The 144,179-nt window shown below is 38.5% G+C and overlaps 4 protein-coding genes across 8 annotated transcripts in view; 3 read left to right on the top strand and 1 right to left on the bottom strand.

The window, feature by feature from the left end:
- The window catches only part of phf2 (PHD finger protein 2), a 46,914-nt gene extending 38,126 nt beyond the window's left edge, over window positions 1-8,788 (top strand). Inside the window, exons 18-22 of the mRNA XM_026932571.3 lie at window positions 3,034-3,329; window positions 4,806-4,901; window positions 5,022-5,131; window positions 5,719-6,010; window positions 6,426-8,788. Coding sequence (XP_026788372.1) covers window positions 3,034-3,329; window positions 4,806-4,901; window positions 5,022-5,131; window positions 5,719-6,010; window positions 6,426-6,514 — 883 coding nt within the window. The 3' untranslated portion in view covers window positions 6,515-8,788. The remainder of the gene's footprint in view (window positions 1-3,033; window positions 3,330-4,805; window positions 4,902-5,021; window positions 5,132-5,718; window positions 6,011-6,425) is intronic.
- Window positions 8,789-56,954: 48,166 nt separating this feature from the next.
- On the bottom strand, window positions 56,955-60,416 carry barx1 (BARX homeobox 1). Of its 2 annotated transcripts, none has more exons than XM_026932863.3 (4): window positions 59,695-60,416; window positions 58,116-58,434; window positions 57,791-57,875; window positions 56,955-57,685 (listed from the first exon to the last, which is right to left on the bottom strand). In XM_026932863.3, the coding sequence occupies exons 1-4, from the start codon at window positions 59,975-59,977 to the stop codon at window positions 57,488-57,490; spliced, it is 885 nt and encodes a 294-aa protein (XP_026788664.1). In that variant the 5' UTR covers window positions 59,978-60,416; the 3' UTR covers window positions 56,955-57,487. The 2 variants fall into 2 exon arrangements, with proteins under 2 accessions (XP_026788664.1, XP_026788665.1); XM_026932864.3 differs by having other exon boundaries at window positions 58,116-58,407; window positions 59,695-60,401.
- Window positions 60,417-62,842: 2,426 nt separating this feature from the next.
- Window positions 62,843-102,122, top strand: ptpdc1a (protein tyrosine phosphatase domain containing 1a). 2 transcript variants are annotated; one of them, XM_026933008.3, is made up of 11 exons: window positions 62,843-63,011; window positions 82,484-82,594; window positions 83,730-83,861; window positions 84,164-84,344; window positions 84,567-84,647; window positions 84,727-84,845; window positions 85,402-85,539; window positions 87,346-88,409; window positions 89,482-89,667; window positions 99,633-99,743; window positions 99,903-102,122. In XM_026933008.3, the coding sequence occupies exons 2-11, from the start codon at window positions 82,492-82,494 to the stop codon at window positions 100,011-100,013; spliced, it is 2,226 nt and encodes a 741-aa protein (XP_026788809.1). In that variant the 5' UTR covers window positions 62,843-63,011; window positions 82,484-82,491; the 3' UTR covers window positions 100,014-102,122. The 2 variants fall into 2 exon arrangements, with proteins under 2 accessions (XP_026788809.1, XP_026788810.1); XM_026933009.3 differs by lacking the exon at window positions 83,730-83,861.
- An 8,357-nt stretch (window positions 102,123-110,479) lies between these two features.
- wnt7aa (wingless-type MMTV integration site family, member 7Aa) lies at window positions 110,480-127,360 on the top strand. 3 transcript variants are annotated; one of them, XM_053227246.1, is made up of 5 exons: window positions 110,480-110,545; window positions 111,963-115,800; window positions 116,502-116,728; window positions 120,807-121,078; window positions 124,545-127,360. In XM_053227246.1, exons 2-5 carry the CDS (start codon window positions 115,730-115,732, stop codon window positions 125,022-125,024), a joined length of 1,050 nt encoding a protein of 349 aa, XP_053083221.1. In that variant the 5' UTR covers window positions 110,480-110,545; window positions 111,963-115,729; the 3' UTR covers window positions 125,025-127,360. The 3 variants fall into 3 exon arrangements, with proteins under 3 accessions (XP_053083221.1, XP_053083223.1, XP_026788212.1); XM_053227248.1 differs by having other exon boundaries at window positions 110,482-110,545; window positions 113,011-115,800; XM_026932411.3 differs by having other exon boundaries at window positions 110,497-115,800.
- The last annotated feature ends 16,819 nt before the right edge of the window (window positions 127,361-144,179 follow it).

Raw genomic sequence — 144,179 nt, 5'->3', positions numbered from 1 at the left:
GATGAGATGAGAAAGAAACCTTGTAAGAGGAATCAGACCCAAAAGGGAACACATCTCTGGGTGACACCGTATAGTGGAATTATAAAGCATTACACTTCTACATCTGTAGTCAAACAGTACTAAGTGTGTTGAAAGGATGAGCAGATTGTGAATAAGAGTCCTGTAATGAGCACAGAAGCAGCAGTTCATAAGTACAAGTCTACAGTATCCAGGTGAGAAGCTGGATAGCAAGCCTGAGCAAGGGTGAGATTGGGTATAAACTGTTTTTGGAAAGTGCAAATCTTTTGCATGCCCATGTGGGACCATCCACAGCATTTGTTTCTAACAAAACAGAAACAGAGTATCAATTAATTAATTAATGATATACATTACTACGGTATTTATCAAGGTGCCACAAGAAGAGTCTGGACATTCAGAGGTTTGTGGTTGTAGTTTGTTGTGGATATATAGGGGACATAGCTCTATTCAAGGTTTTTTGTGCATAAGCAAAAGCAAGGGTTTGCTACCATTTCTACTCTGGTGGTGAGAAGCAGACTGTTCAATTAAAACTTTTCAGCTAAAAAGAAAGTGTACAGATAGCAGTGCTGCAGTTTTAATTTGTAATGATAACATTGTTAAAACATAATCTCAAAATATACCCAGTTTGTGTTGGTAAGGAATAAGGAGACAGGATGCAGGCATTGAATGACCGAGCTGTATTTTCTTGACCTTTTTTTTTTTTTTAAACAAAACAAAGTGTTTTTCAATGTGGACAACAGAGAAGTTTGTGCTCAGTCTGCCACTTTTAACTCAGCTCCACATCACTCCTTCTCTCTTGGGTCATTGACAGCCTACTGAGGAAAGGCAGGCACATGAGTAGGCTGCCATTAACACACAGGTGTGGACAATCACTCATTACCTGCTCATACTCTCCAACCCCTCATTCCTTTCCACAAACGATGCTTGAACACCCCTGCACTCAGATTACTGTCTTTACACTCTCTTTTACAGTATAAAATAAATATATATAACAAAATTTGCACAAAAAAATAGGGTGTCTAAGACTTTTTCACATTACTGTATGTATGCATATATGTGTATATATATATATATATATATATATATATATATATATATATACACACACACACACACACACACAAAGTAAATAACACTTGAAATTTGGTTGCATATACCTTGCTTGTAATAACTGCACCAAGCCTGCGACCCACTGACATCACCAAACTGTTGCATTGTTCTGTTTCCATTTTGTTTGGTTTTTTTGTTTGGTTTTTCTGTTCCATCAGAGTGCAGAGCCAATGACATATATGTTTATATAAATGAACCAGGTCTGCAAGAGACTCATCAAACTGCTGGTCTGACATGACTGTTGATAGGGAGAAACTAGCCTCTGCCTTTAGCTATAGCTAAGCCATAAGATTATAGAGGCTAATGCTCAGAATGCAGCTTGCATTGCATGAAATCTACTATGCAAAAGTTTTTTTTTTCCCTGTGCGTGCATGTATTGAAATTAATTCACATCCAGGCAGTTATCATCCTCTATGGCTAGTCTACTGATATCTGAAGTAATAGTTTTCACTGTAGAATTTATGTGAATAGTTACCACTTTGTCAGCAATTTACATGTGTAGCCAGTATTTGTTTGATATTCTTCCACAATTAATTTGTCAAAATGCAGTGAATGCTTGGGGCCATTCTTCTTCATTTTACTGCTTGTTGTTTTGAACCATTTTTGATGGTCTATTTCAACTGGGCTGAAATCTGCAAATTGGCAGAAAGCTAAGCAAAAGAGAAAGAAAACATTGCTGAAATATGTTAATTTCTCAAATTATTTTTTCTTGAATTGTATGACTGCAGATTGTTTGGAGGAAATGACTGCATTCAATTTCAACCACATTAAACAAGCACTTTTTCCTCATTGTTCCAGCTCACTGCTTAATGACTTAATAGGTGGTAATCTGGACAGGAGAAATTTGTATTTTTCTGCTGGTTTCCACAGGCTGGAGGCAGATGGAAGCACTGTTCTTATATCTTGCACAAGGATAAAGAAACACCTGGATTCAATAACTTAAATGAACACAACTGGCTTAGTGGTGCTTAAATTAAGGACATCAAAATATTATGCCAAGTGTGTTTCTTTATGTTACTAATTTGTGAAACCAAGTAGTCTGTTATATACATGTAAGTTCAACTAGGTGTCTTACCACTTAATTAAAAAAAAAAAAAAACTATAGTAAGCTGTGCTTTTCTGACTTTAGTAGTCAGATAGCTATTTGGCCTTATAATTATAAAGCTTTAGGTAAAGAGCAAATGAGCAGGGAAATTTCAGAGGCTCCCTGCATTTTAGTGCGAGTGTAATGAGACTGTAGTAAATAGTTGACATTTGAAACATAGGAATTTGCCATTGCCCTTAGATTATGCAGCGACTTGAATCCAAAGTGTGCTGTGTGTTTTTACTTTTATGCTACTCAAGCAGACACACCCTCAGCTTTGAGTGTTTATGCATTTTTAGCTGGCTATTTCTGGACTGGTCTGTCAACTTTTTGACCTATCCCATCAGTCCTACCTCTTTTCCCAGTCTCTACTCTTTTCCATGTCGAAAAAGCTTTCTTTTTTCCAAACGGTTACAGATTTTTTCATGACAAAACAAAACTGAACTCAGACGTCCCAGCAGCAGCACCACACACACACTGCCTGTAGTGGAAAAGACTTTCTCAGCGAGTTTAGCTGAACTGTTGTCATTGTCCCAAGCCACACCATCAATCCTCATCGTATTTGATGCTTTCTCTATAACCTATGCTTGATTTTCCTCTCTCTTTAAAACTTGAAAAGCTTTTTGATTCTCACAAGTTGGGAGTGATGTGTATACTGTATGGTTCCTCACTGGACTTACAGCCATCTGCATAGATTCTGGTGCTTTTTATTTTCCTCTGGCTGCTTTTCCTGCACTCTGAACCCTAGAATTCTTCATGTTTGCACTGGCAACTTGAGAATAATGTAATTGTGTTTTATTTGTGTGTTGATGGACTTATAGTCAGCCACCTGCATCCCCCAGTACACAGGAGGCCATCCAGGGCATGTTGTCTATGGCTAACCTGCAGTCCTCGGACACTTGCCTGCAGCCAGCCTGGAACAACAGCCAGGCCAAGAGCAACTGTCACAGTGGGACGGGTGGCAAAAAGCCTGCAGCAGCCAGCAACAGCAAGCGTCCCTCGGCCAAACGGCCTCCAAAAAAACCACGTAAAAGCAGCAGCGTGGACAGTGGCGACATGTTTGATGACGACGATGACCAGGACCACTTGGATGCATGCTTCAAGGACTCAGACTATGGTAAGATTTGACATACTGCAACATAGGCTTTGGGGCTTTATATTGTGTCCTTTGCCCTGTTTGGTTCAAATTGGCACCACGAGAGCTTTTCAGCAACATTTATATGAGTGACCTTGATTGACAAAGACAAGTTTACATGTGCTGACTCAGCTGACATATCATGAGCGCTTCCTAAACTTATACAACAGATTGACACTATGAATATGTATTTTTAAAGTATGATTTATGGTGCAGCGGGTAACGTGGACCTCACAGCTCCACGTTCCCTGGTTTGATCCTGAGCTGAGGTTACTGTGTGTATGAAGTTTCTCTGGATGTTCTCCAGATGTTCTCCTTGTCCATGTGGGATTCCTCCTACCTCCCAAAAACATGACAGTAGGCAGTTTGGCTACACTAAATTGTCAGTAGGTGTGAATGAATATGTTAATTTGTGTGTGTGCATGGTTCTTTTTCTTTTCTTTTTTTTTTTTTTTTTTAAAGCCTTCAGAGTGTGTCCCCTCCTCACACCCACTGTTCTCAGGATAGTGTCTGGATTCATAGCGACCCTAACCAAGCTTTTAATCAAAACGAATGAATGAACGAATGAATGAATGAATGAATGAATGAATGAAAGTATGGTTTACCTGTACCTCTTCTCATTGGGTGAAACTTTAACCAGAAAAACAGTCACTATTCTATTCCCCATGATTTTGAAACTGGCCAAAACAATTTGAAGACAGTTCTCCTTATGCTGCCTTCCAAATGGGACAAATTCTAATATATACAGTGTATATATACAGTGTATACAGTGCCTATTTGAAGGAAAGTTGTAGTTCTGTCTTTCCAGTGCTTGAAATGAAGACCACTCTGCAGTACCAAGAGAAACAGAGTCATTTACAATTGCAATTGCTTTTTTGATTTAGACTGGAAGGTTCTCATTAGAGCCAAGTGACAGGCGTTTTGTTTATTCCGCATGGAAGGATCTCCAAATCTTGTCTTTGAGTTCAATTCCAACGAACTACTTTTTCAGCTGGGCGCTTCTTGTGAACCCTTTCCAAAAACAGCAAGACCATTAGTAGCCCCGTTAATAATCCATTAGCCATCGTTCTAAACTGTTGTTTTAAATGCTTTTTGATCTGATACCCTAATTAGTCATTACTAGCACACATATTTGCAATCTAGATCACACTAGGGAGCATTTTATCAAGCACACTGGCATTTTTCTCTACTGTAAACAGAGATTTTTTCAGCCTTGATAATTATTGGAAATTGCCTGTTTTTTTCGTGCAGGAGTTCAAAGAGACTAGGTACATCAGGCAGAGTATTAAACAGCTGCCTTGCATCTGTTCTATGCTAAGCCTCTATTCCTTTGGAAAATCTTCAATACTAGAGTTTATTAAATGCACATTTGAAATGTATACTTTTTTGTGAATTCTTTGGTATGCTTCAATATTGTTTTGATGAGTGTTGAGATCTGCTAAACTGTGTTTGCTTCAGTTTACCCTTCTCTGGAGTCTGAAGAGGACAGCCCCATCTTCAAATCACGGTCAAAGAAAAGGAAAAGCTCAGATGACATTCCATACAGTCCAACAGGTATGGATTATATCATGGATTATATCATGTCAAGTATTCCCCTCAGGTTTTGCTGAAAGTAGAGGATGTCTCTGGTATAAGAGGTGTAAATGTTAAATTTGTCCCTACTGTATTTTACAGCACGTGTTGGGCCCTCTGTACCACGACAGGAAAGACCAACACGTGAAGGGGCCAGGGTTGCGTCCATAGAGACTGGCTTGGCCGCTGCTGCTGCCAAACTCTCTCATCAGGTTAACAACTTCCACTTGCTATTTTTGTCTTCACATAAAATAATCTGTAGTGTACTCTGGAGAGGCATAGCTTATAGGTCTAGCCCTTCATTATATGGCTAAGAAAGTAATATAAAATAGAGCAGTGCAGACATCAGTGAAGAAAACTGTGGACGAATAACCACTACTAAAACAGTTAAACATGGCCATGTACCGACATGTACTTTTTAAGTTCCCAGGAAATTTTAGGCCTTTTCCGAAGACTCAGAATGTCCTAAGGGCTCCCCCCTGGTTTTATAATATTGGTCAACCTTTACTGAAGGATCTTGGTACTGGTTTTACTGCTTTTCAGTAATCAGAATTATGCAGATTAGCTACTGGCTTTATTTCAATACACAGTACAATAGAATAGAAAATTTACTTGTATGCCTTTATACAATACAAATTTTCTCAAAATAGTTTTATAGACAGCAATGGCCTCAGTAATCAATGTCAAGGAAAAACTCTAAGGAAAAGACCTTGGAAGGCACCAAGACTCAGCAGGGGGAGCCCATTCTCCTCTCTCTGGTGCTGCTTTTGATGCGTGTTTCACTTTGTCCTTGTTACAGGAAGAGCAGCAGAAGATCAAAAAGAAAAAGAAGAGTATCAAAAAGAAGCCTGTGGCTGTAGAGGAGCCTCAGAAACACTCTCAGGACAGCAGTTCTCCAGAGGCAACCCTGGACTCGGAGGGTAATGCGGCCGACCAGGAGTACGGCAGCGGAACGGTCAAGATAGCCAGCGGCTCACAGCCCATGGCTCCAGGAGTCTTCCTCAATCAGAGACGTCCCTCCACTTCATCTCCAAACAATGCCTCAGCACAGCCAGCAAAAGTGGAACGTGGCAACTCGACAGATGCCAAAGGTAAATCTAAATATCTGAGTGCTATTTTTCCTGCTGTCCTTGCTTTTGAGCAATCGTATATCACTTTTTAAGATTCTGTGCCAGTGAGCAGAAGGTAGTACTGTTAGTTTGTCAAACTTGGACTCTTCAGCTTAATTGCTTAGCTATGTGCTTAGACTGTATTCAAACCTCACTCATAAGCTACTTTGGAGAAAACTTCTGCCAAATGAATAAATAGAACTGAATTCTTGATAGCATCTACACACAAATACTGAAGATCAGCATCCAAGTTATCTGTCTGGCTTTACACTGATTATTAACTTTACAATTTGGTCATTTTTGTAGGTCTGAATAATGCTTAACAAGTAGTTTATTAGTAATTAAGCACAATTCCAGACTTATGGGTACTTTTAACATTACTCTATTTCTCTCCCAGCCAAACGGCTAAAGAAAGGCATGGCAACAGCCAAACAAAGACTTGGAAAAATCTTAAAGATCCATCGGAACGGGAAGCTCCTCCTGTAACAGGAACAGTGGAGGGGATTTGACATTTTCTCCTGACGTTCTTATGGACACAATGGACTAGCCGATCCGATCCCTCCCTCTCTCTCCCCCCTCCCCCAGACTGTGGACAAGAACTGAAAGACGGAAGGGGAGTGTGCGAGTCACGCAACTTTTTCGATTTCTAAGAAGAGCTTAGGTCAGAATAGGTTTTTGCTTCTACTTATACTTTATAACTTTCAGATATTAAAAAATGTACAGAATACCTGCTATTAATATTTTGTAAGAAGAATTTGTCTTGTTTTACTACAGCTGTCAGTCTATCAGGGGTTGCAAAGATATTATAAAATAATAAATAGCAGTCATTCCAAGATAAAGAAAGTATCCCTTGCATGTATCCAGTTGCATGCATCGGTAGAGAGGGCTGGGATGGGGGTTAAAATCAAGGAATTCGTTTCTACTCTTTGGATGTGGCTTATCATTGTCTTTCGATGTTGAATAAGTATTACTGAACACTTTTTCGTTCATTTTCACAATGACTGCCCCACATGAGTCCAACCCCACCATATTTCCTATTGTCTTGTGGTAAAAGGATATTTTAGAATGAGTTACTTTTGTTTGCTGAGCACTATCACTAATAATATTTATTGACCTAATATAATTGTATGTCATAGATAGTTTGAGGAACGCCAAAAGGCACTTAAAGACATCAACAAAGCACAAAACCGTGATATTGTGAGTAGTTTTAAATGTCTTTTTATAACAGCTACTGTGAACCATGAACTGATAATAGGACTTTTTTCACAGACAATAATAGCCAAATTTGGTTTCATGGAACCAAAATCATCGAATTCATAAAATTTCCTGATATCTCAGTACATGCAAATCATATATTAACCATAATAGGTTCATTATTTAAAATAAGGTCATCTTTCACATTATAAAGAATTAGAAATTTTATGTCCAGCACACTAACAGGTCATACTGATAACTGCTAGCAACACTCAAAGTATTTTTTAAAACCAGATTCTTTTCTGACAATTTTACATCATCGTGTTTATCCCTGAATAAATTTTGTCTTTTGTATGAAATGAGTTTCATGTTACTGTAATGTACTGAAAATGTAGCTTCTCTTTTTTTTTAATTCATATCCTAAAATGATCTAAACAAAAACACTAATTACATGGGACCTTGAGCTCTGATAAGCCTCATCCACATTGATGTGTATCACTACGTTAGGGATACTTTCTCTCCTTTGTTGGTCTCGCAGGCAGCACCCATTAAACCTAGACTGAAATATGCATTTATATTGCTTCACAGTACAGTATGTAGAATGTAGCCTGTATATAGCTTTTTAAATGAATACGTTTTGTATCCTTTTTCCTTAATACTTCATTATACATTTTTACTAGTTTTTTGCAAAGTGTAAACAAGAAAAATATATATAAAGATATAGAAATAGTCATTTCTTTCTATTTTTTTTTTTTTTTTTTTTTGGTAGATACACAATAGCTGAGCTTTTTTTATTTTAACCATCTTACTTTGTCCTTTTTATTTTGTTAGACAACGGTGTTGCCTGGAGAACAAAAGCATCATCATTGCATAACATCTCATATGGCCTTACATAAACAAAACTACATGTATTGTACTGAATCATTTACACAACTTTGAGGGGGGAAAATGTCAAGTCAAAATTAAAGTTTCTACAACCAGCCTCATGTTTTGGGTTCAACTGCCCTTACTGGGAGTCAAAGTTCTTTTACTAGCACCTTGTGAAGTGTTGTCTGTGTCAGTGATGTAATTTATTAATGTTTGTAGCCTTTTATACTTGTATAATTCTTATGAAATTTTGATTTGAATATTTTATCAGTGTGAAAGCCCCATAGGAAACTTATCATTAAAATGCCTTGTTGAGTTCCACAAAACTCATTTTTGCCTTTTATTTTCATATTGTCAACTGAAACAGGTCATTCATTTGAATTGTTACATTATTATTATTATTATTATTATTGTCATCACGCAGCTCTTTTAAAAACCTTATGCCATGAACTTTATTTTGATAACAGAATATGTACATTCTCAACAAGGTTTGCTGATCAATTTCAGTGTTTTAGTTATCAATGTAAATCTTGTATCCACCTTTTCTGGAGTGAAAAGCACTCAGCTCGATCTTTGTCAATGGAACTATTTCAGGTTTTATTTGTACAAAAATGTGTGTTGCTTTGTTGTGGTTTATTTTTATATGTTCAAACCAATTAAACACATCCACTGTACCAGGGCAGTGAATGATACCTCTTATTGTGGTGATGTGATACTTCATCTGTTTTACTGCAGTTTTTCCCTAGCTGTTTATACACATGGTCATTTTAATGTCTTTTGTGTAAATTATTTACAGGTTAGGAGAATATAATTTATTAATGATGATTTAAAATGACTAGTTGATATAAGAGCTTACAGGAAGTGACTCTAAGGAGTAAGGATTATTATACCACAGCGCTGCTGAAATCTTGAATCCGACTGGTCAGAAGGTGTTGATTCATTTTTTATAACAGCATGCCACTGACAATAGTGCCAGCTGTAATTCAAATCAGTTTGTTTTTTAATTAATGCGCTCATTCTCATGTTATGAATTCTACAGTAACACCTAATTCACAGGGAGACTTGTACGGCATACTTTCCAAATACTGTGAATTTTCTGCCACAGGAAAAAGTCTTTCCATTTTCTCGGCAACACGACAAGCCGTTTTTCTTTTTTTCAATTACCCAAAGGTGAGAGAAAAAGAGAGGCTGGTGAGGGAATAACTTTTTATAGCTACTAAATGCAAGTGATAACTATAAATGGTTAAAAAGTACGAAGTATGACTTATTAATGAATTAAAAATTACAATCACTGGCAAATTGCTTTGGTATAAGAAGAATAAAACACTTCAGGATGTGCTGACATGGAAAATAATCCACTTTGCGGTGGTAACATTAACTCCACTTCATGGTGGACCAAATCAGACCACTTTATTGTCGATTATTTTCCTATAACAGCATGTCCTGCAGTGATTTCTTACTTAAAAAACACAAACATACAAAAACTCTTAAAAGAGCCTTTCTTTGGGGTCAGCCAGGATCCACAGGTCTACTGTAACAGGAAGGAGTCTTTTAGTACAAGTAATGTGTTCATATTGAAATATTCCATTATATGTAGTGCACTCTATTAACATCCTGACGATATTGTTACGTTATTCTGCAACATGCTGAGTAAATGACTTAAATGTTCTTAGGCTCAGGCCTCCACGGCCCAGAGGAACGTCTTCCTCAAATACAGCCACTTCCGGTTTTAACTGAGGGGGGCCCACTGGGAGGAGAGAGAGAGTGAGAGAGAGAAAGGGAGAGGGGAGATAGAGAGAGAGCGCGCCAGTGAACACTGCATTCACGCCAAGGTCAACACCGTTAAAAGTCCATTAGCTTTAGCCGGAGCCTGCGGTGGGCCAATTCAAAAATGTCGGGCTATGTTAAACAAACACAAGTTCACTTCAGGCTCCGTAAAGGTATCGGAAATGTTGATTATTCTTTATAATATCACTAAATTATAGTTATACTCATAATAGGCTAATTTTCATTAATACCAAAGCGGTGTTTAAGGGTTTGCAGTCGCCATTACAAGTTTCTATTTGTTTTTCTCTCTTTTTCCCCCCAAGTCGTGAAGGATTTGAATTAGGTTTTGAAGCTTCCTTTCCTTTGTGACAATTTCTACCGTTTATCTACCAGCAGGTGGCGGTAGATAGCTCAGAAAGATGGGCTTTCTTCAGGAAAGGTGGGTTAATTAATCATGTAGCTGAAATTAGAGACTGCATCCTAAATGGCTCCCCACTGTACAGAACTTCCATTATTTAATATCCCATGTAGTGCACTTCCACAGGTAATAAAGAGCTAACTGGAATTAGCTGTAGACATGGTTGGTTTATAAGTAGCCTACATAAGTACATGTGAAAAGGAACTGTGTGCTGCTGCTGTAATGCATTACTGTGTTTGATGTTTCATAAAATAGTAGCATATATATGTAATATGCAATCGTTAAAAAAAAAAGGAACTTAAAAGTGGAGCTGAAATATGGCGGAATAACTTCAAGTTCAAACAAGCAAATAATCATTGTAAAAACGTGGCCTGTTTAGCTGTTTTCCCTCAATTTACTTCTCTTCAGTCTCTGCCATTTCAACCACTCTCACATAAATCTTAAGAGCATGACATCAATTTCAAAATAATTTGGGATAAACGGCCTTTGAGTCTATATTTGTTATTGTTCGACGTTACACTGTGAACATGAAAACGCCCAACCCAGACATCAACATCTGCCACGTCTCTGAGCAGAAATCCATGTTCAAACCCTGCAACCAAGTATTAACGCTGTTTACGGCCTTCACATCAAGCCTTTATACTGTTTACATCATGCCTCGGGTTGTTCCTGCCACTGGTTTGTTTGTCTCCGCATTGCACTGTTTAGCAAACACAGCTTTAGCAGTTAGTTAAAAAAGAAAAGAGAGAGAGAGAGAGTGGATTTTTTTTAAAAAAGATAGAGTATGACAGATCAGGAAAGAGTATTGAATTTTAGCATCCCCTTAGGTGGAAAAACCTTTTCAAAAAGATTTTCCAAGAAATTTGATTTCTTAAATATTTAAAGGATTTTTATTTTCAAAAATGTATTTGTCTTATAATTTCTTTGTAGCTTCCTTGGGAATAAAAAATAAAAAACAGCAAGTGTGAATGAAGCTCTCTGGCTAACTACCTAGCTAGCACCATTATACTAAACCAAACCATTATCTAACCGATATCAAATATCTATCAAATACCGAAATCATTCTTGCTATTCTTGACTACCCAGGACTACCCAGACACTGTTTAGTACACATCATCAGCTGAACATCATTTTGTGTATATGTTTAAAAACCATACTAATGCTAAATTGCCAGTGGTAGCTATACGAGTCGACTGCATATACGGCTTCCATTTTCATGCTAGTCAAACCTTTAACTTATGATATGTAGTAGAATTCTATTATCCATCTGTATTACCTTCTGATTTGTTACTAAACATATGCAAATAGAAACTCTTATTAACTCGGTCTTCCTGGTAAGCATGTGTAGGAGTCCAATTGTTTCAAGTGAGCTTTTTTTTTTTTTTTTTGCTTGTTTGTTTTGTGTGCAGCTGCAAAAATAATTGTAAATTTAACCCAGTAAGCTATGTAAAACACACACTTTGGGTTTTAGCCATATTTTTAGATGAATTAAATAGAGCACTTAAAGTAATTATAATTTACTTTTTTTTTTGTCATATTTACTGAATAACTGAATGAATATTTTCACACCAAGCTGTATCTATTTTGATAACATTTGTTTTTTTTTCCCTAAAAGGTTGTTGGTTAAAGGTTAAATACCTAATGTTCTTCTCCAGTCTTTGATAATATTTAATGCACAACCACACAAATTATGTTTTTTTTTTAAAATACTGAGACAGACAGACAGTTTGGTGCTGTTTGCTCTGTTGGGAACAGCAGGTGGCCCCAAGTCTGGCAGGAAATTCCCTCCGCCTAGCATCACTGATTAAAAGCATTAGACTGGGGCTTCCCTACAAAGAAAAGAAGAAAAAAAAATTAAGTTGAGGATCACTGCTGGCTTAGTGCAGCTTGAGTACTTAGTGCCTATTAAATTATAACTGCTCACATAAAGTAATTATAATGAGAGAATTTCAGTCAGTATTATATCTCTTATATCTATTATCTCTTTTGGCCTGTGAAAAGTGAAAATAATGCAGTACATACCTGCTGAAGTTTGTGTAGTTTAAATTGACCCTTTTGCCTGGGAGGAATTAATGATGAGTTCCTTGAAGGAGGGCAAGTGGGTTCATAATTGGGCAGCATGAACGAGGCCTGCTGTGTGTCATGTGTGAGCTGATCTCATTGCTCTTGTATGCGCTCTTGTAGGGTAGCGCTCGCAGATGTGCTATTAACACGGTCCTTCGTGGTGTGGCCAAACGTGCTGGCCGAAGGATGCTTTAATTGCACCACAATGTCTGAGTACGTGTCTCTATATGGCCACCATTATTCAGGGCTTACGGGTGCTCCTCAGCTTGGTGGGTTTTTTTGTCCTTTCAGTGCTACAAGGCTGTAGTTTGTGATAAAGCCACTTTGATTTTGCCATGAACAGACTGTGGAGGATGCAGGAGGGAGGGAATGAGCATGGGCCCCTTGCTAGACCACTTATAGTACTCCCAGTTGTGTGTTCACATGTTTGCCTGCTAATAGGTGGCCTTCATTCAGACTTGTCCTTCTTTCTAAATTTGCCATGCAACAGGAGTATTATAGTTATTTCATTCAATTCAGAACGCAGGCAAGGAGATATTTGAGAAAGCAGTGGCTCAACACACATTTCACACACATTAGAATAACCTGGAAAGCAACACTTCAGCATTAATTATTACTTGATTTCCATCAAAACATCTTAGTCAACAACCCTGTAATGATTTTATTACATTAATAATTAACCAATACAGCTGTCTGCCCGCCTAAGGAAAATATGTGAGCGGTTTGGCAATTAGTGTATTGTGTTGTAGAACTGGTTAGTGGGCAACTAAGTACCCCTTTCATTCTAAAAGAAAGAAAATTTCCATACTAGAGAATAGTTAAATTCATAACCCTTTTCACAGTATAACCGCCATTGATTTGTTTGTAAAAAGGATCTACAGGATTGGTGCCTGATATGTTTGGACAATGCAGCATTTGACTACCCTTTTAAAATGAGCAGTCAGTTAACAGCTGCGTTCCACTCTTTTTTTCTATTTATTTTCATCACTATCAAAATATCCACTATGTATATAACTGCATAAAAACCCATTCTTCATACGATTATGGCCTGTAATAAGGCTAGATTTGCTCACTTACTTAACTCTAAAGAGGTTTTCACTTTCAAAGTACTACAGCTTGGAGAAAGATTTGCATGGAAATTTTATGAATCATATCTCCAGTTCCATTAGCCAACCAGTTTTCCATATTAAGTCGATAAACTCCTCCTGACCCCCATTCATGTGCATGGTTGTGAAGCTTTTCACACTGCAGTGTGATCACATCCTTCTGACATGAATAAACACATATAATCTCAACCTTTTAGATCTCTGTAAACACACCAAATAGCAAATGCTACAAATTTAGCCCTGAGGCTTGCAAATGCAAACATCTGTTTTTTTAACCATACATATGAAACCAGCCATTTTCTATGTAAGCAATCCCCATGTCCATAAGGAAACACTTCTAGCTGTAACTTCAGGGTAGGAGTATTTTAAATAACAACAGAAGCGTTCTTGTGAGTTAATTTGAATAAGTAGTCCTTAGTGGGTAATTAGCCATGGTTATTTTGAGAATGGTGAACATAATGAAGGACCTCAATCCGAAAAGTCATGCTTCTCAAGCAACTTTGTACACTGCTCCTGTGAGTTTTTTTTTTTTTTTTTTTTTAAGAAAAAAAAAATCTACATTTATTAATGAAGTACACTGCAGCTACTACCTAGATTTCGATTTATTTTTCAGCATCTAAAAGAAGTACTAAAAGAAGCCTTCATGTGACAGAAGTGCAATCACCACAACTACATGAAAATTGCAGCACTACTCCTACGACTAAAGACTACAATTCAAATTCTGCATCTCTTAAAGCATGCAGGATTGTAGTCAGCTGGTGCTGGGAGTCTCCCAACTACAATTACTCCGTTTACATGTGGCAGTATGAGACGGAAATTGCTTCTGAAGGACATGGCTTTGTTTCTGTGTGTAAGCCTCATGTTTACCCGGGTATTTAGATGAAACTCGATGCCATGCCACGCATCAACAAGTGTCTGAGATAGCCTTTTAAAGGACTCATTTTCAGACACACTCAAGCAAGCACCAATTTAATCTACCAGGGGTAAGACTGGTTTCTGTGACAGAAAAGGACAGAAAACAGCAGCCTGTTTCATTTTAGAACATTTTAATTTCCAATAAATCAATCTCTTAAATGAGTCTCACAAAATAATTCTAAGCACTTAATCAAAGTGTTGCCAAAATTCATCATTCCATAGCCTACTAACACATCAGTGATCAGCTGTTTTAAATTGTCTGTCATTTGGGCAAACTTTTTAGTGACGGTAATTCAAATGCAACTCAAAACTCACTCTATTATCATCTGCCTTAGAATTTACTAGGCCATCCTCCGCTTTTTGCAAACATGTAATGTTTGGAATGAACAGATTGGCTTTCCCCTGTGTGTGTAACAGATATCTAAATGATTAGGACTTTCTCTCCACCCCTTGGCACTATGCCCTCTGAACCCACAGGGTCAAGCGGCTGCGAGCTCCCTGACCCCCAGTACTTCCTCTGAATATTAAAAGTCTAGTTATTTCGTCAAGAGCCCTGATATAGAACATGGCCTCATTTTCAAAGATGGCCAATCAGTGCAAAAGGCCCAGGATGGTCGCACCCTTTTATGTGGGCTATTGAGAGTCGCCATGATGGCACACAGAGGAAGTGTAGGGAATTTTGAAATTATGTGGTCACATGCCTACAGGCTGTAATGCTTTGCCTAAATCCTCCTAACTTGCTTGCTCTCTCGCTACACTCGGGTTTATGTTATAGAGACATATGTGGTGTGCTCATATTAAAGACATTCCAGATGATGTGAGACAGACCAATACAACTGACAGCAGTTATTACATCCTCAAATTTGGGGTGTTTAAAGTGGAAGGTTAAAAAGAGAGCATTTCTGTCTACTTACCACAAGGATTCTACTTGCACACTCCATCTAAACAATTAGCAGCACTTTGAATGACATTCTGTTGCAGAAGTATTTTGAACTTCTGGCAGGAAGATTATGTCTATCTGCTTTCATCTAGTCAAGGTGGAGTTGATGTCTCTCCTCTTCATCCCCATAGAATTATAGTAATTATAGCATAACTAGACTCCTATATCACTCTTAATGATATATGAACATATAGCAGCCATTTTGTCTCAGCTACCATTAGAAACTTTAGGCATATTATCTTTATTTATTTTTCCATTCCAGAGTGAACAAAACAAGCACTTATTTATAATTATTTATAATTATTTTTCTGGATGGAAAATTTCTTGGTTTGGTCCAGTGCGGCCCTGCTCCATACAAATGCACGTAAAAATTACTTGCATCTGTATGGATACAATTGCATCAACTTCCACAACTTCCTCAACTTGCAGCAGGCGCAAGGTGCCCACTCGCCAAGCTCTGCTGCCTAACCTTTGACCTTTTGAAGTGTAAATAATTGGGGAGCTCATTCTTTAAACTAAATTGCAGGCAAGAGGAAGCAGCAGCAGCCTCAGGCTCCTGTGTCTCCTCAGGTGCCTTGACAGGCGTAGTAATACCCCACCTTTAGCCAAGTCATTAGTGCACAATGTCTCCATTATCTCCAGTCAGCGTTCTGCTTCGGTGGTATTCTGTTCGATGCTTCCTTTCATACTAGCACACGTCTCCTGCTTCTGATCAGTGTTTGATTTGAATTGTGTTTTGGAAGAAGCAAAACTGAGGCAACACTGACAGCGTTTATAAAAGTCTGACTGGACATGGCGCGTGTGAATTCAATACTGTACTTGTTCATACAAATCTGGGAATTTTGCTGTGGTAAGACTGGGATTTGGAAATGAAATCAAGGGATATGAGCATGCTGGGTTGCTTACAGGTTTGGCAACATGATTTGTTATGACTTAAAATGGATATTTATGCAGGGTGTTCTTGCAAGTTGTACACGAGGAATAATCTTTGCTAAGTCTGCTAAGCTATAACATAATTTTCCAAAACCCTGTCTGAATCAGCCAGCGATGGCACTAGCATCACGGCTTACATCAGGGGCTGCTTTAACTGTACAATACATTTACACACAACTCTGTAGATTTATTTCATGAAGATTATTTAAATGTGTACAATAATATAATTAGGAGAGTCACAGAGCTTTCTGTTTTTCAGCTTTCCACTGACAGAACAGGTCCAAGGTAATTATAGTCCTACTTTTTTGAGGTAAACCATTTGATTTAACAGTCAAATAGGACAATAACAGTAGCTACTCAATTACAAACATAATAATTTTAATAATGGAGTGTTTCTATATATATATATAGAGAGAGAGAGAGAGAGAGAGAGAGAGAGAGAGAGAGCATCACTGGCTTAGGTAACCACATCACTTCATTCTGCTATTTCATAAAGAGACCCATAAACCAGAACCAAGGACACTTTCTTCAGATATCTCCATATCTTGACAGACTCGTGGTGCTTAAATGTAAATCATTCAAGTTCTCCCATCACCTCGAGTGTAATTTCAGCAAAACTTACCGCAGGAGCTGGTGCATCCCAGCCGCATTATGAGCCGCTTTAATCAGCTAAACGCCTCAGGTAGATGCTAACACGCAAATGGAGCGCGACCGCGCGAGGAGAAAGGCGCGTATGTCGTCACACTTTTGAAATCGCGCGCGATGTTATCGCGATAAGGTGAAGGACGAGCGGTTCATTAAGCCAAGCGCGCAGAGCGGTGGGGAAAACAAGCACCTTTTAAGATCCTCGAGCACGTGCTCGTTTAGTGTTGCGCAAATGTGTGTGTCAGGTGTGTGTGTGTGTGTGTGTGGACGGCTGGCTGGCTGGGTTGTCTCACACTGCGCTGTGAGCTTTTTACACGCCTCTTGATGGCGATTGAGACGCGCTCCATTTCTGCCTAACAAGCTTTTGTTTCGGCTTATAAATGGCTCACAGTTCGTGTGGCTGCAGCTCACGTGTCAGGTGGCGGCTCGCAGGAATTTGCATGAATCTGTGTTGTGCAGTATAGTAAAGGAGAAGAGGATCTTAATTCAGAGTTAACGTCTAGACCCCTCAGAGCACGGCGGCTGAGTTGCTTCACTGGGACGTTACAAAATCCAAGAGGGAGTGCTGAATTGTAGGTTGCAAAGCGGAGAGCAATTACGCTTGGTTTCTTCATTTGTTAGTGAAACAGTCCTGACCATGCATGGTGTACGGATTGCCATCTGGACTGCCAAGCGTGAATGGGTGGCAATTTCGTGTCGTCTGGGTAAATAAACACGTCTAAACCGAGCAGTAATGATGCTCAGAGCTTGTGTCTTTATGCTGGGTATAGATAGAACAGAGTTCACATACATTCCCTTCCAGCTATAAATAGCGCCTGGGGCAAACAAAATAAATGAGCTGTCAGGACGAAAGCATTTACAAAAGAGACACAATCCGAGGCAATTTGTTGAACTGCTAGCCGATTGAAAAGAAGTTCCTGCTGGTTTAGCTGCACAAACACACATTGTCCATCTTTCTCAAATGTAGTACCTTACACAAATGTTGCTTTAGTTTTACACTGGAGCTAACCAAAGCTTGTGATCATATGCAAACTGCATGCACCACATTGTTTTACTAAGCAATACTGTTTCTACACCAGCAGAATAAACCATGAATAGGCCTATAAAGCCAATCGGGCGGTTTGCAATGGATAACAGTCAAAGATGCATCATTATTCAGGTTTGTTTTGTTTTGTTGTAGTAAACCCAAAAGTGGAAAAGATCGATCATGAATGGATGTCTCTTCCATTCAATTAATATCCGCATTAATATAAAAATGGACCATGAAAAATACTTTTCTCCTTTCAATCAAGCATACATTTTGATGCACGCTGCAAAGGTCACCAGCAGAGAAAGATATGAGGATTTGAACAACCAAAGATGTGACCCAAAACTCAGTGAATTCAGGAAATCTAGGCAAAATTTGGTAATTAATTGTCATGAATCCAATCATTAAAGCACATTAGGGCTTCCTAAAATGCATTTATCTGAAGAGTTCATAGAACTGTCCCAGAATGCATGCTGTCCCAAATTGTATGTTGTCTTTTATGAAGAGGAACAGTGTAAAAATGAGTCAATCAAAAAGCTTAATTCCAATTTAATATTTATTACATCAGTAAGAAATACAACATAATTATGATTAGGAACATTAAGTCAGCAGGACTGTTCACCTTACATCGCTAACTTGATCTGGAGAAATAAGCTACTAGCACAAACACTTCTGCATTATAACCAAAACGGTACTTCTGCTTCCGGCTCTTCCACTATAACGGAAGCTATTTTACCCCAGGTGTCTGCAGGAGCTCTAAAATATGAATTTCAATGACATTCATCATATATGTAATGACACTTGCAAAGCTCCATTTAGTAAGCTGGAGAAAGGCATCAGACTGTATTCTTCATCATACATAAACTACTATGAAAGTAAGAAAATACCTATTAATAGAAGGAAACACCCAAGCTAATGTAATCCCAGCATTATGACTTTGCCCTGCCCACCTCTATAATTTTGGTCAATATAGCACTAGCAATGCTGAATTACAGTTGTTAGAGCAAGAAATGAACACAAAAGCTTAATGTCGCAAGGACTTTTGGGTATCCACCAAAAAGACTCCACTACCATGACTCGCACCAATGCTTGCCAATGTCAAGAAATATTGTCGTCCATTGAAAAAGTTCTATATCACCCCTCCAAGCTGCTAGGAGCAGTGAGAATCACCTGGTTTCCCCATGTGCATGTAGCATGTGCATGTGGCGAGACCTTTAACAATATTACAAAATGACCGTACAAGAAGAAAGGACTTTCTTCTTCTCGCCTCACACATATCGAGCCTTGTACACCTTGGAGCTATCTGTAAAACAGCTTGTGACTGCAGTCAGACCTACAAGTAATGACTCCTATCACTGTCTTTCATCTTTTCACGGCTGTGGTGAGTATACGGCCTCGTTTACACCGGCCATTAACACGTGTCCTGGGTGAACAGGGTCAAATGCGCTTGAAGACACATTGTGATCTGATCACTCAAACCACATTTGGAGGTGGTCTGGGATGCATATGGCCACATCACATTTGTGAATGTGAATGGGTCTCGATGTGTCGCGGACAGCAACGAAGGACCGCCTAATCAACGGTGTCATTGCCCTAGCTGGAAAATGTAGTACATAATCATTGCGAGACTGTTTGGAAATTATGCTGAATAGTAGAGCACTCTGCCACTAGAGTAATGGATGATGAAGATGATATAATAGCAGAGACGAAAGTGGCTGCTTCTCATAGCATCATTCGTCATCTCATCTCTTATTCATTTATAAGTTTTGTTAGCAGACCACATGATTAAAACATTTGAAACATTTGGATGACTTGGCAGCTTGGCAGTTTCATCCCTACACAGATCTATTGTCCCAAATGGACAGAAAGATTTGGGGCCATGCCTCTTGTACTGAAAAGGACAGTGACCCAGCAGTCCAATGCAAGAGCTCCTAGTACACAGACATTGTATGCACTCAAGTGGAAACCGTTCCGTGAATGGTGTGCACTCCATTATCTGAAACCTGGTGTGCTGTTTCACTGCCTGGTTCCTAGAGTACTGTCTTCCTTGTCCTGGTGTCCATCAAGACCCCAGTCCATCTGAGCCCACGCAAGATGGTGCACTATACTTGTTTCTTAGAGACATATTTTACTCTCCATAACAGAAAAGACGAATGCCTTAGCTGATAACTCAATTACCTCAACAGACATGTACAGGAGTTAAATACTGGTCACTTGCCAAGAAAAATTTTAACATAAATATTGCTGTACAGTATATTTAGGTAGATTTGAAGGGAATTGGTTTCTTGTTAACCAGATGCTTATAAATACAGTATCTTTAGTGATTGAGACATATAAGGCGTAAATGAAGTCGCATTACTTAATTCTCAAGGTTAAACACTCACTGGAAGCAGAAATTCTGAAAATATATGCAAAAACAAAGACCAAAGTAAAGTAAAACAAGCCTTATTTATAACACCATACCAAAGTAAAAGCATTGCTGCTTTAATAAAACAGAGTAAAATCAGTGTTTGATTCATGCTATAGGATTGCACTGTAGTTTCTTAATTCATCCAGCATCAATTCACATTTGAACTGAAGATTAGATGCTCTTTCTATTTTAGTGATCCTTTAGTATAATTAAAATGAACGTGAGTGATGTGAACAAAGCACGATGAAATTAAACATAAAATAAGAATTACTAACTCGTTAAACATTCCACAAAACAAGCTAAAATGAAGAAACCATGTGGGGAAAAAGTACTCCCTTGCTGCTTCAGTAGATATTAAGAAGGTAATCAGCAGTAAGTTGCCTTTTTCTGCCGGGCCCATGTATAATAAATCTTATCTGGCACATTGTACTGCTGTATGTGTGTAGGTGTTGTAATTTAAGAATTGAAAAACATAATGTTTTATTTATTGTATTGGGTAAAACTGTCTTTAACTAATTCTCAGTATTGAATTCCCCCCACCAACCCAGCAAACACAGACACACACATACACACACACAGAGCCCTTTTTTTCTTCGGGTGACCCAGTGGGGCAATAAGCAAATGTCAGATAAGGAATGATTTGCTACAAGCAAAACCTTTAAAATAAATCAAGCATTAGTCTCTTAGCGTGTGGTGTGTGTGTGTCTGTGTTCAGAGAGTTGGCTGAGCAACTCTAATTCAGTTGAATTACAGTCATGTTTGCCCGACTGGCACATTCACAGCTGTGATAATAGCACGAGGCCATGCAGAGCCTTCAGCAGCCTGCACAGTGTCCACACGAGCCCGCACCCAGCCTTGTGTGCATGTGCAGGTTTCTGTGTGTATGTGCAGGCCTACACATGTGTGTCCTAGTTTAAGCAGGCTTACTTATGTGTGTGTGCATGTGTCCGTGTGCATGGATGTGTGCATGTGTTTCTTTGACTGTGTTGCGCACCAAGGAAGACAAAAACTGGCTGCTGTGTTTTCTTTCCCAGAAAATGTGTTTATTTCTGTTTCTTTGGTTTCAAAGCGTGGGCAGCAGACTGCGGAGGAAACCAGACTCATTAAAATTAAAGTGCTTTGATTGAATGATGCTTTTCTTGCATGTGGCACAAATATTTCAGCTATTGTCATGATATTCTAGTCCCATTGACCTTTGAGAACGACTGGTGACGTGTTGACGGAGTAATGATTTTGAAAGCCAAACTGGTTTAACTAGTGTGACAGAACACAGTAGATACCAGGTGAAGATTATTTGCACTGGAGAATGTAAAATTAATTGAAATAAGACTGTTAAGTCAGCTTGGTACTGTACGATTGTCAAGCCGGCAAAAATCACACATCGTAAATGAATTCTTTGGTTGTGAGTTGAGACTGAGGGTCTTAAAATGCATAATGTAATGGGCTTACCAGCAACTGATTTAGTGCCACTACGAACAAAGACAGCTGCCGACAAAGTCCTGGAAGTGTCAGAAATAATAAGCAGAAATTCTAAGAATATAAGCGCTGCTATGATGCTTGTCTAAAAGTCACCAATTGGAGGACAGCATAGGATCACAAGACAGCCACAAATACTGTAGTTGCAGTGGCAATGCATAAAAGAAACATGGTATTGGACAAAAAAAAAACCTTGTTACCTCAAGCTTACTTTGAAGAATATTTCTGTTTATGCAAACCTGTTTTTTGCACAAGCTGATCATGCTGATTGATGAAGTAATCAAGAACATAGTCATTTTCTTTAATCGCTATCATTAGAGGATCTTCATCGTATAATCTGACATGGAAAACACATTATTAAAGAATTTGGCCAACACTTTATTAGGATCATCTTGTACAGTGGGACACTAATAATCTTAAAAGACTGCTGAAATTTCAAATTTCTAAAACAGGCTTTAGACTGCATAAGGAGTCTCTAGAGTATATTCCATAATGACCATGATAGAATTGAAAACAACAAGAAAGAAATAAAACAAAACCAAAGAAAACCAGAACTTTTGCTGACCTGTTACCTGTTGATCCTTTGACATTTATGGGCATTTACAAGTGGCACTTGAATGCTGGAAGCTTGTGGTGCCCTGAGTTTGGCTTCTTTCCAGCGTGTGATTATGATGGTAACCTCTCTCATGCAGAACCCCACACAGCGGCACACGTGCACAGGACCGGTGGGGGTGAATTGCTGCACTGAGCTCTGCATCTGATCAAAGCTGGTGTAGAATGCAAGGAAATACTCTGGTGGGACCATCACAGTCCATTATAACTGACCAATACCAACCAAGGACAATCCAGCCGCTCTTGGAGCAGTATTTTACCTGTAGCTAATGGTTTGCCTGTAATCTGTCTGTAGATATGTTAACTGGCAGCAAAATAAGCATTCATTTGAATATTTCTTGGGTTGAATATTGTGTAAAGAGATATTTAAATTAGTAAATCCTTGCTGATTGCAATGAATTAAATTGTATATTATTGATAACTGAAAATATTCTATATGGCAATTTTGGTTTGAAGTCTAGTAAGCATAATGAAATTTTTGACACTTCATTAAGTCACACAGTGTAAGAAAAGGTTTGAGGTTTCTTAACAGGTGTGTTTGAATCAATGCAATGTGCACATCTGTGTGTGTCTAATGTCAGTTTTTGCCAGTACTAAGCCATGCAATTGGAGACTGTTTGTAAACAGTCTGTCCTTTCTCAAAAGTGCCCAAGAGATTTGCCCCAGGAAGTCAAATTACAGCGAAACTACCTAATTTGGCCCGGGGCTTCTAGCTCCATGCTTGAATGATCTTAATTGCTGCAGGACCCAGTTTTCATTTCACTATCTCTGGGCATAGCACTCTCACAACAACTGCAGGCACTGTAGAGCTGTCACGCTTATTTCCTGAAGATATTAGAATACAAAATTTGGAAATTGAAATGTCCCAAATTTGCTGTTTTACTTAAATGTTAATTGTTTCTGATTTGTGAGGATACTTCTTTGAAGTATCAGGGTAAGAGCAATAGTATGCCAAGAAAAAAAATTAATTTGTATGCTTTGTTTTTTGAAAGACAGAACATGATTAGCCATTTTAATACTCCATAACGAAGATAGGCTGCTTTCACAAAGAGAAATAAAATTTTAAATATTGACTATTTATAAAGTAAGTTGCTAAATATGAGGTTGTATGTGTTGGCTTATTTTTGTAGGCTTTTGATAGAGAAGAAAAGCTTATATGGACAGTGCAAACATATATATAATTACCAACACTTTCTGATAAACGATAAATTATTAGATGAACTAGAATCCGATTCATTTGCCAAAGATATGTCCATCTGAGCCAACTATTTTTTCATGTGTCACTCAGTGCTTAATGACTATTGTGCATGTTCTATCCAATTAGCTCTGTCTAAGCTATCTGCGTGAGAAAACGGCATGTGATGACAGCTCTGTTTCAATGCTTTATCCGGGTTTCAGTGACATTTACATTAGTTCTTTTCATGCTTAGCTCTCAGTCACGTCATGCTCTAATGGAGTGATCTTTCAGAGAGGTGTTGGCAATTATGACGTTAGCTGAAGCAGCCCACTCTAAAACAGATGTAGGATCACAGGTCTGTCAGCAAGGATGTTGTCTGCGTTCACTTCCACCAGCTCATCGACAGCTGCTGTCACCTACTTGTTTTAGAGAGCTCCACCTGCGTCTGTGTGCTGTACATGCTGTCCACACCAGCTTACATACCCTATACATCCACATGCACTTAGGCATAGAAATCTCTCAGTTATTATGATAATTGATGTGCATATTACTATCTGTTAATAATATAAATACTACAGCATGTCTCAGGAGTGTACCATTGATTCATTTCATGCAGGATTTTCCTGAACCATTAGGTATTTTTTTCATTTTTTCTTTCTCTTCTCTGCACAAAAAATGGAGTGATATTTAATATGGCAACTTGAAGATATGAACGATAGTTAGTCTAAGCAGGCCCCTCGACCACCCCGAGGGATGGCAGCAGAGTGTATTTGCTGGATGTGATAAATTGTCTGCATACTTGGACTCAAAGGTTGGCAAATTAACAGTTAATTAGTGGTTGATAAATCGCAGATCTGCACCAGACCCTCAACTGCTACAGCCTTGTGTTCTCCTCCCCATCTCACTAAGGCAAGTGTTTATGTGCCGGTAACAAGTGTCAGAGCAGATTGTTATGTCTGTATTTTGTCACATGGTGAGATTGCTCTCAGATGTGCACCCCCCAAAAAACTTAATCACACACACACACACACTATAGAACCTTGAACATTGCCCGTACTGACCTGCTGCTTTTCACAATCTTGTAGACACACTTATCAACGCCCCTGACACTGATCTATTGGACCGTGTCTTTTGGGGGTCTGCTGGGTTGGCACATTTCCACAGTAGTGTAGTTACAGAGAAAGAGTAAATATAAGTATGTATTCAGTGGAACACATTTGTCAACGCGTCTCAAGTCATGGAAGGGGTTTATGTCAAAAATGTCTGTTATAAGATACTGATGACAACTGGAGTAAACTATAGCACAATATCCTAATCTGCCATGGCGCCTCTGAATGTAGTTATGCTATATATATATATATATATATATATATATATATATATATATATATATATAAACACACACACACACACATATATATATATATATATATATATATATATATATATATATATTATATATATATACACATATATATATATATATGTATATATATATATATATATATATATATATATATATATATATATATATTATGTATGTATTGTATATTGTATATGTATATATTGCTAGAAGATGAATATGAGATTATAGATCAGAATTTCAGCTTTCATTTCCTGATATTGACATCTAGATGTGTTAAACAACTTAGAACATGGCACCTTCTGTTTGAACCCTCCCATTTTTCAATTGATCAGAAATGTTGGAACATGTGACTGACAGGTGCTTCTTGTTGCCCAGGTGTGCCATGTTAGATGTTGATTGTTTAAACAATTAATACTTCTGAATGTCTACTCTTGGTTTGAGCCCTGAGTTTCTCCTGTGAAGACTGCATTTGTTGTTAAAATGATAAACCAACATGAAGTCCAGAGAGCTATCTATGAGAAAAAAAGAAGCCATACTGAAGCTGAGAAAAGAAGGTAAATTGATCAGAGCTATTGCACAAGCATTGGGCATAGCCAAAACAACACTTTGGAATGTCCTAAAAAATAAAGAAACCACTGGTGTACTAACAAGCAGACATTGAACAGACTGGCCAAGGAAAACAGCAGTTGATGACAGAAACATTGTGAGAGCCAGAGAAATGCATCCAATCTAATTTGGAGGAACTTCATCATGCAGCAAGATGCAGCAATAATACAAAACACACTGCCAACACAACAAAGGATTTCATCAGGGGAAAAAAGTGGAAGGTTTTAGACTGGCCAAGTCACTCACCACACCTTAACCCAATTGAGCATGCATATCACCTCCTGAAGAGGAGACTGAAGGGAGAAACCCCCCAAAACAAACAACAACTGAAAGACGCTGTGGTATAAGCCTGGAAAAGCATCACAAAAGAAGAATACAACAGTTTGGTGATGTCAGTGGGTTGCCGGCATGATGCAGTTACTGCAAGCAAGGGATACGCAACCAAATATCAAGTGTTATTTACTTTAATTTACTTTATGGCTATATTTATATATATATATATATATATATATATATATATATATATATATATATTTATATATATATCCATTAGGAAAACTGAACTCTACATCTCTTTAGAATTAGGAATTAAGCTGACCACATAGAAAAATATATGTTTATCAATGATAATAGCTCCTCAGGGCAAATGGTCATTCACAGATGACACATTATTAAATGGTGTTAAGAGAGTAGGAGAGGTTTTTCCTGTGCTCCACTGGTGAGTCATTCATATTTCAATAGCCAAATATAGAGTCAGGAGACTGAAGGAAACAGGAGCATGTATGTACATTAATTACTCTATGCACAGTGCGGCTGAAGTAATAATGTGTTTCAGTCCCTGGACTTACAGACAGAACAGCTCACTCCTTCATCATGGAAATCAACACTGAACACACAGTTCATTTGATTCTACAGAGCTACAGATGCTTTACTTTGTGCACCAGTAAAAGAAAAACTAAGTGTAAAATGAAAAAGCCTTGATAAATGCGACTAACAGGTTAAGGCCTTTGTTTTGTACCCAAAGCATTCTCTAGTGTTTGTCCAGCCTGGCCATGAACAGGCTTAAACCTGTAAAGGGAAATAAACCAAAAGGAACTACCTTGGCATTTGTTCCAGCTATATAAGAATTCTTAAATAAGAAAGAATAAGAAAGAAAAATAAGAAAAAAGAAATGTAGCAAACCGTGCCAAGCAGTTATGGTTGAAACAAATGTCCAAATGTTTGTATTCCATTTCGATCTAAAAAGGAAGTAATTTTGCTTACTTTTTACATATTTTCATCAAGAAAACTATCAAAAAATCATTTACAAACTAAGCGACCACATCTGCAGCCAGTTAGGGCAGTTGCATGCCGACAATAATATGCCACAGTGTCAGGCCTCGGACATCCGAACTGATCCTGGCCATTTAATCATCAGTTTGTCATCCTTGATTTGAACGGCAGGAGTTAAATGGAGCATGCATTAGAATACAAAAGCAGAAAAAAAGTCACACATGCAACTTGCCAAACAGTTCCTGACGGATGCATACTTTACTCAACATGCTCCCTCGCTCAGCAATCAGGCCGAATCAAAGCAGCTGTTTCAGCTCAAAATGCCCCAATTGCTCTAATCAACACCGTTTGTGGCAGCCCCGGCAGCTGCGCGAAGCATGGGGCCTCTCTTAAGCAAAGTCAGGAACAATAACACTTAGTTTATTGGTGCTTCTGGGAGGTTGCCAGATATGTTAAGAATCCTAAATGTGTCTAGATGCATGAGGCCTGTACATAGGTCTGCATATAAATGATGAATATTCTGAGGGTGCTCAATGGTTATGGATAATACTAAAAAAAATAACTCAGAAGGAAAGAGCACATAGAAGGGAAATCATAACATTCTCTAGACTGCACTGATCTGTTTCAGCTGTTCTCCATTGTGTAGACAAGTCCAGTCCCAACAACACAGCACTAATCCGGCATTTTCCATTTACTTGCATCACAACTATTTAGCTTAACGTCATGTGTTGAAAATTTCAGAGCGGTGGTCCAACCTAATGTCTATCTCCTAACTACATATTACTCAGGAGTGCTCTGTGGAACTGTGGAAGCCATTCTATGCAGAAAACCTTGCCAGTTGAGCTTGGATCTAGGGGAAATGCCAAATTCAGTTTTGTCCTTCAGCTGAGTCTTCACCTTGGTTATTATTACACAAATCTCTGAACTTCTAACAACATAATTGAGGAGGGAACAGCAGACCAAAAGTGGGTAAATGTGGTCTCTCTGGCCCAGAGATAGACTTCCTCTTTGTTGGACACGGTCCCTCTCCAAACATAGTGTGCCTGGGGAAACAGCTTTAGTTCCCTACTCAGTGTTAATCAGCAGCGATGAATGCCTGCCAGCAGCCAGGGGCTCGTGTGCACAATTAATACACTGGTCTGCCTTTTAACAGGCAATAGCACTGCTCCTATGAAAACAGAATACTACAGAGTGTAATGACTCTTAGTTGGGAGAAACCAAATGGCAACATTTAACGGAAATCATCCTGATGAAAAGATTTCAAAGTATCCAGGGGAAAAAGTAATGAAGAATAATATAATTAAGGGGCCTTCATGCACTTTTGGACTATGCACTTTTGTCCTTCATCTCAGTATCGAGACACAAGATACTGCATCTCTCTGGAATCTGATGATTGTCATTTTGGTGAACCGGGATATTTCCTCTAGGCGTATCCATGACCAGTTGCATCTGTAAGCTGTGTGGGCTTGTGCAGTGAAGATGATGGGTCTTTTTTGTATGCGAGACTTGATTCCTCTAAAGGGGAGTGGAAGAGATTTCTGCAGTAATCATCAGCGAAAGAGCTGGATTGGAGCCCCCTTATCTAAAATGCATATAGTCTGCTATTTACAACAACACAATGCAAGGCATAAAACTCATTTTCCTAGGCTCTTGTGACAGTATATGATACATCCTATGGCAGCTGCAAATTTATGTCGTCCATGTTGTGAAAGCGATATACATGTATGTGATAAACAGCCAGACTGGTATGACTGTGTAAGCCCTTCATAAGCTTTTGCTGCATAAGGCTAATTCAGCACCTTCAAAATGCTGGTGATTAATAGCCCATCACAGACATGTACACTGGCAGCATGTGAGAGAGGTCAGCCTTGTCATTAAGTTAATGTTCGCCTACAGTTTGGGCTAAACACAGCACCTTTTATGGAATTATCATAATTAGTCAAGCCATTAGCCTTAATGGGGAGTAATGGCCAGTTAGATGTTATTTGGTAAAACAACATGCCAGAGGCTGAAGGTGTTTTATTACATCTCTATATTAAGCCTGCGCTGGAAGGTAGAAAATGTTTCCAGATCGAGGGCAAAAAATTGGCTCGCGTTAATTCAGTTTCCACATCAAGCCGGAGAGGGACCACCCACTAGGAAAATAAGACCCAACGTGTCTGTGTGCTGTGCGGTGACTCAAGCAGAAGGGAGTTTTCAATTAATATGATCCGGCTTTTTGACTTGGGAAATAAGACTGCTTGTTAAACATTGATATTTTAATGTAACGACTATTTGAACAGGAAAAATTCACTGCCACTCATTGCAGAAAACATTGATCATAAATAATTTATTCAGGTAAATAAAGGACAATAGAGCATTAAATATAGCATTAAGCAAACTACCAGGGATTTTACACATATAATCCAAGGTTATTATTTTCCTGCTGAGTATGTCGATAACTGAATACACTATCATTTTTTAACTAATCAAATATATACATTTTATATACAAATATATACATTTTTTTAAAGGTTTTGGGCTGTTTAGTCCAGGGTGGCTCTGTGTGTACCATTCTAATTGTATGTTTGCATTTGGTTCTCTTCAGACTGCCCTATAGCCTACTACAAGCAACAGATTTTTTTTTTACATGAATGACAGAGCATTCACCGCACTGAAGGATAGCTCTCATTCCTGTGGATGGGACTAGGCTTGTTAATCAAATGCTTTCCAGATCACACTTCAGCTCAGGTAATTACTCTTTTCAAGGGAACTGCTGCGCACAAAGACTTTTGTAAACATAGCCAATAACTACTTTAATTGCAGCTCAGACTGGATAACAACCAAGCAGTTTGGTGTTTGAGTTGTGAGGTAAAGAGTGTGAAATATGAAAGAAACATCCGTGCTTTCACTGTCTATGAGATTTATGATACATTTATCAACAGGTTTTATGCCACAGTTGGTGTTTGAGCTTGGTCACGGGCCATTTGCACTACACAAGCAACATCTTTCTTCATTTGAGTATGTGGTGTCAACCCTTAAAACTTATATCCTCAGCAAGAGTGCCTTTCAAAAGCCCTGTCCTCCCCTTAGATAAACCTTTTATTGGAGATGATATATAGGGATCTAATTGCATTTCAATATAATATTGAACTGAGGGTAGAGATTCAAAGACCCATTACTACTGGCTGCTATTATTATTCAAAGTAGTATTGAAAAAAATAATATTTGTAATAACACAGTTATAAAGCTAACTATAAATAATTAAGTTCTTTTGTAACAATTATAGAATAATATAACAGAGTTTTTTCTTTTTTCTTCAAACCTTATGGTTTAAAATACTTTTCCATATTAAAATTATAAAGAAATTGTAAAGTGCACCATTGAAATTAGTTGTTAATAAAAGATATATAGTTGCATATACTGTATATATTTTGTGAAAGTGCATAAACAAATAACCTACACAATGTTATTACTGTAGAGTATTAATTTATAATTTGAAAGCATTCAGCCTAAAAAAAAAGAATGAAACTGCAAAATTTAACGTTTATTGTGAAATTTGATGTATTTTGCCAAAAATGTAATTTACTAGGACTAATATTTCTTTAGTTTTTCCTTACTGAAATATTGTATAACCTTTTTTTTGCATCAATTAAGCAAGCATTTTTAAGCTGCATTTTTTTTACTACACACACACAGTATATATATATAATATTATAACATATATATATATATATATATATATATATATATATATATATATATATATATATATATATATACACAAACACATACAGTACTGTGGAAAATTCTTAGCTATTTTTTTTTTTAACACAAATGTTGTTTTAGATGTTCATTTTATGACTTCTGCATTATTAGGTCAGTAAACAAACAGATTTCCTAACATTACTTAAAAACTAACAACATTACAAAGAAAAAATCAAATGTTCACATGTCAGTAAAGAAAGTAACATATGTAACATAACATAATTTACCTGCAAAAACAAAGTTCAAGTGTGATAGTCGCAGTGGAACTGTGGCAGATTCTCCAAGATGCTTTCCTTAAAAAACTACGTTCAATTACATTTAATTTGGAGTTGGAGAATATTTTAATATTTAGTTACACTATTCTATTGTTTATTTTTCAGTCTGCTGAGACATTCGCTTGTCTGTAACTGAAGAAGATTGGAAGCAAGAGAGGAAATTTTAATTCTAAGTAAATTATAAGTGTAAGAAGATTTTAATTATAAGTACATTTATTACACATTGAAAAAAAGTGAAGTGTTTATCTTGCACTGTAAGTAACAGTGTTAACTTTGTTATAATCATTATATTGTATATGTGAGTGTAATCACTATAAACTTGGCTTAAAATGTAAATGTCTTTGTTTTAAAATGTCTATAAAATGTAACATCTGTACTACTGGGAAATTAATCATTTTTAAAGGCCATTTCTATCAGTCAAAAAAAGACAATAGATCCACTTTAGAAAATAAATTTCCCCAGCTCATTTTGACCAGTCAACCATCAGAAAAGGCAAAATTTAAAGACATGGCTGAAGTCACACACTGGAACACATACCATAAAAGCATAACATCAGGTATGGTATGGTTTTCATTTTCCACTAGCCAGCTGCATCGGCTCTTCTTGACAAAATGCATTTATCTCCTTTCCATTTAGCTAAACTGTGAATACCTTTCATTTTGCTGTTCCACAGTTTATTGGCATCTAATGGCTTGTATTTTGGCTGTGCTTTTCTGTTTAGACATGGACTTGTCCACTGTGATGGTGATTGAGCATTTTTCGTGCCTTTGAGGTGCTAAGGAACAATTAAGCTGCACTCAGCAGTGACCTCGGCAAAATCTGAACGGGTCTCTCCTAAAACCCATGCATCTCATCAACCACATTCTGCCATTTTAGGTTAAAAGCTGCAACCATCCTCAGCCTTCTCAGTGGTTCATTCTTTGTCTCCTCTAGTCCTTGAATGGCTTTGGGAGTACACTCCTGTACTAATGCACAAAGGAAATAATGCTTCCATCTGGGATTGGTCAGAGAAGGCCTGAACACTCTGAACACTTGCAGATCATCACTGATTGCACATGGCAGCCCCTGACCCTCGCTGAAGGCACATCGCTGCCACGGAAGATTGACGATTATCGATGCAGAAACCCATTGCTAATTCAGCATACAAGGTTGGTACGCGTTCTTCAATGGGCCAGGCAGATAGCTGGCTAACTGCTTTAACCTCATCACTGAGGAGCAATGCTATCACTGATTTTCTTTATAGGACAGAAATAATGAAGGACAAGCAGAGCTTGTCTGGTACTGACTTTTGAAAGAAAATAAGTCAGTACTAGGGTAGGATGAAAAATATCTCACACATCCACACCCTCATAACTGACAAAAAATTATATACTTTATAGCACATCCATAATATCATAGGTTATCTAAAGGGCTCGAGACCCTGCCTACTGACTTTGATTCACCTGATGAATCACCTGTTATGGAATTTCCACTCCATTTTACAAGGTGAAATAAACAATGACAGAGAATTTACATTAGCAACGCTGTGGAAAATTACACTGCGGAGAATGGCTTTGGCTGAATGATGGAGTAATAAAATCTGCTTTGTATACAGTGGATATCTCATCAAGGTACCTGCACTTCCTCACCTCTAGCCCTCTAAAAGCCATTTCATCCCCTGTCTAGAGCAGAGAACAGCCAAGTGCTAACAGTTTGCTTCTGTACTGAGAGTTCCCTACTATATCACTGTTTACAAAAACTGAGATGTGACAAAGGAGCATGTGGTTCTCAGATTGGTTATCAGATTAGTTCACTACAAGCAGAGTCCTTTTACAATAAACACCAGTTTTTTTTATATGCTATTAAACAGCAAAATTACTAGTGTTGAATTTACTCTTTCAGTGTTTATGTCTTAAATGGGCTTTAAATTAAACTCTATAGCTGTTAATTGAACATTGGCATTTAGCTGTACAGATTAAAATGTACCAGCAGTGTAATTATTTTTTTTCCAGGAGTACTAAGCAAAATGTTTTCACTCCAGATGTCTCACAAACAGCTGCCAGGCATGGCAGATGTTCAAAGTGTAAATTAGTGTCATACATACCACTAATGTAATTCCTGTAATGTAATTCCTATAAATATGTACTCTTCCCTGGCCTGGATTCAGCCATACAAAAATGGCCAGGTTGTACAAGCAAAAGAGCCCTCATTTCTTAGCCGTTAGGAATCTGTATTGCCAAACAGACATTTAAATCCACTCCTCCTGTCATTTTAAGTGCTTCTGTGGCTTCATTTATTGCAGGCACTTGTAAACGTTCTCATAAAAAAAAACCTTGGCGGACGTCTACTGAGGATGTTAAGTGTAGTTTGCTATTTATCACTGGTTGCGATGCAGCCCTGCAGATGTGCAGAGCAAAGAGCAGTGCCAGTTCTTTCGAGAGACATTATCGTCACTTAGCCAGAGTGCACAATCATCTCTCAGTAATTCAGTGACGTGATTCATTGCTAATAAGCTTATCCTAACCAGTTCCATGCTGGAGGGTTCGCTCAGCTAATCCCTTGGTTCTTGACTCCTCCGACTTGTTTGATGCAAAAGAAGCCACAGTTGAGTGACTAAACTGAAAGGCCTGGTGTTAACAATTTAACAGGAACAGACTGAATGCTACTTAGTCAAAACACCCAGGAGGATTACCCCAGAGACATAGCTGGGAAATGAGTGTAACAAATTGCACAACATATCCCTCAATAATGCAATTATAATATTTCCTCTTTAATTGTTGGGGCAAAGAAGCAGTAGTTATGTAAAAATGAAAGGAGCACGTTCTGTATCTGATAAGCCAATTCTCTAGTAACTCCTTATATAACTTCGGCTGTCTAGGCACTATGAATCTCAAGCATGCCTTAGAAAATTAGTCAAAAAATGAGTGTTCTGTTTCCGTTCTGGCACAAAGGTTGCTGTTTTACCATGTCATGTTAACATTCTGGGGGAAAAAAGTTTGTTAGGAATGGGAATTTTTTTGGATAATTGCTATGACACAGTAATTATTACATAGAATTTAACAATTCATGTCACAAGATTAGGCCTTAAAAATAAAACAAAACCTTAACACAAAACCTGTAATAATCATTACATATAAGTGTAATTCTTATTGAATGGGTTGTAAACAGCTTCTAAACACTGGATGTGTCTTTGTATATTTAAATAAAATGAAATGCAGCTCTTGCTTTTTGTTTTCAGGTTGCCAGCATTTTGCAGAGCATTAAGTATGAAGAAAATTTAGGAAAATATTGGAAATGAAGAGGCTGTTCCAGAGGGTTTTGACCCAAGAGCCAATAACCAGAGCCATTACATGCAAGAACCCTGTATATTGTGTAAGTGTAATGCCTCATAATTCTTAAATAAAAAGAAAAGAGGTGTAATAACCTGAGCAGGCAGTTTTCAGTTACAGGCAGTATTGGAAACAAATTGTATCTTCTTGTATGTTTTTATGCCATGGCATGCAAATATCTTGTGAACTTGCTGCTGGGGTAACAAATTGCTGTATCATGTGTTACAATTACGTCTTCAGGCCGACCAGCTCATACATCTTTTCCAATGAAATGATTCGAAAGCTATGAATTATGGCCATATTTCAGTCTAAAAGAAACAAACCACTAATTGCAATGTGACCTCTCTGTAATTTCAAGAGAGAGACCAGAAAGCACTCCAGCATGGAGAAGGAGGAAGGAGGGGGAATCATTTACCCCTGCTCCTGCTTTATTTTGGTTTTGAATAACAGACACTACTAATTTGGTATAGGCTCAACCTTTGGCCCTCTACCTCTCCCCACTCTGCAGCCCCACGGGAACACTCCAATCAGCCTGCAGCCTCTCCACTCCCCCCACCCACTACCTCCACAATCCCTCTGTCGCTAACAGCGAACTGGAGACCAACTTTTCCCCCCTAAATGTTTCTGCTAATTCCCATTTCCTTTATAATCACAAACTTTCATGTGAGTGGCTGGCTGGGTCTGTGTGTGGGGGTGGTGGTGGTGGTGGTGGTGATTACTCCAGGGTCTGAGGCATTAACCCCGCCAGGTGTCACTGGATGGGCTGTTTACTTCTGTGATTAATGAATGAACTAAAAGTCTTTTTACCCTCTCTACCCCCCACTTTTTCCCTCTACCTTGTTAAACAAGGAACGTGCCACTGAATCAATTGGGAGAGCTTGAACTAGCCTGCATCATATCAGGCTTCTGAGGCCAATGTGCCTGAGCATGGCTCATTTTTTGTATCAATTTAGTGGTGCATTTGACAGTGGATAGGCGCACAGGATGTTACTGAGTACTGAATGTTTTCACAGAACGAGAGTTCATTTTAGCAGTGACATGGACTAACATTTATCGGGGGCAGGGGCAAGTTTACTATTAATTCCTAGGATCAACTGCAGCTCAGACAGTGGTAGATGTTTTTCGTATATTGCCCCTAAATTCTGGAATAGTGTTCCAGAGGATATTAACAACACAGATTCCAAATGTTTTTAAAATACAGATTAAAGACCAGATTACCTGTTCAAACTGGCTTCATTCATAGTTCCTGTCATTAAACATGCCACCTGTGACTGTGATTAATCTATTGAGATTTAATTTAATACCTGTATAATGTTTTAGCAATTGTGGATTGTTTTATGAATGTTGTTATTTATTAATTGTTGTACTAACATCCTTTACAAACTATCTTTGCTGTGATTCCTTGCTTTGGTTTAATAAATTTTTAATATTTTAAAAAGGTATTCTACCTGTCTATACACGCACTGTACACTTGTACACCTGCTTATTTATGCAGTTAGCCAATCAGCCAATCATGTGGAAGCAGCACAATGCATAAAATCATGCAGATAAACGCCAAGAGCTTCAGTTAATGTTCACATCAAACATCTGAATGGGAAAAAATATGATCTCTGTGATTTTAACTGTGGTATGGTTGTTGGTACCAGATGGGCTGCATTTCAGAAACTGCTGATCTCCTGGGAATTTCACACACAACAGTCTCTAGAGTTTACACAGAATGGTGCGAAAAACAAAAAACTCACCCCTGTGAGTGGAGGGTCTGCAGGCTGAAATACCTTGTTGATGAGAGAGATCAGAGGAGAATGACCAGACTGATCTGAGCTGGCAGAAAGTCTGTACTAACTCAGATAGGCACTCATTAAAACCATGGTGAGCAGAAAAGCATCTCAGAATGCACAACACATTGAACCTCGAGGTGGATGCGCAACAACAGCAAAAGACCTCATCAGGTTCCACTCCTGTCAGCCAAGAACAAGAATCTGAGGCTATCATGGGCACAGACTCACTGAAACTGGACAGTTGAATACTGGAAAAAGACCAGGTGAATTTCTTTCTAATCTTGAACTGTCCAGTTTGGGTGAGTCTGTGCCCATGATAGCCTCAGATTCTTGTTCTTGCTGACAGAAGTGGAACCCAAGGTGGTCTTCTGCTGTTGTAGCCCATCCACCACAAGGTTTGATGTTTGATACATTTTGAGATGCTTTTCTGCTCACCATGTTGATTATTTGTGTGATTTTAGTTACTATATACTTCCTGGCAGCTCTAACCAATCTGGTCATTTTGACCCCTCTTATCAAAAAGAACTGAGGCTTTTGTGTATGAAATTCCCAGCAGTTTTTGAAATGCTCAAACCAGCCCATCTGGTACCAACAACCATGCCATGATCAAAGTCACAGAGATCACACTTTTTCTTCATTCTGATGTTGGATGTGAACATTACCTGAAGCTCTTGACCTATATCTGCATGATTTTTTTGCATTGCGTTGCTGCCACATGATTAGCTGATTGGATAACTGCATAAATGAGTAGGTGTTATAGATAATAGACAATAAAGTTGATGGTGAGTGTTCTCAAGAAGTAGATAGTGATACATGATATAAACTCACTTCCAGTTAGACTGAACTTTAGCATATTATAAACACTGCTGCTTTTGTAAATGTTGAATTTACAGGGGTGCAAAACTAGACTAGAATATTCAATTAACTGAACATGACTATAATGACCTCCCTTGGTACCATAGTTCAAATAATATTTGTAGACATTGGAAGGACACAGCAATTACTAATAGCCTAATGGGTGTTCTTCCTGCCAAAATACAACCTGGGTACCGAAAGTGATCTAAGAATTGGAAAATGTTTTCACACTCAGAGCTTTTGAATAAAAATATACATTTACAATGCTAAACTGATGTAACCAAATATATTATATATGTTTTTTCAAACATTAATCTAATCTTGTTAATCTTCAAGTAGCAAGCTATCTGCAAGTACAGTGCAATGCCAGTTTTAATGAGCAATCTATAGCTCACATACATTACAAGCTTAAGTTTTCATCATCTCTTGTATAAGGATGATTGTTAAGTGAAAAGTAGACCTCACCTGCCACTCAAAACAGCTTAACCGTCACATTCAGCGTCTGTGTTACAACATTTCCTGCAGAATGGCCACAGGGAAGGGTGAAAATGAGCTGTGTGTCATCTCTGTGTTTCAGAGTATTTGGAGAGAACAGTGAGGAAAGACTGTGTACACAGGTGATTGCTGAATTGCTGAGTCCTCTGCAAAAGCGAGGCCAACAAAGGGTCATGTCACTCATCCGGCAAAAAACTCAATGCACCCTCATATCCACCACTGAGCAGCAACACCCTGGCAAAAACCTGTAGATCTCATCTAATGGAGGAGTGCTTGGCTGTTTTGATAGACTCATCTCTTCCAATACGCCCTTCTTTCATATTAAAAGACGCTTTCATGCCAAAAAGTAAATAAACTCAGATGAGAAATGACACTGCGGTTTGAGTATACCAATTTTTTTTTATAGTTACAACACCGTGTCAGTACACTCAAATAAAAACACATTTGTGATTAAAGAAACAGAAAACTGCCAGAACATGAAGTGAAAATAATTTCTTAACTAAAACTCTTTGAAAAATTATACTTTAAACTAAATTGCCTGGTGGCCCACACATACAGTAGTCTTTTGCTCTGAAGTCTTGATGTCCTGCTGAGCCCCTATATATCTCTACATTGAGAATGAGTGACTAAACAAACATGAAGTGGCTCTTCAGGGCCTTAAGGACCTCCTAGATTTGCTGATATGACAGATGAGCCCATGTGCTGCAAATCAAAGAGGGACATATTTAACCCACTGTATGACATGTTATTTCAAATGAATTGCACTGCGTGTAAAGCTATTGGTTTGACTAAATTTCATTCTTCAGTGTGGAACACCACTTCTTCAGATAGTCAAATATGAGGTAACTTTCAAAACATTAAATGATTAAGTGGTCATTAGAGTGAGATTTGACAACCAAGATTTGTCTCATAAAAGGTTATTTCTCCAAAAAAAAAAAAAGTGAATTAAGAAACATTCAGCTACATTACCACATCATGGAATACATCTTTATGAAAAGTACAGCAATTTCCTGCATGACAGCCTGTCAAGTACATTCTTGCATCGTCCAGGTTAGGGAATAGACATGTTTTATAATGCTCTCTCCAGATGTGTTGCACTCTTCCAATTTTCCTGCAGAGTCAAAATACACACATACCACCAAATGAGAGTACTGACTAATCCTAGATTTCTGTTGCCTGAATTAAAAATAAAAGATTTACTTGGATGAAATAATAATGATTGCATTTGGACAGTTGCATTTGGTTGCATTTGGAACTTTCCAAAGACTGGCTAAGACAAATGCTTCTAACTATGTATTTAAACGTAAATGTTTAGATGAAAGTAACTACAGAACAAGTCGAGGCAGAGCTCTACCATTCCTACAAGGGCTTACACTCAAGCTCAAAGGACATACAATTACATCACTGCACAGCAAACCACAGGCCATTTAGGCACTTGCTGACAAACTGACTTGTAGCACCTATTATTTTGGAGCTCTTAATGGATCATGCTATAATTGTGCCAGTCAGTATTTCAACAGTCTTAATAAAATGGCTTGGGTTGGTTTTTTTTTTCCTCCCAGACATTAACTTATATACTTACGGCAACTGTTTTGAGGGGTGTATGTCAAAACATACAGGGACATTTTGTCAGTGGGATGGAGTGGGTTACAGGAGTGTGGACTATGTTATGACTTCCACAGGTGGCAATCCCTAAAAGGAGGGAGAAATCATGAACACTCACAATATGTGTCCCAGGGCCTGTCACTGAGGAATCTCCCTGTGGAATGACACTATGAAAATGTGCTGGTGCAAAAAAGGAAAAAAGATGGAACATGATTTCAGTGCTTTAGTTTTTGGATAGATGATTAATGAATGAAACACAAACACTCCATTTATTTTGAGAAAAATTGGCTCTGAGACATCCAGGTTCAAGGTAATTGTGATGGTCATGATTTGCTGTGGTGTGTCAGTTTAGGTGTTAACATGTTTATCTAACTTCAGAGTGAGGAAGGCAAGGCGTAAACCAAATGGTGTTGTGACATACACTTGAAAGAATTGAAATAGTTAAGGGTGAGAGAGCAGAGCATGAGTGGAGAGAATAGAAAATGCCCTCATGTGTCAAGTGTGTCATTCAGTTGCTCATGATTGCAACGTACCTGCAACATATCCTTTTCACACCTGTTGACTTCTCACAATCGGTTGCAATTTCTATGTTTAACATCAGTACAAATGTTTGTTTATAAAAAGAATAATACTGGCATGCTTGTTTTAAAATGAATAAAGCTCACATTTGTTTAAAAAGAATTAAACTGACCTGCTGTGACATTTTCGACAGGATACAGCTCATTTGCTTTAAATGTCCAGTAAAACGTTCAAATGAACTAACAAAGGAGAGATTTTCTTAATCCATGTATATGGTAAAATGTTGTAAATTTTTATGACATGTGTAACTATTGATCTAAATCATGTGCTTAATGAGGTGTTGCATTTTTATGCACTGTGTTATATATGAATGAAGACACTCACAAAACGGTGAGTACTCTTTTAAGAGCATTGCCAGTGAACAAGCTCAAAACATTACAGATCTGAGACAATAGCTTGAGGAATTTATATAGAATTTAGCATAAATTATTTATGAGATAAATTATTTACACTTATGGGATCAATAGAACAATACAGCTGTGAGTTGTGAGTTTAGATGTTATAATAAAATGAAAAATGAATTATTGCTATTCTATGTGTTAACACTATGATAAAGAAGGCTATTAATGTGCCTTCTTCAAGCATATATAAAATGTGTGAACTTTTCTTTAAAGTTTTGTTCTAATATATTATCTGTGAAATGCATTTCCTAGTCAGTATACCTAATGAAAGCCCCAGGTTATTTGCTCTGTGTTCAGTAATTTTTGTCATTTACTGAGCACACAAATGTTTGAGACTGTGGAAGTGGTCCTGCATATCAACAGAACCACAATGTCACTTTCTATCTCCCTTTTTATTAAAATGTTTGATTTGTTAAATTTTCTATTTAATTTATTGATATTACACTCTTCAAATTTCCTTCATTGCTCTGTTCTTGGAAATAGAAACATGCATACCTTGCATTGCCATAATAGTTAATCACAGTCATTATCGTGAAAACACATCTTTATCCTGTTTTTTTAGGACCGAGTATTAAAACTGCATGGGTTTGGAAAAATCTTTTTGCTTGACTTTGATGAATGATGACAAATGTTTCACTGAAAGGTACGAAGGTTGATAAATGACAGCCAAAGAAATCCAACTGAAGTCAATGATGCAGAACAGAACTTGAATGGGTCTATAATAGTGTGAGGTGTGATGTATTCACCCATCTTACGTAAACATTAGCAGTAAGAACAACCAAGGGAAATGGGGGTATTTCTCTTAGTGGGGCTTTAGCTCTGTTTTTCAATAAGGCTCTGAATTCATTTAATGTCACGTTTTGTTTCTTTAAGCTGAAAGACCATGGTGGTTTTTCCCCCATGATGGCATGAAGCCCAAAAAAAACCCTGCTCACACTTCGCTCACCAAAACGTCACAAGTATATTTTGAGTGGTGTGAATGGACGTATTTCATTCCTGTTTTAAAGTTTGAATGACGAACACAAAAAGGACCCGCTTGTCCATTTTTCCAGGACCTAAACAGCCCTGAAGGGCGCACCGTAATGAGATTCTTTTTGACATGCATGCAACATTTGTGCAAGTTATTTGGCATATGTGAAAAGAGTACAGAAGGGAGGGAAAAGGAGGGTAAATGAGAGAGAGAGAGGCTGTCATGTGAACTCTCCCTCCAACCAAGGCTGTGCTGCTCTGCTGTAATAATAGAGAGGAAATTGAGCATTAAATACAAATCAGCGGTTATTAATTTCAGCCTGACAGAAGAAGGGCGCAGAGGTTGGGCCTTTCAGCGCTCGGCTGTGTGCATTCGCTGTTCCTTTACCCCCATGGCCCAGGGAGGGGGAAGAGGCTGGAGGGGGAAGATATCCAGGAAAGCCCAGCCACAGTGAAGAAAGAATGCAATGACTCTTTTTGTAATGTGGAGATGCTATTTACAGACAGCCTCCCTTCCCTGTACTTAAACCTCTTGATGCTGTTTGTCGTTGGGCTCTCAGAATACTAAGTGGTGATAAAGATACCCCTCGTGTCTTTGTATTTCATACAGAAACATGAAAAGTAAAGTAAAAAAGGAACCTCCATTAGTATGTTAGCTAATTTATAATAAGATCACCTCTGTGGTTACATAAGAAGGTTATTGCCTGTAATAGCTGTTCAGCGGTCTTGTTTGCTTACTTCCAACCCGGGTGGCTCGGTGATTAGGGCTCTGTATTACTGATTGCAAGGCTGTGAGTTTGAATCCTAGAACTGCCAAGCTGGAACTGTTGTCCTTAACCTTGAACTGCACAGCATCAACTGTAAGTCACCTTGGATAAAAGTGTCTGCCAAATGAATAAATGTAAATGTATCTACAGAGCTTCATACGTCTGAAATAAACTTTAGAGGAGCTTCAACATGGATTATCTTATTACACTGGGTCAATGTATATATTTCATGATGAACCTTGTAGTGTGTGATAGCAAATGTTTTCATTAATGTTTTCTGTAATATCTCATTTTTCTTTTTAATTTATCCTCTATTTTTGGGAATTGGTACCTTTTTATAATCATGCTTAAAGTTTTTTTTTTTTACAATATTTAAATAAATGGTACTGAAATATTAAAGCATCCATTGAATACTATAATCAGTGATTAATCTTCCATCTGCAACCTCATTTTATGAAGTGACTGGGTCATCAGTAAAGCTTCTTCCTCTCTCCTGCACTGAAGGCAAATAAGAGGACGTTATTGATCTAGGCTGTTGGTGGGGGGCCTTGAACTGTGTGTGTTTATAAGCTACAGGGGAAGTTGTGCTTGATCCTGGTGTTTTCCAAAGGTGCAAGCAGACACAACCCACACCTGCAGAACGTCAGCCTGTTTAGATTTGGGGCTGAGAAGCTGATAGGGCCAGATGGACCCTAGCTCAGGACACAGCCGCAGACAATCCACAGCCAACGCAGGCTGGAAAATGGATGGGCAAAGAGCTCATTTGTAACAACTGATGGTGAAAGCCCTGTTGAAAATAAGATTCAAGCATTAGTCGAGGAAATTGATGCAGATCACTTACGGAACCCATTCACTGTCTAGCAAAAAGATACTTGTCTGCTGTAAATATTATTTCTGGGGCTTTTTTCAGCTTGTCAAAACAAAGATCTGCAATTGCTATTAGGGTCCTTAATCTTTGGTAGACTGTCTTAAACACATCAACACATTCTTGACTCCTACTCTTGGCAAACATCTGGTAAAATGCCTCTTCCATACCAGGTGCAGATTTAGCAGTACATATTTAGGGAATTTTTTTTCTTTTAAATATTACTTAGTCCTCTGTTTCAAGTTAAAATTTTTAGTTTCTGACATCTACTTATTAAAACACCCTCACCATGGTTACCTTTTGGATCTTAGGCTGTGGTTGGTACACTTCTTTTTCTAATGATGTGACAAATTAGGCTCACTTTTGTGCTGCCTTTCTGTTTGATGTTTTACATTCTATAGCACTTGCCACCATAAAATAGACCATTTCTGTTTAATCACTTAACTCTTGCACATTTAAAACGCATATCAGCATCTAGCAGGCAGATGGAAATGGTTTGCTCCATTTAAAAGGAGTTGTCATGTCAGGTTCAACCCATACTCATGGTGTGGCCCTGGGGAAAGAGGAGGCGAGGAGAGTGCGAATATGAAAGTCGAGGCTTTCCTTGTTTGTGACTATGCTGTGAAATTGTGCATGTCTCTTCTGCTGAGTGAAAGGTTAGGAGGGAAAGACCCCCATCTGGCACTCATGCATTTGACTGGCACATAGTTAAACAATGATGCAGTTTGACAAATTTCAAGCAGGGCTTATGAAAAGCTAACATAAACACAATAGTGGCTCAGAGCAGTGCATCCACCTGTGTGCACGGCGACAAAGTGTGAGGTAAAGGCTGCAGCTAATGAGGAAAGCCCTGGCTTTACTCTTGGATGAACGCCTTTGTAATGTAAATTGCTGTCAGATAAAGGGCCTGTGTTTACACGTACCATTAATATTTTGATCAGCTTGTTTAAGAGAGTCAGCTCCTTAATGCACATGCTCTCGTGCTTCAGCGGCGATGCCTTGGCGTGTCCTGCTCTGTCGTCAAATGTGTTAACATGCCATAAATCTCTTGCCAACTTTTCTCAACCATTCCGGAGACATGCTTCTTTATGGTGCTTTTGGCAAATTTAATGTTATTTCTTCTAGCTTATTCTGGCACATTAATGCTCAATTAGTGATCCCTGAATGAATGGTAATACCTGAATGAATCACTATGGACTGGGTGGGCTTTTTAAAATCCTCTTAAATGTTTTTTTTTTGTTTTGTTTTTTTTTTTTTTGCTGGCCAAGCAACAATTTTCCCTTTTCGACTTGCATTTTAAAGGTGGTTTGATATTTTCCTTAGATTAAACCTCTTTTTTTTTCATTTATGGTTACTCCAAAAACATGGAACTCACTGTAAAGCTCAGTTTATGTAGCTGAATATGTATAGCTATATGTAGCTGAATATGTAATCTCATCAATTGGATGAGACCTCTTTTCTGGCAGGTAATGAGATGTTCACTGATTGGGGTCAGTTAAATACCCCCTTAGCAGGCTCTGGTTAGCCAAAGACCTTCACTGGGTGATGCAAAACATGTGGTTATGGGTGAAAACCAGTTCTTGCTGCCTGCATTTGTAGTATCAGATAAACTCTTGTGATCACTCCAGTGCACACAGTGATTGGCTCAATCACTCGGACTGGTTTCATATGGCTGTATGAAGTAATGCTTATCAAGCTATACAGTGTATATAGGTGTCTGAGTGAGAGTGTACATGATAATTTGATCAGTCTATTCAAAATGATATTTTTGCTAATAATTGTGTGACCATATTTTAATGCTCAGGGCATTTATTGAAACAAATATTACAAGGAGAAATATCTGGCAAAATTACTGACTGTAGTGCAGCGTGATAAAAGTGGTTGGATATAGAGTCCAGTTTCATTTGTTTTAAGGCTGATTTTAAAAGTGAGTAAGTATTATTAAATGATAAATACATTTATGCTGATCACAGCTGTGGGTGTTTTTTGTCCCATGTCAATAGATCACTGCATTTGTTGTTAAAAACCTTATTTTCTCTGATGAGTCAAGTTCATTGAATTTGATGACGCAATTTCCCTGTTGTATTTGGTCCATATGTGGCACATCTGGATGTTAACTGAGAAGGTCTTTCTGCTGCCACAGAATACTTGCAGTTTTAATCCTGCAATTTTGTGGGATTTTTTTTTTGTTACTATTACATGATTGAACTTTACTGGCAATGGAGTGGTGTCAGACTTGGAGTATTTAAAAAAAAAAACACTGATCAATCAGGCTCTAAAATAATGCAAAACACTGGTAATACCAGATGGGTTATAGAATAAAAATACATTTACTGCTATTTTCCAGACCATTACAGTCTGAGCATTGACTACATAAAAATGTGCGGAAGTTTTGAAGTCATTCCAGGATGTGAGATTGCATCTCAGCAAACAAACAGTGCAGAGACAGAAACAATAGTGCATTATTTCACTGCTCAACCTCTAAAGACTGGCATTCTGTTGAGCGAAGCCGCAAAGTCATAAGCTTGACCCACAGCATCATAATGATCCTGCTGTCTCAACAGGCTGCCACGATCCCACATATTTTATTTAGAATAAAGCATGAAAAAACACTTTGCTCTATTACTATTTCTTACTGTGTAATGTTTATGTGGTTTTGAGAACCACAAAAGGCACTGGGCTAAAGTAGCATGTTATGTGATCTAGGTCTTTAAAGCAGGCTAGAGGAATAAATCAGGGCTGATGTTACTGAGGGTATAAACTGAAGAGAGTGAGAAGTGGTGGCATGGGGATGAGGAATTGCACCACGTTGCATGTTTCAGAAAGTTCTTACTGCATTGTTTTGGTTTATACAGAGCAAATGTGTTTCTCTGTCGTTTACCCACACCAGTCTAGACTATCAAGCCTACTTATGTTCGTGGGAATTGTGCACTGTAACTGATAAATGACTTTTCTTATTCTTGAACTCTTCTTTAGCTGACCACAAAGCATATACATACATATATATATATATATATATATATATATATATATATATATATATATATATATATATGTATGTATATATATAGGCCAACTTGCTAAAATTAAACTTGAATTCAAATATGCATAATTCCACACAAATATATACAGGCTGTGATGTAACTGCCAAAATAGCCATTTTCAACAAAATGTTTTCTCCAAACATGTTTTACAACAATATGAAGAAAAAAAGCCTAGCATTCACTTGTTTTTGAGGATAGGCACTACTCAGTGTTTGGGTCACCTGCTTGACATAGGAAAGGTGACCTCCTCATTGGTGATGCATCATCGGTGTGTATTTTGTTTCTGCACTTGAGGAGAGATTTTTGGAAGAGAAAGGATTTCACATAAAACTTAACATTAAATAATCAATCATCCTGGGATGGGCTCACTCAGACTACGGCGTAGCCTTCACCATAATTGTTGTGGTTCTGGTTGTTCTTGCTTCATTTTTATATAGTTTGCTCTCCCCAGCATAACTCAATTAAGTGAAGAAGTACTGCTTTTGTTTACTTCTGACGCTATGCTCAGCCATGTCAATTTGTTGTCTCTCTGTAAACTGGGGAGGAATGTGTAGATACTAGCCTATCCCAAGTTGACGAGTAGGAATTTAAAGAGGGGCATATTCTTCGTCTCTTCTTGGTTGGAGTTTGGGAATTATGACCATGAGTTGGACACGGCATTAGCTCTTGCTTTATCTCTACCCTAGTAATGAATGCAGCAGTGCTTAGTCCTTTAGTTTGTTCTGCAGAAAATGTAATTCCATTTTCCCCCTGTGAGATCAGCATGGTGCAACTGCTGATTTCTCACAGGAATAAAATAAAAATACAGCACAAACTAAAAATAAATAAAATAAAAATACAGCACAATTAACACCAGAATCACTAAGCACATCAACAATATTTAAATATAAACACATTTTATGTGTTTCAATGTGGAGATTTCCTTTAATGGCATAATTCCCTTTAACCACAATTTTTCTGGCATGGCAGATGCCCGACATTTTAAAGTCTGTTGAAAATTACTACAATAAATCTTGTAGTGTCAGCAGCACATGCACAACAATTAATAAGAACAATGATGCACAAAGATCAGTGAGACTACTAGAGGAAAGTCTGGGGATGGAGGCAAGTGTGATATGCATGTTCAGTGGTTAATGGGAAGATGTGATTTAGAAATCATTGAGAAGTGTGGACTTGAATGTGTGCAATCTTCAAGTTTAATACTGGTGATATGCATCCAATTATGTTTTTAATCAGTGGTTTGAAAGAATGACTTCAGCAAGCCTGCCAAGCACATGAGCAGCAAAATAGTTTCTTTACTTCATCAGCTCTTATCACAGATGTTGGAGAATACTATGATTCTGGATTTTCATGTATATTTGTCTAACATCTCTCTGCAAAATCATTTTTAAACACTGTAAAACATGCATAAAATGTGTTTGAAAAAGAAATGATCAAATTGTCCTTTAACCTGGACACAGCATAAGGAAACTCCCACCATTTGGAAGGGAATAAAGGAGAACATCCTATCACCGTATGCCACAAGTAGGGCATGAACATGTTAATAAAGATCCAGAGAGGAACATACAACATAGTCTTCAGAAATTGACTGAGCTGTACTTTTAAAGGAAAGAAGGATGTCAGGTGTTCAGAGCAGGAAATTGCTCTGAAGTGAACTACATGAGTGTTTTAATCCCCCCCCCCCCCCCCCCCCCAAAAAAAAAAAAAATACACACACACACACACACACATTCTACATCAATAACTCAGTAAAGAGATGAACCCTTCAAGTCCATGCACTGAATCTGATTTCTCCCAACAGCTGCCTTGTTTTATATAAGCATTAAGTTGGGGGAAAGCTAGACATTTCCTGCAAAATGTGTGCTATAGGATAAATGAGATGACTTGCAGTGCTGCCAGAATTGGTGGTTCCCACCCTACTGGCCTATTTTTAATCACACTGGGAAAATTTATTATACATATTCTACTAAGGGCAGCTTGGGGTGGTTTATATTGAACTGTCCAGAATTTCTAACTGTGATTGAGCTGCAAACAGTCAATCCAATCAGGCATCCCTGGAGGTCAGGCCTAAAATAGGAACAACACATTGACCGCCTAACAGCTGGAATGATGCTCCTGTTTATGTGGTCTAATGCCTTTCCTCCATTAGTTTCGATGCTTTGGTGAAGCCATCTGTTGCACTTTAGGAAAAGACCATAGAGGCACTTAGCTAGAGAAATAAGGCTACTTCTACAGGACTTCTTTAGAGGTGAACAATAAAGCACATTAAAAGTAATGGATCTAAATACTGTATTCATGTTTCCTCCAAATGATTATCATTCTATCCTATTTCCTTTGACATGAATAATATCTCTTTTGCTTTCATATCTGGTTATTTTTGACAATTATTTTGGTATTTAAAGTTCTGTTCACACTGCGGGCGCTAATGACTGAACCAGACAGCACACATATTTTTAGCACTGCAAGTTAAAAAATTACTACGTTTAAATTTTCATACACCTAAAAATAATGTTTGTTTTAAACGCTGCTTTGGGGGAGATCCCTTACCTTGGCAGTGACTGTGTGGATCAGCAGAACAGTAGGGAGCTTATTCATCAATTCTTCAGCTTTATCAACTCTCCACATATGAGGTCTGAACACAACCTCCCAGAAGCTCTATGATCGCTCAGACTCACTGAATGGACCATAAATAAACCCAACTATCTACAAGCGCAGACCCCGTTCTCACTCCCAATAACGCGTCAAGCTCTGAAGCAAGAGCAGAAGCCTGCAGAGTCACTGCACACGTGCAGACGCGCGCCTTGGGCTTCACACTGATGCTCTCACTCATCATGCTATCAGTGAAACCTTTCCGACTCAGAAGGCAAACGCATGTAATGAACCTTGTGCTTGGAAAATCTGACGCAAAAAAAGGTGAATAAATGAACAAAACACAGGACAACACTTTGGTGTATTTCTATTCTTCCATGTCTTTAGTGCTAGATCTGCATATGGGGTCATAATGTTTTAATTACGATATTTATCAGTAGACAACGATTTATTATTTGTTCGTGAAAGTCTCTTCATTATTTCATACTGGCAGATCAAAACACTTCCCTGAGTTTTGGGAAAATGTACAGTTTCCTATAGAATTATATAATTTAAATTAAATTATATGACCTTTCTATATTTTGAAAGGTGTATTTATTTCTGTGCTTCATTATTTCTAAGTAATAAAATATTGACAAAAAATACTTTACTATTCATTAAAAAAGATTATTTATTTCTTTTTTTATTTATTCATTTGTTTGTTTGTTTTGCCAAGGCAGCGATTGTACCAGAATAAAAACACAAATAAACATTTTCAGTCAATTTTTAATTGAGAGCTACTCAATTACCTGATCCGCGCCTGCTGCCCAGTTTGCACCGCGCACGTGGAACGTGGATCTGGTAACCACGTCATCTTCTCTGCAGACACAATCGGGCTTGCAAGTCACGTGGTAACGTGGTACTATGACGCGGGTATCTTCAAAGTCTTTAAAACTGTGAGCCAAACCTTGAAAACGTTCATTTCAATATACTGTGTAGTTATGGTTTGATTATGTTTGATGCATATGTGATGTAGTGTAATGATACTTTTTCATACTTTGACAGTTGCTTAATATGACTTAATGACAGAGGAGATGGTTTTAACTGAATGTACCTTTATTACAAAAGTTTGATTTTGTGTTTTAATAAAGGTTGACACTATTAATCAGTGAGACAGAAGAAAATATATGCATGACTTTCGTGCATTTCATTATATTTACAACACAAAACAAGAACAAGAACCTTTGACTTTGTATAGCAAACTGTCTAAACTAGACAGTTTTATGATATATTATTGCCTTTTTAGAAAAAAAATAAAAAAAATTCAGAATGCCAACAATCCATATTGCAATCACAAAAAATGAAGTAAGTATGAACTAGTTTTTCTCTATCTTAAGGTTACTCTCTCCTGGGTTTTGAAAAGACCTGCATTACTGTACGGCGTTACCATGAGACTAGCACACCCAAGTGTGGTTACCCAATCTGCCTCCTGCCTGGCACCAAAAGACTGCCGACCACCCACTCTAAACACAAAATAGGAAATAATATTCACTGAATATAGATGAAAGTTATCTTAATCAGTTAACACACATGCACACACACACACACACACACAGACATATATCAAGGAAGAAAATATGGGAAATTAAGCCACTATACACAGTACTATACATAATAACAGCTTTTTAAGATTTTCGACTTTTTTTTAAATGAAAGTTCATATTGCATGGTTTGTATTTGTATATTACAACCATGAACATGCAATTTCATAAAGTGACGGTCTGAATGAGGTGTAAACCGTTAACGCATGCGTAGTACAGATAGGGCAGTTTCCACAGCCAAGTAATATAATGATAAATATCATAATTAAAATACTTTTACCCTATGCTGACTATAAGACTAGCATTAAAGAATAACACGAATAGAAAATCTCGAAAGTGTTATTGTTTATTATGGACTGTGCTTTGATTATTTATTCACCTTTTCTGCGTCAGACTTTTGTAGCACATGGTTCAGTTGCACAGCCAGCGCCTGTGCGTCTTCTGCGCCGGAGAGCTGAACCAAATGGCTTTCAGTGATAACTACAGGATTAAAGAGAGCTTCAGTAGCCTGTAGTGAATCCAAAGTGCCTTTCTGTGTGCGTGCAGTGGCACTAAAGGCTTCCCATGCGTTAATACTTGATGTGTTGGGAATGAGAACGGGTTTCTTTAATAGTTTATACGAAAAGTTTATATAAGTTAATAAGTTTATTTGTGCGTTTAAATCCTGCGCCCTCATTGAAAAAAAAAAAAAAAAAGTCATCAAGTTGCTATGGTCAGAAATGTCCTCTCACTAGGCTATATGGTGTATAGTATCCAGTGACAGTGTTAGATTAAGCATTTTTAAAAAGGTCTTATCATTATTATCATTATCATTTAATATTCTTCTGAATGAACAGGACTTCTGTTATAAAGAACGCAGTCATGCTGCAAATCATTAGCACAGCATGCAGCCGGAATAACTGCAGCATCCTTCTTTTTAATACGTGGACCATGCGTTTGACATTATCACTTGTAATTTATTTTTGAACCCAGTACCTAAAAAGAGTGTTGTCAACGACAGTCCAACGAAAACAAAAGGGGAACGCATGGCCGGATGAATGTGGAGCAGCGCTTTGGCCGAGTTGGGTTTCAGTCTAATTGGGATCATACGCCGCATGTGCAGTTTTGGCACATTCGTTATATTAATCAGAGCTCGTTTAATCGTGTCCAGTCCCCTCGATTGAGTGTGTGTGTGTGTGTGTGTGTGTGTGTGGCTGGAAGGACGCTATACGACTGAGGCCTCCCAAAAGTCGAGCTCAATTTAACGACCGCCCTTCTTGCTTCCACATACACAGAAGAATTCATACAAACCAGCTCGTAAGGGGAAAGGGGTGGAGTTGACGTTCTTACCACATAATTCTTATAAAAGCCAACGAAATCACTATTTCTCATTAGAAGCCTTAAAAAGTGGGACTGATGTAGCTACTGAAACAATGACCAATTGACACCAAATCTCAAATCTCACACAACTTTTAGACACATTATCCTCTGGCCAAAGGACAAACCAGAAATCGATAAATAACTAAATTTCCCTTAATCGTTTTCTGCTATTATAAGTAAACAGCTTAATGCGACCTAGAAACACCAGATTTGTCCCCAAATACTGATTACTGATCATACTGTCTATAAAAAAAATACTCCAAACTCTAGGTATAAAGGCACAGAGTTTCACCTTAAGATTTCCATTTGTAAATTAATTATAATAAACATCTTAAATTGGATTAATGTGTTCAAGCAGCAACCTGGAAAAAATCTTATTAGTGTTATTAATGTTATTATCTCCTGTCGATTAGATATAATTACTATCCCCATACTACCCCCCCTTTAAATATAAATATAACGATTTAGTGTCGCCTGATCGTTGTTTTCGTAGATTATGCAGAAAAGATAGACATATATATATATATATATATATATATCATCGAGCTGGTTTGTATGAATTCTTCATGTATGATCATATATATATATATATATATATATATATATATATATATATATATATATATATATATATATATATATATATATATATATGATCATACATGAAGAATTCATACAAACCAGCTCGATGATATATATATATGTTTTAGGGTTCTAGACGTTCTAGACGACTTACATTGTATGTTGCTTGTCAACATAATGTCACCTTTATACATTCAGAACAATCCTCAATTCGTATTAAAAACTAACGAGAGGCGGGGATAAGGCTCATTCTTATTGATACGACTTATTCATACGACTTCCAGATCGTATGAAATCAAACGAAATCCAAACACATCGCCCTCGAGAGTTTAAAAATGTCTGAACTTCTCCTAAAATTAGTCCTGAGTGTTTTTTTTGGGATGCTTTCTGGAAACTGGGACCATGCTGATAATCAGTAGTTCTAAAAGACTTCCTTATTTTATAGGCTATGATATTATTTTCTTATGGTTTCACAGGTTTCGTCAGGAGCTTGTGTCTGCAGCACAGAATCTGTCATGGCCTTCTCCGTCCACAGGGGAAGTGTGGCTGCACCTGTCTTTAATCTGCATAATGATCACGTTCACGGGTGAGCACTGACGAATGGCACAGACGTTTCACTGAGACATAGGAAGGTAGTGAAGAGAGCAGATGTTCATATTAACCCCCCCTTCTCTATCCCACACACACACACACACACACACACCTTCAACCCTCCCGTGACACTGCTGCAGAAGACCACCAAGAGAACAACTGCACTGGCAGGTTGTATGCATGAGTCCATTTTTCTCTACAAAATGCACAATGGTGAGACAGAAAAGTGTGCCTGAAAAAGTCCAACTACACAGCGGTGAAGCACTGCAAAACTGAATTGCATGCTTGTTTACTTTATTTACGGATTTTATTTTATTTACAGCTAAGACTTATATGGAGTTTATTCATAATGCATTAGAACCTCGAGCACTGTTTTTTCGGCTCCGGGTTTATTCGTGCGCGCGCGTGAAAGCCTTCCTGTCCATTAGGCTACGATTTCAAGCCTGATGGATTTCTTTCAGTGGAAAGGACAATGTGTTCGTTGATTTTCTGCGAGCTCTTTACCAAACTAGATCAGAGATGAATATTTCACCACCTGCACTGTAAGCCCATCTCTTTTGTACGGGAGGGATCTGCGTTATTGACGCTGGAAGGACCACAAAAATGTAATGTGCCATTAGCTGAGCAGCGCTAATACAGAGGGATGAAAAAGCAAATGAACTGGCGGTATTTCGGAGATCTTACACCGCTGTTATTGTGCACTCAGGGTATTAAGTGTCTTCAAGAACAAACACTTTAGCTGAAAGGAGCATGTCGTGCCCTATAAACTCTTAAAGCTCCCTGTCTGCTCTTTAACATAGCTATCAGCACGAGCTCACTGCAGCTGGACTGGGACCTTTCATAGCGCTCTACTAAAAGATACCAACATCCCTGAACAAACACTGCACACAGTCTGTTCACTGGGAATCTGTGATTGCGTATCTGCGCGTATTAGGACACTTACACAGTGGACTGTACAAGTGAATCATAACTGTGTAACCAGACCTCTCATAAGGGCATCTTACAGGTGCAAAAGAGTCATTTATTTATGTGTATGTATGTACTGTATGTATGTATGCATGCATGTGTGTATGCATGCACGCATGCATGTATGTATGTATGTATGTATGTACGAAGGCCTACACTCACAGAAAAAAAAAAACTAAACTGTACCTTTCCTTGTCACTGGGGTGGTACACTCCATAAACGGACCATATTTCGTTTTTAAATTAAACATTTAAAGGCAGTGCCTACATTATAGGAATCTTTGTAGGTAAAAGCTACATGTAGACAAATAAGGTACAGTTTAGTACCTTTTTTCTGAATATTCATTTATTTCTTATAGTTCGTAATTCAACATAATTCGTCCAATTCAACGCGTCTCACTCTAAGGAAAATTGACATGATTATTGCTTCTCTTTTCTTTCTGCACAGCATTAAACTGGCCTCATAAATACTCGAAGGAAGTAATTATAGACTACTATAGTGAGAGGAGAGACTGCTTCACTGGCCAGGTGGAAAAGAACCAAATGGAATATGTGCAATTAACACAGCTCTACATAATAACATTGGTACCTGGCCAGTTATAAATATTGGCCCAATTATAAATATAGACTATTCTTTTTATTGTGCATAATGAAATATTACATAAAATATGACCTTTCTGTCTATTTACAAAAATTTGACAAACTATTGCCAAGTTCCCAAGTCTGGCATTTTTGCACGCACACAAATTCAACACAAATTAAGAAATTCAGTTAATTTACCTCACATAATAATTTGTGATTGCAGTGAGTAACCTACAGTTGTCTTCGTGGGATTAATGAATGACATATTTGAGAAATAAAAATAGATTTAGAAATAGATTTTTAACCAGAATCATTTAATTATGCCAGATACCAACAAAAGCAACTGTTCTCAATTTAAAATGAAAGATCACTTTATGATCTTTAATGCAAAATACAAGATGTTAAGATGTAAAAGCAACTCTGCCTTTTAATGTTGATTTTTCTATCTATCTATCTATCTCACAGAAGAAACTAGCTACTGGTATTTCTTCAGTAATTGTTCTATACAGAAAACAATTTATTTAAGAAAACAATGCGTTTTTGTTGTGTGTGTGTTTTTTGTTATTGTATTTCTTATGTGTGAATATAGAAATACAATTCTCCTTTCAGACAAGTGGATATTCTCTCCACTAAAATGCAATTATTTAATATAAGCTCTTGATTAAAAGTACCCTGAAGTTCATTACTACAATGCACACAGAAAGACAGGGTCTCCCTCACAGCAGATGAAATTAAGACGCTTAAATCACCAATCTAACGATGTTATTTTGCAGCACAATACTAAAATTACCGTTAAATATTTTCCCCATAATTTGCTGTGAATGATTCTTAAAAAAAACAAAAAAAAAACAAAACAATATTCCATTCCAGTGAGGCAGTTTCTATTGTGGTCAAAATGCTGCTTGGTTTTATTTTTATTGTCTATTATTAAAGAAATGAGTTTAAGTTCAGCTCTCTGTCTTAGTCAAGAGCCAAAAAAATTAAAGGACAAAAATAGTTAGTTCCTTAAGGAATAAAATCATGGTGTTTTGTTTTGTCGATAAACCACCAAAAACAGTGATATTTTGACTATTCGTGATGTCGAATAATTATATTTCAACATGCGATTAGAACTAATCTTTCATGTAGACTCGTTAATTACACATGCAAACAACTGAAAAAATAATCATCTAATGCTAAAGGATATGCTTCTGAAATGGCACAATCTGGGTTTTATAAAATAGGTCTGTAGGGAACCTGAATGTAATGTTGCTCATATTTTAAAATGCAGAAGTGAAATTACAGCAAAAATAATTCAACTGTTGTATTTAGGAATTTTCTCCATCATTCGCATACCTGTGAAGTCTTTAATTCCTGTATTATTCTCTGGCAAAGTGACTAATAAAACATATTAGGAATAATGAAGTAGTCTCTCTCTCTCTCACTCTCTCTCTCTCTCTCTCACTCATTCACACACACACACACACACACACACACACACACACACACACACGATCATAATTTCTTAATCCGTCTTTTAGCTGAACTAAATTTTATTTTAACTTTATCTAAATTATTACATAAAAGACATAAACATTCTGCTTTATTCAGTGATATCTGACTTTACTTTGTTAAATTAGAAGGCTGTGAAAGGAATTCATGCCCTTGATGCCTTTAATTTAGAAGCTTACCTATTTTTCAAGGCCTCTTCTTTTCTCCTCCTCCTCCTCCTCCTCCTCCTCCTTCTTCTTCTTCTTCTTCTTCTTCTTCTGCTCACATATGGCTAAGCTTTCTGAGCTTAGCTGCTTTTGGTGAAACCTTTGGTGAGGTTTCATGCATAGGCTGCACACTTTAGCATATTTAAGGCTTTAAACGATTAGAGAAATAGCCACAGCATTAATTACCTCCACAAGTTCGCCTCTTGTACGCAAACTTTTTCTTCAAATAGCCTAATTTTCAAATATCTTTGTAACTTTTATTAGATTTTCGTCTGAAAAACGCACATATCCCAGTAGGCTTTATGTACGATCAGAGCGATGTGGTTGCACACAAGATATATTAATTCAATCTTTATTAATTATTGAATCTTTGTATCGGATCTGCTTTCTAACAGCGCATTTTCAAGTGTATAAATGTTCTCAATCCCCCTGCACGCATTTATAATATAATTTAATATAATACAATATAATATAATATAATATAATAAATCGATCTAACTTTAAATCCATTTTGTATATAATGACTGGCATTGTATTAGCTGTATTTCTGTGTAAAAATATCTAATCCACAAAATATTAACCACATCTGTCATATAAAACATAACACTAATGCTGTTCTGTATCCTTGGAAATGTAATGTCGTGAGCCCATGCGTCATATGAATGAACATTTGATTTTTAAAATTTTTTTTTTTTTTTTTTTTGCAGGAATGTCACACGATAAGAGACTAACGCTGTGTTTTATGCACGCGCAGTAAAATGCCTACTTTTTTTTTTTTTTTTTTTTTGCGCAGTCAGGTGTGAGACAGTGCGTTAAAGTAGACTGCATCTGACCTGCATACGTGGACCGATTTCACATTTTATGTTACACCCTAATCCTCGAGGCACGCATATATGCTAGGAAAAGGATAAAAATAAAAAATAAACTTGGCTACAGCTCGACATTGCTCCACTATCTTCGACAGGAAGGTTTCAACTGAACAATATCGAACGCTGAGTGTTTATAAAACTTCATGTTGGTCTACCACAGAGCCCGAGCACAATTATTTCCACATGTAGCCAATTCTTTAAAAAGGAAATAACGCAGCCTAAATGAAAATGCTGTGCGTAAACATTTCAAGGCCAGAGGCAGCGTTTAAACTTGGGCGATAAACAATACTGTAGTAAATTACAGAGCGTGTGTAATTTTTTTTTCTTTTCTGGATGTGATGCGTGATACATAAACGCCTTTTCAACTATCGTGCACTCATAAACAGCTTACAGTAGAATGAGAGGAGCAGTGGAGTCTGCCATCTCCAGTGCCATCCCCAATTTCATCATCCTCCAAACATCCATCTGTCTGCCCAACTGGCCAGAACTCTGCTTTTCATTTGTGCATGTCAGTACTTTTGGGCCAAACTGGTGCGGCATAGCAATAAACCACTTCAGTAGCAATTTAAATGCATCCAGGATGCATAAATATATAAGACAAAATCAATATCCGGTTTTAGGCCTACATGTTTATGGTGTGCATGTGGTAGTATAGGTTTATTCGATACCATAATGCAGCCTATTCATTGTATTTGCTCGAAACCAAACCGCATCAGAATAATTCACAGAGTAATTCTGCAGGTTTACTAACTACATTCGTTGGTAATTCATTAAATAATTATCATAATCATCTGTCTCTGTAAAAAGAATATTTAATTTTTTTTTATCATATTATTCATACATAGTTAAACCACGGAGCACAAGAACTGCAGTGAAAATGTCCCTGCGAAGCGACTTCTCCAATGGAAAGTGTTAAGAAAGGTGAGAGCCCCATTTCTGCTCAACCCTGCTCGGGATTTTTCCTAAAGAGAAAAACAAGATTAAGCAGCAGTCCATGTTTTTTTTTTTTAAGCAAAATGGAAACATCATTTCGGTCCACTTGACTTGTCTGGATCAGTTTTTAAGTGCCAAAACGTCGACTTCGACAAGAAACAATCCATGAGAGGCCTTTCGCCTGTGCATCCTTAAAGCGCATTGGATTCACATGGCCGGAGAGTGGCGTTTATTCCTCTTGCCCAGGTTCAGACTGGCCTGAACAGGATGAAGAGGATGACGATGATGAAGAGGATGAAGATGCGCTCTCAGCCTCCCGCGTCCTCTCTCTCTCCTGCTCGGAAAGCTGCTCCCCGGAAGGTATGGAGTTCTTTTTTGGGCGCCCTTTCGGTTTGGTGGGGGACTCCAGCCCTCCTCCCTGCAATACCTTAATAATAAAACAGCAAATACGAATATTAACATATTTACATACACAGAATGCGCTTATTAACCTAAGATCAGGTGTAAATTAGCAGAAAAAAGCGACACTTACAATTTTTTTCCATTTCATTCTTCTGTTTTGATACCACGTTTTGACCTGCAGCTGACTGAGGCCTAAAGACTCAGCCAGGTCTATTCTGTAAGAAAGAAATTAACAGCTGTTAAAAACCTTGTTTTAATGGTGCAGTTAATCATAAAAATCGCTTTTAACTTGCAAAACAAAACCGTTACACAGCTGTAAGGGTTAATTAGTGCAGTAGTATGTGTGCAGTGTCAGCGCCGAACATAACATAAAGCCTCTTAAAATGCGTAAACTGTAGTAATAATACATGGTTTTTTTTTTTTGTTTTTTTTTTTCAGAAACAGTCTCGCCTAACCTGTCCGGGGTCGAGAGGTATTTCTGTTTCTCGAATCTCTTCTCCAGACCCATGAGCTGGAGCTCGGTGAACACGGTTCTGCTCCTTCTGCCTTTCTTGGTCTTGCTGAGCGCCTCGGCTCCAGGTTCGAGTTTCCCGCGGAGGTGCAGGTCGAGCGGGAGGTGGTGCGAGGCCGAGCCCACTCCGAGCCCCGGAGGTCCGGGGAGCAGCGCAGAGCCGAGCGGCGGCCCAAGAGAACACGACAGCGGGGACACGGGGAACTTCAGCAGGCCGCTCTGCTCTGCCTTCAGCACTGAGGAGTGAAACAAACAGCAGGCGGCTATCAGGCCGAGAGTGTTCTATGTTAACAAAATAATCATAACGTAGCCCATGTTATTGTTTTTTTTTATTTTTTACAGATTTTCCAGATATGTCTGCGTGTTCAGCGCTCCAGTTTGCCCCCATGACTGATAAACAATCTGACAAAAAGATCCTAATCACAGTCTGCCCTTGTTGCTAAAGTTGAAATGCAGGAGTATAGGAAACGCATACAGGGAAAATGATTTCTATTCCAAAACTATTACACTGGCAAGGCGGACTCCAGTAACCCGCCGTGATCCGCTTTAACATGAACAAAACCTGTACGTGTAGTAAATGTCCCTACAGTGAACTATTATACCAAAAATACAATGCAAGCCTTTTTCAAAGAAAATTTCTGAAATAGTGTACAGTCTGATTTTGAATTCTTTTCAGTGAAGTGGTGACCGGATGGGAGACACTGGGACATTAATTTCATCTCACAAATTCTAAGACTTTTACTAAATAATACTGACACTGAGAGCTTCAGCAGGTCCCTGCTATCTGTCTGCTGCAATCAAGTGTAAAAGTACTAGGGCTAACAGATACAGGGCCGTAATACACATGACTTATTCTGGGCTAATAATAATAATAATAATAATAATAATAATAATAATAATAATAAGCTTCCGTGTATTGATTATTTGCTTTATGGGTGATTATTTGCTTTATCAGCTCAGTGTTGCTCACTGCGGTTTGTATAGAAACACACTAATGTTCAAACATATATTTAGAAATAAATGACTCTTTTTAAAGCTTCAGCATAGACTAATGCTTACACTAACAAGTTTGGACGCTTTGTATCTGATTATGTTCATATCATGTTGTCACATAACGGCTTATAAATAATGCATCAGATTTAAATATATTCATTTCATACAATGTTGTAAAATGTAACTTGTCATTATTATTATTATTATTATTATTATTATTGTTGTTGTTGTTGTTGTTGTTGCTGTTTTTGGTTGTTTGTCCTACACTTAAGTTTGATATTAACATGATTTTTATAAGTGAAATATGTTGGGCAATAAGTTTTTTTTTCTGCAATTGATATTATTATTAAATTTTCTTCTCCAAGGCCTTTATTATTTTCAAGATTTGCATAAGCTGTTATTAATCTGCAGCGTTCTAGTGCCTCCGCGACATTAAAGGCATTAAGTAAAGACTCTTTTTCTAAACTGGACTGCAGTAATTACATAAAGTTATCTATACATGTGTCCTTGGCTGGAACTCGGACACTTACCTAAGTGATTTGGGTACGGCCGTGCCGACAAAAGAGCGTGTACTCCGAATTTGAGTAAATCTCCGGCAGGAGGAGAGGCCTTGTGGTCCGGATGCTCGGTGAGGATCTCCTCGATCATGAAGCTTCTGTACCGGTGAGACCTGTGGTCCTGCTGCGCCTCGGCAGGGTAATAGTGAGCCCCGAGCTCCAGAGGATGCTGCATCATGACTGCGCCTTCCTGGACGCGACACACTTCTTCCGTGCTTCGAGTCCCTGTTTTTCGATGGTGCGTAAAAATTCGCATCGAGGTAGCGCTTCAAAATTCACATGTCTGCCCGAGGCGCACAGGGAAAAACATCCATCCTGCTCTCTCGGTTAACTGGAGCCATCCTGGACACGGCTAAGGGAGTTTTCTAAATGCGTGATAAAAAGTGTGATATCCGATCTCCGTGCTCATGAACGCAATAATTTCGTCCTTTTCTCCTGTCGATGGCTAAAACATGCTCGAGTCCTTACAGCTGAAATAGGAACTTTGATCCTCTCACCACGGAATAGAGCAGTGTGTTACCTTGGCCACGAAAGTTTTGAGTCCAGAACACACACGCTTGAGGAGGTCTTGTCACACAAAGCCCCTCCTCCTCTAAAGCCTGATGACACCCTCGCCCACAAAGAGGGGGATCAGTGCTCGCAAAAGATTGCGCTTTCAGTAGCACTGCCTCAGCAGTAGGATATAACAACATCGGCTGATGTTTCAGTGTAAAAGAGGGAAAAAATGCCCGCTGAATTTAGCCTTAGTCTCCCAGTCCCAAACTGTCCAGGAGTAATGCAATCCAATCAAATGGTAAAACAGCGTTTCTGGCACCATGTAACTCGTCCATGTTTGTAAGCCTTGCAGCAATAACACTGTCACAGAGTAAAGCAACTGTGTGGTCCAGTGACTCAGTGTCAAGGATGGGTTAAAAGCTCTCAAAGCTAGGAGGACATGAGTGTTTGTAAACATCTCATGCTAACTGACAAAAGACAAATAGATTCTTCATGAAGAACATTCTCAGCTCACAGTACCACTGCACGTTTATGATTACGAGTTTGTGTCATGAAATTATGAGCTGTAAATTCAAATGCCCGAACAGTGTTATACAGGGTGAACATATGAAACAATTCATAGCCTCGTTTTTCTGCCCTCGTTCCAGTCTCATCTCAAATAATAATAATAATAACAATAACAATAATAATAATAACGCAAACGAAGCTCTCAATTATAGCACTACACTCTTAGAAAATGGGTTCGTTATGGGTTCTTTAAGGGTTCACTGCATAATAAAGAGTTATTCCAAAAACACTGTAGGGAAGCACTGGGTTACAGGGTTCTACATAGAACATTAATGACAACCTAAGACCCTTAAGAGTTCTACATTTTTAGTTTTGATCTACTACTTGACTACTATTTTAACACTGCACACTACACACAAAAGTTCTCCAAAAGTTGACTGGAGCGTTCAGTATCTTTCTACAGGGATGCTGTATAAAAACCTGTGTGGAAAGGAATCAAACGAACCACCCCTTTAGTATTCTAAACATTTTAAACCTTTCTACTACTACGACTATAACTAACTAACTAACTAACTAATAGCATAATAATAATAATAATAATAATAATATCACAATAATAATAATAATAACTCTGCGCGAGGCAGGACGCTGAATGGAAAACTAGTCCATAGCAGAGCACCATGCACACTCATTCACACCTAGGGCCAATATAGCACAGGCAGTCAAGCTATTGCCATGTGTCATGGCAAGCTAAATACATGTTAATTTAATAAGCCTACTAATAGTAATAGGTCTGCTACTACTACTTCTGCTATTAATAATAATAAAAATAATAATAGTAATAATAATAATAATAATAACTACTAATAGTAACTGTAATTATTAGTTTTTGCTGGGTAGTTTGCAGCATTAAAACCACTTTTAACGTATTATTATTATTATTATTATTATTATTATTATTATGCTTGGATTATCCTTGCCACATTTCCATGATGGATACACCATCTTCACAATATTAAACTTTATGTGCACAGTGTAATTTCAACTAGGTGGCTGGAAAAAAGCATATTAAGGAGAACGAGGCACTTCACATAGGACGGTGGTGGCTATAGTGGTAGTAACTCCTCATTTTAACCACTAGGCGGCAGTATGTGAATTATGAATGCGCGGTGATGCTTCTGATCAAATGCATAAGCAGCATGATGATAATTACTGAGCCGCAGATTTATGTTTAGCTATAATGTTTTACTTTTAGTTATTCCATTCCTTTACCTGTTATTACTATAGGGGTACAAATCTTTGTACATTGTTAGTTTTTCTATGATATGCTAAATATTCTCTGTTATCATCTTTGAAAGCTGTAAAAGCCCACGCTGATCAAATAAAAACACTCAAACTTTAAAAAAAATTCTCACTGACCGTTCAAGTAAATCTGTGATCTGTAAATATTCCCCTCACACCAAAGCTGATGCTTAATAGAGAATAACAGAGAGAAGCTCAAACCCCTTCCGATTAAGCAGCTTAAGCAGAAAAGGTTTGAGATTCTCTCTGTTATTCTCTATTTTTCTTCTTTTTCTTCTTGTTGTCATCGTCGTCGTTGTTGTTTATTATTGTTGTTGTTATTATTGTTTATTATTGTTGTTGTTGTTGTTGTTGTTATATTGATTGTTTGATTGACTTCTTTAAGCCTACATTCTCCTTGCCATGCACTACAAGGATGTACACAAAATTGTCAGGTGTCTATTTTCATGAACATTTGGAACAATGGCCTGTACTTTAGCAGCGTTCAGCACAACACAAACCATAATGGATACAAAACTACCCTCAGATATTTACGGTAAATAGGACTTTTGGCCACTGCAGACCTTATCTCATAATTGAAAACGTGAATCTAATGGCTCATGTTTGTTATTATTCGCTATTTACAGTGTAATTACCAGTAAACGTGCCTCAAAGTGCTCTGAGGCCTTTTAGTTTGAAATGAAAGGCGGTCTATTTTCACTGCCGAGAGCTTTGTACTTTTTTCTTTAATTCTTCAAAGCTGAAACGTCATCGGCCACGGTTTGGTCACATGACCACAAAAGGGCCAATCAGACGCCTTATTTCTGTCCTCCAACAACCTGTTAAAATGTAACTGTTTGAAAATGGCCAGCGAACACACGGTGCAAATATTGGGGATTTGTGCTGCGCTTTAAACAGGACTCCTGCTGTTTTGGGTATGGTTGTACCACAAAGCGTTATGACCGGGAGCTGTGCTGAAAAAAAAAACCATTAAGCGAAGGAAAGAGGTATGTAGCTGACAATCAGTTATACATCCATTAGCTTAATTGGCTGTTGTGTAAGAAGGTGAGCATTGCCTTCTGCTCTAATGTGACAGTTTATATAACAGGCTCGCCTAGAGCGCTAACTGGGTTAGCTAGCTAACGGTGACTAAGTGTTTTGTTTTTAATGTCTCCTCACTGGATACCAGAATGCCGTGCTTTACACTTGACAGCCTTGCTCTTGCAAAAACGCTAGCCATCTTGGTGGCATATATTTGTACCAAATATGTATTTATTTTCTTTCTGCAGAAGATAGCTGGCTAATGATAGCGTTTGGCGGTTTACATTAAGTGTTTATAGTGTTTATATGTTAAAGATAAGGTAGTTAGCGGTTATTTAGTTATCTGGTGCAGTAACATAGCATGTAAACAGTGTGTGTCCTGGTAGTGGTTATTTGCGAGTCCACATAAGAGGGCAGACTAACTATAACTGCAGTAGCTACATTTCACTTTTCTCATTACAGTAGGTGGAAAACGGTAGATTTTTCCACTCGAGGTTTCTTTATTCTGTCTACCAAAAATCTTTCAAGAAATTCACTTGACTTTGTAATTATTGTGCTGTATTTGACAACCTCTACTTCACTGCCAAGTCAAATGATAGTTTTAGGACAGTGCAAATGTAACTGCAATTAGGTTATACCTGAACAAGTTATTTGTATGATAAAATATATTAATACTGAAATTAACTGAATAGTGTTCCTGCCACACCAGGCTTATGCAAAACAGATGCACAAAGCTACACAGTAGCTGTTTTTCTACTGCAATATGGATGGAGTTTTATGAAGTAAGGAGCAAGTTGCATGATATTGTGGTATATGTAAGGAATAAAACAATTGGAGGCATGTGTTTATAGGAAAATAATCAACGACAGGGTGATGTGAAGTGGACCGTCACAAAACAGATTTACTCTAACCACCCCAAAGTTGCTTATTTTCCAATCGCCACATGTCCCAAAGTGTTTTGTTCCTTTTATAACACAGCAGTTTGCCAGTGTTATAGGTTTCGAGTGGGTTTTAGACAGGATTTGCATTTGTTACATTTGCATTGGTTACAATTGTCATAGGACAAATGTAATGTTAACATTCATTTGCTATGATGTAAACAAGCTTATGCTATAATATGTGAAATGAAATATACAGTCACCAGCCACTTTATTAATACTAGGTAGGAACAGAACACCACCACCACCAACACCAAAAATGTCCTCAGTGGATTACACAAGGTGTTGGAAATATTTCTTTGAGATTCTGGTCCGTGTTGACACAATTACATCATATAACTGATGGAGATTTGTCAGGTGCACTTACATGCTGCAAACCTTCTATTCCACCGTTTCCCAAAGATGCTCTTTTGGATTCATATCTGGTGACTGGGGAGGCCATTGTGGTATGCTGAACTTATTGTCATGTTCATGGAACCACTTTGAAATGACTTGTGCTCTGTGACATGGCACATTATCATGCTGGAAATTGCCATTAAAATATGGGTAAATTGTGGGCATAAAGGGATGCACATGGTCAGCAACAATATTCAGACAGTCTGTGACATTCAAACTATGCTTGATTGACATTAATAATAATAATAATAATAATAAATTTTATTTATAAAGCACTTTACATTTTAAAGAAAATCTCAAAGTGCTACAAAAAACAGCAATTAAAACCAGCTGCCAACTGAGATTAGCACAGAAATTTAAACTATATTAAAACACTTTTTAAAAAGGTACGTTTTTAAACCCCTTTTAAAACCATCAGTCATTTGTGGAGCCCTCAGATGTTCAGGGAGGGCGTTCCACAGGCGAGGAGCAGCGGCGCAAAAGGCTCGATCCCCAATGGTGCGGGTATTAGTCCTAGGGGGGAGGAGACGATGAGTGTTTGTGGAGCGGAGGGGACGTGCTGAAATCTGTGGGGTGAGGAGTTCTTTAAGGTAAGTTAAGGGGCCCAGTGTGTGCCAAGAAAACATTCCCTACACCATTACGCCACCAACACCACCAGCAGCAGCCTGAAGTGTTGACAGTAGGCAGGTTGGGTCCATGGATTCATGTTGCAACTCAGCTGTCCAGTTTTGGTGAGCCCACTGTAGGTCTTCTGCTGTTGTAGCCCATCCGCCGCAAGGTTCAATGTGTTTTGCATTCTGATGCTTTTCTACTCACCTTGGTTATAAAGAGTGGTTATTTGAATTACTGTAGCCTTCCAGTCAGTTCAAACTGTCACTCACTAGATGTTTTTTTGCTTTTTGCACCATTCTCTGTGAACTCTAGAGACTGTTGCATGTAAAAATCTCAGGAGCTCAGCAGTTTCTGAAATACTCAAACCAGCCTGTTTGGCACCAGCAACCATGCCATGGTCAAAGTCACTGAGATCACATTTTTTCCCCATTCTGATATTTCATGTGAACAGCAGCAGGATTTTATATGCTGCACTGCTGCCACATGATCAGCTGATTGAATAAGTGCTTGAATGAGCAGGTTTACAGGTGTTCTTAATAAATTTTATATTCTTTCAATATGAGACAATATATTTAATCAGTCATATCTTTCAAAGAAATTTGTCCCTGGAGGACTAGTTGTTAGGCCACAGCACTCTCACTGCTGTGGCCCAGGTTCGATTCCCGGCCAGGGAACCTGCGTGCAACAGTGCACTCTCAGTGCTAGTCCCAAGCCTGGATAAAACTGGGGAGGATTGCGTCAGGAAGGGTATCCGGTGTAAAACCTGTGCCAAATCAAATATCCGGAGCAACAATCTGCTGTGGTGACCCCTAACGGGAGCAACAACATATCTTTCAAAGAAATTTAATGCACCATGTAGCACCATGTATACAATTTATGTAGTTGATTAAGTGTTTGATTTGATATTCATATTTGTATATTTGCATATTTCATATTTGTAGAGAAATTTAAATAATAATAATAAAGAAATGTATTTATTCATTCATTCATTTAAATAAAGAGATGAATATATGTCTATTTTATTCTATTCTGTTCTATTCTAATCTATTTTCAGATATTAATTAACCACCTTGCATTTGTCTGACATGCTACAAAATGTCATCTCTTACTAGAAGATTAATAACTGCAACTGGAGAGGGGTAGATGTGCATGTAGTTATAAGTAGTTTTTTGAATGAAAGCAGTTTCAGTAGTAAGGCTGTTAGTAGGTAAGTAACTAATGGCATTAGTAAGTCATCAGTAAGTTCAGGGTCGACTTAAAGAGACTCTTTTATTTTAGTTTATTCTTAAGTTTGGCTTTCATAAAGAAGTTAACCACAAACTGTGTGACACCTTTATCCTGTTAATCCAAGTCTGTTTCAAAAGAAATATAACAGTTTCTGCATTATCAAATTCACAGGATCTTTTGAAAATATTTGGTCACCTAGAAACGTATATATATTTTTAACATTACATATTGATTTGCTGTCTCCCTCATGACATCATATGCAAACTTCCTCACTGATGCTATGCTTGTGCTGGCAATGCGACACGTTCAAGTCAACATGAGTTTAAATGTCACATCTATAACAGAATTATAACAACTTACATTATGTTCTCTTTTACCAGAGTGCTGTTGAATTCTCCAATCAGATTGGTCAGAAGGTCTTGATTAATTTTCTATTATAGCCACTCTGACAGTAGTTCCAGCTATAAATTACAGGTTTATATTAAGGCACTCATTCTAATAGGTTGCCATTTCTATAATAATAAATTATTCATAGGGACTTAAATGTGACTATAAACTACAATTTGCAAATAGCTGTGGTATTTAAGTGATATTGCCCGAGCTAGAGTGCAGCTATACTGAAAATTGGCACGGCTGTGATTCACCACAGGCACGAGGCCATAGTCCTCATTTGCGAGTGTGATATTGATTTTATACAACCGTTCTATAAACAAGAAATTAATATTAAGTGAGTAAGTAAGTGACATTTGGGACACAATATAGCAAAATGTTCTGTTTATTTTTGCTAACGGAAATAGATCCCAAAGAAGCCACACTCAGTTGATAGCACGTCAGCTAGCTCGCTAGCTAGCTCACATTAATTTATAATTCTTGTTAAATGTGCTTCCGGTAAAAGTGACCCTTATTTCTGTCCCATGTCTGCTGATGATGTCGCCAACACTACTGTAGTAACCATTTTGAACTAGGAAGTGGATTTTTACGTGGCGAACACAGACGAGCAGAGTGATACACACAGTGAAATGTCCCAGAGTGATTATATTTTTTTAAAAAAACGTAACCGTTGTATAAAAGTGGAATAAAACACTTTGGTACATGCTATTATAGGAAAATAATTATCTTTGAGATGGTAACAGTAACTCTGCTTTGTGTCAGGCTGCATCACACCACCCCAAAGTTGATTACTTTTCTACAACAGCATGCACCATCTTGTTTTTTTCCTTATATATACCACAACATCATGCAACTTTTATTGCTCTATAAATTCATTCACAAGCACATTTTCATTGCGTCATACAACTCCGTCCCACTGCTGAGTAGAAAAATAGCTAGAGCTATTTGTGCATCTGTCTTTCATAAACCTGCTGTGTCAGGAAGTTGAAATGTATACCCAAGAACACTATTTTAGTTATATTCATTCTTAATAACCATACAGCTTGTTCTGGCATAACCTGATTTATGCAGTTTTTCTTTCACAGCTCTGTAACTGCCATTTCACTTGGCAGTGAAATCAAGGCAATCAAGTACAACAAAATACTGACAAAGTCAAATGAATTTGCATGGATATTAAATACATGTCAAATATTTCAGTTTCCTGGCTCACGGTCTTTCCCACTGACACAAATCAGAATGTAATGATGGTCCCAAATCAGCCTGGGCAATTTGAGCCTGGTTCCATTCCTCTGGGTGCTCAACTTCTTAAGTTATACACATAAATAACAAGCCATAATTTAACACTGACTGATTTTGGAGTGGAAAGCAATGTAATCTCAAGTCAACAATCAGGGCTAACGAAACACAGTTTACACGAATATGTATGTTATTGGGCCACAGATTTATAGAGAATACAAAGATATCATTACCGCAGTGTTTTAGTTCTCTGGTTGCTACGACGTTACCAGCGAGCACAACTCTGTGACTAAAACCACAATCAAACAAACACTATATACAAGATGGACTGAAATAGTTTTACCACTGCTAACTCACAGTAAAAAAGCTCTTGATTACTGACAACCTGTCAGTGCTACATTTCACTGAGGGTGTCAGAGCAAAATGAATGGTAGAAGGTGCTTTGCGTTGGCGGTTACTTTGTGTACCTAACTGAGATTGCCATGGACATAGTGTGAATCTGAGTTTAAACCTTTACTCCACTGACACTAAAAATCATATTATTTATTTTTTTAGTCATCATAAAATAAAAGCAGCTGGTCAGAAGATGTTGATTAATTTTATATAACCACACAACTGTGACAGTAGTAGTACCAGCTTTAATTCTAATCACTGCTTTATATTAACGTGCTTTTGTAATACAATATTGTTTCTATAGCAAATTCACAGGTACTTGTATGTTGCACATAACCTAAGGCTAATAATAAATTGAATAAAAATGTGTTGTTATTTAACAATATATATATATATATATATATATATATGTAATTGACATGGTGAAGCTTTCTGTAAGGAGACAGTTATTTAACATTTATGGAAGGTGTCTCCAGTATCAGTGGTTTGTAACAATCAGAGGTTTCTGCCACAGGAAAGTCCGAGACATTAAATGTAAGTGGTATGTATTTGTAATTATGTGTTCGATAAAGACCTGAACAGAAACTCAAAATTACCTCCATACCAACAAGATGTCTAGCAGATTCTATTAAACTCTATCAGTCAACTTCTATGAAACATTTAGGATTTAGTAACGCAAATAAGCACTCTTTATAACCATGGTGTGCAGAAAAGCATCTCAGAACGCACAACACATAAAACTTTGAGGTGAATGAGCTACAACAGCAGAAGACCTCACCAGGTTCCACTCCTGACAGCCAAGAACAACAATCTGAGGCTATCATGGGCACAGACTAACCAAAACTGGCCAGCTGAAGACCAGGTAATTTTTTTTCTAATCTTCAGTTGAGCCGTGACCTCATATCAACTTGATTGGTTGAAAATGAATAGTGTTCACACGAATGATTAGTCTATGGGACAAAGGGCTTCTGGCACAACAAAAAAGTCCTGTCCTACCATTGATAAATGCTACATTATTTAATTTTCTTAGCATACACAATGTATATTTTTAATATCTCTTGTGTGTGAAGTCATTTAAGTCGCCATCCTGCTTCAGTTCACACCAAAGTAGATTCCAAAAAGTGTTGATTTACTGAAGATCATTTGTTTCACTCACACATGCATCAACCAAAATTAATTTAGCATTGGAGTGTTTTAGTTAGTTAGTTATTTGTGTTTCAGTTATTTGTTTGTTCAGAATTGAACAAATCAGGGCTTGAAATACAGGAAAGACATATAGTATAGTTGCAAAAAAGTGTGCAGAACCAGTAAAGAAAATGTACAGGACATCACCACCTTGCTTTAGTTTGTGTCTCATTTGGTTGTTAAAAGCACTTGATAATATTCTCAGGCTGTGACAGATTATCTGATAAATGTCAGTAAAGTTTTTCAGTCACTCATCTGTTATTTAATTAAGCATATTTAAGAGTTTGTAGAAGTATTACTTGATTGAAGTTCTGCAAAGAATTTTTTCTTTAAATAAATATTTTTGGTATATGATATTTTTAAATAATCTATCTAATCAATTAATTAAAAAATAATCAATAGATTAACTAAATAATTATTAGTTGCAGCCCTAATTGTGATACATATTGTAGAAATGTCTTGAAGTATTGTGATATGACACTTTTGTCATAGCACCCAACCCTAATGCAGGATAGTTGTGCTGTTATGTGTCTATTGGCCTCTCATGGGGAATCTGTAACAGGTACGTTGTCACTGCAGTAAGGAATCTGCAAAACTATAAAGCTGGTTTGAATGGACTGAGAATCATGAAAGGGTAAAAGCATGGTGGGTGCCTACTTACTGAACACTGTGCTGCTGGTGTTTGTTTAGCAACTGCTTTGAAAAATCACTTCAAAGTTCAGATAAAGGTGAGCACCGCTCTTTGGTGTAGCCCAGTGTCGTTGTGCAGAAACACAGCCAAACCTTAAACTCACCACAGACCTATAAAGCCTATTAATGTGTCCGATCTAGCTGCTCCTGAATTGATATTGATATTATCATGTAACCATCAGGTGGATGTTTTTTTTATAGAGACTACAAAGCACATCTGTTAGTTGCTCCGGATAAGAGCATCTGCTAAATTCTGTAAATATAAAAGCAACTTCAAAATCTAGGTAATATTCCTTTACTTCCAATTAACTTTAAATTAAAATGACCTGAAAAATAAGACAACTGGTGAATATCAAAGGTTTTTATTGTTATCCTTTCATCATAAGATCTACACAGACAGTGTTATTGGTGGTGAGAAATACATCAAAGCATAATAAAAAAAGCTTCTGCTCAAAATACTGTGTAACAATTAACCTTAAGATTCAACTTTACTATAATATGCGTCTGTACTATACATTTGTATATGTTTTTAACAGTTTAGCATATGTATGGAATATGTATGTTTGTGTGCATGTTGTCTTTATCTGTGTTAGGTGTTTCTGGACTGTGCAACGGTGTGTGCTATATTGTAGTGTTAAATGGGCATTTGACAAAAACTGTGGCTGGAAATAAACATCACACCAGCCCAGCCAACTTCTGAACAGGCAAATGTGTGTGAGAGAGATGTTCAATTAACTATGGAACAATTAAGAACAATAAGCATCATCTTGGCTGAAATGAGTATGTGTGATTGGAGCTAGTATGTTTGTATGCATGTGTGCATCACTATGTTTGATGCCTGTGGGCAGAGTGTTGAGTATGTTTTTTTTATACAATATATGTAGTATTATATGCATGTATGCTAGCATATATGTGTTTTTTGGGCTGTGTAATGATCTGTGCTATGGAATTTAATACGCATTTGTGATATCAATGTCAGGAAATATGCATCAAAGCAATTAACAACAAATAACAACAATAACCTTCTAGCATCAGCTTGACTTTTCAATGAGAATCCTTCCTAACCTTAACTGAACAACTTGTTCTTCAAAGATAGAATCTTCGGTGAAAGTTTCTCACTGTCTAGCTCAAGCAACATTTTCTGGGAAAATTCGGATGTATACCTAAGTGTTTTGAAGTAACTTAAGTCCACAGCATACATCAGGCCAAATAGGGCAACACAGGCCTTTGCAACACCTGACAATCCTGCCAGCATCTGAACACCTTTCAAGACTTCCTGCCTCTAAAGGACTGCCATCCACAGAGCCCCCTTGGGTGACAATCTTCAGTGTGTGCTGTGCAAGGTCATCTTGGCTTTCACCATGGACATCCTGAAACACAACAAAGTAATATTAAATGTATACGGTCCTGCTTAAACTCTGGTATGTACTAACACTATATACATACAAGACTGAACTTATTGATCAATAGAGCCATGCTGACAGACTGTTAGGCTAAAGTGAAAGTGCCACTGGTCAGTGGGCAATGTCCTGTAACTTCACAGATATAATTGAGAGAAAATGTATTCCTTTATTATCTTTGTTGCCTGGGGACAAGGTGGAGTGGACCTTAATTCCTCCACATTGGTGTGAATCATGTAAATACATACAGGAAGCATTTGGTTGCAGGTATTGCTGCTTAAGGCAGTGTAACCAGTTAGTGACACCAATGGGGCAATCATTTTTCACACATTCTGTTATATAACTTTCTTTAAACAATACATGAAAGATGGATGTTCTTTTTTTTCATGAAAGGTCACTTTTATGCATGCATAAGTTTTGGTTGAAGATCTGATGACATTCAGTGTAAAAATAAGTGAAATTACTTAAAATCAGAAAGGGTTAAATGCTTTTTCACAGGACTGTAGCACTGCAAAAAGCAAAGTCAGTGACACAAAAGTAACCATATTTACTAACCTCGTAATTGGAGATGCTCAGCATTTTCAGAGAGGTGCACAATCAACAGCATATCACTACCACTAAAATTATGGATTTTGCACCCAGCACTTCTTCCATTTGTGCAAAACAAACAGAGGAGCTTCTCCATGTAATTGGCAAAGTTTCCTATAAATGTTGACTCCAGATTGACAGCGGTCAATTTTTTGAGTTTTTCTTTGATCTTCAGTGGATCTTTCCATTGCTTACTAAATCTGCCAACAGCAAAAAGACATTCAAGTGCATGAATGAAATACAAATGAAATCCCTCTGTCCAAATAAAACATTTGACAAGATACCTGAGTGTTATGAAACAATGCAGTTCATCTTTTCCTCAGCTGCTCTATGGCTGCGCTGTCCTCAACTATTTCCTTCCTCTGACTTGAAAAAGTTCTAGTCATCATCTCATTAACAATCTTCCAGTTATCCCTAATGTTGACCTCCCCAACTTCTACCCAGATTTTCTCAAGACTCTGGGTCATTTCTCCAGGTGGGTGTGGGGGAGGTAGTTTAGTTCAGCTCTGCGTGACTTTTTGACAGCAGTGGGCCTCTTGTTATGAGTTGACAGTGAGATCAGGGCTTCCATGATGTCTTTTTTCCAGTAGCTGGCCATTTTGTTTTTTAAGTCTTGACAGTTATCGGCTGTACCCCAAAATTGATCCTGGCTCCTTGAGGCAAGGATGTTTTTCAATTAATGCCCGTGCAACAGTGCGTATGTTTGCTGGTGGGATACGCACAATGCTGGAACATTTTCTTAACTAGTGTGTCAGCAATCTGAGATTTCACACTGTGATCATTGAGAAGCACTCCACTTTTGTTGTGATTTTCATTCCCAGACTTCAGTGGTAGCTCTGTGTCATAAGAAATTTGAGGAATTTCGAAGCAAGATAGTCAATGTTGTGATCGCAGACCAGGACTCTCTGGGGAGGAAAGCAACACGCTGTCATCTGATGATCTAATTGAAACCGATGAGGCAGCTGACAAGGCATCTGATGGTGGTGAGATGCTCTCAACTGCAGTTAGTCACAAACGCAGGCTTGACATAAACCACTTTAATGGTATCTTTGTCATTAAGATCTGTTGGTGTAGTCAAAGAGAAAAAAAAACGCACGCAGTGTATGCAGCTAATGGCACAACATCATTTAGATCATTCTGAACAAGGAATTCAGGAAGTCCCAGTGCTTCCAGCTGAAAGAATCTCATATGCTCATCGTACCAGGCCCTATGGGTCTTCACTACAAAATCAATGGTGTTCTCAACAATAACAATTTGATTGACAAAATCAGTGAGCCCTGCACTAGAGCCATCAGCCAGAATCATACCGGTGCACTGTTTTGTTCCATGACAGAATACTGTTTTAGCCAACTGCACTGCACATGTCTGCTTGGGGAATCTGCTGTGTATTGCTTCCCGTGTATCAACCTTTAACGAATCCAAACGCACAACAGAAACGTGTGACAAAGAGATGGCTGGTTTCATAGAACTACAGTTCTCTGACTGATAAGCCATTAACAGCTGACCTCTCACTGCAAGAAACAGCAAGATATTCCTGAATGAGCTTGTATGCCATACCACATGTTTAAAAAAACTGTGTTTTCCCTTGAAATGCGTTGTCCACATACCTACAAGGGGACCAAAGGCATTTATCAAATCTGGTTAGTACTCAAGAAAATGATGCTTTGGTGTCAAATTCTCCTTTGGAAAAACATTCAAATATCTTTGTCTGTGCTCAGAAATTTGATGCCCATTGTGTGTGGACTTGAGCAACTACTAGCTCAACAATTTCTTTCAGGTCCATTAAACTTAACCATGCTGGTTCATTGGTTGGAACTTTGAGCCCAATGAGAAATGGAAGAAATCTTAACAGAGCCCAGTTCTCATGAGCATTTCCTGTGATAGTTTTCCGAGTAGAAAAAGTGAGAGGTACAGATTTGGGACAGTCAGTTCTGTCTGGCCATGTACAGTCAGGTCCATAAATATTGGGACAGTGACACAGTTTTGGTAATTTTACCTCTGTACACCACCACAGTTGATTTGAAATGAAGCAGTCAAGATGTGACTGAAGCATAGACTTTCAGCTTTAATTCAAGGAGTTTAACAAAAATATTGCATTAACCGTTTAGGAATTACAGCCATTTTTTACAGAGTTCCTAGTTTTCACAGCCTCAAAAGTAATGGGACAAACTAATATAATCATAAATATTAGGATTATTCTTATTATTTGGAGGTAAATCCTTTGCAGTCAATGACTACCTGAAGTCTGGACCCCATGGACATCACGAAATGCTGAGTTTCCTCCCTTGAGATGATTTGCCAGGTCTTTACTGCAGCCATCTTCAGTTGCTGCTTGTTTGTGGATCATTCTGCCTTCAGATTTGTCTTCAGTAAGTGAAAAGCAGCTCAGTTGGGTTGAGGTCAGGTGACTGACTGCCATTTAAGAACATTTCATTTCCAAGCTCTTGGGCTGCTTTCACAGTATGTTTTGGGTTGTTATCCATCTGTACTGTGAAGCGCTGTCCTATCAGTTTTGCAGCATTTGACTGAATCTGAGCAGAAAGTATAGCTCTGTACACTTCAGAATTCATCCTGCTACTTCTATCAACAGTCACATTATCAATAAACCCCAGTGACCCAGTTCCATTGGCAGCCAAACATGCCCATGCCATAACACTGCCTCCACATGTTTGACGGATGATGTGGTATGCTTTGGATCATGAGCCCTTCCTTTCCTTCTCCATACTTTTCTCTTCCCATCATTCTGGTACAAGTTAATCTTGCACCAGAACTGGTCAGGCTTTGTTTAGAGGTTTTTTAGCAAAGTCTAATCTGGCCTTTGTGTTCTTGAGTGTTACCAGCGGTTTGCATCTTGAGGTAAACCGTCTGTATTTACATTCATGAAGGTGGCTCTTGATTGTAGACTTTGACAATGATACGCCTACCTCCTCCAGAGTGTTCCTGACTTGGCTAGATGTTGTGAAGGGGTTGTTCTTCAATAAGAAAAGAATTCTGCAATCATCCACTTTAGTTGTTTTCTGTGGTCTCCCAGGCCTTTTGGTGTTGCTGAGCTCGCCAGTGCATTCCTTCTTTTTAAGAATGTACCAAATTGTTGATTTGGCCCTCCTAAAGTTTCTGCTATATCTCTGATAGGTCTGATTTGGTTTTTCAGCCTAATGATGGCCTCCTTCACTTGCATCAACACCTCTTTGGACGGCATATTGAGAGTTCCCATGAACAGCTACCAAATGCAAATTCAACACTTGGAATCAGCTCCAGACCTTTTATCTCCTTAATTTATCATGATATAAGGAGGAAACAGGCCACAGCTGGCCATGAAACTGCTTATTAGTCAATTGTCCCATTACTTTTGAGCCTGTGAAAATGGAGGAACTCTGTAAAAAATGGCTGTAATTCCTAAACGGTTAATGCAATATTTTTGTTAAACCCCTTGAATTAAAGCTGAAAGTCTACGCTTCAGTCACATCTTGACTGCTTCATTTCAAATCCACAGTGGTGGTGTACAGAGGCAAAATTACCAAAACTGTGTCACTGTCCCAATATTTATGGACCCGACTGTAAATGGAAAATGTTGGATTGAGTCATTGATTTCTGACAAAGTCAAAAATTTCTTCTGTATGAAGACATTCAAGCATGAGAACAGTTCCTTTAAAAATGTCATGCAACATGTCTGGTGGATAGCCTTTTAAGACATGAAAATGACTCAGTTTTTTTCTGTTGTGCCCATTGTCTTTTGACACCAAAAGAATGAGTACAACTTTGAACTTGCACTGTTTGAACATGCAGCAAGTGTTCCTGATCTGTCCTTACGTGAATGCACCAGTGTGTACCTCCTTGGACTGATAATCTGATCGTGTCCAAGACAAAATCTGCATGGGTACTGTCCTGAAAAGCTTTCCACAAATCCACCAATTGAATGGTCACCTAAATTATCCGTGACCACACAATGCATTGTACCTTTGATATTTCTGGCAAGTCTTGAAACAAAATTCCTTTCCTCTCCAAGGTTATAAGATCTTTCAAAAGATCTTATAATAATAACCATGCTTTTTGACATCTGCCTTGCTAAGCACTGCCAAATAAATGTTAGTCAACTCAGACCATAGATGTATGCTTCCTAACTCCCAATAAACAGCAGTTATCTTGTGTTATTTTCTGGACATTCCAAGTGGATTACAGACCTCAGTATCATCTACATATAAAATCAGGGAAACCCTAAATTCGTCACCAGCCAGAAATGTGTTGTCTGTAATGTATCCTGTCCTAGAAAGATCTGTACTGCATATCTGATCTTGGCACCTCATTTTTTTTTGAGTTTTCAAAGCTTTCAATAGCTTTTTTTCAAAATAATCACATTGTTAGTGGTTCAGACAAAGAGTTAAGAAGTGGAAAATACTGAAAACTCCTTTTTCCCTTTGCATAAATGATGTACTCCACAGGCTCAATAGCACTGTAGTTTTCTTTAAAATACCTTTTCCTTCCGTACCCAGTGCAAAAAGGACCATCTACCCTAAGTGCTGTGCTTAATGGGCCTGATTCACAAAGTTCTTTTACCAAGTCTGTGATTAGTGGTGGATCAACAACACAATTGTGTATCTTTATGGTTTGTTCTATAATATTTCTAAATGCTTGGGCTGATGCCTTTCCTGAAATAAAATGGAGGTCTTCTACTAACTGATAAATGCAGTTGCCTGGCACATGGAAGAAGCCACATCCAAAGCAGCAAAGAACCAACTTTTTTACAGCAGCATTTTGTAAAGATTCGCCCTGCTCATCCAATGCCAAATAAAAACTGTTGTCCTCACTTTCTTCTGTGTCAGCTACACCATCAACAGCACTACCAGGATCTGAGGTTCTCTGCACCAATACAAGTTTAAAATCAGTTACTGAATGAGTTGAATGCTTTCTACTTTTATGAGCAGCAAATGTTCCGTACACATTTGTCCAAAAATCACAACCACTGAAAACACACTCAGCAGTTTTTTGACAGCGTAGATGACATCTAAGGTGTGCAAAAAATTCCTTCCTTAATGTAAATTTGTTGGAACCACAATTTTCACACAGGAGGGACAAGCGCTCACAGCTTGTCAGGTTGTCAGTGCAATGGTGCTTTGCCAAATGTGACCGAACCACACTCAAAGTCTTAAATTAACAGCGGCAATCAGAATGCAGACATGGCTGTGATTGGTGCCGTCCTACACAGTCGTGATCTAATCTGTAATGTTTCAGGAGGGCTGTCTATCCAAGTCAGATGACACAAACAAGTTTTTTCTTCTTAATTCTTCCTTAACAAAGAAACTACCTTGATCAGATACGAATGAGAGATGAAAAGTCTTAAAAAGCTGAGCATTTTTGTAAGGCAAAGTAGCAGACTGTCTCAAATGTTCACCATTGATTGATTAGCTATGCCCGGTGGTCTCCAACACGGTGTCCGCATGAAGACTGTAAGTGTCCCATGCAGCATATTCTATAAATAACTTTAATTTCCTGTCATTTATTTTTTAAATAACATTTGTATAAAGTTATTAAAAACTTCGACTTGAAATGAGCTCATAACAGTTATGCTACATTTACCTAATGAAAGCAATGTTAAAAAAAAAAAAAAAACTTCTCACGCACAAACCAACAGTTTTTAATGTGCACACAGACAGATAGCAGCAGAAGTGGGAGGTAGTGGCGAAGTATAGCACAGGGAGCTGCTCAGAAAAAATTACAGGCTAGTCATCTGCGCGGCCCCAGACAACACTGCTGCTCCGATTTTACAAGAAATGTTATGATTGCTGAGAAGGATTGTTGTATTGTAGTTTGTTTATTAATGATCAATAAATAATAGAGGCAAAGGTACTTTGTTTAATCTTATGCATCTAAAAGATTTGGTGCTACAGCCCCTTCAGCCTGCTCAGACTCCTGATCTAATAAGCCTCATGATAGCCTCACACAGGCACAGGTCCAATGTACTGTAGATTTGCTAGCTATAGTACGTTGCAAATGTAGCTTTTTAAGTGAACAAAAATTTATACAAATAAACAAAATTATTAATAGTGAAAGCCTCTACTGATTTAACACCCTGTTTAAAGTTACTTACCTTTGAAATAGCTTTTTACAAAAAAATTAACTTTGTCCATGAGCTTTACTCAATGGCAGCCCCAAATTTGCTTGCTTCAAATTCAGTTATGTATTGCATCATTGGTGTCCCAGAGGATCTTAAAAAATTATGCTGGGTTTACTAAATTCCAGATTAATGTTGAATTCACTCAAAATTATTTGTAGACTTTCTTTATTATGAGTACAGTAAAAACTCTATCTTGTGTCACAAATATAATTTCAAATTAAGTAAATTTAAAAACTCAGTTTTTTTTTTAAGTAAAATATGTTTATTTTTTATGGGCAGTATTTGCTGAAGGTAATTTTTTCTTGTGCATAACGCTTCTTTCTGATTAGCCTAATTTTTTTGTACTAACAAGTAAACATACTTCAAGTTAGTTAGGTTTCCACTCGCAAACTTCTTCCTCTGTATGCTACTACCTCTGGTGCTGCCACCTAATGTGTAAGGAGGGGTAAATCTCATAATGAATATTAAATGGAAATATCACAACACACCTCAGAGAAGCAAAATTTGTCTTGCCAGTATTTGAGACAGTGAAATTCTGGCTCAAGCCTAGTTCTAATTCATCCAAAACGTGAACAGTGGGGTTGAGGTCAGGGCTTTGTGCAGGCCACTCAGCTTCTTATACACCAACCTTTGCAAACCATGTCTATAAATCTCACTTTGTGCATGGGGCATTGTCATGGAAAAGACATTTTAGACATTTCTGTGCTTCCAATTTTGTGGCAACAGTTTGGGGAAGGCCCACATATGGGAGTGAAGGTCAGGTGTCCACATACGTTTGGCCATATGGTATGTTTAAATTTAGCTATGGTCAAATATTATTTAAGTGCTAGATGTACTAGTAATATTATTTAAGTACTTAAATAATTTGTTACCGTGGTTACCATGAAAGAGATGCAAGCTATTTTTTTGCCTGCTATATGAAAAGCAATGCTGAGTGGCAGGAATTCTGACATTTCATATGGAAAGTGGAGAAAGACAGGAAGAGCGGAGAGTGAGACCGGCAGAGTGGAGAGTGAATTTTTCCTATATGTACAGCCCTACTCTGAGCTTTTTAGCATCCCTGCAGTTCCAGTTACATTTTCTGTTGTGATTCTGTTTGTATCATGTAATTGGCATGATAAAAAAAATTTGCTCCAAGATGCTTTCAGGAAAGGCTTCTTTCTTACAATGCTTCCATACAGCTTGCTTTTATGAAAGTAAAGTTTCTGCAGTTGAAACTTTTAACAACCACAAGAATCAACTATATTGTGCAAGTCTACAACTGTGATCTTTGGTCTCCTTTACCATCTTCCTCACTGCACAGGGGTACAGTGTGCTCAAGGGTCCAATTCCTAAAAACATTTTCAACCTTCTGCACACATGATGCTTTTTGTTTTTCGCATCATTCTTTGTAAACTCTAGGGACTGTTGTGTGTGAATGTCCCAGGAGATCAGCAGTTTCTGAAATGCTAAAACCAGCCCATCTGGTACCAACATCCATGCCACAGTTAAAGTCACAAAGATCGCACTTTTTTATCATTCAAGCTCTTGACCAGTAAGTGCATAATTTTGTGCATTGTGCTGCTGCCCTGCCACATGATTGTCTGATTGGATAATTGCATGAATGTGCAGGTGTACAGGTGTTCCTATTAAAGTGGACAGGTTTGTAAGTTAAAGTAGGAAAATTGGTATTTCCCAGTTTCCTAGCACCACTCAAACACAACATTAGTCACCTCCCAGTGGCCTTGTAATCCCTAGACACGTATGTATACACACACACTCACTTCAAATCTAAAACACAGAGAATGTTAGGAGTGGAATACTCTCATAAATTCATAGTGTAAAATTCGCACTATGTTAAATGTAAAACCCATTGAAGTTTGTCATATATATCAAGTTATCAACTTGTAGCCTAACAATAAATGATGCATGTCATTGCAGTGTTAGTGCAAGTATTAAATTTTTCCTTAGTGAAACTACAATTTATTTATTAGGATGTTTAACAAAACACTGTATTAACTGCATTTTTGCTGAAGCCTAAAAAAAACAATTAATTGTATTGAATGTCAGGTGTAACATGAGTAGAAAGTTGGCAGGATGCAAGTGCTGATACACAACATGGCTTTTATTAAGGGCAAGGCAGAAATTATCATCATAGTCTACAGCAGAGGTCATGAAACAGGGAGACAGCATCACAAAAGGTAATCCATAATCTGAAACAGGTCAAACCGGGAAATCAGGCTGAAGCTAGGGAGCTGGAAACAGGAAAGGAAAATTTGGAAAAGAAGGCTCGGTAATGCACATTGACATGAAACAAAACTTAACAAAGAGACTCAGAAACTAGGGTATTAATAGACAAAGTAATTAGGGAATTAAATAGGCAATAGGTGGAAACAATTGGAATGATAACACAAAGGGGCAGAGACAGGACCAGAAAGTAAAAATAAACAAATGTCACAATAAGAGCACTGTGGTCCGCAGGGATTTATACACAGAGAGCAAACGTTTATCCCTGGTATATAGCTTCAGACATAATCCTTTAGAATTGGACCTTAATGACCACTGTTGTATTACACTGTATCAACAAAAACGAACATACAAACAAGAAAACAAATGTTACTTTGTCTATGTATTAACTTTATTTCTGACAGAATGATTTTTTGCATGGTGTTCTGATATTTAAAAATGCCTTGTTTCAGAAATCAGAAGAATTGTTCTAATTGTGAACCAAATATGGTATAATGTTTAATTTGGAATGTGTTTGAGGATTTCAAAGCCTCCTGTGGCGCTATTTTAGTAAAACCACTTTGTTAGGAACCAAAGAAGTGTACATTACAATGTAAATGAGGGTTGAATGTCTTCCCTGCTTCCTCTGCTCACTTTACAGCATGAATTAAACACAGCATATCACATGAATGTCCTAATATTTCTTGAACCTAAAATAACTTGAACCTAAGCATGCTGCTCACCTTTACTGATTTACGTTACATGAAGGAAAGGTAGCTTACACTTTGTTTTACTGAGAAGTAGTGAATAAAATCCAAAGCTGTGGATTGATACAAGGCCAAGTTTAAGGCAGGACACTGGCGGTCACCTTGGGATTTTGCATAGAATGAGCTTTTATGGAAAGTGGGGTAATGTGAGAAAGTCTATAGTCTATAGTCCCTGGTGTGCTATAACGTGACTCTCTCTGTGTTGTCACTTAATAGCACACCAGGTACTAGGTGAAAAAAACTGCTCTGAATATAGAAACAGAAGAAGAGGACATGCAGGTGAGCTCAGTAATTGATGGTGGTTGCATTCTTACTGTAAAAGAAATACTTGTCCACACAAGTTGCCTAAGCTCAGAACAAGTCGAAAACTAAGGAACATTCAGGTACAAAATCTTCAGGTGCAAACATTCATGTGCAAAAATGATGGGAACATCAGCCTCATGGTGTTATTCCAAAGTAGATGATATCTACTCGTCATTCATATTATTATATGTGATTTTAGTGCACAGTAGTTTTTTAATACTATCTCTCTAAGTATGCAAAAAGCGAAAGTATGCAAAGCGGAGCTGCCCAACACCAGTGCTAAAAGTAAAAAGTAAAAAAATGTTAAAAAAAAATTAATGTTGACTTATGTGTATTGGAATACATACATAAACGACGGGAACATGTATGAAAGATACGCAGGAGAGTATGTGAGGAATTCTGAATGTGTAGCTTTGACATGTGTAGTCACATGTCAAATTTAACCACAGGGAATATTTTTCTTGACACTTTTACCTTTGGCATGCTTATTAGGGATCTAGACCCGGGTTTCTGTAAAGCTGCTTTGATTGTTGTTAAATGTGCTATATGACTGTTGCTATGATTTGTTAAAAGCAGTATATAAATAACTTCAAATTGAAAATATGCAGTAAAGCATATTTTTGAGATGATTCCTTTTTCTTTTCAAGTATCTACTCACATTTCAGGTGTCTTTCACATTCCATGTCTTTGCTTTAGTGCACTGTGGAGTACATTAACAAGGAACAATGGTGTAATTTTAGACTCATTTCTGTTATCGCATAGTGTAAAATGAATCTCCTCGCAACCATATGGAGAGGAGTGGCTTAGAGCCCCATGGGTCCATTGGATCCAGCATGTGTGATACGGCAGCCTGCTTAACACCCTTCTCTTCCCCCAAAGGTCACATTGCCTGGGGCAACTGTGTGATTATATGCTGTCTACATTGTTTGCTCTATTTGCTGTCCTGTGTTTTGTTCTCAGCCTTTTGATGCCACATTTGCCTCCACCTTCTTACAGGCTCTGCCATGGCAGCAGGTGTCAGTCTGCTGAGTGACGTGACCTACTCCAACTCCAACAGCAGCAGCAGTGCAGGGAACAGTGCAGAGCACACCACTGACATGGAGCCAGGTAGGCCACCACGCACACACACACACCCACACACACACACACGCATGTGTGCACGGATGTGTTTGCACCTTCTGGAATAACACACTAAAAACAACTAAGTAATGTTGTTGAACCTTATGGGATTAGTGTTTCCTTGTAGGCTAGCCTATGTATTGCAGTGAAAATGAATGACTGTTATAATACTAGAGTTTGCAAGTCCTGTTTAGCACAGTGTAAAAAGACATTAAAGACATAATTAACTATTCTTAATGTACGTCTTTTTTATGATACATATGATTTGAAGATATCAATGTTTGGCACCAGATGCAGCTCTTATGTTCTGCAGCTCTTGTGTAAATGAAATGACTGAGATTATATGGATTGCTGCAGTTTTGTTTTACCAACAATGAAATTCTAGTAACCTCTCTTGTGTGTCTGTCTACTGAGGATGCAAATGTCAAAGCATGTTTCTGTCATTGTTTGTGAAGAGCATTTTGCTGCTAATGCATTCAGTTAAAGAAGTTAAATTCAGTTAAATCTCTGTTAAGAAACATTAAGCATATCTAAAGCATAAAAGTTAATACATAATAATAATACAACATAATAATTCAATCTGTTCCCAATCAGGAGTTTGCTCTGTGTTTGTATTTTGGGATAGCCAGCATGAAATTTCATGATTCTGATTTCTGATTTTGGATGAAACATTTTGTCTCAACAGTTTAATGTAGTTTCTGCACATTATTTATTTGGCTATAGAAGATTTAATTATTGTATGTTGTGACAAGAACATAAGCCTAAAGCATTTCATTATTTTAAGATGATTGAATGATGAGGTAGGCCAATTTCTCTTTCAAGAAGCATTTCACTTTTAGTTAAAATGCTTGCTTTTATAGTTCATATGGAATACATTAACAGCAGAGTAATTGCAGACTCATTTCTGTGATCATTGCATCTCTGCATTATGCAGTACTTGCAGGAAATGAGTCATCTGTCTTTCCAACACCTCAAGCAATCTGCTCTGCACCTGAGATGTGATCATAGCGAAACCTCTGCTCCATCTCCCACTGACTTGGACACTGGTCACCATGGAGACCGCCTCGAGTGCAACCGTGGCAGTTACGTTGCTTCTTTTGTGCTCTTTTCACACTCCTCATAGTGAGGAGGGACATGCAGAAAGTCCTAAGGAGGAGGCGGAGGTTTAGCCCAGCTGTCCTGTTGTTGTCCTCTCAGAAGCTTGTGACAGCAGTCAGCATGGCCCAGGAGCAGGCAGCATTGAATGGATACGAATGTAATTCTGTTTTCCAAAGTTTGCATTTTTTTTCTTACCATGTCTGAGGAACCTCTAGAAGACACTTATATTCTTGGAATGGTCGAGTTTTCTCTCGTCCACAGGCAATGAGGCATTTGCATCTGTTCTGTGGTTTGAGTGTTCTCTGTCATTAGTTTGTGCTAATGGGCTGAAAAATAACAACAGACAGTCTTTGATCTTTTCATGCAGTATTTAAAGGTTTTAACATTGCTGGTACATTGAGATGTAGATGACTCTTCACATAGAACATATTGTTTATGTTAAAAAGGCTCTGGTTTTAGATTTCAGACCCAGTGTCAGGGTCCCCACAGCAAAGTACACCAAGGTGGGTGAGACCTTGAGGCATGTAATCCCGGGCCACATGCAGTGCTCCATGGCGTGTGGAGGACGAGCTTGCAAGTATGAAAACCCATCTCGCTGGAGTGATGAAGAACAGGCCATCAAGGGACTTTACTCCTCTTGGTAAGCCATTTCTCATCTCCTTTGGAAAGCAAAGCAAACATTATTAGATATCATGAAGGAATCATGCAGGGCTGAACTGGCTGACAGAGTAGCAAATGCTTAGACAGTCTGATCTCAGATATCTGATAAGAATCTGTTAACAAGATGGTAAGAACAAAAGACATTCTGTAACGATTTTGAAATCTTTATTTATTATAGTCTCCTCTATTTTGTTTACATCAGGATCACAGACAACTTATTAGCCATGGCAAGGCCTTCCACTGAGATTATTGAAAAATACAGCATCATCAACCAGTTTTTGGGGTAGGTTATGCTCTGCTTGCTAATGCTAATAAGTATGTAACACCGAGGAGACATTGTGTTTACACTTGGCTCTTCCTAGATGCGGACTAAAGACCATAATTAACCTGCAGCGCCCAGGAGAACATGCCAGCTGTGGCTATCCCCTGGAGCCAGAGAGTGGATTCACCTACCGCCCAGAGGTCTTCATGGAGGCAGGGAGTGAGTCACACAAGCAACTTAATCAGGCTAATAGATTCAGGCTTATCCTCCTTGGTGGACTTTATCTGACTAATTGGACTTAAAAAAAAATTGGACTATCTGACTAAAAGGACTAATTGTTTCTGACTAATATTATCTCAGTGGTCCAGGTTATCCAAGTAGTTAAATGCTGGAAAGAGTCCATTTCTAATGTATTTTGTAATACTGTGTGTTTCCATGTTTATTATGAACCTAGAGAGAGTAGAAGATTGGCAACTCCTAACAAGCTCTCTGGAGATAGATACATTGCTTATAGTCAGCAACTTCTAGGAAAATACATTAGGGAAATGGTTCCACAGGCCTCAGCATGTCATTACATGCTCTAAGTGCCACTCAAACTTTGCAAGTGGGTTTTCCTCACATTAATGTAGGAAAATAGCATTGTTTTGTTTACATGATATAGGCAACATGTTTATTTGATATGTTAACATCATTATTCATGCATTTATCATGCAGTTTTATTTTAGTCAAGAACAAAATAGTTGGGTCTGACTGTTGACATGTATGTACCATTTAGTCTATTTCTACAACTTTGGATGGAAAGACTATGGGGTAGCCTCCCTTACAACAATCCTAGACATGGTGAAGGTCATGTCTTTTGCTGTGCAGGAGGGGAAGATGGCCATTCACTGTCATGCCGGGCTTGGAAGAACAGGTTAGCATTCATCTGTATCTGCATGCATGCGGTAATAGAATGCATTTATAATTTTTTTTTTTTGCAACAGAAATGTGCATTTGTAGTATCTCTGCTGATTAGTCGTAATCACAGATGCAGTATCAAAATGCATTTACACATTAATGTTCAACAGTCCTGTAAAAGTGGCTTTTTTTCTTATCACATTAAACCAGTTTGATGTATTAGGGTAGTAAAAACAGATTTGAACTTCTGCAGGACTTTTTGACTCTGACAACCCTGAGTTACAGTATGCTAAATGCAGGTTTTTACTAGAGCTGTGCAATTCAAGTAATTTTGTTCTCGAACACAAAAACTTACTCCTTGATATTGAAAAAGTAAATAGACTCACATATGAAATAGTTCTGCTTTATATAACTACATCAAATTAATAAAAGAACCATAATACTTCACTACCAGTATAATTTAGTGTTCAAATGCATTAGAATATTAATGAGGCTATCATTTAATTTGTCACATACGGTGAACATTAGCAGTTCAGCCATGCATAACGTGTGCATAAACACACAAAACCACATGAAATGAAAATCACAAGGAAGCAAATTATAAGTTTGAATTATAAAAAGGGTTGTTTCAGTTCTAAATTCTGAATGGCTGAGCAGAAGCTATTGTAAAATCCTCAATATATGCATACCTGTGACCACATCACAATAATTGAGTTACACTTATGCCATTGAGCTATCCATGCAATGTTCTAATATTTTTCTTTCAAGTCAAGTGGCTTTATTGTCATTTCAACCATATACAGCTAGTTAGTACACAGTGAAACGAAACAACGTTCCACCAGGACCATGGTGCTATATCAGACAACACAGAACTACAAGAGACTACACATTTCTACATAAAGTGCACATGCAGATGTGTGCAAACAGCATAAGACAGTACAAAACTACTAAGACTGGACAATAACTACTAAAACAGGACAATAGGCACAGTAAGAGACAGTGCAGAGCTGACCAGTACACAGTTCTAGCATAAAAGTGTCAGATATAACCAGAGTATGCCAATTATACATACTCTCTCACTCCATCTCGTAAACCTTATTGTTTCAGATTTGTTTTTCTTATTTAATGTTTTTCCTGTTGATGATATTTAGCTTGATTTTACATTTCATAAGTCAGCTGAGATTCACCCCAACAACACATAGGTCCACTGCCCCAACCCAGTTTGCTTCCTATTAACTCTATATAGGATATTACAAACTTACATTTGAGATTCCCCCACAGAAATACAGTGACTCCTGCTGGCAGGCACATGTAAATATAATTTTGCTGCATGAGAATCTGACCACACTACACTCAAGAGTCTTCTCTATTGTCTCTCAGATTAAAGTATTGGCACACTTGGCTTCATGTGAGTTGCATTCTGTAATTACTGCAGACCAACAAACTCCTTGTGTCTCATGCTCAACAGGAGCCTTACAAAGAGTGATAAGTGATAGCATCATGCCACGGATTCCCATTTAATAAAAAAAATTAGGTCTGTTTTTAAATGGATATTTTGTATTTGATGGCAGGCCAAAGAAAATCAATTTGTGAATTTTCAAGTATATGAGTTAATTACGAGTACTTGATTAGTTATTAATTAATCATTTCCCAGTGTAATAGTGAACTGCTATAGTTATCATTTAGTGTCTATACATTATATATTCCTGTAATTGTATTTACAGACTTATTTAAGAATGTTTGTGTGTCTGCTGTATTAAGTCCCTTCCCTTAGATAAACTATCTATCTGTTTGTCTGTCTGCTTGTTCTTTTTGTTTACAGGTGTTCTCTTGGCCTGCTATTTAGTGTTCACTTCACGGATGAGTGCAGACCAAGCCATCTTGTTTGTGCGGGCAAAGCGTCCAAGCTCAATACAGACACGAGGCCAGTTACTGTGTGTGCGTGAGTTTGCACGTTTTGTAGCACCGCTGCACTGTGTGTTCTCAAGTGTCGAACCACGGGCACATGCTGTCACACTGTCCCAGTACCTGACACGTCAGCGATACCTGCTGCATGGCTATGAGGCTCGCCACATGAAGCACGTGCCAAAGATAGTCCACCTGGTCTGCAGGCTCCTGCTAGACATTGCTGAGAACAGACACACAGCAGAGGAAAAATACCTGTCTGAGATCCCTGACCTGACAGCTGAGGTAGAGAAGACCATATCGCAGCAGGCCTTGCAGCAGCTAGGAAAGGAGATGAGGGGGAAGGGCATCCTTTTGACCTTGCCACACTCCTTGCAATCCTCCACTCCCCCTCCTGAGCAATTTGAGAATGTAAATGATGTTAATAAAGCTCAGATTTTCCGCAGCTTCAGTGACTCTGTTCTGCACACTTTGGGCTCTAGGTCCAAGGGATTCGGATGGCATTCAGGCGTGTCAAATCTCCTGAGTGATCACTGTGTATCTCAGAGCAGGTTAGCAGAATCTCCAGATGTTCAGGTCTCCAGACAACTGCTGACTCCTGAAAACTGTATTATGTCCAAACCCGACTCTCTAGCTGGATCCTCAGCCTCCCTTGACGAACCCAAGAAAGAGGTGGAACACATGCCTCCCTCACCAGTTTGCAGGAAGCGGATACCATTGAGTGAGACAAAGCGCAGCAGGTCTTTTGGGTTTTCGAGAAGTAGCGCAGCCATAATGCCCAGGTTGCCAACAAAAGAAAAGTTAAACCAGGGTATTAGAAAACCAGTAAGATGTCATGGCACTTGTACAGGAAGCAGCGATGTTCCTTTCCTCTTGCTCCAGACTGAGCTTTCTCCAGAGGTTCGCCATGTGCTGGTGGCTAGGGCTCTCATGATGGATGTAGAAGAGGAGAATCTAAGGAATGCCATTTCAATGTGGCAGGTACAGAAAAGTCCACCAACATGTGGCTGGGTTTTATTTCATTAAAAAAAAAAATAGTATTTGGCTTGGTTGTTGCTTACCATTCTAGACTGTTTTCAAAAATGATTAAGGTGAAAATTCTTTATATGAAACTGGAATATATAAATATGCTGCCCACATAGCATAGCATATTTAGACAAAATTACATTGTTTGACTTTGTCTTCACAAATGAGCCCTGAAAATGTTGCCTGCCATTTTAATTCAGACTTGAAATTTGGGTGAATTGTTTATTATTACATAATGTACTGAACAACATGTCATATCAATCTTTCACATAATTCACATGGCAAGCTCTGAGGCTTAGTAATTTGTAATACAGAGGTGCCAACATCTACAGTTTAGCCTGTACAATTTTTGACCCTTTGCTGTGGCAAAAGACATCTGAAAACAATGCTTTCTCAGCTAAAGCTGTGGTCAGACTAAATGCAAATAAAATTCAATGAAGGGGAAATGATGTGGGACCTTAAGGATTGTTTCCGGCTGCAGTTAAATTCGCTTTGCACTGACGTTATCTAGGTGAACTTTGGCCTATGAATTCATGAACCTCAATCTTTTGAGCCAGTAGAAAAGAAGAGGGTGAGTATTTTGCAATTCTGTGTATCATACAGGGCCTACTTCATCTTTTTTTCTTTTTATGTATTGAACTAATTTGTTTTCTTATTTATGTAGACAGTTTATTTTCATGTCAGTAATAAAAGTGTAAAGAACTTTTTTGTTTATTTTATTATTTTTTATTTTTTAGAGTCTGCAGGATTTTTATTACGTGCAGGATGTTTATTATCTGACATGGACATCCAGACTGCAGACCAGGCAGCAGTTATGTTAATTTTGTAACAGTATAAAGTAAGCTTATACACTCAGCTAGTTGCTTATAAATCCAAACATTTCTGCAGATAGCTGTTAAATATCAGTTCATGTTTCTTGTTGATAATGTTGGCACCTCTGGTAATAAATGTCTGTCTGGTAATCTGTTATTTTTTATCAAAATCAGTACTCAGACCTTTAGTGTGTCCTTTTTTATTTGCCTTTCAGACAGACTTAAATTGCAGAGAAGGGGCGTGGGAGAGGCTGTGCATAGAGCGCAATCCACTGCTGCTCTCTGCTCTCATGTGGTCATGGTTGGAGCAGCTGAAGGAGCCGGTCATCACCAAAGAGGATGTGGAGGCACTAAGTCAGAACAGCCACAATCCTCTGCAAGCCCTCAGCATCATGGACAAGGTAAAATAAGAACATGGTACAAACCTTGAAACTTCACAGGATTGAATAAGCCCTAGCCTTATGAATATGACTCAAAATTAATTGGCAAGAAGGTGTACCTCTGACGGTCTAAAAGTCTACAACTGAGATCTCACACTCCAGTGTTGGAGTCATACAGCTTTCAGTGCTGATGTATTAAAATTAAAATTACGTTTGTTAAATACATTGAACATGATCCATTGTGCAAGTTGAACAGGACTGCATCTTTCACATGAGCAATATACACCGATCAGCCTTAACATTAAAACTACTGACAGGTGAAGTGAGTAACATTGGTTATCTCAATACATTGGCACCTGTCAAGGGGTGGGATTATTAGGCAGCAAGTGAACAGTCAGTTCTCATAGTTGATGTGTTGGAAGCAGGAAAAATGAGCAAGCATAAGGATCTGAGCAACTTTGACAAGGGCTAAATTGTGATGGCTAGACAACTGGGTCAGAGCATCTCCAAAACAGCAGGTCTTGTGGGGTGTTCCTGGTATGCAGTGGTTAGTACCTACCAAAATGGTCCAATGAAGGACAATAGGTGAACCAGCGACAGGGTCATGGGCGCCCAAGGCTCACTGATGTGCAGGGGGAGTGAAGCCTAGTACTGTAATGAGGTACTGTAGCACAAATTACTGAAAAAGTTAATGCTGGCTATGATAGAAAGGTGTCAGAACACACTGTGCATTGCTGCATATGTGGCTTTGTAACAGCAGACTGGTCAGAGTGCCCATGCTGACCCATGTCTACCGCTGAAAGGTGATTCATTTCCATGTCAAGCTCTTGCGATCTCCCTGGACAACTCTCTGATCTCACCTTTGGTTACTGCTCGCAGCCTTGGGGTAACCATGGACAATCAACTGTCCTTTTCCTCACACATTGCTAACCAGACACGCTCATGTCGATTTCTTCTTTATAACATCAGAAGGATTCGTCCATTTCTATCCACACAGGCCACTCAGGTGCTTGTTCAGTTCCTTGTCATTTCGATACTGGACTCCTGGCAGGTCTGCCTCTGAGCGCCATTCAACCTCTGCAACTGATCCAGAATGCAGCTGCACAACTGGTTTTCAACCTTCCTAAGTTCTCCAACATGACCCTTTTGCTACGCTCACTCCGCTGGCTTCCTGTAGCTGCCCACATCAGATTTAAAACACTGATGCTTGCCTACGAAGCAAAAACGGACCAGCACCCACTTACCTCAGAGCACTTATCACATCCCACACTGCACCACACTCCCTCCAATCCTCTAGCACTGCTTGACTGGTCCCACCATCTCTCAGGGTACAAGGAAGACATGCATCAAGTCTCTTGGCACCTAGGTGGTGGAATGAACTTCCTCTAGATGACCGAATAGCTGAGTCACTGGCAGTTTTCATCGTCTAAAGACTTACCTCTTCCTAAAGTACTTGAATTAGCACTTAAAAAAAACTTTATATTGTCTGAGTGCTTGTTACTATATTACCTCCCCAACAGAGTTTTTGGACTGATGGTATTCTTAGTCTGTGACCTAGTGAACCAGTATCAGAATGTATTTATTGATAGAGACTTCTGTATAGCATTTCTGTAAGTCACTCTGGATAAGGGCATCTGCCAAATGCCATAAATGTAAATGTAATGTAATGTAATGTAATGCTGCTTGGTCTAGCATCACCTGCCGCAGCAGCAGAAGTCAGTAGAGGATAGCAGCAACCAAGCAGGTGGGCACAGTGGTGGGTTTGAATGACACGGCTTTGGGCTCTGGGTCATGCATGCTGGACAACGCATCCAATTTGCCGTTGTTACTTGTAGGTCTGTAGGATATTGTATCTTGAATCTGGTGAAGAAGAGAGCCAACCTGGCTTGGCGAGGCAAGAGGCATTTGGCCCTCCTGATGTATTCCAGGTTCTGATGAGCCGTGTACACAACAAAGGGTTGGAGGGCCACTTCCAGCCAATGCCTCCACTCCTCAAGGGCCAGTTTTATGGCTAAAAGTTCCCTATTCCCCACATCATAATTCCTCTCGGCTGTGATGCCTCGTAGCAGTGGAAAAAGCAGTCTTCCACTTATCTCCCTCCCAGATACTTGGTGGTACGCACTCTTCATGTCAAGTTTGGTGAACACTCAGGGTTCCAATTGTTCCAATGCAGCTGGCACCAAAAGGAGGGCTAGTGGAACTTCTTTATTATTTTGTTTAAACCACGATAATCGATGCAAGGTCATAGTTCTCCATCTTTAAAATCAAGTGGGAGTTTATTGCCATTCCTTTGTATAGCATTGTATACATTGGAACGAAATGTCATTTCCCCAGGACCATGGTGCATCACATAACAATAGATAAATCTACATAAAGTGCATATACACAACAGTAACAAATACACCAGACAATAAATACACAGAACATAGACTGTAAACTATTGAGTAGTGCAGCAGCAATATTGGCAGGAAAAAGATTTCCATAAATTTAAAAAAAAATGTCTGATGCAGCTTTGTAAAGTGCAGGTGTGCAGTGCTATTGAGTCATACTGGTTTAGGTGTTTAACTAGCCCAGTTAAGTGTTGGGAGGCAGCAGGGTGTTGAATAATCTGATTGTCTCAGAGAAGCTGCTGCTGAGTCTGGTTGTGGTGGCGGCATGGCTGATACTGTACCTTCTGCCAGATGGAAGGAGGGTGAAGAGTTCATGAGATGGGTGAGAGGGGTCATCCGCAATGCTAGTGGCTTTGCGGATGCAGCGGTTATAGCATGAGGGTAGATAGACCCCGATGATCTTTTCCGCTGCTCTCAGAATCCTCTATAGGGTCTTGCATTCAGAGCCTGTGTAGTTCCCATACCACATGCTGAAACAGCTGGTCATGACAATCTCTATCATCCCTCTGTATAAGGTGCTAAGGATGAGTAGGGGGAGGTTGGCTCTCTTCAGGCTCTGCAGGAAGTGGAGGTGCTGCAGGGTGGTGTTGAGGCAGGTGGTGTTGAGAGTTCAGGAGAGGTCCTCCATCATGCGCACACCAAGAAACCTGGAGCTTTTGACTCTCTTCACAGTTATTCCATTGACGCACAGGACTGAGTCATGTACTTGGGTCCTCCTGAAGTCAACAATCATCTCTTTGGTCAACTTTAAGAGATAGATTGTTGTCTCTACAACATTCTACGAGGTGGCTCACCTCCTCCCTGTATGCTGACTCATCAGTGTCATCAGCAAACTTGATGATGTGATTTGAACTGTACTTTGCAGCACAGTAAGGAGTCAGCATGGTAAATAGCAGTGGACTGAGCACACAGCCCTGGGGAGCTCCGATGTTCAGTGTGGTGGTGCTGGAGATGGTGTTGCCAATCTTGACGGACTGGGTAAAAAAGTCCAAAAAGTCTGTCAAAAAGTCCAGGATCCAGTTGCAGGGGGCGTTGTCTAACCCAGCAGGCTCAGCTTTCTTATCAGCTGTTGTCGTATGATTATGTTTAATTCTGAACTGTAGTCCATGAACAGCATCCTTACATAATTGTCCTTTTTTGTCTAGGTGAGTCAGAGAAAGGTGGATGGTAGCAGATATGGTGTCCTCTGTTGAGTGGTTAGGATGGTAGGAATAATGAAATGGGTCTAGTGTGGTGGGAAGACTTTGTGTTTCATGACTGGCCGCACGAAGCATTTCATGATGATAGGTCTGAGTGCAACAGGCCGGTAGGGCTTCAGGCAGGACATAGACAATTTCTTTGGCACAAGGATGATGGTGGTCCTCTTGAAGCACACAGGGATGACTACATGGCAGAGGATGATGTTGAAGATGGCTGTGATGACATCTGCAAGCAAATAAGCACATTCCATGAGCACCCGGCCAGGTATGTTGTCAAGACCAACAGTTTTCCATGGGTTAACTCTGGACAAAGTTTTCCTGACATCTACTGCAGACAGAAAAAACACTTGGTCAGTGGGAATCGGGGTGGTCTTTCCTGCTGGCATGTTGTTCTGTGCTTCAAACAATGCGTAGAAATCGTTCAGTGTGTCTGGGTGCAAGGCATCACCATCACAGACAAGTGGTGTAGCTTTGTAATCTGTGATGACCTGAATGCCTTGCCACATATGCTGTGTGTCCTTGGTGTTTAGGAAGTGACCATGGATTCTTTCTGCGTAGTTGTACTTCGCCTCTTTGATAGCCCGGGACAGATTGGCTCTTGCTGTGCAGAGGGCTGCCTTGTCAGCAGACCTGGTAATGTCTCGGGTTTCCAGTAGTGCACGCACCTCTGCAGTCATCCACAGTTTCTGGTTTGCATGTGTCGTGATGGTCTTGAAGGAAGTCACATCATCTATGCACTTGCTTATGTAGCCATTGACTGATGCTGTGTATTCCTTCAAATTTGTGGTGTGGTTGTATGTAGCAGTCTGAACATGTCCCAGCCTGTGTACTCGAAACAGTCCTGAAATGCTGAGATGGCTCCTTCAGACCAAGTTCTCACCTGTTTCAGAACCAGTCAGGCGCATTTCAGCAGTGGTCTGTATGCTGGGATTAACAAAACAGAGATGTGGTCTGGGCAGTCAGTGTGGGGGCAGGGCACAGCCTTGTAAGCACTGTGAATGTTGTGGTAAACCTGGTCTAGAGTGCTTGGTCCATGGGTCACGAAATTAACATGCTGGTAGAATTTTGGCAGATTTCAGGTTTGCGTGATTAAAGTCCCTGGCAAAAATGAAAAATTGGTTGAGGCGCACTGTCTATAAGTTACTGATAGCCCCATAGAGTTCACTTAGCACTTCCCTTGCGTTAGCACCAGGTGCAGTGTACACCACAGCAATGAGCTCAGTGGTGAAGTCTCTGGGCAGGTAGTGTGGCTGGCACTTTACAGTCATAAACTCCACCAGCAGTGAACCATAGCTCAAGACCACAACAGCATTCCTGCACCATTTTTTGTTGGTGTAAACACACAAACCACCACTGCAAGTCTTACCAGACAGAGGTTGCATAGTTCCTCCCACTGTCCATAGTTTATTTCTCCTGAGCTTTGTTTTCCATTGTCAGCAAACACTGGTTATGATAGACATGTTCACCAGTGTTTCTGATGCACATGCCTGGTAAAGGTTTTCAAATTAGTATGGACTACACATAATATAGCACCATATTCTGGACCCGAAGTGATTGCTGCATGCTACCGCGCTGCCATCTTGGTCATTACCATCTTTCTTCTCTACAAAGAAGAAACCCACAGAGGCTGGAGATGCAGATGGACAGAACCCTTGCCTTATGGCCTCTTGAATGTATTCATCCATGGTGGAAGTTTCATTGATGGACAAGAGCTAAATGCAAAAACGTGGAGGGATTCCACCAGGTAGTGGGTCTATGGGACCTGCATGGTCTATAGAACCTGCAGGTCTGTGGAACCTGCAATCCCATGCATGATGGAGAGGTAGCTTGGTGTCACCCTGCTTTCTTCTGTTAAATGTTGATAGTCTGGTGGCACACTCTCCAGTCCCTTAACTGCCTGGCTTTCTATGGATGTAGAGCCACCCTGGACTTGGAGGCATTGGTCCGAGCAGTTGGGTGACAAGCTGATTATCTCCCCTCTCAACCATCTTATAGAATGATCATGTTGCTTGAGCCAAGGAAGTCCTAAAACAACAGAATGTCCAGGTTAGTCAATGACAAACAGTGAGATGGTTTAAACATGACGAGGCCCTGCTTTTAACATGAGGGATTTAGTACTGTACTGAACTCTCCTAGTTACCAAAAGTTGCCTGTCTAAACCTCGCACCCACAGTGGTAGGGACCATGATTGTTCTGGTATGTGGTGGGCTCTGACCAGATGTTTGGCAATGAAGCTGCCCGTTGCCCAAGAGTTAATTATGCCTGCAGCACATACAGAGCCAGCATCCCAATTAATCTGTATGCAACAGTGAAAGAATCAGCAAGATAATAACTGGAATTGTCACTCAACAATGGAAACGGAGGCGTGGGTTTCACTGGGTAGTTCATTCATTGGTGGCCAGATGCCCCACAGTACATACAGAGTCCTTGATTAATTATTCAGTTGTGTTCTTTTGGTGACAGTCCTGATCATTCCACATTCATGGGCTCTCAGATCACTTGAGTAGTGTGGTTTCCTTTTCATGGAGAAGGTTGTCCAATCTGATTAGAAGGAAATCAGCTGGTTTAGGGTTAGGGACTTGTCTCTGCAGGCCGATTCTCTTTGAATTCCCTCCCGCAGTCAACTCTGATAAGCGGGAATGAGGGCCTGTTCATTCCACCCAGTTTGGGCTGCCAGTGGGTGGAAGGTGAGGGCATACTCAGCAGCTGGCTTGTTACGTTATTGGATATCTTAGTGGATTTTGAAGACCTACTCTAAAATGGGTGATCAAACACCTCCTTAACCAAGGAAGTAAACTGCTCATAGTACTGTCTCCTACCCCTGTGCTTTTTGGATAGCGGTAGCCCCCTCCTGTAAGCAGGGAGATAATGAAGGCCACTTTAGAGGCTTCATTGCTGAACCTGGATGGATTGTGTGCAATGTATAGGGAATGCTGCAGGAGAAATCCTCTGCGATCACTGGGTTTGCCTTCAAATTTTTTGGGTGTAGATATCTTCGAGTCATCTTTAGACACGTTTACATTTATGGCATTTGGCAGACGCCCTTATCCAGAGCGACTTACAATTATCTCATTTATACAACGGAGTAGCTGAGGGTTAAGGGCCTTGCTCAAGGGCCCAGCAGTGGCAGCTTGGTGGTGCTGGGATTTGAACTCTCAACCTTCTGATCAGAAGTCCAACATCTTAAACACTGAGCTACCACTTCCCTCACTCACCTGACACTTTCTTAGGAACACCATTCTAATACTGGATAGGACCTCCCTTTGTTGGATTCCACAAGGTGTTGGAAAATTCCTTTGAGATTCTTATCCATATTTACATGATTGCATCACATAATTGCTGCAGATTTGTCAGCTGCACATTCATGCTGTGAACCTTCCATTCTACCATATCTCAAAGATGCTCTATAGGATTCAGATCTGTGTAGGCCATTTTAGTACACTGAACTCACTGTCATGTTCAGGAAACCAGTTTGTGGTCGACAACAATACTTGGTTGGGCTGTGGCATTCAAACAATGCTCAATGGGTATTAAGGGGCCCAATGTATGCCAAATTTCGATCTCCCCATCTACACATTGCAGCAGAAATCAGACCAGGCAGCGTTTTTTCAATCTCCAACTGCCCGCCATGATTTGGATGTAAATACTCTTAAATTAAAGCTGAAAGTCTGTATTCTGATTTTTGGACTTTTTTGAATTCCAACTCCAATATACTGTGGTAGACGTACAGTATTTAGGGATATGACTGATGACTCTGTTTGTATATGTGTCTATCTATCTATATCTATATATCTATATTTATATCTGTGTGTATATTATATATATAGTTGGAGAGATGTATTGATAGTTTGTTAGGCAGGAGAGGGAGGGTGATGGTGAAGGATATTAGGTGATGATCAGAGACGTGGACTGGGGTAGCACTGATAGCTGGAGAGAGGCGATTGAAGACCAGGTCCAGGACATTGCCTCCCTTGTGTGTGGGATGGCAGCTGTTGAATGTCAGGGAGAAGGAATGCAGAAGAGAGAGAAGGCAAGAGGACTGGAATTAATCAGAGGGGAGGTTGAAGTCTCCGAGGAGAGTGAGATGGGTGCTGTTGGTAGGTAAAAGACTGAGGCGCATGTCCATTTCTTCAAGAAAGTCTCCTATGGGACCATAGATGACAATGATGAGAAGGATGATTGGAGAAGCAACTGTAACTACATGGAGTTCGAAGGATGAGGTGTTGAGATGAGACAGTGAAAGACGTGTGAAGCACCATGTCCAGGACAAAAGCAAACCTGTACCACCACCCCGTGCCAGTTTCTTGTGGAGTGTGAGAGAAAGCATAGGCAGAGGACAGAGCAGCCAGTGTAGCTGAGTTCAGTGAACTGATCCAGGTCTCATTTAGTGCCAGAAGGTGGAGAATGTAATGGCAAGCTAAAGCTGAGATGAAGTTGGCTTTCTGTGTGTACTGGCAGTTCCAGAACTCACCTACCACAACTGTTTGGGTGGATGAGGTTACTGGTAATTCTGCCTCTGGCTTGTGGAAGAGAGCTTCTGGGTTTGTGAGATGTGATGACAGAGGTAGGTGTGAGGTACATCAGCAGTCTAGTCTGGAGTGAGGTCAGTGAGTTTAAGTAGAGCTGAGAGGGAACAGGTAACAAATACTATTCAACTTTTAACACTATCTATCTAACCATGCTTCACTGTGGGTATGGTGATCTTTTAGATTTATACCCCAAAATCTACCTTGATCTCAATCAAACAATAACACATTTTTCCCTGTGGCTTGGGGTGATTTAGGCAGGCCTGGGGTTTTGGGTTTTTTTTTTCCATGAGAAAGGGCTTCTGTCTAGACACTCTACACCATAGCTCAGACACGAAATATATGAGAGATTGTCACATGCAGGGAGTGAACAGTACTTGCCAGAAATTCCTGCAGCTTCTGTAATGCAGCTCCTTCAATCCTGTTCATGATAAAGTCACTGTGTTGCCCCATTTTCTCCACTTGTTGATGATGGCCTTCATGGTATTCCAGTGGTACATACAAAGTTTTGGAAATTCTTTTGTATCCCTCTTCTGATTGACACCACTTGGTAATGAGAATCCGTACATGCTTTGTAAGTTCTTTGTGGACCATGGCTTCAATTCAATTCAATTTTATTTGTATAGCACTTTTAACAACGGACATTGTCACAAAGGTGACGGTGGCAAGGAAGAACTCCCTGAGACGATATGAGGAAGAAACCTTGAGCGGAACCAGACTTAAAAGGGAACCCATCCTTATCTGGGTGCTAGCGGATAGTGTGATTATAAATAAATCATTTCTATAAAAGTGTACTATATGGACAAATAGTGCAATTGTGCAACCAGTAAATTCATCACAGTTTTCACAAGAAGTCAGTTTGTTAAGCCTGTCCATTGTCCACTGATGGAGTCCTGAGTACAAAGCTGCTCGTGGCAACTGCAGCCCCATAGCCACCACAGCAATTGCAATCGCTTCGGCAGTCAGAAGAAACCAAAAAGATGTAAAGAAAATCTTACAGAATCAGCTGATCTTTATTTGGGGTTAATCAGAATTACTTCTTTGATGACAGATGATGAGTATGATTATTACTTTTGAACATGATTTTGAATGTAATTGCTTAATTTTGAGCACAGCCACATGCTCCATTATGAAAGGGTGGACACACTTAGAGAGCCAGGTTATTGTAAATTTTTTCTTTTTCTTTTTTTCCCCACATAAAATGTTTCTATTTGTTTTTCACTTGAATTTTGTTGGTTCCAATCACATTAAAGGTGGAAAAAGGTCTGATGTAATTTATCTTGGTTTCATTTTTACATCACAAAAACTTGAAATTCTAACAGGAGTTAGACACTATGTGTATATTAAGGAATGACACACTAGTTTGATTTATTTTGTTACATTTAATGCTTCAGAATGTTGATATTGTAGCAGCTGAAACAGTAAATTCCTCACTGACAGTCACATTCACAAACACTGTTTAGATTTAAAACTGTCACCAATTAAAAATTCATTTTCAATTGTTACATGTTTACACTTTTCTAAATCTGTATATTTTTAGACTACATTAAATTATGCAGAGCTTCTGCCAAACATCCGTGTGAGGTAAATGACTTCTTAGGAATGATAAATAACGTATTAGAAGCACAGTGGTATATAGTGTGATATGTCAGAACCAGTTACAATCTGGACTTTAGTGCCATGATATTACAACATTTTATTTGCTTTGGGACTGCAAATGGCTTGTTACTTTGTTTACCAATATAGATTGTTTAGAAATATGTTTCATTTTGTTGTATTAGGCTCTGTAGAAAATAAGATTTTTTAATTTCTTGATTATGTTTTGAGGATTCAGTAACACTTAACAATCTCTGTTTCTGTATGTCATGTAGGGCCACAAACAAACCCTTCTGTGTATCCTGGACTGTGCTGCACATTTAATGAAATTACCAGAGGAAGTTGAAATGTCTGTTCTTCATCGTACAATCAAAGCATTCACTAGGGTGAGTACTTGTTGCTTGACAAGCATTCATGCTTGAGAAACTGCATGGGAGTAACAACCAACAATGGAATTCTTTAGATATACCCCTCTTCCAACTTGTATCTTGAACTGAATTTGAGGTTATTGCACTAATTTTGGCTGTGCTTTCCATCTCTTTCAGGTTACCAATGATTCAGAGAATGGACAGCTGATCTATAAAGCTCTTATGGAAATTCTAGTCCCAGTTCTGAGTGATATGAGAAGAAAAGCGATAGAAGTAATACAGAGTTGAGTGTCTGTGCCACTACCCATAATCACCTTGGTCATTGTGGCTAGATACATACTGCACTAATATTTTTGAAAGAACTATTGTATTTCTTCTATGAAGTGTTGGTGTCAGCAGGCTAGATGTTCTTAAATGGTGCTTTGTTGTCATTTTTATTCTTTAAATTAATGTAATTTATTGTCTCATAATGCACACATCAGATTGGCTGATTAGTTTTTTTTTTGCTTGTTTTTTTTTTTTTTTTTTTAAATACTGCCATATATGTGTGTGCCACATTGTTCTCAAAGTTGTCATAATTACTCAATATGATGAAGCATTTTGGTATCTTATGTTTATTATCCAACTAACAGCACTATTTATTAAGAAATATCTAATTGTTTAGGTATGAGTAATGTTTTACAAAAATAATTATCACACTGTCACAATATTGTTTGCCTCTTGTTTTTTTTAAATGTACCTCCACTTTTTAACATAAAAACCAAATACATTGACTGTGCAACATATTTTATTAAATATTTGTATGATATGTATAGTAAAGCAATTTTGTTAGGACAAAAATAAGAAAACAAAGACCAATTCGAGGTTTGCTCTGTTAAATGTGATAACTTGTAGCAAATGTATGCTGTATATTCATGCAAATCCTGTTAGAGTATATGGCCAGAAGTATGTGCACACCTGACCATCACAGCTATATGAGCTTGTTGGACATAATATTCCAAAACCATGGGCATTAATATGGATTTGTCATCTCCCGTTGGGGCTGTAACAGCCTCCACTCTTCTGGGAAGGCTTTTATAAGATTTTGGAGTGTGTCTGTGGAAAATCATTCCCCATCAGTCAAAAGAGCATTTGTGAGATCAGGCACTGATGTTGGACAAGAAGGCCTTGACTTTCTAATTAATTCCAAAGGTATTCATTGGGGTTGCGGTCTGCTCTGTGCAGGTCACTGGACTTCCTCCACAGCAGACTCTTCAAACCTGTCTTAATGGACCTCGCTTTGTGCATGGGGCACAGGCAAGCTGAAACAGGAAAGGGCCTTCCCCAGACTGTTACCACAAAGCTGGAATCATACAATTGCCTAAAATGTCTTTGTAACTAAGTGGCCTAGCCCAAACCCTGAAAAACAGCCTCAGACTTTTATCCCTCCTCCACCAAAATTTACTGTTGGCACTATGCATTCTGGTAGGTATTGTTCTCTTGGCATCTGCCAAACCCAGATGCTTCGATCAGACTGCCAGATAGCAAAGCGTGATTCATCACTCCAGAGAACATGTTTCCAGTGCTCCAGATTCCAGTGGCAGTGTGTTTTACACCACTCCAGCCAAGGCTTGGCATTGCACATAGTGAGCTTAGGTTTGTGTGCAGCTTCATGGCCATGGAATCCCATTTTATTGTGCTGATGTTGCTTCCAGAGGCAAATTGGAACTCTGTAGTGAGTAATGCAACAGAGGATACAGCACTTGGCAACCCTGCTATATGAGTTTGCATAGTCTACAGCTTCGTGGCTGAGTTGTTGTTGCTCCTTGACACTTACATTTCACAATAATAACACTTACAGTTGACAGGGAAGATCTACCAGGGCAAAAATTTCAGGAACTGATTTGTGGCCAAGGTGGCATCTTATGACGGGGCTATGTGTAAATTCATCGAGCTCTTCAGTGCAACCCATTCTACTGCCAGTGTTTGTGGAGATTGCATGGCTATGTGCTTGATTTTATGAACCTGTTAGCAATGGGTATGGCTGAAACACCTGAAGTCAATAATTAGGAGGGGTGTCCACATACTTTCTGCCATACAATGTAGGTATTTCAGCACAACTGACATCTAACAAGTGTGTACAAGCTTTTGCGTAATGTCCACTGCCTCATTTTAACGGCATTATTTTCTACTAAGCTGCTGTTTTGTAAATGGTCGACACTGTCTGTTGACAAAAAGCACTGTAGCTAACTAAAGTTTAAACTTTAACCTCATTCTCTTATTGAATGTATATGAAATTTTAAGTGAACATTAACTTGAACTAGTGGGAAATTGTAAAAAGCATCTGAGCATATTGAGGATTTTAAGGCACTTTTTGTTCTTATCTACATGCCAGTAAAATAAACTTTAATAAAATGAGCTGGTTGTGTTGATTTGCAGAATATAAAATTCCAGATTAAGATACTAATGGACTGTTAGGAATGGGTTAGGTGTTTGATTTTTTAATGCCATTTCAGCATCAAGTGGTAGGAGGAAGGATATAAATAATAAATGAATAAAAATGTATAAATGAATACATGAGTGGGAGGCACAGTGGCTTAGTGGTTAGCACATTTGCCTCACACCTCCAGGATTGAGGGTTCAATACTTGCGTAGAGTTTGCATGTGCTTCAGGTGTTTCCTATGGGTACTCTGGTTTCTTCCGCCAGTCTGAAGACATGTGCTGTAGGCTGACTGGCATATCTAAATTGTCTGCAGTTTGGGAATGGGTGTGTGTGTGGGCAGGGGTGTCCCACGCCTTGTGCCCTGAGTCCCTTGGATAGGCTCCAGGCTCCCCACGACCTTGTGTAAGATAAGCAGTACAGAAAATGGATGGATGGATGCTCTCTAATGCACCTTTAAAAGTGAAGCCAACATATCTCTGAGGCTCTCTAGGGGGAGAGAGACTTACATTTCAAGTTATATCTCGACAAATTATTTTCAGGAATAGTATTCTGTCATTTTTAAAATTTCATTTTATTTTGATATCTCCCCCAGTATTTTTCCTTACGATAAATGCGTTTTATAGATGTTATTTGGTGATAATTAAAAGAGTTGGTTTATGGTTTATGAGGTGATTTATAGTTGTTTGGAGGTTTTCTGGTATGTGGCTCATTTTGATGCCTAAACTAGCTCATTAACTAGCTAGCTAGTGCCTAGATAACATTAGCAAACTGAAATACCTTGAAAGTAAGATGAAAAATTAGCTCGCTAGCTAGATGTCATAATATTAATTAGAAGTTATGTCATATTGAAATAAATTATGTGAACATTCTATTTATTTAGGTAGCTAGGTTAGCCAATAACTTGTTTTTAAATGTACCACCAACAGAGAGGGGCATTAAAGAGCACTCTTGTCCATTCAGATGGTTAACTTACTGCAGGTGTCAGAGATCTAGATGAAAATCATAGAGAGCAGTGATTGGTTCCTCAAAATATGTTGTGTTGAGTGTAAATGTTGACTGCTGTTTACCAGTGTATTTTCAGTTGGTACCTTACATTAGCTACTTAATACTTACATTACTTTGATTAATGTGATGGATTAGCCAATGTCAGCTAACTAGCAAATAGTAGCTCAGTCAGTCATGGCTCAAAGCTCTAAAATCATTTCCTGACAACCTGCAATCAGTATAACTGTGCAAATTTTATGACTACAATTTAGCTATATGTTTTACACATTAATTAATAATACTGCACTTACTACTTTGAGCTAGTGTTGCGTCATGTTAGGTTTTTACACTTTCCATATGCCTGTCACTGTGCTCACTCCCGGCATGGAGAAGGGGGCATGTCCATGACGAATATGCATGGGGGACAGGTGGATTGCCCAAAAAACACAAATTATATTGCATAAAATTAGGTATTAGGTAGGCAATTTAGGTATTTTATATCCGAGTCAGTAATCATGTTTTTTTCATTTTTAACAACACTGAACAAAATTTTGATTTTAGTGTAAGAAGCCTGGTCATGAGGTATCTGAATGCTCTTGTCTTAAAAAAAGAAAGAGTCCTAAAACAGTTAGTTTAGTCGCTCCTTATCCTAGGTTATTAAAATCTGAACATAGCCAGCCACAACAGTTAGAGCAAAGTGGAAACAACAGTGAATTCAATTCAATTCAATTCAATTTTATTTGTATAGTGCTTTTAACAATGGACATTGTCACAAAGCAGCTTTACAGGAATAAATGGATTCACAAAAATATATTGTAAATATTTGAAATTATCACTGTGAATTTATCCCTAATGAGCAAGCCAGTGGTGACGGTGGCAAGGAAAAACTCCCCGAGATGATATGAGGAAGAAACCTTGAGAGGAACCAGGCTCAAAAGGGAACCCATCCTCATCTGGGTGCAACGGATAGTGCGATTATAAATAAATCCCTTCTATTATTGTGTACTATATGGACAAATAGTGCAATTGTGCAACCAATAAATTCATCACAGTTTTTGCAAGAAGTCCGGCTGGTTAAAATCTATCCACTGTCCACTGATGGAGTCCAGAGTACGAAGCTGCTCGTGGCAACTGCAGCCCCAAAGCCACTACAGCAATCGCAGTGAATAACATTCTTTTTTTGCAGAATAACAAAAAATATTAAAGATTGTCAGTTTAATTTAACTTTATTATATACAGATATCATTTTTTTTTAATTCAAGAGATGTGACAGCCAGACAGGGCCAGAGTGGTACTGATTTTCAGCCCAGGAACATCATCTGAGCAGCCCACGCATGTGGCCTCTATATGCCGCTTACCCACTCACTTGGGATGTCCACAATGCCAAATCCACAGTTTAAACTCTTTTGACTATTTATTTTCAAAGATATTGTACAGTAGGCACCAACCACAATGCAAATTAAATAAATATATGCAAACAAAAAAATTAACAGGCCTAAAATAAATACAAATAGTTTAAATAGTGAACAATGAATGAACTAGGCTAATGAATGTCAAGTAAAAATAGAAAACATACATACAAATAAAGGGCAGGATTTCCGAACATAGGCCATTTTAATGTCTTTGGGATTATGCTATCCAGTAAAACTTTTGACACTAATAGTGATTCGTAAATATCCCAGCAATGCTTTGAGTAGCTTGTCAAGCTATAAGGTTCTCATAATTTAAAGCAGTAGAGTATCTACTGTGACTTTTTGTCTTGCACTGGGACGATCGCACAAGTCATACTGTGCATGCACCATTGACGCCTATCTCAGCAGCTGCATCACTATCATCTGGACTTGCTGCTGTTGCAAACAAGTCTGTAAATTTGGCACATTTACTTATGTCTTCCTCTAATGCCTTTCTCTTCTTTAATCTGGCCTTTTCCGCTCCTCCTTTTCTTTTTTTGCTGTCGATATTGACTAAAGGCTAAGAGGGCTCTCTGGTCTAAATGTAAACCTGTAAATTTGTTATGTGGCCAGCCTGGAATCACTTGACCGATTAGTGATCTCAGAAGGCTGCTCTCGCTGTCTCAATAGCTACGTTTACATGCACATCAAATTCCGTTTAAGGTCTATATTCGAGTTGCAGCCATATTCCGAATACTATGTTTATATGCGTACAGGAATCGGAATATTCCTGGTTGTCATAAGTATGTCTGAGCTGCCATTCTTAAATACCTAGCCTACAGCTATGTATCTGTTAGAACCCACAATTCCATCCCGACTGAGCATGCGTATGTATCTACTTTTAGTGGATTTTCTGAATAAGGTGTTTACATGGAACAAATTTCCGATTAAAACAGGCATATTCTATGGAGGAATTTCCTGTTATCTATATCAATATTGTTTGTTAATCAGTATTATGTTAATCAGTATCTATGCAACAGTATTGAAAAGTGACCTTAAATCACCTCATGTATTAACTTTCAGAGCTTCATTTATATACTACACTGTACCATTTCTAGTACATTTAGAAGGGTGACTTTATGCCTATGATCCTATAAGGATGTTCCTGTGAGAACAAACTGGCGTAACCTTTTAGGTGGTGTTTTTAAGGTGAAGGCTAATGTTGTTTTTGAAACATAAACTGACTGAACTCTCGGCACGGTTAAAACTAAGATAAGGGGACAGTGAAATAATTGGGATGAGAGGCAGGTGTGTGATTAAAAGAAAGAAGAGAAAACTCCATCTGATGAGATCATTGTTTTAGAATTGTATAAAAGCATGGGCCTCGACTATGTAAATCAGATGCTCTGCAGACCATCTAGGCTTCAATTCAATAAAGTCTATAGATTTTTGGCATCCAGAACCCCTTGTCTTTGTAACTCATTTTCTTATTCTGATTTGCAGAAGTATTTGCCACGACAATTCCAGGGGTGGGAACTGGAATTTGGGGAATCAGAATATTATCTTAATCTGACTTGGGCAATCGGATTGCGGCGTTTACATGACTCAATACTAATTAAAATATTGGCAAATTCCGATTAATATCGGAGTATTGGTGTGCATGTAAACGTAGGCATTGCCTCCTGTATGGGGAGGCAGGGGCGTGATCGATAGGCTACGTGTGTGTGTGTGTATGTGCCTGTGTGGGTGTGTGTGGGTGTGTTTGAGAATGTACAGTATGTGGCTCAGAGCAGCTGCCTACAGCCTACACTAACATTAAATATACTGCGTCACCAACCCGCGCCCCACCGGGAATTCCCCCGGTTCTCCCGATTGGTCACTCCTGCACTGCAGCCTGACGGAGCTCAGAAGACATATGTCGCCACCTGGCGGTCGTGTGTTTAATTTTATTTCTCTATAATTTACAACGCTCCTTTTATTCAGTTTTATTTTAGTCAGTGAGTTATTGGAGTGAAAACAAACTAAAACAAAAGACTGCTACCCAGAGTAGCCACATGCTGGATATGTTGTGACATAATATTATGATTAAGATGCTTCCTGCTGTCTCTTGAAGAAAGTGAGTGATGAGTAGTCCATGTGCATGCTACAGTTAGTGTATGGTACAGGAAATAGGCCTAACAGCAGGGGCGGACTTAGCACTAGGCAAAAGTAAGCAATTGCCTTGGGTCCCCAGAAACCAAGGGCCCCCTAAAAATGCAAATTATATTAATTTCTAATTATTAATGCTAAATAATGTATGCTGAAAATTTAAATATTGATGTTAAAACACTGAAATGATTCATATTGCTGTTATTTATGCAGCATCAATGCAACCCAATCCCAACTCAAGCTGTAATGGAATATTGAGGTAAATGTGTGCAACTGAAGAGGGCCCCATTCCTATATTTTGCCTCAGGCCCCCAAACCACTAAATCCGCCCCTGCCTAACAACAACAACAAACAATAACAACAACAAAAACATAAAATAATTACCACAGAAAATATACAGTAAGAGTTAACAAGGAAATACATAATCTATGCTCTAAGGAGAATACTGAGAGACAGATGAAATTAGTAGAACAGACAAAGTTAATAGATGAAATAAATAAAACAGTGGCATTGTGAATAACTTATTTTAGATGACAGTCAAAATTAAAGTGCCCTTTATTTCACTACAATTAAACAGATTAACAATTAAACACTTAGGGCAGTTCTCAGCGTGGGGTCTCAGGACCCTCAGGGATCTGTTTTTCTAAGTATTATTTTACTTATTATTGAGTTCTTATACATTATATGGCCAAAGGTTTGTGGACACCTGACCATTACACCCATATGTACTTTTTGAGCATCCCATTCCAGATTTAGTTCCCCTTTGCTGTTTTAATCTCTGCCAGTAAGCTTTTCACTAGACTGTAGAGTGTGGCTGTGGGGACTTGCCCATTCAGCCACAAGAGCATTAGTGAGGTTGGACACTGATGTTGAGCAAGAAGACCTGGAGTGCAGTTGGCATTCCAGTTCATCCCAAAGTTGTTCAGTGGGGTTGAGGTCAGAGCTTTGTACAGGCCAGCTGAGTTCTTCCACCATGGAGTTCTTCGTGCAAACCATGTCTTTATGCACAGGTTGCTTGCTTTGTGCACAGGGGCATTGTCATGCTGGAACACGTTTGGGCTAGGGCCCTTGTGCAAATATATACTTAACTTTCCCTATGCTTCCATGCACGCACACTCAGCTGCTATGCGAATGGTGCTGTTCACATACTCACTTGTGTATCTTAGGTAGGCCTACATCTGAAAAAAGATAATTAAAATCATTAACATCGTTAAAAGTGGCATCCACTAGATGGCACATCAGAGCCAAAACATCTCAGTCCATCTCGTATACAAGTCGAGCTGTAATGTTTAGTGATTTCATGCACAGTGGTGTTAAACAGACTGACAAGCTCTGTTTCTCTTTAAAACTTTTTGCTGCTGGCGTGATTGTTGTCATGACCTGCGTCTCAAATCAAAACTCTCAACATACACTCAAAAATATTTACTAATCTAGAAGATCCAGAATTCTGGTACTCAAAACAGACCTTTCAGAAGTTTTTAAAATTCAGACACTAACTGTAACAGAGAAAACTGTTAGTGTTAGTACCAGGGTACTAACTGCTGCTCTAAGCAAAACATGATTGTACTGGCCCCCTTTTCACATCCACTACTAGACACAACCTTTAAGATACATGTAAGAGACTGGAAATTTTGTTTATTGATAAATTTACGCTAAATTTAAAACATGTAACTCTAATAAAATAGAGTTTACAAACATTGATTCTGATTCTTTCATTCCGTGAAGTCCAAAAACAAATTCAGTAAGGAATCACTTCCTACACCTACAAATTATGTATTATATCTAAAGTATATGTAAATATAAAGTATATGTAAATATATATGCAATTGTTGCTAGTCCATGAAGTCTGTCCTGTGTCATTGTACTGCAGAGATAATTTTTAATCAGTATTAGCTTTGAGAAACCGCGTTCTCCTGAAGCCACAGTGACAGGGAGAGTGAGTTTAAAAAAAAAAAAAAAAACATTTGGAAAAATAGATTTCATCCCTTCTTCACAAATGAACTTAAGCGCATCCAGTGGTTTAGATCCAGCAGCCAGGCGTCTGCTCAAAGCAGTCAGCTCTACAAACATTTCATGCCCATCAACATCTTGTGAGTCTCTATGAATCAGGGCCTTTTCCAGTTTTACACACTCTTGATGAACTATCATCATCTCCTTGTCTTTGACAGATGCAATGCCATATAAAAATTCATGCTCTTGGAACAAAGAAAAGTGCTCCTCCATGAAATGGATTGCACAGTCCGTGGCATGTCATCTCCTTTGTAAGGAAACATTTTCTTTTTTGTTGTCGAACTGCACTTTGTAGAGGGTCTGTCCCTCATCAGACGAGCTATCTGCATCTAAGCTCTGTGCCTCCACTACTTTACTAGCAACATCCACACCTTTACTGTCATTAGCATTGTCGCTGCTGATTCTAACACTGTCACCTTGACTACCAGAGGCGATGAATTTCAAAAAGGAGTCTCTTTGTTTTTTTAATTCCTGTTCTTTTAAAAGCTGTAGCTTTTTTGTATTCATGTCCAGAGAGTTTTAATTGTTTTGATGACATTTTTGGATGTTCATCAGGGTGTTTTGCGTGTTCTGATACTTTCTTACAGTCACAACTGCACTGATCAAGTTGATGCTGCTCTAAGAGTGTGTGTGTGGGAGACTAGGCAGAACAAAATAAAGTTGATTTAGATTTAGAACTAATAGTTTGATATGACTGTGATAATTCTCTCTCTCTCTCTCTCTCTCTCATTTTTGCTGCATTGGCTGTGCTGCCGCCGCATACAGCTGCAGTTTGCCTATAGGTCCACGCCTATAGGTCCCTGGTTAGTACTCAGTTATGGTCTAGAATAATACATAAGTATGCAATTTGAAACACGACCTCAGCTTTTTTAGTCAGTTGGAGACACTGTCACATGGTGCTATACGCCTCCATTATTAAACGCTGGGATTGCACCACGTGGATGCATCACGTTCATTTTTGAGGATGTGCACAAGCGATGCGCCAAATGACCACAGGACTGCTTGGCCGCCATCTTGCATAGGTGTACGCATAGTTAACAGCAAATATAAAACAGCCTTTTGTTCCAGTGAAGGGAAATATCACTGGATGTTGCATAAAGACATCCTATAAAACTGTGTGTCCAGCTTCGTGGCAACAGTTTGGAGAAGGCCCACACATGGGTGAGATGGTCACGTATCCACAAACCTTTGACCATATAGTGTAGATATTAGTCTGTTTGACTGGTCACATGAATTGAAAGGGTTTAATCCAAATCTCAAAAACAAGTAATCCTTATGTATTCTGTCAATGAAAAATTAGGAATAAAAAAAGCTCTATGGGTCCAATAAATATAACCAGAATATTACTGTACACTACTGAATAATGAACTTAATATTTATATAGTTGGATTAAGTTCATAAAACTGTACTGCTGTGCGATGTAAAGAAATGTATTTTACAGTAAAATGTGTCCCTGCCCCTTCATAAACTGACCACCCCTGCTGGAGCGGATTCTGGATACTTGAGAAACTTGGATTTTTGGCGCCTCATGGTGTCCCAGAAATCAGTTATAAAAAAAATATATATATATATGTGTATGACCGGATATTCCTCTTAAATAATTTTTTGTCTTGTCTTGATTGCTTTTTCGATTAGCAAAATTATATGGTTTATCATATACGAGATTATAGTACGATTATTTTCAAATATATTATTCCCAAGTAAGAAAAAGATTTGAGCATAATGGAAACCATAGAAAACGCCAGACTTCCGGGTCACAGTTCCCGCGGTGGGCCAATCAGATCGCTTACATTCGTTAGCCGAGGCTATAGCAGACACTAGCCTGCTCCATTGCGGACAGCTGCTGAGCACGGCTGCACTGAAGGTATGTCCGATAGGTTTGAGGGACATTTTAACGCGAAACAAACGACAAAACAAAATTAAAATTGGTCTAATGTAGTGTATTAACCATGTGTTAACTTGCGTGAGCTTTAGTAGAGGTAGTTGGGGATCTACCTATCTAGCTATCGCGCTAACTTAATTCTGTGGTACTCGCTAGCCAGCTTGCTAATGCGAAGGTGGGTTTTATGGGATGCTGTTAGCTAACGAGGCTGGAATGCAGCAGGCTTGTCTACACGATGTCTCACTGCTCCGTGTGCTCTATTAATTCGGTTATCTAAACGTAATTTAACACAACTATTTTAATAACCCGTTGTTGTAGTTGCTGTATTTTAAACGACAGTTAAGATATTCAGGGATGTTTGAGTTCTGTAGCTAGCTAACTGCACTGTATGTCTGTGGAAACCGCCATTTTTTCTGAGCAGGCGAGGGAATTTTGAGTAACAGAGTTGGGAGAGTTTAGCCCGCCAGATTGGCCTCCTTTTTGTTTGAGCTCCCCACAAGGCGCGATTGCATTTCACTTGTAGAAAATGTGTGAAATCGTTACTGAAAAGAAAACATGCTGTTGATGTGCTAATGGTAACGCTAAATGGGTCCTTGTTTTGTGGGAGCAGCAAAGAAAATCGGAATTAATCGAGTAGCAACAATCGCTAGCTCACATACATTTCTAAACTAGCTTTACTGCAGTTTCACCATCCATTTAACCTAAGCGTCTAGGAAATACTACTTACTGCTTATTTTGCTATTTGGAGTGCACATTATTTATTATTATTATTATTATTATTATTATTACTATTTTATTTGGAGTTAATTGTCAGTGTGATTGAAAGGGTTCTTGTAAAGAAAAGTCTGGAGTTTGAAAGGCAGTCTAACCTGGAGAATGATATAAATTCAGAAAATGTTTCAGAAGCCATCTGGATATTCTGTTGCCCAAAACATGTAGACTCTATACCTTGTCCTAATAAATTCCCTTATTTTCTACACTAATGCATTTTCAAATCACATTGTATGTTTTCCCTTTGTATGATAGTCAGTGATGGCTCATAGAAAGACAGTGATGGTCAACACCAAGAACATGTAAGAGTTATGGAGGTTTATAAAAAAAGAAATCCCCAAAATGTCTGGAAAGGAGCAGCAGCCATGTTTTGGTCCAGTGGACTCTTTTGAGATGCAACATGCATTGCTTTGAATGATACAAGCTGCTTTCACTTTGTCTTGATTCGATCAAAAAAAGAAAGAAAGAAAGAAACAAAGGAAAATCCATTGTTTCTTAAATGTATTTACTTTTTGCAATGCAATATATGTAATGTGGAAAGGAACTTGGTGACAAATCAGAAGTGTTTTTGTATAGATTAGCCAGTCTTTTATTAATGTCTTTTTTTTTTTTTTAAACAATGCATCAGTTTTAAAAGGAAGAAAAGGGCAGTGAACTAATCCTCTGACGCACTCTGAGACATTGGATGCATCAGCAAGTCCCTTTTTGGCAGTCTTTTTCAGAAAGACTTCGGATCAGTGGCCTTTTGTTGGCCTTTTAAAGATGAATACCCTGCAAGAACAGAGGAGATTCAGGAACAGCCAGAAGTTGGACACATCTTACCTTGGCAACTGACTTTGCTCACTGCCAAGTGATGTCATTTAATGTGGTACTTAAGCTAGTGCCTTAGTAATTATGGAGAGATTATTGAACAGAAAGGCCTTGGGTTTCATTGTTGGTGTTGAATATTAATAGCGTTGTATATTGTTGATATAGCTTAAGTCCCTGTCGTGTTTAATTGATTCAGGCATGTATTCACCAAGCATAACTTGGTGTAATAATACACATTTCCCTCTTTTTGTACTGTTAGTGGGTGTCTCTTGTATTCCATATTTGATTTCCAGTTTTATTTTAATAAAAGCTTGATACCTTTATTAGTCCACGACTGCTTATTAACTCTATCACACAAATATGAAATAAAAAATAATAAGGGAATAGTTTTTTGTAAATATATAATAAATACAGGCTTTAACATGAACATATCCATTAAATCCTGATGTATACAAATGAATGCATCAGCAAGGAAAATGGGAAGAAAGTGGCCACTAACATGAACCTTGAATTTTGAACTGAAGTGTTAGATAGCAGCCATGTCAGTCCTGCAATGACAACATGGCTCCCTTTTGCTGAGAGGGAGTCAGCAATCTCTGCCAGCTTCTCCATTTTGCTGCGTCACTCAGGGTATTGGATTAGATCATGCGAGCATTCTCCCATCCCGTGGATGAAACATTGGGGTGTCTGTCTGCCTAGTTTTACTTTATTATTTGGCTCATTTAATCTGTTTACCCCACAAGGAAGATAGAGATTTCCTGTTGCTGTCAAGATTTAATTGGCTTTTACAGCCTGCATAGCTAGTATATGGCTTATAGTAGTATCTATTAAATTGCACAACTGTTCACTCTTCTTATCTTCTCCAGGCACAGCCTTTTGGATATACACATATGGAAAAGATGGCAAGGCGAAGGATTCAGGATGAGTGTCGACGCTTCTCCAGCACAAACGTCATATAATCCATTAAATGTATACATAAGATGGAGTTTGCACTGTGGGATGAGGTAGTAGGTTGTGTAGTTTTAGGGTCACACCCACACTGGGAGATAACTATACAGCCTACTGTCTTTCTCAAGGTGACAAGGAAGCAGCTGCATCTTCTTGTGTCTTGTGTTGGGGGTGTTAGGAATGCAGTTTCATAAGATATAGGGAGTAAGTTAGTTGGTGAACTTGGATGTTGGAGTTCTTGCCTGGTAAAAGATTATGCTTTCGCAGTGTGAGGTAGTAGATTGTATAGTTGTGGGATAGTGATTTTATCCTGTCTGGAAGATAACTATACAATCTATTGCCTTCCCTGAGGGGCGGAGATTCACAGTCAGTTTACTTCTTAAAATTTACCTCTTGTTTAATGTGAAGCCCATGACAATGACTTGTTAAGGAATAATACTATTATTTGTGTGAATAAGTGCTTGTGTGTTTCTGAATTAATAAATGAATGCCGTTCATAGTGTCTCATGGCTTAGTACCTTTTTTAAATGTATTTATGTATTACCTGTTTTGTTTTTTTTTGGTAAATCATGCTATAGTAAAAATAATCTGCACGCACAAATATAAATCCAATATTATTTCTCAGTAAATGTGTGTGAATATGAATGTGTAATTCCTTCTGAAAGGTAAATCCATGATGTAGGATGTAAGATTTTTTCCCCCTGAAGATTTCAGTATGTGTTTAAAAATATTTGTGCATTGTTAGTGCTGTAGTGTTCAGTAACCCACCAGTCTTATCTTGGTTAGATAGTTGAACAGAACCAAGGTGTAGGCTAGATGATTAAATGGTTGAGTGATTAGGATTTACCCAGTGGTTTGGGGGGATTTTTCCTCGATTCCAGCTTTCACCCGGGAGATGGCGCTCTTTAATAAGCTTTCATAATCCACATCCAAAACCAGCATGTCATATAGACTAAACTCTCAGATTTCAAACATCTAGGTTATACAATATTATTATATGATGTCTGAGTGTTATGTTTAATTTAATTGCTGCACTTGCATCTTGTCAGATAAGTTTGTAAACCAGACACTGTGTCCAGTGTAATATTGACAAGGTTGTAAAATATTACCACCATTATGTGATGTCATCCACTGGATTACATGGCTTTCCTCCTGCCTGAGAGAGAAATATTGATTGTGTAGTTTGTTCATTTACGCTATTAAAAAGAAGACAGTTCAAGACTGTTTTACGGGCTTTTATAGATTTACAGATGTCAAGTCATTTTATCCAGACTGAAGTTTAGATAGAAATTTGCAAGCTGATGGGTTGCAGATAAAAATCTAAGATTTCAACACCTTCAGTCGCTGTGCTGACAAACTACTATTAGTGTGAAAGCAATCACGTTGCTAGTGTTCATTGCTTTGGTGGAGAAAGATCCTTTTCATATCCAGTGCTCTTTTGAGCGCGTCAGCAAGTATTAAATGCATTTGACAAGATACAAGAACTTTATTGTCATATGCACAAAGTTCTTTGTACAATGAGATTCTTAGTTTTCACACTCTTCACTGGTGCTACAGCAGAAAATACAGAAAAAATAGACAGTTTGTGATAAGACTACGCTATATAAACTGATTATATAGGCATGGTTTGATGGGCTGTTAAAAAACTCTCAAAATGCTGTCACAAGAAATCTCTAAAGATTTTTAAACCCTGAAACTGATCTGCATGAAATGCTTTTCAGCACTTTGTCCCAATGATCAGTATAAAGACCTAAACAAAGATACTGACTGACGTGTAATATATTTGGAGGTTATGTTTAATGCAGTTATTGCATGCATTAAAATGTGGTGCTGTGATTGATTTATTTATTGTCAACGCAGTAGGCTCATTCCTTCATTCATTCATTCATTCATTCATTCCGAACTATTTTGTAGAAGTTTGAAAAAGGGATGGTTTTCCCTGAGGCTCCTGCATGAGCTCCTGTAGGCATATTTAATAAGATGATGAGGAGTTGGGGGGAGTAGGGGGGCACCGAGGAGAGAATCAGAAACCTCTCTCATGGGAGGAGCAAACGGGTGCAGGCAAAAGAGATAAAAAGCTCTGTTAAAGAGGCTCGAGCTACCGCGCGGATTAACCTCCATTAGACTAGACAAATAGCGCACACTGGAAAAGAAATCTTTAACTCATTCACGCATTTCCGCCCTGTTCTGATCGACGGTTTTAAATGACGGCTAAATTAGACTTCGTCCCAGAGACAGCGGCAGGTAAGGGCAGTTACGCGGAAGCAGACTCGGGACCAGTCTCTGCATTCAGAGGCACTTGAGTAAACTCGAGCCTTGCAGCCTCGCGGCATTTTGCGCCCCGGAACGCAGCAGCTAAAGCAACTGCTCAGGAGATGAGCTCCATGTAAATACCGCCCTAACATTCCGTACGGAGCGGAGGACCTGCAGGGAAAACAAGAGCAGCAATGAGAAATTACTTTGCGTAATTATTGAACCGTAGCGGCTGTTTCAGCGGTGCATGTGCTGAAGGAGCTTTCGAAGCTCGGAAGGATCTCAGCTCAGGTGCGCTGCATCCCCGCTAAAGCAGGGACCTTACACACACACACACACACACTCCGGACTCACACTCCCTGCCTAACTAAAGCAAAGGGCACCATGAGCAGGAAAACGCGCCGCTGGATTTTTCACATTTTCCTCTGTCTGGGGATTATATACCTGAAAATCGGGTGAGTTGAAAAAAGGTTACAGTTTACCTGGTTCTAATTTGTTGTTTGACTCATTCAGAAAAAAAAACCAAAAAAAAAAAAAACACTAGTTGCAGTAAAGCTATATTAATGACAGAACAATGAATAATAATAATAATAATAATAATAATAATAGTACTTATATGTTTTAAGCTTGTTTTTTATGGATGATGCTCGAGCTCAGTCTCCCTGTTGACTATGGGCAAAATTAAATCTCTTTTTTTCTACATCTAAATTGCTATAATTAACATTGTAATATTGTAATATTGAAGGCTATATAGTCTATGCGTATTAAAGTTTTAATGGTTATTGCAGTGTTCTACACTAAAGACATTTAGTGAGCTAATTACCTAATACAGTGATAATAAACCATTAACCAGCTACATGATGCATTCTTCAGATTCCTTGCAGCATTATTATCCATGCTGCATTAGTTCAGTCAGTGTTATTATTAGTCAAAGACTCCATGCAGATGGGAAAGGAAGTCACGCAAAAATCTGGTCATCCACAGGGGAGACGATCTTGCCGGCCTTTTCAGATGATTCGGCTTGCACTTCAAAAATCAGACAAATCTAGACAAGTCGGTAAAACCACGCGGAACATCGGCTCCACGTTGTGTTTAATTAGACATGGCGCGCGCCTTTTTTGTTAATATGATGGGGTTTTTTTTCATACCTCCACAGCGGCTTCTCATCCGTGGTGGCTCTGGGAGCGAGCATCATCTGTAATAAAATCCCGGGTCTTGCCCCCCGTCAGCGGACGATCTGCCAGAGCCGACCGGACGCGATCATCGTGATCGGAGAAGGAGCGCAGATGGGCATCAACGAGTGCCAGTTCCAGTTCCGCCATGGCCGCTGGAACTGCTCTGCCCTCGGAGAGAGGACCGTCTTTGGAAAAGAGTTGAAAGTGGGTATGTTACACAACCATTTACTGTATCCGTAGAATTAGAAGAAATATGTTTCTAGGCTATAGACCTTGACTTAACTCTATTTTAATGCTTAATGCAGTTTTCATGCCAGTTTATGATCAGAGAGCTGTGAATAACTGGCACATCCCAAAGCTGGGCCATTTAAGTTGAAGTTAAGGAAGTGAACATGTTGACATAATTAACCAAATCTGGAATTTAATCCTAATTTAAATCATGGTTACTACCCTGAATGATTTATTTATTTTTGGGATTACACACTGTGGCCAGATCATTTGTATCAGTAATAAACTGAGATAATTAACACAGAGTATATGTGCATATGCATACAGAGTTTCCAGTTCATTAAATATGCCATATAGTGACTAATCAGCTTGCAGCTCATTGTGCTTCTGTGATCTATCAAAATATAGGCCTGTTAGTAACTTTTTTGTAACACTGCATCTGTTTCTAATTCTGCACAAAGTCCAGCATCAGTTATTATTCACCTAATAGATAAAGATTGTGGGATTAATTCTACCTCTTGAGAACTTTTTCAGTAGTTCTGAACTTAAAATCTTAAAAAGGAAAACGGCACAAAAAATCATTTAGTTCTTGATGAATTACTGGCTTGTGATTTAGCTCATAATGAGGCTGCACACTAAAACACAAGCTAAGAGCTGGCAGATAATGCTGTTGTAACTGGAAGTGGTTTGTCTTTGGATGCATGGCTGCTGATTTGCTTGTAGCATTTTGCATTTAGTGCCCTCCTGTAATGTCATGTCAAACATGCTTCCGTTCCATTCACACAGCAAGTACCAACATGGCTGAATTTACGGCCTCTCTAACGACCCCGTTTCTCAAAAGAAGCCTTTTACTAGTCATCCTGTCTTATCTGTAGATTTTAATGATTTGCTAGTCAGGCTTTTCACTTTTCCACGGGTATAAGTTACAGAGTGTGAATGAAGGGACAAAATAGTACAGTATTTTAAGGAAATGTAACCATATGTCACCAAAGATAAACAAAACAAAACTAGCTAAGAGAAAGTTTTTTCCTTGGGGTAACACTATCTATTTTCCAGAGGCAAACCCAAGCCTATTTAGGGCTTCTTTAGGGCTATTGAACCTCTGACATTTGATGAATGGTTATGTGAAGGCCTTTGCTTTAGTTTCATAGCCTTTTTGGCTGGTGGGAAAGAAGGGGCAGGATTATCAGGCTGTGTGTCTGTTAAAGATGGCTGTAGGGAATCTTGATGCTCAAATGACTGACTTACCCTGGAAATAAATCCATGGATCATATTTAATGTAATTTCTCCTATTTCCTCTCACCTTGCGTTCTGTTGGATTGCATTGAAATTGTGCTGTTGAGACTCTGCAAAGATCTGTAGAGACTTGTATCCATCGCTGAAGGTGAAGCTGTATTTTATCCCTCGGCATCAAAGATGAGTGACTTGAGAAAAAGTAAAGAGAAAAAGGGCAGGCTTGCTGCAAGCTCATGCATTACCCAAAAATTTCCCTCAATCCGTCTCATTCTTGAGCAGCACACTTTCATGGCTGACAGGATCTTTGTTTTGGTTGCTGATTATATCGTTTGATACAGGAGGCATGGGTCTGCTTTATCTGAGCACCATTTGGCTGACAATGATACAGAGTGACCAAACATTATCTTTATTTCCGTGGCAGTTGTATTTCCCAGCTGTGGTGTTTGCCCACACCTATGTTGTCTAATACTTCTATCTTCAGGATAAAAGAGAGTGGGAAAATGTTCTAAAAGAACTGGTTTCAGTGGCCAGACCTGCAGCAGCACTCACAGTAGCCAAACTCTGAGAGATGAAGAGCGGTGGTTAATCCTCGTAAGGCAGTTCAGAAGGAGGTGAAGTAATGCTTGCTCATGTTCAGGGCCTGGTACCATATGCTCTGGGCTTGGCATCAACGTGGAGGATTCCTCTTTCAGGAGTGTGTCACAGCATTACTTTATAAAGCTTGGATGATTACTTTACTTTACATTTTCAACGTGGTCTAGTTACCAAACATACCAATGGGAATAGAGCAGAGTTCTGGAACACATAACTGCATAATTTATATTTGTTTTATCTTGTGTTTTTCAAGTGGAACCCTCACCATCCCCCTTTCTCACACTTAAGCACCCTCCGGCATGTTTGAAAAATAGTTTTCCCCCACCAGCATTGTCTCAAGCCCAGACAAGTACATTGTGTGAGGTTTAGAAATTAACCTCTTGCATTTACAGTTTTGGCAAGAGACATCTCACACAGGATCATTCTGAGCCACTGATTCAGACTTCTGTAATGTAACGAAACCCATGTCATAACACACATGTTTTATGGCTTTCTTATCAGTTGAGTTTGTGTGCAGACTATCTTGATTTAAGTAAACACAGCCCAAGTAATATACTTAATAAAAAGACTATTTCACCATGGCCTATGGACAAGTGGTTTTAGAACTTTGCGTTTGTGAAATCTTCAATATGTGCTAACCTTTCCATTCAATGCATCTCTTCTCTCTTGGCATCAAGCCCAAGCAACTCATAAAAATCTCCATATAATTGATGCTCCAAACAAGCCTTTCTTAAATTGCTTGGGCGCTGCTCCAAGATGTTTATCAACTGCAGGTCAACACATACCAGTGTTAGTGTTAGTCTGGAGGCCCTGAGAAAGCTCTGAGAATGTTCTGCACTCGTTCATAGCATGCAAGATGCAATAATCAGCAGACAGCTTGAATGAGACAGTTATTTGTTACTACTGACTATGAAATTAACTTCATAAAGTCATATCAATAAGATATGCTTCACTAGCTACGTTTGGTAGAAGTTTAAACACTCAGCCTGCTTAAAGGACACAGATTTCTTAGTTCAAGTTGTGTAAATGATTTCTAGAAGAGTCAACAGTTGATGATTCATTAATCCAAATGATGATTTGTACATTTCCAGGAGAGCTCAGGTAACTCAGTACTGATCAATAGATCTTAAAAGCACGACAACTTGCTCTTTGCTTAGGAGTTTCCCAAGAATATCGTTCATGTGTATAATCATGTTTAAACTGAAACTGTGTCTGGATTTCCTCTGCTTCTAGTACAGAGCAGGTTTAAAATGTCTTAAGATCATAATGAATCTAAGACTTTAATAAAAGTTACGGTTATACGTAACAATAACGTTTGTGTAACTGCAAACTTCCATCGATTCTAATGAACATGACCCTGAAAGAGGCCATTGGAATTCAACCAACGGTGAGTAGAGGCTGGCTCATAGGTCACAAGTCAGTCTTCCTGTTAGACTTATTGTTAGTCAGTCTTAAGGAAAGAAATGAAAGGTTTAAGAGTGATCTTTAAGAGTTTAAGTCAAAACAACTAGTCATGGTGCATTGCAACACACACTTAATAGCGCTTTGAATTGTGGCTTTTCAAAGGTCTTTGTTACATTTCTGTGGCTACATAAGTGAATAATACTCTTAACCTGGAAGTGCCCTGCTTAGCAATGGCAATCAATTATCTGAGTCGTCTTGCCAGAAGAGATTCTGCATGCCTGGGGGACTCACCTCCACTGGGTGGATCCCTCTTTCTGACGGAAGCTGGGAAAGAGTCCAAACGTACTGCGTGCCCCCGATCTCTACCACTCTATTGTCTCTTAAATAAACCCTTGTTAACTATGCTCGTGAAAGAGGCAGGCTATTCCTTCCTTCGCTGGAATGGTCATCATGGTGCAATCATACAGTTATTTGTCTTAATTTCTCCTTTCCCCTGACAACTGAAGGACAATTATTCCATGTCAAATAAAGCCCTGAATTGCTTGTGTTGCCGCCATTTGTTATAGAACCATTGTTAGCTTGCATAATCTCAAGTTCCCTATCATCTCCATATTACCCTATTTTCAGCAAGTCTGATAATCTAAAGCATTTAATGAGGAAGAAGCGCAAAGACAGAATGATGAATGAAGTAGCACTTGGCAAAACCTGTACATATTCCTGTTGAAGGTTGAACTATGTCAAGCATGTGCACAGGTTTGATCTGGCCTGAGACAGCAGATCTTATTTGTGGTGATTTTGATTTGTGAATGTTCTCTTTTTTGCAGGGAGTAAAGAGGCGGCATTCACCTATGCCATCATCGCTGCCGGGGTTGCCCATGCTATCACAGCCGCCTGCACCCAGGGAACCCTGAGTGGCTGCGGGTGCGATAAAGAAAAGCAAGGTTTCTACAACCAGGAAGAGGGCTGGAAGTGGGGTGGCTGCTCAGCTGACATCCGCTATGGCCTGAGCTTTTCCAAGATGTTTGTGGATGCACGGGAGATAAAGCAAAATGCCAGGACTCTCATGAACCTCCATAACAATGAAGTGGGGCGTAAGGTATGTATAAGAGAATGATGCCTTGCACTCTGTTTGGGTTAAAATGATACTTAACTAAAGGTGGAACAATACTAGAGATTATTTTTTTCTAGCTTGAAACCTTACTTGCTTGGCAAGGTTTTTTTTCTGAACATGAAAAATCACTAAGTGTATGACAGATCATGGCATATCATTTTGACCAGAGAGAAAGAAGGTCAAATAAAAACATCTAAGGATAAAACAATTCCAAGGAATGGCCTGAATTAGTGGGATGTCCATTGCTAAACAGTAAACAGAAATGAAGGTCAAGTAGTGATACATTGGTTCAATATTCCACTATAAATATTGTTTAATAAATTCCCAAAGGTATCGTCATATTAGCTCTGTTGTTTTAAGCTACATAGGGAAAAATAACTTTGATCACTACTTTTACAAATGTTAGAGCATCTGGGGCTTGATGTGATGAGTTTCCAACAGTTGGTAGTATGTCAACACCAGAATCATTGACACCTCTCAAGAGAATGAGCAAAAACTATTGTTACCTAGTTACCTTTCCCATAACAAAACTCACTTATTAAAGCATTTCTCATCAAAAACATGTGTGGCAAATTTACTGACACCCCCAAAGAATATTTATAATAAACAAAAGCAATTATAATGCTATACACTATTTATTTATTTGTTTAATTACCAGGAACCTCCTTTAGATATGGTTGCATTTGTATAAAATTTCTTTGCTATTCAGCACCATAGACAAAGAACTTTCAACACGAAAGAGACAGAAGTTTTTTACCCAGCACACAGAAATGGTAGCAGAAACACAAAATCAGTGATGTGTAATGACAATTTCAGTCTCCTGATTGGATCCCTGTTAAGAACCAGGGGTCTGAATTGAGGAGGGCAGTCCATATGTGCAAACCTAAGAATATAAATGACAAATGTTCTGCAGCAGTAGTTCAAAATTCCTCTACAAGTGACTGCAACCTTGTTAGACATTTCTGAAGTTGTTCAGTGCACTTATTCTCACCAGGGAAGGTTTCACAAAATATTAATTGTAGGAGTACCAATAGTTTGAAACAGAAAAAATATGCACTATTAAAATGTTTGAAAAATGTTATCACTAAAACTAAAATTATACAGGCATTCTATATATATACAACTCCGCATATATTAATTTTGTGTTTAATAAGCCCAGCAACATCATGCTGATAAAAAATGGTGGCAGTCAGAATAAAAAGAGCTTTATAAAGAAATAACTGCAAGGGCTTTTAGGTGGAAATGCAGTGATGCATTTCAATCTGAGTAATCACTAAATCTCCTCACTTGTGTTCCAAGAGATAGCGAAACCTCTAATGCTTCTTGAGTTCTTCCTGAGGTATTTACTGGTCTTCTCCTACTGAGTGATGTCACTGGATGTTACAAAAGGCTTTTTAGGGTAATTCTCAGAAACGTATATGAGACACTGGACTAAGCATAATGGCTTATTGGAATAGTAACACGATTAGGCTTGATGACTAAAAGTTCAAACTAAGCTATAACTGATTGGATACACATTACAGTGAACAATAGGTATCTTTACCTTTCCAGAGAAACTTATCCGTTGTTATAACAACTATGTCAATATTTTTGTAAAGAGTTTGAGTGTAGACTGTTTCAGCACTCTGGACAGATCATCAAATCTTTCAAGGCAAGATGAGGTCATAACCTTCTGGTGTAGACTCTGTCCTTTATGAATCAGCTGTCTTTGGTGAATTACTAGGTCTCATTCTAAAAGCACACACTGTTCAAACCTATGGACAATCAAAACTTACTTAACTCATATTCATACTGTCACCATCATTTTGAAATTAACTGATTAATGAGCTGATTTCTAAAATTTGATGCTGACATATTTAATAGTATTGCAGATCAAATGGCAGTTAATTTCAAAATGATGGTGACAGTATGAATACGGTTTTGATTGTCAGCATCTCATGGCAAAGATGGTATCTTTTCATTGTAGTCTTGGAAAAGATTCTCAGATACCTCACAATGTTGTTGTTAAGAAGGTATCAGCCTCTCACAGACACACACATTTGACTTCAGTATGCTTTTTGAACATGTTGTTTATCAGGAATCAGCAGCATGATCACACTAAGCCTGATACACATCCCAGAGAGCATACAATTGTCAAGGAGTCTCCACAAAGTCTATGAGGCAGACAGGCATTGAGGATGGAATAGTAATTAAAACACTAGGTGAGGCTTCTCCCACAAACGGGAAAAACAGCATCATTACATAGTGGAAAGAGAGAGGTAGCATTTGCTAACCACACCAAAGACTACACTGCCTTGAACAAGCTATTCCCTGATGCCAATCATTAACAGATTCTTCCATAGCTGAACAGGCACTCTTTTACACAGATCTTTCTTTCAGCAAGTTTTATGCAAGATTTATAATCATAATTTGCAGTTGTATTGAAACCCATTACTGTGTTTCATCACATTATCGTACATCAAGAAAAAAAAAAGCATATAGTTATTTCTTGCTCACCACCCTCACCTGTTGAACTCACCTGTTGGGCTCAGGATACAAGGATAGTCAGAGTGAAGTGAAGCTCACAGGTACCTGAAACCTGACTCCTGAGCTTTATCTGTGTACACTACACACAGGCAGACAGTTGTAGAAGTGGCCGATTGTCGTTCAGGCTGTGTTTATATCATAGGCACCCTGATTCCACCCTACTGCTTACACAAGAGAGAGATTCTTACAGACGGCACCTCATACTTAGCTTGGCGAAACAATTTGTGTCAGATGTTTTGTACACAAATGAATAGGCTTGTTAAAAGTCGACGGAGGGAACCTGTCGACACGCAGGCTGTTTTCCAGCCTTGCTGTGCAGGCGGGCAGGCATGAGGTGGATCAGGCTCTGGCACAGCAAGTTTAACAATCCTCGCATTCTTGAATTGGAATGTTTAAAAAAAAAAAAAACCTTTGTCTCAACCTGTTTAACTATTCCGGAAATATGCTCTAACACCACCAGTGTAGGCACAGATGCTACAAGTAAGAAATGTGCAATTCAACAATCTTTTTTTGCACTGTCAGATGGTTTCTGATTAAAGATTTTTTTAATCAAAAAAGAAAAGATTCTTTTAGAACTTAATAGAAGGAAGTGCAAGAATGTCCAAATGCAACCTTTTCCTATATATATATATATATATATATATATATATATATATATATATATATATATATATATATATATATATATACATATATACAGTATATATAACAATATGTAGTCCTGAGCTTTGGAAATTGTAATGTTTGTATTCAATCACTCCAGGCATAAAGCTGTCACCAGATAGACTAACCGGATCAGCCTATGAATCATCAAAGCACTTACTCTCGTAATTATCTTAGACTAAAATTATAGACCTCTGAATAAAAACTCAGGGTCCTGTAAAATCCCTCAGGGTACTGAACAATCTCTGTTTTTCCACTCCAGATCCTAGAAAAGAACATGCGCTTGGAGTGCAAGTGTCACGGAGTCTCTGGCTCATGCACGACCAAAACTTGCTGGACAACGCTCCCCAAGTTCCGTCAGCTTGGCTACATCCTCAAGGATAAGTACTACCAGGCCGTACACGTGGAGCCGGTTCGAGCCAGCCGGAACAAACGGCCCACATTCCTGAAGATCAAAAAGCCCTACTCTTACCGCAAGCCCATGGACACTGACTTGGTGTACATTGAGAAGTCGCCCAATTACTGTGAGCCGGACCCAGTGACGGGCAGTGTGGGCACTCAGGGCAGGATCTGCAATAAAACTGCACAGCAGGCCAACAGCTGTGACTTGATGTGCTGCGGACGAGGCTACAACACACACCAGTACTCACGTGTATGGCAATGCAACTGCAAGTTCCTGTGGTGCTGTTATGTCAAATGCAACACATGCAGTGAGAGGACAGAGGTATACACATGCAAATAAAACATTCCTTATTCATCTTTATGTTACAGAGGGTCTGTGAACGTAAATTACGAAACGTCCGTGAATGCCTCTAAACCTAATTAGAGGCTTCCTGTGTGGGGTGATATGGATCCAAGGTGTTTAGAATGGAGAAACTTTGGAACAAGGCACTCCAAGGGGTCTCTATGGTCAGCATGATCTTTTTATTCACCTGGAGGATAGCCAGAGGATGTGTGGGCGATGTATTCGGCTTTGTTTCAAAGCTCAGTGGAATGATTTGGTGGTTGGTACCAGTGGATGCCTTGAGCTTTCTAAACAGTGGAGTGAGAAAGTTCCTGAAGTCCAGGATAGAAGGAATATGTACATGGTGTCTTTGGCTATTCTGTTCTACAGGCAATCTGGAAAATCCTTTCAGTGAGCTTATATAAAACTGGAAATTTGGTTTCTCTGGACATTATGAAAGCATACTGTATATGGACTGAATATTATATCGATGGTATTTAACATTTTATTTAGAGAAAGAAAGGCTAATATTAATTTATTTAATAATAAAACTACTGATTTTCATGTGATTTTATGTCTTTTTTTTTACCATGCAACATTTTGTTTTTGTGGTAGAAGCAACTTAACTAGCTTTTACACTTTGATCCCACTTTGTGCTTTTTTAACTGTCATTTTTTACAGTACCCATTGGGAGCAAAACAGTTGTACACCATGTTGTTGGTGATATTACTTGTGCTAAACATTTGTAGTACAATTCCCTCAAGTACAATCCATATATACATGTATAGCAACATACACTGGAAATATGCATCTCTCTTGAAAGCTAACTTCTCCTAAAATGAATTAAGTACTTTGATGCTGTTAACTATCAGGAACATTCTGAACAATGTATGCTAAAACAGTGCCTAAAATATATTGTCTTTCACAATAAATAAATTAGGTTTTGAGCACCCTTTTTCACAAATAGAAATAATAGTGAGCTGAAATCATTTGAGAAAGAATCCGGTCATAATATTAACTGACACATAGCCTTCTCATGAGCTCACACACATCTCTCCTTGGCTCTTGTCTTTTTAGTTGGCAGAGAAGCCAAGATAACGATTAATTCATTTTGGAACAGGATAGCTCGCACCCAGGAGATGCCTCCACTTGCTACTGATTCGGAATGCTGAGGTCACTGATACTGTTCTTGCTATATATGTATACTAAATATTATGTCTTTCCATTTTTGCTGCTAGTTTTTTCCCCCAAGGCTTCAACTTGGAAACTGTATAGTGTCTATCGAAACTAGTGCTTTTGAATACTATGTGTGAATGTGGTTACCTGAATGAGTTACCATGTGCTGAGTTAACAGCAGTTAACAGAATATATTTTGCAAGAGATTATTTTTATATGAGTGTTTTATTTATTTTGTTATAAACTGTCCTGCTTCACAATTTCCCTAACGTCCACAGTTAAGGAAATCTAAGCTCGAAAACTGCATTGATAATGTCATGGTACCTTGGTCACAGGTTTGGTGTTAACTGCATCTCAAATGTCAAAACGAAATGAATTATTAGATAATTAAAATCAGTAATAATGAAATCATTATTTGATCAAACTAGGAAAAAAAAAACATGTTTTCCTGTTTTTGTATAGTCATTTAACAACAGCAGTTTGTTGACAGCAGTCCTGTATGTAGGACCAATAATTTAAACTAAAATGGGCAAACACTCTGGTACTTAAGACATAAAACATGACAGTGAGTTTTAACCAAAGAACAGCTGAATTGGAGATGGTGCTTCATGGAAGGCCTTTGGTTCTATTTCTAATAACAGACAATGAATTCAAGCAATGCCAAACTGGTCATTCTGCATGCTTATACTGTCGTAACTGATTTAACAAAAATGTACGTTGTGCTTTGAACAGTCTTAATAAAAGTCACCTCAGCAGTTTGAAGAGCTTCTACTTGTTTTCTTGTAATTAACTCAGAAACAGAGCAAACCAAAAATCTTTCATGGATAATTTGGCAGTAAAACAGTATAATAATTATCACTTTTTAATGTCTATTTCTGCTTGTTATGTAAGTCTCCATTAGAAATTAAATAAATGACTAAACAGCTAGAATTTTTCTAAGCCAAACAGACTGAAAAAAAAAAAGAGTCATCAATGGCATGACAATCCCTCAAATTACCTAGGCGGTAACAAGTCATCAGCCACAAAACATTTGTTGCTGCTAAGTTATGGTTGGTCACTGACTCTGACAGTTTTTACTGTGAGGATGATTGCGGGGCAGGGAAGGAACTGAGGAAAGTGCTGGCGTGTTAATGGTAGGGCTTGTGCAGAAGCTTCAATTGATGAGCAGCAGTGTGGAGGGTGTCCCAGCACTGGGTAAAAAGGGGAGGTGGGGGGTGTGTAGGGGGGGTGATGGGGTGATGGATTACACTGACATCTGCTTCATTCACTCCTCAGTGCCGTCGCCACAACAACGCGCCTGGCCCCCCAAAAATGCTGCCCAGTCTCCCTGAGAAGTGCTCCTGCACGTTAGTGAAATGTTAACTATGCAAAATCCAGCTAACTTTGGGATGCTATTTATTTTGTTCGCTCAAATCCTCCTTTCTCTTCCCCAGGAGCAAGAGGGAGGGTGAAGGAGAGAGAGCTTTTCAATTTTGAAGGATGATGTCAAGAGGAATTTCAAACTGAGGGTTCGAACAGATCTTAGCATTGCCCTTGAATAATTGGTGCAAAACACTTGCTTTAGGAATTGGCGAAAGCGTCTCAATAGGTGACCATGCTGAAAAGGCAGCTGGCCAAACAACCTCGGCATCAGCTCTTGGACACCATGAGCTGAATCACAATATCTTGTTTTGAAAAAGCTACTTGGGGCCCTCTCGTTTTGGCTCTGACTGATCTTGTTTGTGACATTCTGAATGGCAAGCCTTTTGGAGAACTTAACACTTGTAGCTAGAAGTGTTAGAAAAACAATTATGTGGAGACAGACTCCACGTCCAGCCCCATCCATCTCGTATGCCTTCTGTGGTGTCTTACACAATGGAGAAAATTTGCTTAAGAGGCGTCCCATTGAAAACACAGTCCCACAAATGCATTTGTGCATTCATTCAGGCATTCATTCATTAGGTCCTCATCAGAATGCTGTTTCTGCCTAATCTGGACTGTCTAAAGGTCTAAATATCATCTTCCTAGCTCATATCTGTGAAAAAAACTTTGTAGAATCTAACTTTGAACTTGGATCATTGACTTCACCAAAATAGACCTGAGCTCCAGGAGTTTCTGGCCAGGTTATAACCACAATGGTTTGAAACTGCATGTCTTCCTGTGCCAGCAATACTAAAGTGTATCACTGAACTCAGTTTTCTCTCAATATTTTCCCACAAACTGCAATCATATCATTGCCAAAGCATTCACCAATGATATGGGGTGGCCGTGGACAGAGTTCTTTCTCTCCTAACAAAAGCGTTATGGCCCATTCTGTGTGCACATGTGCACACCTGGAATCTGACAGGCACTTCTGATTTATACTTGCCTACCTGTCTCTATTTGTGGAACTGCTGCTGGAGGCGAGATTGGATCGGGCTGTTGCTGTCACGGCTGATTTGGAAGAACCAAGTCTTTACAGAACCACTTACTTATTAATTTCAAATCAAGCAGAATGCTAGCTATCCTGTACAAATATATCTTTTCAGAATGAAATCCTGGAGTACTAGTGTAGTGAAACAATTTTAAGGGTGTGATGCTTCACAATTATCAGAAATATTTTATAGAAATCTTGCACAAGCATTAAGTCACCCTAAATCTACAGGTGGATCTCGTATTTTGTCTGAACACAAATGACTGTCCCAACTGTTTTGACTGTTTTGTCAAGATAGAACATGTTTCATAACTGTATGAAACATTATTACTGCTTGGTCATTATAAGACTTAATTAAGTTATAGACAAAGCACTAAGAAATGATATATATTGCGGTATAAACATGCACTGAAGGTCTAACAGAGGATATAATGGGGGAATTTACAAAGGCATAATGTTTTAGTCCATTTTTTTTTTTTTCTCAATTACGAGACACAAATCAGAACTTTATGGCTCCTATTTCTTCTCAGATGGCTGAGACATTAAATCTTCTTCTGGAATTCCAGTTATTAAACAATGTGCTGTGTCTTGGCTAATAATATTTTTTGTGCTGCACAGTTTACATGCTGTCATGTAAATTACAAAAATTGTTACTTTGAAGTGATTTCGTAAGGACAATGTAGTAAAGTGTTAGGTATGCTTATGATGTTCTGGACCTTATAATCTTCATGTCGTTTCATAAACTGTACCGAATGGTTAAATTAGATTTAAAATGGGTCGAATCTGGGATTTAAGATGTGGTGCTCATTAGTGGTCACAATGAAGGATTTTGCCATTGATAACAATGTCAAAATTTGTCATTTTGTTTCTATCCTAAGGGCTTAATTGAAACACTGTTGGGTGGTCAGGCCTTACGTTTTTGGTATTACTTGTTTGTCAGTTAGCAGTGATATGAACATATACATGATACATCGAAGCATTTAAACTGGAAAAAAGAGACATTTTGCTTTACAGCCTACATGTACATGCACTGGCCACTGTAATAGCAACATATGTACACCTGCTCATTCTTGCGATTATCCAATCAGCCAATCATGTGGCAGAAATGCAAAGTATAAAATCATGCAGATTCAGTTAATGATCACATCAAACACCAGAATGGGGAAAATGTGATCTCAGTGACTTTGACCATGGTATTGTTATTGGTGCGAGATGGGCTGGATTGAGTATTTCAGAAACTGCTGATCTCTTGAGATTTTCAGTCATGACAGTCTCTAGAGTTTACACAGAATGGTGAGAAAATACAAAAAACATCCAGTGGGCAGCACTTCTGCAGGAGGAAACACCTTGTTGATGAGAGAGGTCAGAGGAGAATGGCTAGACACATTCAAGCTTACAGGAAGGCTACAGTTACTCAAATATCCACTTTACAACCAGGTTGAGCAGAAGAGTATCTCAGAATGCACAATAAGTTGAATCTTGAGGCAGATGGGTTACAACAGCAGAAGTCTACATTGGGTTCTACTCCTTTAAGCCATGAACAGGAATTGGAGGCTACAGTGGGCAGATGTTCACCAAACTCTTGATATCTGCTGTGACATCTAGATAGGTAGGGGCAGAGTTTGGTGTTAACAGCGTGAATCCTTCCTTGTGTTAACCGATCAGGCTGCTGTTGGTGGTGTAATGGTGTGGGGAATGTTTTCTTTGCACACATTGGGCCCCTTACTACCAATCAAGCATCATTTGAATGTCGCAGCCTATCTGAGTATTTTTGCTGATCACATGCATCCCTTTATGTCCCCCTTGTAATGGCTACTTCCAGCATGATAATGTGCCATGACACAAAGTACAAGTCATTTCAAACTGGTTTCATGAACACAACAGTTAGCTCAGTGTAATTCACTTGCCTCTCCAGTCATCAGATCTGAATCCAACAGAGCACCTTTGGGATGTGGTAGAACAGGAGATTTGCATCATAAATATGCAGCTGACAAATGTATAGCAATTATGTGATCTAATCATGTCAACATGGACCAGAAACTCAAAAGGAAATTTTCCAACACCTTGTGTAATCCATGCCATGAAGAACTGATGCTGCTATGAGAGCAAAAGGGTCCTACCCAGTATTATTATGGTGTTCCTGATAAATTGGCCAGTAAGTGTTTTATACACAGTTAAAAATTTCATTGGCTGAAGAAAAACCATACAATTTTAAATGAAATCATTTCTCTGTAAAGCAGTGTGAAAATCTGTTAAGCAGTATAAACTCCATTGCTCTCTTATATAATTATTATTATCACCCTGGAAGATCCTCTGAGAACAGCGGTTGTGTCCATTTTAGATTCAGTAGGGGTCAATCAGACAGTAATAGGACTCATTCATAGTGGTGATCACATTCTTGATCTAATACTAACATTCAGATTAAATATAGAAAATATAATCACATTTCCACAGTTTGAAGCAATCTCAGATCATTATCTTATCTCATTTAAAATTTGTCTTAATGATAATATATGACCTTGCCATGCTACCATGTCAAACGTACATTCACGTAAGCTACTGTTTTATCAATAATCTCCCAGAATTATCAACTATGACTGGATCACCATCTGACCCCAAAGAACTTGATCAAGCTTGATCAGAATGCTTAGAGTCAGCGTTTCCATACACATTAGATAAGGTGGCTCCATTTAAAGAAAAATAATTAGAGAGGAAAAGCTGGCACCCTGGTATGACGATGACACACACACCTTAAAACAGACCACACGAAGATGAGAATGTAAACGGCGTCAAACTAAATTGGTAGTATTTCAAACAGCATGGAAGGAGAGCCTCCTGAACTTCAGAAAAGCTCTTAGTGTTGCTAGATCAATGTATCTCTCTACCCTAATTGAAGATAACAAAAATAATCCTAGTTTCTTACTTTCTTAATTCAGACTATTAATTTAAAACCAGACAGTTTTATAACTAACCCTGTAGATAATAATGTAATGATATCAGATCAATGATTAGAATGTTTTACTCCCCTTCGAGAGACCGAACTAATTTCAGTAATTTCCTCATCAAAATCATCAACTTGTATATTAGATCCCCTTTTATCTGTTTTTTCAAACAGATAATTCCAGAAACAATCGAACCTCTTTTAAAAATAACCAATTCTTCCCTTAGCACTGGCTATGTACCCAAATCATTTAAACTAGCAGTTATCAAACTCCTGATTAAAAAACCTGAACTCGAACCTCTGTTAATTGTCCAACCACAGGCCAATATCAAACCTCCCCTTTATCTCCAACATCTTAGAAAGCATTGTAGCACACCAGTTATGCTCATACCTGCATAGGAATAACATTCATGAAATGTATCAGTTATGGTTTAGGCCACATCATAGCGCAGAAACAGTGCTGGTGAATGACCTTGTGCTGGCCTCTGATCAGGGTTGTGTCTCCTTGCTTGTGTTGTTTGACTTTAGTGCAGCTTTTGATACCATTAATCATGCTATTCTCCTTGACTAGACTAGAAAATGTTGTAGGCGTTAAGGGAACGGCCCTCTCCTGGCTCAGGGCTTATTTGACTGATCGCTATCAGTTTGTTGATGTAAATCATGATTTCTCTACGCATTTCTCTACGCATTCTAAGGTAAAGTTTGGTATTCCGCCAGGTTCGGGTTTAGGCTCACTGCTCTTTTCTTTATATATTCTATCTCTGTGCAAAATTATTCATAAACATGGTATTAGCTTCCACTGTAATGCTGATGACACACAGTTGTATATTTCAGCAAAGCCAGATGACAGACACCAGCTTAATAAAGTTGTGGAATGTGTAAAGGACATCAGACACTGGATGCTTATTAACTTCCTTTTACTTAATTCTGACAAGACAGAAGTACTTGTACTAGGACCTGCAGCTAGAAGTAAACTTTTCGATTACATAGTGACTCTGGATGGACTTGGTGTGACTATTGACTCCAGTCTTTCATTTGAAGCTCATGTAGATAATATTACTAGGACAGCCTTCTTTCATCTCAGAAATATTGCTAAGATAAGAAATATAATGTCACTACATGATGCAGAAAAATTAGTTCATGCTTTTTTTACCTCTAGGTTGGATTATTGTAATGACTTACTGTCTGGCTGTTCCAGTAGGTGCATAAACAAGCTCCAAGAGTCCTTACTAGAACCAAAAGATATGACCACATAACTCCTATCTTATCCACACTGAATTGGCTCCCAATCAAATTTCACATTGATTATAAAATACTACGTTTGGCCTATAAAGCACTGAATGGTCTCGCACCACAGTACCTGAGTGAACTTTTGGTCCTTTATGATCCTCCATGCCTACTTTGATCAAAAGTTTCAGGCTATTTGTTGGTACCTCAAATAGTGAAGGCTACAGCAGGGGGTAGAGCTTTCTCATACAAAGCCCCACAGTTATGGAACAGCCTTCCAATTAGTGGTTTGTTGACGGTGGAGTGGCTGGCTGCTTTATGTCCCAGGGCACCTTCTTGTCGTTACCTTCTGGCTCTCCCTTTTAGTTATGCTGTCATAGCTAGTCTTGCCGGAGTCCCTGCTTGTACTCTGCATGCAAAGTACATTATCCTTAACCATTACAGGACAATAAGCATCCCTAATAATCTCTCCCTTTCTCTCTCTCTCTGTCTCTGTCCAGCTACACATGCTACTCCGGAGATACCAGTGATCCTGACCCCTTCTGCTCTCCCGATCTGCCTGATCCATCCTGATGCCCTACTTCTGGTTGGAGTTCTCATCAATTGGAAATCACTCACTGCTGCTGAGGGTCACCCCACATGGACAGCCTGAAGAACACTGAGATTACTGAGGATGGTACCACTTAAAAACCATGAAGATGGCTTTGCACCACAATTCATATGGACAGTTATGCTATGATGGCTTAGGACTACAATTGCTATGATTAGCATTAGGACTGCAATTGCCACAAACAGTTTTGCACTCAAGCCTCCATCAGTGAACGGTGGATAAGTTCAGCAAACAGACTTCATGTAAAAACTGTAATAAATTTCCTGGTTACACAATTCCACTATTTGACCATATAGTGTACAGTTATAGAAAGAATTTATTTATAATTGCACTATCCACTATCACCCAGATGAGGATGGGTTTCCTTTTGAGTCTGGGTCCTCTCAAGGTTTCTTCCTCATATCATCTCAGGGAGTTTTTCCTTGCCATTGTTGCCTCTGGCTTGCTTATTCAGGATAAATTCAAACACTTGAAATTTGTATCTTGAATGTATTTATTTCTGTAAAGCTGCTTTGTGACAATGTCCATTGTTAAAAGTGCTATACAAATAAAATGTAATTGAATTGAATTGAATGATCACTATTATGCCATGCTATGATCTACTTTTCCCTAAATAGCCCTGGAGCTCAGCTTTTCTCACTGTTTTCATAAACCAAAGGTACCCCATCCAAATTATCTCCTGGTTATCACTGAACCTCTCCTTGATAAGTCGAGACACATAATCGGTTACTGCCTCACAGTGTTGCCTTCCTTTGAGCAGTGGAATGCAAACTTGTGTGTATGATGGAGTGTGTGACTCCTGAGTAATATGACTATTTATCTTGTATGAGTGAGGGTATAGTGGTCCCTCATGCTCATGCCACCTTCCTCATCAACTGAAACAAAGATTATTGTAAGCCTTCTCAGCTATTTTGCATGACTGGACAAATTGTTTGAATTCATAGCAGAAATTCTTCTTTACACCTGACAGTGTGGAAGTGTGAAATGTAAAATGTAAAATGCATGTAAAATGCAAAGCACTTTAGAAGTCACATTTTCCAGATGACCTTAAAAACCCTGGAGATGAACACAGTACTTACATTTTAGAAAAGTTTTTATGCTGAACAAGCCATTGCCAAGTAATGTATTAATGCCAAGTACATGATTGTCTTCCCACTGACAGAGATCACCTGTAGACATTGTAGTATTGACAGAACTGAATATATATATATGATTCAGATTTAACAGATGTGTTCTAAACAGATACAAATAAAGATGCAAATAGAAGGCGCAATATTCATTTTTTCGAAGGCTTGCCAGAAAGGTTGATAAGACATCTGTTTGAGACTACAGGTGCACATCAGTGTTCATTCATTCATCTAGAAATGGCCTAGTTTGTATTAGGCTACTGGTTTGTTTATGTTTTTGTAAAAGAACCAACTTAATTTGTTAGAAAATATCACAGAAAAATACACAATTGATAACTGCGCATATCGCCAATTGAGAACAATTATGAACTATGATGAATAATGTAGCTGAGGTTGAGGAACAGTCAGAAACAGAATTCACAGATCATGCTAACTGTATTGGCATTTCTACAAACAAACAAACAAACAAACAAATAAATAATAAAAAAAACCCTTCCAGTTTAGGAAGGTTTAAATCCAGTTACACATAAAGATATGGATACTGGGAGCAATAAACAGATACATATATATTGTGCCTTACATTGTAGACCTTATGTTTGAATGCAGATGAGGGGCTTTAATTAATTACAGTGAGGGGAGATAATTATGATAGTATTTGTTTAATCAAGCTGTTTCTTAATAGCTTTTCTTTTAGGTCAAGGTCTAGATCTGGAGGGTTCAGAGCTTAGAGAGTCTTGATAAAAAGGATGTTTGGTCGCCCCCTATATGATACCCTAAAGATCAGTTCCACTAGGATAGCCTCAAGATCGCACTTACTGAAAACAGTTTATGCTCAAGTCTCATTCATTTTTCAGTGGATAACTTCACTTAGATACTGTAGAGTTAAAGCTCAAAATTTCATTTTGATAATGAAAAGTAATGTCATCTTCTGTCATCTTTGGAAGGTATTCCTTTGCCACTGTTACCTCTGGCATGCTCATTACGGATAATCCATATCTGGATTTCTGTTAAACTGCTGTGAGCCAATGTGTAAAAAGGACTATATAAATACATTGAATTGAAATTAAATTTGAATTTATGCATTTGTAAAAAGCAGAGGGTTGTCACACCAAATATTGACTTTGTTTAGTTTATTACTGTTTACTGCTCTTTATCGTATTTTTTTTTATGTTGACATTATTAATTTTATTATTTTTAAGGCATCTTTGCTTCGCAGCATTTATTGTCTTGTGGCTAAAATTATTGCACAGTACTGTATATATTTTAATATAGTGTCTGAATAGTTTTGCTCTATCAGTTTTGTTTTGTTAAACATATATTTGTTTATGCTTATGAATACATTTTTTTTGTTTATATTTATAAAAATACAAAGTCAAAAGGCATTATATGTATAGATCTGAAGTGGGTACATGCACTGGAAGTACTGTATGTACAAAAGCGTCCCAATACTTATTTCCCCTCAATGCAAATAGAAAGCAAATCAGAAAAAGAGCACACAAAGTAGCATATGTAATTTATTAAATATCTCATTGGTCTCTAAACCCTTTCATTTTCTAACACGGGATGTACTTTTGAGGCTGCTAAATAATCTTCATAAAATACATTCACAAGGCCATGACTTAAAAGTCTTTTTTTTTTCACTTAGGGTATCACTTAGCACACATTCCAGAAGTTGTATTTTACAGTAATGACAGCTATAGCCTTTGTGAAGCAATGCAACTCTGGAGGTCCACACACCCCTTTTGTGTTTGCACACCATGACTGACAATGAATGAGGATCCATTTTGTAACTAAAGGAAATATCATCAAACTGCTCTTAATTACAGATCTCCCTCCCCATTGGCTGTACTTCCTCATATGTGGCATCTGTCTAAAATTACACTTCGTGTAGATTTTTTCCATGACATGCACCAGCTTGCAACTTGCACCCAATTTGTGGAATATGGAAGAACAATATTGCAGGATAATTAAAGCACAGAGCCAAGATAGAGGTAAACATAAATGGTTCCTGCATAAGCCTGATATTAGAGGCCAACGTACTTTCTCTCTTCATCCTTTTAGATGTGTAAGGAATGTGGTAATGACACTCAATCAAAACTGTCCTGAGGACCAGCAAGCACATGATGAATACGTCAATACTTTAGCTTTTCCACTTAATGCAGGGAAAACTGTAATTTTCTGAGAAAGGAGCAAAATAATAGGAGGATTACTGTGGTAAAGCAGCCATGTCCATAGCCTAAAGAGTTGGGATAAGTGTAGATGTACTCTTGCTGTGCCCTAAGCATTTCTCCCTCCTCTTTATTATTTGTCTATTTATTAAATTATAAATACATGTGATAATTGCCACACTTATATATGTTTATATATGTGTGATAATTGCCACACTTATATATAATACACTTAAGTACAGTTTTGCTTAGGTTTTAATCTGACTGACTGCTCTCTCTACTAGTATGTTAAATGTAATGGCATATTTTTGCACTGATATAATGATAATTCAGTGGGCATATGTATGTGAGGGAAGAAATGTACAACAATGTACAAAGTGCAAGCGATTCAATAGAGAGTATAAACAGAGGAATGAGAAATGGTTTGAGATGACAGTACTTTGTCATTGGCAGAATATGCCTACATGAGTATAGAATTATTAATTCATCTTTTTCATCACCTCCAGCCAAACCCAGTCAGCAAAAGGAATGAAGTGGATAATCTCTGATGGTCTCCTTGAAAGAAGAAATAAAAACAGTTAGGATGTTGTGACAGACCTAAGGAAGGGAAAGCTGAGTCCTAAACCATCTGATGACAGATTAACTCTGCATGACTTCTATTACAACAATTGAAGAGACTTCAAAAGACACTTAGCGACAAATTCAAGACAAATGAGCTTTATAAAGGATTTTTAATCTATGTCATTGCTCATGGTCCTCTCTGTTTTTGTTTCTAAGACTATAACCATGGCAATGAAAACACTGACTAACAATTGGTGTGATAGTGGAAAAATAAAACAAGTAACAAATGATTAACTATGATTTCTGCACTCTTTTATAGTATAAATTATATTCTTAATTACGTTATAATATATCATATATGCAATATAATAAATACACCCTGGAGGGGACTCCAGTCCATCGCAGGGTGCTGTGTGCACACACATACACACACACACATTCACACACACTGGGGCAATTTAGCAATCCATCTACTTGCATGTTTTTGGGAGGTGGAAGAAAACTGGTGTGTCCAGAGAAAACCCACCTAGTCAGTCAGAACATACAAAACTCTGCACAGATTAAACAGGGGACTCTGGAGCTGTTAGGCTGTAATGCTACCTGGTGTGCCACCATGCCATCCCTATTTATATTATAGTGTAAGCTAATATTAGCTTTTTTCAGTTTATGACAGAATTATAATTATTTACAACTGAAGTATTATTTCTTGCTAAAATACACAAAGAAACACCCACAAAGAGGTCATGATCCACATGTACCTAAAGTTGACATGACACCATGCCTAGCTGGCCTAACATACTCCAGTGATAATTAGAACATTAGCTAGAGCCAGGATTCACTCTTGTTTAAGGCCAAGTTTTTGATTTCAGAGCTACAGGCAGTAGGCCAGCCTGAGCGGCCCGTGACAGGTAGTTCTTGGCCCAGCCAAGACTTTCACAGAGCCAGAGGGCTTCAGAGGACTTGGGTTGGCCCTGTTCACACCCATGAGATTTAAGAACACACAGGAAACATGTGTAGTGTTTTTACATTAAGTTAGTTATGTGAAGAATATGTCTTGAAAGCCATACAGTGAAGTTGTCAACTAGATTCCTATCAGGAATAATATACTGTATTTTGTTATTTTGGATTACCTGCTGTTTGTACCTGTAGTGTGTAGAGCATACTCTGTTTAGAGGTTTACACCCCAAACAGACTCTAATGGTGTCATTATGCAAGGAGAACATAGAAGAAACTTGGAGGCTGTATAAACCGCACCTCTCAGTGACTTCTGCAACAGTGTCAGCCATGTTACATAATAAATATTACATATTCCTATCATGTTGCCATGCATGACAGCAGACACAAGTATTGACTGTTGCAAAGAACATTTCAACAATATCCAGTGCTAGTTCAGTGTAAGGTCACATCTCTGACACAGGCTGCTGGAAGCTCTGGAAGCAAAATAACTCTGCTTACGTGGCTTAGTCTCATAAACTGGCAACACCAGCTGAGGACTGTTTCAGTGAACTTGGGAATCTGCCAAGCTCCTTTCAAAAACAGGTTTGAACAAGTGACAAGACATGGATTCTTTAGGGAAAGACACCTCCGTTTGCCTTGGTGCCAAGAAACTCCTGCTATGTTGTGCAACTTACACAATGCATAAACACATACACGGCATATATGTAACATCCGATGACATATCTGAAACAGAATTACAAGGTGAATGTCAGCAAAATGAGAGGCTCTTTCAAGATAGGGTGAACAATACGACTGTGGATGGCTTGGGTGATGAGCTTGGCAGTCAGTGACCTTTTACCGTGTGTGTGTGTGTGTGTGTGTGTGTGTGTGTGTGTGTTTTGTGTGTCAGATGCTCTGACAACTCTGGCATGACAAGAAAGAGAGCGCTAAAGATCAAACTCATTTTTGAAGCGCTGTAACACAATTACACTCTGCCACTTTGCTCAGGTTGCAGCAGGGCATGACTCACCATATCCATCTCAAGGACAGAGGGAATAACAAAATGCATTGTGTAGATGACAGATTATCTGTGATAAAGGTGCATGTTCTGATGCCAGTGTTGACGGGACTGGTATTTATTTAGCCAAGTCAAGTGTGACTGAGGTTGCATTCCAGATAGGGGCAGAATGGTATGAAATATTTATGTTGTTATAACCATACAATTCAATATTAAGGGTTTCAGCATAACACAGTATTTGATTATTTTGTATTTTGTTATGGTTGGACATATCTGGCATCTATACTTGCATGATTATTTCAATCATTTCTTTACCATGGTATACCATCTCATTAGTATACTAACATATCTTGATCAATCCCAGGCCATTCAAGGAATATGATTTTTTTTTTTCAATATTGGGATAAACATGAAAATGTTGTCTGAGACCAACTTAGGCAAACATGTGTGGAAAACAAGTCCATATTTCTGCACTAAAGCAAAATAAAGCAATTTCCCTCCATATCTATTCTGAGCTATGCATTCGTCTTTCCCAGGCTAGCTGCACATTGCTTGTTGTTGTGTCCCACTATCATTGTTTAGACAGCTTGAGGCTTCTTCACGAATGGAAAGTTGATATTTGGAGTGAGAGATCTGCATTGGCCATTTGCAGGAATAACCTTATTTTGGCTTCCAAACATAAATTTTGATATATCACAGTGCTTATTTGATGGGTTTCCTTCTGCTCAGGTGGGTAAACCTTGACATACTCTAGTGTCAAAGTGTATCTGTGTCATCAAGAATATACTCTTGAAGTGTTAGTTTCTGATGTGGTGTGGCACTGGATGATTCTGCCCATTTGTTTTTTTCTCTCAGTGTGATCAGTTGTACATGTTAAAATGAGAGTTGTTGAGAGTTGCTTCGTGTCACCTCACTGTCTGTGTCTTCAGTTCAGTGCCTGGTCAGAGGTCCAGGTCATCTTCTCCCCAGAAAAACACAGCTGGGCTGCCCATTCTGATCGCAGGCTGAGAGAGAGAGCAAGAGAGAGAGAGAGAGAGAGAGGGAGGGGAAGAAGGAGAAATATTAATTACATAGCTAATCCTGTTGTGACTGTATGTGTAATTAAATTTTTGAGGTGACAAGTGAAGCAAAGAATTTAGGTTTACTGGCCTTCTATTGTAGTTCCATCTGCTATTAACGTTTTAATCAAAGTTCTTCAGAACCTGCATGAGAATTGCTGTCTTAACTTAAGCAAGATCGGCAACCAGCCACTGTTAATTACTTCTTCTGAGACAGATGTCTGACTGCCACGTCTCACAAGTACATTATGCTGGAATGCCTGCTGAGTTCCTCTTATTCACCAAACAATCACTGCTGCCTAATATGAGAAATGAGATGGTGTGGTGAGATAGTACTGACGGCTTCTCCTGAAAGGGAAACATATACTATTATTACCAAAACCCATTGTCAAAGGGAGCTATTTGGAATAAAATGTGATAGGGCACAGTCAGCTGATACTTGTGCGATCACAATTCACCATAAACCGCAGTTACATAGGAACATCTCCGGTTACTGGGTCACAGACTACAAAGCAGGCGGTCTTTCAATGATGTGAGAGGATCGAGAGAGAGAGAGAGATAGAGAGAGAGAGAGAGAGAGAGAGAGAGGGAGAGAGAGAAACAAGAGAAGTATTATTACCTACAACCAGGAAAACACAGTATTTCTTGGTTGTGTGTCCTTAAGCAACAGACTTATTAAAGTCATTCATTATTTAAAACCTTAAGAGTGTTTTAAGAGTGCCTAAGAGTGTTTTGGTACTTTGGAGATGGTATTACACAATGATATTACACCAATGTGGTGCTATACATCAGTGTAACCTGGCTAGTCTTTGGTCTTCTCTTTTAAGCCATTATGATGTAAAAGATTAAAGAAAATATTTGTTGAAAAAAAAAAAGGCTTACCTCAAATGTTACCTCATTTTATATTAGCTCAAACAATTTTGGGATCCAAATTTTGCTTCTTTAGGAAGAAATTGAATATGGGTTCAAGTTGGCTGCCACTACAGTTTTTAATAATGCAATGAACATTTGTTAATTATTTACTGACAGGTTTATGGCATTCAGTATTATAATCCACATAAGTATTCACTTAATTCACTTGATCACTTGAACTTAATAGATCAAGGCAAGTGTGCAATGATTTTTAGAATTAATATTTTTGATTAATATTTAATATTTTAATTCATAATCTCTATCTACCCATTCAAGGGTTACAGTCTCAACTTTTGTAATAATATAAAACATATCAAATCATATGATATAAACTATAGTCAGACTATTATATAAGGTACAGTATATAAAACATTTAAAGGGTTACAGTATAGCTAAATACTATAAAATACACTACTAATATACTGTATAATACACATAGAAAGAGACAGTCTAACAATAATAATAATAATAATAATAATAATAATAAAGTTCTAATATAATCTGTTAGGAGATTTTAAATAATTTATATTAAATTTATATTTAATTTGATTTAAATAGAGTTAAGGTTTAGTCTAATGTGCCTTCTGATAAAGAGGATTTTTATTGCCACATGTGCTCACTAGGCAATGTGTTTAAGATTTGTTTTACTTATTGAATCCCAACTCAACTATTGAACATCTGCAGCTCAATTAAGTCCAAATGAACTAATGACCTCATCATTCAGCTGATACAATTGCAATTCTGGCAGATGTACAAACATTCTTTCAGAGCAAGTAATGCTTTCCTTGGTAACTACCTTACAGCTACTCCTCATTGTACAGATGACATATTTACCAGTGGAACTGGTGGATATGATGACCTAATGCCTGTAAGCCTGATGTATATGACAAAATGTTAAATGTCACCCCATTCATAATTATAAAGAAGTTTGGGCTGAACAAAAGGGGTTAGCAGTAACTGGATGTATCAATAGAGGGACTAGCAAAACATGTAAACAATCAACAAGAAAACCAGTGGTCATTTTGAGTTAATCTATACACAAATAAACCAGTACTGGGAGCCCACAATGAAAATCACAAATACTAAGAAAAAGCTGTGGCACAAGGTGCTTAGCAGTGTGGCTGTGGGTGTTTGTTGGGATCCCAGCTCAAAGGGGGCCATAATTTTCAGCTGCTCATGCATTCTAGCAGTGATAAAGCTGCCTGTCACATTTTTCTCCTTGACTACAGCAGTTCCCATTCATACCCCGGACCCAAGTGAGCCCTAACTGCCCCACAGCCACCCCTTTCTGGCCTTGTTTGCATTCAAATGTGCAAAAACCAAAAGGTGACTTTATCTTGCAGCTGGGTGGAAAACTGGATTAGGCTGAAGTGACTGAATTCTGCCAGCAAGATGCTGTGCATGAGTGTATGCTCGTGAGAGAGATAGAGGCCTCTCTGAGTGTTTGTAAAACTGTGCCTTTCAGGTTTTTTTTTCAGCTTTCAGTTCTCAGTGGCAGGCTGCCAATGACAGTGATCTTTTCTCTTTCTCTTAATGTATCCCCCAACATTGCACCAGGCTTATTTTCTCATAAATGACACGCCCTCTAAGAACTGAATGGTATTGTGGGTGTTTGCTTTTTGTTTACCAGCATCAGTACTTTTTAGTAAGGTTATGGGAACCAATGCCATAATAGTATTTTATTGTCCATATACTATTCTATTACTGTGACACATTTGTATGGATCTTGCTTTCTGTTTCCTTTTCTTTACTGTGATTGCTGTAATAATATGGAATACACTTTCAGAAAAAAAAAGGTCAAATCTGGAACCCTTAAGGTTTTTTTTCATTGTCCTTCCAGGGGATCCCTTAAGGGTTTTATGTAGAACTCTTCAGCAGAGTGCTTCTCTATCAGAAAGAAATAGAACCCTTTCCCATTTGATGTGGTTCATTTAGACAGGTAGGAACATAGCAATCACACTTGGGTGTGGACCAAACTACCTGTCCAAGACTGCCTGAATGAGGTGATATCAGTCTGCTTCCAAGTGAACTATAGGATTAATTGCAGTCTGAATATAGGATCTAGGTAATTGCAGGAAGTGAATAGCTGTAAAGCTGGGATCCCTGGGGGACTAGTGGTTAGGCCACAGCACTCTCACTTCTGTGGCCTGGGTTTGATTCCCAGCCAACCCCAGTGTGCAACAGTGCACTCTCAGTGCTGGTCCCAAGCTTGGATAAAATTGGGGAGGGTTGTGACATGAAGGATACTTGGTGTAAAAACTGTGCCAAATCAAATACATGGACCTGTGATCTGCTGTGGTGACCCCTAACAGGGGCAGCCAAAAAGAGGAACAACATATATTTCTGTAAAGCTGCTTTGTGGCAATGTTCATTTTTGAAAGGGCTATACAAATAAAATTGAATTGAATCAAATGTGCTGTGTATCAGTTGTGGGCAACATTTTTGTAGAGGTACTCAGCTACACAGAAACGCACAAACAGCCACAGGACAAAACTTTAGCACTACAGAAATGCAGTGTGCTCTGGATATTTGGACTGATGTGATGCACTAAAGCCATAGGCTATACTGGAGATACCGCAGAAAATCTCAGGAAATCTCCTGTGTTTCAAATGAAAAACTTCAGCAAATATGTGAGATAGAGGTTTTTGTGATTACACTAGTGGCATTTAAGAATTTTACAGCGATATGATAAAAAAACAATAAGGTACAAACCTAAGGGATCACAAAGCTGAAAGGTTAGCCATTGACCATGAAGCAAAGCTGGAGAAGAAACAATGCTTCTTCCAGTTATTAGAGACTGCTTTCACCTGTGCCCTATTTAGGCTTTTTATGCCAGTGTTTTCAGCTTACCTGTGTGAGTGCTTCATTTTTCCTTTGTTGACTTTATTGTCTGCTGAGAAAACACATCAGTTCACCTCAGAGAGAGACCTCTCTGCTAGGATGTGTGCTGGAGTGGGCTACTGCTCTCTGGGACCATTAGTCAGCAGAATGCACCTCAGTGGAGTTTCTCAGCCACCCTGCAAAGTGTTCAAACAACTGATCGAGAG

This window comes from Pangasianodon hypophthalmus, chromosome 20, assembly GCF_027358585.1.
Source record: "Pangasianodon hypophthalmus isolate fPanHyp1 chromosome 20, fPanHyp1.pri, whole genome shotgun sequence".
Taxonomy (NCBI): domain Eukaryota; kingdom Metazoa; phylum Chordata; class Actinopteri; order Siluriformes; family Pangasiidae; genus Pangasianodon; species Pangasianodon hypophthalmus.
The sequence above is the reverse complement of the archived record's forward strand: the minus strand, read 5'-3'. Positions and strand labels throughout refer to the sequence as shown.

What these genes read in the sequence shown, in the direction of transcription:
- barx1 (XM_026932863.3), bottom strand. Translation starts at nt 59,977, where the DNA reads ATGCGAATTTTTACGCACCATCGAAAAACAGGGACTCGAAGCACGGAA. An exon ending in GCCGTACCCAAATCACTTAG is followed by an intron (nt 58,435 to 59,694) that starts GTAAGTGTCCGA and finishes TCGGCCTGATAG; the next exon opens with CCGCCTGCTGTTTGTTTCAC. An exon ending in GAATGAAATGGAAAAAAATT is followed by an intron (nt 57,686 to 57,790) that starts GTAAGTGTCGCT and finishes TTTATTATTAAG; the next exon opens with GTATTGCAGGGAGGAGGGCT.
- wnt7aa (XM_053227246.1), top strand. Translation starts at nt 115,730, where the DNA reads ATGAGCAGGAAAACGCGCCGCTGGATTTTTCACATTTTCCTCTGTCTG. An exon ending in ATTATATACCTGAAAATCGG is followed by an intron (nt 115,801 to 116,501) that starts GTGAGTTGAAAA and finishes ATACCTCCACAG; the next exon opens with CGGCTTCTCATCCGTGGTGG. An exon ending in TGGAAAAGAGTTGAAAGTGG is followed by an intron (nt 116,729 to 120,806) that starts GTATGTTACACA and finishes TCTTTTTTGCAG; the next exon opens with GGAGTAAAGAGGCGGCATTC.
- ptpdc1a (XM_026933008.3), top strand. Translation starts at nt 82,492, where the DNA reads ATGGCAGCAGGTGTCAGTCTGCTGAGTGACGTGACCTACTCCAACTCC. An exon ending in CACCACTGACATGGAGCCAG is followed by an intron (nt 82,595 to 83,729) that starts GTAGGCCACCAC and finishes CACTCCTCATAG; the next exon opens with TGAGGAGGGACATGCAGAAA. An exon ending in ATGCCATTTCAATGTGGCAG is followed by an intron (nt 88,410 to 89,481) that starts GTACAGAAAAGT and finishes TTTGCCTTTCAG; the next exon opens with ACAGACTTAAATTGCAGAGA.